At 32.1% G+C, this 135293-nt stretch overlaps 1 protein-coding gene across 2 annotated transcripts; it reads right to left on the minus strand.

Moving 5' to 3' along the window:
- Nucleotides 1–19759: 19759 nt before the first annotated feature.
- Nucleotides 19760–97691, minus strand: LOC148281535 (tolloid-like protein 1). Of its 2 annotated transcripts, none has more exons than XM_088226574.1 (18): nucleotides 97459–97691; nucleotides 95687–96288; nucleotides 75172–75724; nucleotides 67489–67709; nucleotides 65563–65741; nucleotides 38361–38591; nucleotides 37953–38093; nucleotides 36953–37159; nucleotides 36605–36726; nucleotides 34730–34869; nucleotides 33142–33347; nucleotides 31223–31395; nucleotides 28533–28716; nucleotides 27674–27845; nucleotides 27017–27131; nucleotides 24553–24733; nucleotides 23232–23485; nucleotides 19760–21713 (listed from the first exon to the last, which is right to left on the minus strand). In XM_088226574.1, exons 1-18 carry the CDS (start codon nucleotides 97684–97686, stop codon nucleotides 21423–21425), a joined length of 4200 nt encoding a protein of 1399 aa, XP_088082700.1. In that variant the 5' UTR covers nucleotides 97687–97691; the 3' UTR covers nucleotides 19760–21422. The 2 variants fall into 2 exon arrangements, with proteins under 2 accessions (XP_088082700.1, XP_088082699.1); XM_088226573.1 differs by having other exon boundaries at nucleotides 97453–97691.
- Between the last annotated feature and the right edge of the window lie 37602 nt (nucleotides 97692–135293).

Raw genomic sequence — 135293 nt, forward strand, 5'->3', positions numbered from 1 at the left:
CGTATCAAGCAGTTTAGAATTAGCATCTGGGTAACAGACATCTGCATAATCAAGGAGTGGGAGAAGTAAGCTCTGGACTAATGTTTGCTTCACATTGATTGGCAAGAAATTCTGCAATATTTTAAGTGGTTGCAAACTGCTATAAAGTTTGCGACTAACTTCGTTAACCTGATCGAGCCACTCTGAATGCTTATTAATGATAAAACCTAATATACGGTATTAACATAACATAATACCTAGACCTTAGTGAGAACATACTTATAAGATTAATAAAATTGTTTAGAAAAACTAAAATATGTTATTAGTAATTGTTTGCAAAATTGAAATTTCATCTGGAATACGTCACCTAAATCTGAGTGGTTATGGTCTAGTGCATGTAGCCAATTATTTTGTAATAGTGTTTGCAATAATTGTTTGTTTGTACATAATATACACGCTTAATTACTCTCACAGGTATCTAAAAAATAATAAATGACAAACAGTAATTGTTCAGGGCTGTCAAATTTTCAATTAACGATTTTCAATAAAATAAGCAAATAGTTAATAGTTATTCTGTCACTGAATTGAATAAAATATAAAGTATTGAACAAAAAACATAGTTACGAAATTCATTGCGTATTAACATCTAACTAACTTTTAAGTAACTAACAGAAATAGTTCAGAATAAATTTAATTTATTTCTTCCTACGTTTTTCCCCGCCGAGGATAAAACCTAACTTTTTTATACCTTTTTAGATCGAATGAATTACTGTAATTTAAAAAAAAATGTTTCCTGTATGTGGTAAAATAATATCGGCAAATTTTTGGTTATCTACTATACTTTAGAAATCATTTAATGTTAATTTTTCTAACGCTAGGTCTTAAGCTGATAACAAATATACAAACCTCATGTACAATTGATTGAATTAATTAAATTTTAGTCAAATACATTTATTTGTTTATTTCATTCATATTATTTATAACATTTATTCTATTGCTTTAATTTATTTAATTTGGTGTAGTTATTTTATTTATTTTATCTTTTTGATCTATTTTTTTTAAACATGTGTCTATTTGTTTTTTTTCTGTTTTATTATTATTTATTATTTGACACTTTATATACATATACAATAAATAAACATATAAGGGCGGGCATATTGCTTTAAGGCAATTTCTTCCTACCTACCCAAACCGTTCAGTTTGAGAAAATTATAAATACATGGACATATTGAATCTTACAATTTTATACAAAAATTAAAAGCAAAGATTAACAAAAATAAATATATAAAAAAAATACACTTTACTATGAAGAGAAGAGAGGGGATGGGAAGGAAAGAAGAAGGATAAAGGAACAATTCAAATATTTAGATAGTGACATTTCAATCTTGACTTAAATGTAAATAAAGAAGGGGCGTTTCTAACATTAGTGGGTAGATTATTCCACAATCGAGCGGCTACTACTGTGAAAGAGGAGGCAAAAAAATTAGAGCGATGATAGGGTATTAAAAGGGTTCTCTCGTTACTAGAACGAAGAGATAGTCCGTGTTGTGAAAGAGGTTGGATGAGCTCTCTCAGATAAACAGGCGAAGTGGGATTATTTAAAATATTGTGAAGAAGTGATAGAATGTGAATGTTTCTTCTATGTCTGATACTGAGCCAGTGTAGTTGCGTGCGTATCTGTAATAAGTGGTAGAATGTATAAAGTATTAATGATATGCATAAACTTAATATGCATGTATAAAATATAGTACGAATATGTATACGCGAATATACTTGTGCATGTATATATGGTTATGAATGGATTACAAGTGCCCCGAATCAACACGGATTTTCTAGCTAGTCGGGGTAAGTTCACAGGCATGGGTAGTTCCAGAATTGTGTCGCTATAAACTGTGTCTCTGTCCCTATTAAATGTATGTACAATGTTATTAACAAATAAAAATAAAAATCAATTATTTTTTTCAATATTCATTTACTTATTTTTTTATTTTTTAAAAGACTATATTTACTAACTAATTTATTTTAACAAAAAATAATGTGTATATCAAATAAATATGTACCTAATAAGTTAAAAAATATGAGTACCGAATTACATTATGCTTTATAGATATACATAAATAAAAAAATACATAGCAGTAGGTAGGTACATAATTAAATATTTAAAAAAATGATAGCAATTTTAGACAAAATAATCAGTAGACAGTAGTTATTTAAGTTTAGGTAAGTAAAATACAAAAAGTCAGTGATTTTTACAGCGTTCGAAAAAAAACCGCATTTAAAACATGCCTTAAATATAATTTAGAAGGACGACAGGAACTCGCTCTAAAATAAGGTTTAAGTAAACGGTTGTTAAAACAGTCAAAGAATTACGATAAGTGCTTAAATATCTTGCATCTAGCTTGGGCTTATTCATTATATGCCCCGTAAAAGAGCCGTTTTTGCTCAGCAGCATTCAGCTGTCTTTGATCCCAAGGAATTAAATAGGTACCTTGGATCTAATTACGAGGTCGTCTGAAGGTGTTCATTTGTATAACAAGATAATGCTTTTATAGAATTTGGTCACGGTCAAAAATTTACATTTATGACATTCATGTATATCAATAATTGAAAACGTGATACGAATTTTGAAAAAAACACGTATAGTGAAACCCGCCCACTGATGTATTTTAAAGCAAAAAGGGACATAATGATCATTGTCATTCTTTTATTCGCAAATACTGCCTAAAATGTCCTAAAACTTTTGATAAAAACTGTTAAAATTTTGGAAAATATTTAATTATGTAATACCTACAACTTGCGTACCTACCTATCATATTTTATCTTTATTTTATGTTTTTATTATATTAATCATGTAGAAGAATTTGTGTACCTGGGAAGTTTGTTTACTAGGGATGGAAAGACCAAGAAAGATATTGAAAGGGGGGTGAGTGCCAGGAACAGGATAAACGATGCACTGAAATCTAATTTGGCAAACAAATGTTTATCGCAGGCGGCTAAACTAGCAGTTCACGACGGAGTTCTAGTGCCAACTCTAATGTATGGGAGCGAAGTATGAAATTGGAAAAATGATAATGAATGTAGGTTGAATGCAGTTGAAATGCGATCCCTCAGGCAAATGTGTGGTAAAACGATGTATGATAGGTGCACAAATGTCGAGATCTGTGAGGTGTGTAAGGCTGAGACATGCATTATCGACAGAATCAAGAAAAGGGCGCTGCGTTGGTTTGGACATGTAGAGCGAATGGACAGCGAAAGAACGGCTAGAAAGATCTACGATGCGAATGTTGATGGATGCAGAAAACGAGGAAGACCGAGAAAGACAAGGCACGATCAAGTCCATCAAATACTTGAAGATGGGCATGTCAAAAGTAGAAATAATCGGCGTGCGTGCATGAGAAGATGTATGAATGTAGAGGAAGCGAGGTCTGTATGCCAAGATAGAGTGATATGACGTTCTATCCTCTCTGCCTACCCCTACCGGGAAACGGCGCGATGGTTTGTTAGTTTATTTTTTTTATAAAGCATTATCTAATTCTAACGTTTAAACAAATATATATTTATAAGACCTACATATAAACTTTTGTAATGAAACGCTTGAATAGTAATTTTGTACCTGTCATGCAATAGCCCTCTGGGCGTATACACGGTTTTTCAGGACCAGACCGCGAAACTTCAGAGGAACTTTTCTCATGGTAACAATAACCTCAAAATGTAGTGAAACCTCAATTTCTCGGACAAGTGGTCCCTCCACAAACCCCTACCCTTCTCCTACCCAGTCGCTTCCCTTGTCCGCGTCTGGTGCGTATCGCTTCGTTGGTCAAGTACGTTTTAATCGCAATTTGTTTTTTGTCGGGGAGGGGTAAGAATTTGCGGAAGGGATGCTAGTCCGAGAAGTTAAAGATTTACTCGATTTTGAGATCATAAAATAATATTTTTTTAAATTACATACTTATTGAAAAAAAATTATTAGGATTTCTTTAAAGCTTACCATGAGGAATCTTTCTCTAAAGTTTCGCGGTCTGGCCTTGAATAACTGTGTATAATATATAAAATTAAATTAAATAACTATGTAATACAGTACAATGAAATTAATTGAAAGAGGTGGTAAAAAACACAGAAAATGTGGAAATAAGGATTGGAACAAATAATTTATAAGTAATTCCTCTATTCTGAGTTATAATAATCTTACCCCCATGTTTACAAAATAACTGGGAGCGGTGGGGGGTTAAGACTCTGTGTTGATAAATGGCCAGGAATGGTTCATTCATCAGGCTAATGCTGTGCACGTGAACAGCAATATAAAACGCATTGTGCTTAGGAAAATGGTTAAAATGTTTTATAACTAAATTGTTCCAAGTGGTTTAATGTAGTGATTTATAAGCATTTTGCTACCACGCTTTAAAAATGTTTATTAGTGACGCCTCCACCACCCTTCTTTCACATATATATATATACATATATATATATATATATTTACATTACATTTTTTTTAGGTAGATTGACATACAAATACATACTCTTCTTCTTTTGGGTTACAATCATAGGAATAGGATGCACGAAAAACTTCACCCCTCCACACTCATCTGTCACCTGACAGCCTCTTCATTTCCTGATAGCTGCTACAACGCACATTCTCAATCACCTGGTCTATGTGGCGTCAAGGGCGGCCTATATGGAAATTGCCCTAAATCATTCTCTCAGCGATGGTAAACATTAGGCTCAAGTGTCTGACATTATGGCCTATTCAATTTAATCGTTAATGGGAAACTCTTTTTAGGAGTTGCGTTGTTTTGCCAGCCCTTGTCATTTCGGATGTGATCCAACCAATGGATCGAAGGCAACTAAACGCCTGGACTCGCCCTAATTGCATCAACCACCATAAACGTTTCGCCGCCATACAGCAGCACACTCCAGAAAAGAGCATTGCTTGAAGAGTCTTATTGATATCAATATTAGGATATTTAATAATCTTAGGTTTTTTGTTGAAAGCAACTCTTGCCTCTTGGACTATACTAGTAATATATATGCCTATGATCAGTCATGATGGGATATTCTGCTGCCCAAATATGAACATAAAGTCCTTCATATTCTTGATAGTGACGCCATCTCAAAAATAAAAATAATAATATGACCTCACAGGGGTTACCCGTGCCGAGGACACTTAACTATTTTTTTACGTGTGAGAATATACAAAGAAGACATAAATATCCAGAGATAAATTTTAAAATGTGAAGACAGTTTTAAACACTACGTATTTATGTTAATATTTATTTTCTGTATACGTGTATTATTTATGTTATAAAACCATAGAAAATATAATCTGTAAAAAAAGCACTGGTTCAATTTTTATTTTTTATTTTTTACGTAATCACAACATATATATTTCTATATTATTGTTTTAAAAAAAGATTTTTCAGCGAGGAAGCTTCAAGTTGAGAATCTTCACGCCTTTGCAGTAGTCCACGCCTCCCAGTTTAGAAGTGACTGGTGTAATACGAGTATATATTTAGAACAGGAATTTTCGACAGGAAACGATTAGTGGTCTTGATATTTTAAGGAAAAGTGTTTCAAAAGAGGATCTTTCGCTTTCATTAAAAATGTCTTCACGCATCAACAACTTAGGTAACGTATGACAGTGATTGATGCTCGTGATCGGCTGATTTTTAAGGCACACACGTTATTCAGGCGTTATGAAAATTTTGGGTTTAGAAATTCGTTCACCGACACTCGGCCGATAGGCGATTGTTACTGGGGCGCAATATCGTTTACAAAAACATCGATGTTTGAGAAGTATCAGCATCGATTAAAAAAAATGTCATTATGAAATAAATGTAATATGTATTTCTACCCAGTGAATAGAAAATTTTAAAAAAACATCTAGTTCCAAAGTACCCATAGCCTATTCATTTTGTATGACGGATACTTTTTTAAAGGAATAACCCCCTAAGCCACTGTTTTAGAAAGAAAGAATATGGAAGAACGTAAGAATTATACACCACAACGCCAAGACCAATGGAGAAAATAAAAATTGTTACATTTTTTTCTTACAACTAGCGGGAATCGAACCCGCGACGCCAGTTTCAAAGTTGGCCGTTTAACCAACGCCTGCCTTAGCCACTTGCTGTAGTTTCTCGGTGGGGATTTTTATTTAAATATCGTAAAAAGATGATGAAGACATTTTTATGTGAAATAATTACGACTTATTCAAGTAATCCATTATTTGAACATTCCATGCAGTTATGTAAATATCTAAAATTACTTGTTGTTTATTCATTTCAATGCGAAATTAAAGTTTTCTTAAAAACAAAATCGGTAAAATACTAATCTATATAGAAGAAGCGGAAATTAAAAAAATAATATTGCCCGTTTCATTATGTGGGTTTGCAATAGTATTGTTACAATTATAACTGTATAATTCAAATCAACGATTTATTTTTTTTCTTCTTTCTGGTCTAGGTCGTATGATCTGTTTGCGACGGTGGGTTGTCAGGACAGCATCCCAAGGTCAGGACAGCATCCCAAGGTCAGGACAGCATTCAGCCTTTAAAACTTTTCAGTAACAATTTGGTACTGATAAATACAAATCTATTGCCAAGCTCTTTTCAAAAAGTCTGTGGTTGACAAAGCCTTTAAATTTTTTGTCTAAAAACAAAGTCTTAATAACTAAGGATGCTTTTTTTAGAAACGCATGACGTGGTAGGAGGCGAGAGTGCTGGCTGGCGATGGGGTCTCCTGGAGAGTTCTGGTGATGTCCACGTGCTCCACTTAAGAGCGGATTTGAAAAAAAGGAAGAAGAAAAAGGATGGGCATTATAAAGAAAGAAATACAAGTATTACCATTAACATATTACACAGAGATGAAGAACATTTTAGAGAGGGGAATGCATAAGTACATGCATCTACAGGGCTCATGACCTGTCATTGGCTGGTTTTAAGTGGCCACTTTACACACTGTGTAACATTGACCATTCTGCCTATATTTGAACATCTATATTCCTTAGATTTTTCCATCGTAAGCACTGTTGATGCCTGGACTACCACATTTCCTTCTCTAAAATGTCTATTATAATATGTTGATATTAACCTAGGGGGTTAAATCCATTCCTGGTTTGCAATAATTTTGACAAACTAAAAATACGGTTGACATGTTTTACCGTTAATTATTATTTTTATGATTGTAAAACTGCTTAGAAAAAAAAAAAAGTACAATGGCTGGATTTCCTCCCTAGGGAGTTATTTAAAAGGTTAAGTTAAGGAAGTGTGGATGTTTTAACATAGGTAGAATGGTGAGTGTAGGTAAATAGTAAATAAAGTGGTCACCTTAACCAGCTAATGACAGGTCATAAGCCCTGGACTATTTTATTGCTCTTAAGAGCAATAAAATAGTCCCAAAGCTTATGTTTGGAGTAAAAAAAAATTGAATGAAAGCAGAGTGAACGCGGTTGAAATGCGTTCTCTTAGACGAATGTGTGGAAAACAATATATGAAAGGGTTACGAATGATGAAATCAGGCGAAAGTGTAAATCTGGAGCTGGTATAATTGATAATATTAAGAAAGGGTCTCGGAGATGGTTTGGTAATATGGAACGAATGAATGACAAAATAATGGTAAAACAGGTATAAAATGGCGAGAATTAACGGTAACCCGGGACGAGGACGACCAAGGAAGACGTGGCATGATCAGATAAACCAAAATCTTAAGTCCGGTCATGTCGAAAGCGGGCAGAACCGAAGGGCATGTATGACAAGATGTATGCATTTGGAAGAAGCTGGGAATATACCCCAGGATAGACGTGTGTGGCGGTCCATTCTCTCTGCCTACCCCTGGTAGCGGGGAATCAGGGTTCGATTCCGGAGAGGGAGCCAACAGGCACGCAAATTACCCACTCCCGGCACGGGGAGGCAGTGACGAAAAATAACGATACGGGACTCGTCCGAGGCTTCGTGATCGGAATGATTACACTTTAAATCCTTTACCTTACGCTGCGGATGCGGGGCGCGAAAAAACGGGGGCGAAGCCTTAGGGCTTCTTCAATATTATTGAGCGAGGGGCATTGTAATTTAATGAAAGTAAGTGAGTATCCCCGTAGCGATGCGGTATGCGGTATCAATCGTCAATCACAACCTCTAACAAAGAAAATGAACTAGGAAGGGAAGCCACTAACCCGTTTCAGTCGTTTCTCGTTCCTACAGCATTTGGTTGGATCCCGACACTTGAAATTAAAGATGCCGCACCAAATACGCGTGACGCAAACTTCGCACACAGCACTGGCGCCATTGGATGGACAATATATATAAGTAATCACGCGGATGGACACTAGGTCTAGTTGTGGTGGGTGATAAAAGAATACTGAAGTAAGGAAAACAAGGTTGTAGGCAGATTGGATTTAGAAATTGCGACAATAATTGACACCAATGCATTACCTATATTTTGAAATATTTTTTTAAAATTTAAAATTTATTTTTTTACCCTTACGGATTACATACAAATAATAATATTTATTGGGCATTGAGGAAAAAATCACACTTACATATTAAAAATAATATCAATACAATGGGTACATACATTAAAACATATTTTAACATAATCCCTTAGACTACAATGTTCTCTGTATATTTCCAATATTTTTTTTGTTGCATCTATCTAAATAGGTAAACCCTCAGAGTAATAATGCGTAACCTAGAGAGGAGCCCAAACGTAGGAAAACCATTCTATGACTATAGGGTATTAAGTTAGCTACAGTTCGCAGCAAAACAATGGGCCGTACTCAGGTCGAGAATTGCCAAATGGATATTTAAATATGTACCTGCGTGGTTATCATTGCAGGGTTATTCCAATCTCTTTTTCCATAAACTGAAAATACACGTTTGTGTTTATTTTTTTATTTATTTATTCACAATATATTTATGTTATCTTTATTGAGACATAAATCCCAACTCCATTGAACCAAAGTCCTGTGTTGAGTTTGTTTGTTTGTCCATCACAACTCCGAAATGGCGAGTCGTAGCGGCCTGAAATTTGGACACCTCATTTAAGATGCGATTTCAAGGTTACCGTTGATATTTAAATTGAGAAAAAATAGTATTTGAAGTAAATATGTTGATATAAGGAAAGTTTTAAAGCAACAAAATACACGTGTCTGGACAATAAATCCCAAAAATCAATGTAAATCATGGGAAAATATTCGGAATCAATTATCTGTGAAAACTGATTCCTTGGACACCTTTGACGCTCCTACTGCTGCAACCAAACATACTGCAATTCACCATAGTCGATTTTTATTTATTATAACGTAAATATCCAAGTTATTTACAAACAAAGCCAAGCACAGCTACAAAATCATCCGATCGAACCGTTATGTTAATGTTGTCAAATAAAACAAAATGGCCACCAATTGATTGCTAACCAACAAACCAACATCGCTTGCGTTCTATGAAATATAGTGATAGGGATTCTCTTTAGGTTACGCATTTTTACTCTAAGGGTAAACCCGTACCAAGATAGATGCAAGTTGTACATTATGGTGTGGTAACGGTAGGGTATCGCACCCGCAGGCTGCACAGCAAGAAGCGACAACTAGGCGATCCTCGGTCACTCGCTTAAATATTTTTATATTCACCCTAATGACAGCGGACTACCCTGCTATCACCGCTCACTATACCTCTCACAAGTACAAAATCATATACACATATCTGCATTAAAAAATTAAACATAAATAATACATTATGTTTAAAGGGCATTGTTCCTTGTCCAAGAGCCACACCGCCACAATTGGAAAATTGTTTCCAGGCGTTGCCTAGTAGGCAATTTGGTTCAGCCGGATGAATCTCACCCACGTGATAAAGGTTTCAGCTCTTTCACTTCACAAAAGTCAACAGATGGAAGAGTTGAGGAAATGTGGATGTTCAAACATGGGCAGAATGGTGAATGTTACACAGTGTGTAAAGTGGCCACTTAAACCAGCCAATGACAGGTCATAAGCCCTGTAAATGCCTAGACTTCCAAATTTCTTCTCGAAAACTTTTTCCCTCTCTGTTGAAATAAATTTAAATATGAACAACTCCCTAGGGAGGAAATTCCAGCCAGTCTGCAAGCATTTGGACATAATCAAACATTGTCAAAATAAACCAATTTAAGACAAGGGGTAAGACAGGGATGCTCACTATCACCTGTTCTTTTTAACGCTTATATACAGGGTGCGATTGACGACCTGAGAGAGACGATGAGTCACAGAGAAGGTGTAAAGAAACACGGGCAAAAGGTAGATATGATAAGGTTTGCTGACGATATTGCTATGGTTGCTGAAAGTGAAGAAGAACTGCAAGAGGCCTTAACAACTATGGAAAGCATTCTTTAAAATAACTACAGTATGAAGATAAATAAAGATAAAACAAAGCTACTAACTGTAGGTCGAATGCAACACCAGATGAGAGTAGTGATGTCGGGAATACCACTAAAAAACACCTAAGAGTTTGTCTACCTCGGGAGCAAAATAACGTGGGACGGTCGGTCTAAGAGCGAGGTCGACAGCCGTATACATCAAGCTAGACTTGCATTTAATAAAAGGTCAAAAATAATAGAATCAAATAATATAGTCCTAAAACTAAGAATACTCCTAATCAAGACCTATGTATGGAGTATCTTGATGTATGGCTGCGAGACATGGTGCCTATCCGAAAGAGATAGACGAAGACTAGAAGCTTTTGAGATGTGGTCCTAAAGAAGACTACTATGAATTTCCTGGAGAGACCACATTACAAATGAGGAGGTTCTCCAAAGAATCGAAGGTGGAAGGCACCTGCTCAGGACCTTGTCTGAAAGGCGAGCGAGATGGATCGGCCATGTAATACGTCAAGAAGGCCTCCTGCATGTCATAATGGAGGAGATGACCGAGGGGACAAATTCCAGGGGACGCCCACGCCGAGAGTACCTGGTGAACCTATTAGAGGACGTGCGCTGCTCATCATATGTTGACTTTAAAAGAGCCGCACAAGACAGGGAGGAATGGAGGAGAAGAATGAAAGCAATTGCTGCCAGCCAATCCCAGGATTGAGACCAGAGAAGAAGAGATAAGGGACGTTATGTGCTAACTTTGATATTTTATTTTTCTGTCTTTGTAGTCTATTTATGTCATTTTGATTTCCTGTTCCCCATAGTAGTTGCATATAACCTATTTTAGTTTTTACATGGGCTTCATACATTATATGAGATTTATTAGATATGAAATGTCCATGTCAATTGTGTATATTGTAAATCCATTTTTAATCACAATTAGTCGTTTATCATTTATGTAAGCATGTATTTTACGACATTTTTTTTCTAGATAAATTTATTAAGATATTATTTTATTTTATTTAAATTTATTGTTGTGCACTCATTGACTCAAAATAACAATGATATTATTACAAAAAAATACAAATCTAACACTGCACCAATTACGTATACATCACAATATATAATACAATTTCTGAACAGGACAACAAAATGTGAAGATAATATTATGTTTAACACGTGACTTCATTGTTTTGGTATCTCCATAGTTTTGCATAAGGAGTGTGTGGTTTATGAAGTGATGTGTGAAATGTGGTGTTTGTTTTGTATCCATTTTTTTTTAAAAAGAGGCTAATTATTATTAATAGAGGCTAAATATTATTTAAATTTGATGCAACAGAGAGAAGGACATTTTTGAAAAGGGAAATAAAAATATGAATAACTCCCTAGGGAGAGAAGAGAATCCAGCCAGTCTTTAAGCATTTGGACATACTCCAAATATTGATAAATGTTATTCTTGTAAATAAGACTCAGCTTCCGTTTATAGCGGAGAGCTGAGTCGTTAAATAAGTCAAGATCGTACACATCTTCTCAAATTTTGAAAAATGCGTTAAAAAAGGAAATATTACATTTTATCATCATCATTCCCTTTCCGGACCTAATGGTTGATAGGGCACTGCATTGGTACGCCGATCGCAGCGTATCTTGATCATTTTTGTTACATGAAGGTAAGATGATCGGTCTTACGCTTCAGGTACCAGTCTAGGGACGATTAAATATTTTAGTGCGAAAACACCCTATTAAATAAATCAATTTTATTATAATACTATATATTATTATGTTTATGGATTTACCCAGCAACACTGTGTAAAAATTCAGGCAGACAACGATAGTTAAATTATTTTATTTGATCATAAAATATTTGAATTCATTGTAAAAAAAAACTGCCTCGGAGATGTCACGAAAGCGATGAAACCGGTATATGATTATTAATAATTTTCACTTAAAACATCTCAAAGTGGAGGAGCGAGAGAGTAAAAGTGACTTAAAAATAATAGGTAGGTACTTATATTTCTTGTTTTTAGAATTTATGTTAATATTTTCAATTTTTTAAATCCACCGAAACCATTGAATGTGAAATTACCGGCTTCAAATAAAAATAATTGAATTTTAATAAAATCGTTTTTTGTACACAAGCTGTGCTCAGAATATTTTCAAAGGATCGGTATGGGCCCACGTTTTTAATCAAAACTTTTCCAATATACACCTACGAATCTATACTGCATAGCTTTATACATAAGTACATGTACAGAATGCACAGATTTTGTTCTTAAATTTCCCATTGGTAAATATCATTGTATGTAAAGTATACCTATATCATCTATCTACGTTTTGTTACTGAAATAGTAAAATACGCAAAAAAAAAACATTTAAGCACTTTCATATATTTCATTTCGGAAATAAAATATTGACGTATTCATTTGTTGAATAAATTGACTTTGCTTTTAACACTTAAAGCTTAATTTATAATACCAAACATATGTACATGTATTTTGAATATACGTACAAAGACAGGTTGTTTTTTTATTTATTTACAGATAAGAAAAATCACATAAGCATAATTACAGACAAATATTCTACTTAAACACTAAGGATAAAAAAACAAGCGAAAGAGTGCGGTATAGCGGAATACTTGGAAAGGATCTATCGGTTCCTATATAGGCAATGCCTGTTCTATGGAACTGATAAGTTGCGGAAGAAAAAATAATAATCGAGGAACGTATTTGCCAAAGTGTACACATAACATATACATTTTTAAAAGTATTGTGAAATAAATTTATAATGCATGTATATGATAAGTATCAATGTAATATATAGGCATGTATGTAACATTTTTCAATGAATTTTATCGCATTTTACGATACACACATTTTTCAGATGTTTTAGTGAGACGAAACTGAATTTACCGATAGGTTTTTTTTTAACAAAAGTTTGACTTTATTACAAGAAAATATTTTAATTAATTAATTTAAAAAATTTTATAAAGGTACACCTAGATAATATTATATCTGGATGTATGATCGTTTGCTTTCAGTCATATAAATTTTCCTTTTTTAATATTTTGTTAAACTTATTGTAAGTCGGTGACTTTGATGTATCTGTCAGATTACATACTTATACCTTGTTAATTAGGCACCTATTAAAGAATAGAGAAATAAATCCTCTTCTAGTAGCTAAACACGTTCAAATAGTGGACGTTCTCAATAACCTTTGGTTTCATATTAATTTATTATTTTATTTTGAATATCGAATAAACATATTTTTATGTGTGAGACAATGCTAATAATGTATACATATTTCATTTTTTATAAGATATTAAACATATTATCGTGGGTATTCTGCGAAAAAGCACCAAGTCAAAATTTTGCTGTTTTGATCTAATGATGAGGTTATACTCTTGAAAAAGTACTCTACAATCTGCAAAAACACACTAAGTCCTATCTACACTACAAGTCAAGATATTTTCGGTAATAAGTCAATATAACAAAAATCCGTTCAGGGAAAAAGCACCAAGAGACAAGGGATGCCGCACTGGTGGGCCATCAATAGCAATATTTCGGATGTATTCAGCGGAGCTTATGGAGCAGTGCTGACTTTAGGAAAGGTCGAAATGTTTACATGCATCACTCAGGGGTTAAACGTGGCAATTATTATTTTCTTTCTTTTCTCTTTTTACCAATCAATTATTATTTAAGATTTTTATCATATGTAATCATTTTGATTACATAACTTTTTTAATTTAAGAAAAAAAAATCGCACAAAGTGACTACAGTTGGTACAATGTGACTTCAGTTTGAATTCCTTACTGTGGTATTATGTATCAGCGAAATGCACTAAGTCATGTCAATCTACTATTATTTTGAAAAATATGTTCCAAAAGTTCAGTTATTATTTATTAAACTATTGAATAAAATGTTCTAAAAATATCAATTTACCATTTTTTTTCAATTTGGCTTAGTAATGTTTAGTATAAAAAAAGTTATTTCGTTACATACTTTGAATTTCAATTATCTTAGAAGTAGTCATTTTGATTTAGTGCTTTTTCGCAGAATACCCACGTTATGTTTATTAATCTTCTGTTTTAGTTCAGATTTTTTTCATTCATAAATGTTTTTTCCCATTTCATAATATTTGATTACTGCCTTATATAAATTTGAATTTTTTGAGTTCGCCATTTTTCTAAACGGGAGTCTAATTTTTACCTTTTCTTCAGTATTGTGATTATCTTCATGTTGGCTTTGATATTTTCTTTTCCTAAGTTCTGTTTTTTTTAAAATTAATAATAGTGTACGCAAATATCATCGTATTGTAAAATATTCTTGTATTCTACTGTCGTATTTTTAAGATATGTCATTGGACGAAAGATTTGAATTTAGCAGGATTATTTATACAAAACCTCCTAACTACCTAACATTCTGCGAAATACGATTCGTGAAATACGAAATAACCTGAAACATCCTATAATCAGAATCTTGTCGGAAAAGAGTCAAAAGTCAATGTACTGAGCGTACATCGTTAGTATTATAATAAAATAACATTCTATAATTGAGTGAAATAGGATGTTCAGATTTCAATAAACTCGTGTTTTGTGAATATCGCGAGAATGAGATAACTTTGTAAATTAAGAACAATTAAATAATGTTTCGGAGTGGGCGGTAAGTCTGCAATATGTAAGTAGATGTATAAAATATAAAGTTTATATTTGAAGCACTAACTTTGTGGTTATTCATTATAATAAAATAACTTTGTTTTTAACCACTAATTTTTATTTTTCACCGACCGGTTTCAAAGCAAACAAGCTTCTTTGTCAAGGTTTACGTAACTAATGAATTGATTCCTTTTATTTTATTTCTATCATGTTCACTAAATACTGTATAAAAGTTCGTTTGTAGGTGCCACGAATTTGTCAAGCCCAAGTTTGTAAATAAAATGGAACTTTCCGCAAAACGTGACAATGTTCTCGGGTGAAGTATCAAACTGTTCCTTGAATAATCAGGTCGAATCAGACCACATCCTTCATCACATATTGTGGGGTGTTTACTATTACTGGGTAACTTCAAAATTAGCATTTCTGCGTTACCCACTAAAAACACATTTTTATAGCCTCCATGAATGTTATGTATAGACATGACATTGTCGCTTAGGCTCGTTTTTGTCCAATAGTCCAAAACACAAATCTGCAGAAATAGTGCCATAAAGTTTTTTTTTTACGAAATAGGAATAAATATTGACCACAACTTGACAAAATTCGTTGCAAAACCCCTTAAATATTTTTATTTTTTTATTTTTTTTATTTGAATTATCAATTTCATTAAAAATAGTCTATTGGACAAAAACTAACTAAAGCTACGACATGCATTCAAATCATCATACCTATTATGATTTTAACCCTACAATGCCCAATGTAGACGATCTGCTAAATACCGATAATCGGTGTATAAAAGTTATTTCAAACATGTTTATCATTCGGCGACTAGTTAATTATATTGTTAACATACTAGCCATTATAATTTATTTTCGAAATTCGCTACCAGGGTAAAATTTTTCGCTAAAATTTGAAACAAAAAGTCAGTTGTACGTATTCTGTCAAAATAATAATTTAGCTAAAGTTCAAAGGGGAATTTTTTTGTTTTTTTTTTAAGTTATAATTATAATTGTTCAAGTTATAATTGTTTCCGCAATTTTCATTATTATATAAAAAAGATGTTCATAAGAATCGTAATTTCTTGTTTTCCTTTCTTGCATTCTTGAATTATTTACCCTTTAATGCCCGATGTAGGATATTGTCCACATCGGGCACATAAGGGTAAAAAAAAATAAACAAAAATATGAAATTAAAACTGAAAAAAATTTACAATTTTAAACATACATAAAAATATGTTTTTAGTTAGAATTGGAAAAATTGGGCATTGAAGGGTTAATGAATCACGACTCGCCTATTTGTAGCATTCATGAAGGAAGATACAAATACCTAGGTGTTTGCTGATTTAGAGGTTACATAAGTAATCACACCACTTATCCTTCACTCTTGACGGTCTGCTGCCCTTCGTGTCCAGTTCTTCACTTCCAACATCGTCAGCATTGAATAACCATGCTTGAGAAAAATCACATTCAATTTTTGTGTTCTCACAGTAATCGAAATCGGAACCTTCCGTCTTGACCAACACACCACGGAGGCTGTCTATGCTGATCTATGTATTAATATGACAATGTGAAAAAGTGTATCTTTTTCTCGTCTCCGATTACCCGCAGTAGATGATACATCAAGAGAAGATTTGGAGAGAGTCTCCGCATCCCCTAAAGGTAGTATGTTAATATTCCCATTTCCTAATAGTCATTTACAACTTGTTGAAAATGTCCCTTAAAATGAAATATTTCGGTAAATTAAAAGAATGAAAATATTTCTTTTAAAAAAAAAAAATTACTATAGTTTGTTTGGCCGCAGATTGCTTGTCAATTTAAAAAGTTTTTTTACATTTCCGCACAGATTTCGATGAATTTACCGAATAATCCTGCATAGATAAATTTAAGCCACCTAGTTTCATGGTTAATTTCAGTCCTTGTCTACAAACATTTGGACAAACTCAAAATATTGATTGGTGAAGTCCAACATCTGCATAGCCTTATTAGCTATTGTCATTTCATGGCGCAAAATCATTAGCTTTTAGTCAAAAGTTACCCTGGTTAGTTTTGTGACATTTCCAAGTCTGGAATCTTTATTATAAAAAGAAATGTGTTTGTATATGAACAATACGGAGAGAGAATTCAAAATTCTAAAGCAAGAATTATTTTTTATTTCAAAGATGTGGCAAAAGTTATAAAACCGGTGACTGGTTATTCCAAATGTGTGGATTTGAAAATCGCTGGTCTTTTATTTGTATAATATAATATTATGTCAAGGGCTACAAAATGTAGTGGAAAAAATTACTCGAATCATGAAATTTTAAAAGCATAAAACGGTCTTAATACGATTTATATTTATCAAAAATTGATTCATAATACATCCTGGTTCTTTATAAAAGCCCAGTGGGTTCATTATTTAGCTCTCCAAGATTTAACGATTTTGTTATAAGTCTATTTTCAATAAAACACATTTTAATATTTCAACTTAATTTCTTTAATAAATAATTATTTTCTAATACAAAAAAATGCTTACACCTTCACAAAAGTACTAAACATAAATTGTCCATTATGTGCTCATATGTATGTATATAAAAATTACAAGGAATAAGAATTCTTTGGTCTTTTTGTCACAACGGATGACTACAGTAAAATCTAAAGGGCTTACTTTATAGTTATATCTAACAGCCAATTTATTATTTATTTACTTATAATATTATTCCACTATTAAGTTTATTGACTTTGAATGGTTTGATTTATAAGTTCTCTAATCAAGGTGACTACATATAAAGAAAGCGGTTTGAACTGAAGAATAAAGTATGGATTGATTGGTTTCAAAAGTATTATGTTTACGTACAGAGATCATTAAATTAGATGTAAGCACAATGAGATTGAGCAAGCGATAGTGTTTAAATGTGTGCTAAAAACACTACCAAAACATAATTTTTATCATATTCACACTTTGAGAAACGAAGGACAATTTTTATAATGTTAGTTGTTTTCAGCTCTGTTATATTTCATTTAAAATGGTCATAATACAGTAGAACTCCATTTATCTGAAACCCAGTAATCTGGATTGCCAAATAACCAGATCGTCATCAGGAAATAAAAAATAAAAAAAATAATTTTGTGCAATAGGGAAATATCACGTACTGCAAATACCGATAAAAATATGTTAAATGGATTTAGAAAAATTCATTGCACTTTCAAAATCAATATGGATATTGTGAGAAAAAAGATTTTCATTTATAATTTTTAAAATGAAATTCTTAAAAAAAAAACCTTTCTACAAAACACGACACGTTTGGTCTTGATAATTGTGACGTCACAATTCATGACGACGTTCTATTTTAATTCAAACAGTCACAAATAAAGATAAAAATTTAACCGAATCGTGACGTTAGGGGCAACGGTATAGCTTAATTTTAAGATGTATTTTTTGAAGTGTATTTTGACACTGAAAATTCTATGTAAATATATGTATGGAAAAAAAAAAAATTAACCATTTTTGCGGGAATTTAAAATATATATTTTAAAAAATATGTTTCCAAGTACAAAATTAAAAAAAAAATTACTAAACAGTATTTCATATATCCTTACTAATGCATGATTATAAAAAAAAAACATATTTTCCTAAAAACTTAGCTGGACATGTTTAAGTAAGTTTTGAATGTGATTCCAATTCGCTGTATTATTTCAAAAACAAAATCTGGCACTAAATAATCCGGATAATTGGAGTTTTACAGTCTATACTTTTTATTATTGGAATGAAATAAGTTAACGGGACAATATTTTGGATTTAAACTGTATTTTACAGTTTGCTTGGTCCAGATTAGAAGATTACATATCTGTTACCCCACACATTACATGAGAGAAAAAAAAAAACATATTCAACGACAGATATTTCAAGAGTTTAAGAACTATTTTGAGAAGAGAATATGGTTAGGAATTAACGTGGCTTACGTTCTGTCATAGGCTGGTTTTAGTGATCACTTTTAATTCATTATTTTGCCCGAGGGTTTGCCAGTCTATATAAAATTTTTAACATACCTATTAAAAATATTCCAGTTCACGTGATGATAAAAGCCTTAAAATATTTTTAAAAGCCACGAGTAAAAAACATGGGTACATTATTATACTGGCAAAAATATGCATTAATTAACTCGGCGAGCAGTTTCTCAAAGTTGATCTAAAAAATATATGTAGTTAATACTGATTTTAATTTTTTATCAAATCTACTGATTCATAAAAGAAGTGGCGTTATTCCAAGAATCATTTTAAGCAAGGCACATCAAATTCTTAAAAATCAGATGAGCGGGCCATGTTAAGAGACTTTAGATTAGCGTTAGAGACAATTCTGAACGATAAGCTAAGGTTTGGTTAGGAAACAGCAGTAGAAAACAGTGTGCATTGGATAATAAATTAAAAGAATAGACAGAACACAAATAGGATATGAGACATTTCATAGACACTCAAGGCCTGGATAATAATATGATACTATAGATAGACGTATAAATGGATTATTGATGTGCATATTCACATTAGTATTGCAAAAACTACGGACTTTGATGAGGAAGTTCAGTGTTTTTAAAAATTATTTGTTAATTGACGAAGCCAAAAATGATTAGTTTTATGTTTCATATTATCACTGCTATGGTTTTTTTTAATTTTGATTCTACACCGCCCGTGACGTCACAAGTTCAGGTCGGTGAGTTTTCCTGACATTTAAAAATATAATTTACCCTTCAAAACATACTAAACATGGCTATTCGGAAACAGGAAATCTATCACAACACAATTGATTGGCTCTTAACCAGTGAAATTCCAAAGTAGTTTTTTTTTTTTAATTATTTTTTTTCATACATTTTTGAGAAACTTTGGTACAATTAAATTACCCTTATTTTTACCGCGTGTATGAAAACATTTTTTTATCCAATTTCCCATAGCACTGAACTATCTCATTGTTTAACAGGGGCAAAGCCAGAAATCTAGAGAACCAAATAAAAATATTGCGTGTACAATAGTTCGCTCGATATGTGTCGAGATATGCGACCCAAGTGTTTCCAAGTATAATCTGACATGTCATCATACAATTATAACTAATCTGAAAATTTCTCGTTTTGTTTTCATTGAATACTTTCCAATACTAAACGTACAGTTAGTTTATTGCAGTACAAATCGAGCTATTGATATTAAGCTAAACAAAAAATCCAATCGAGTATAGTTAATATTAGTCTGATCTGATCACTATTCCAATACAAATTGCTATAATTATAGTATCCATTATATTAGTAGTGACAACCTTAACATTTCTACAGATCTATGTAATATTTTTGGTCTATTTACAATAACTACGTCACATTTTATCACCTTATGTATTTGGACATCTCTCCATTTTAGAAAAGTTTAAGAATATATGTACCAATGATTGGAGATTAAAACAATTACCTATATTAAAAAAAAAACAGTGGATAGGTGGGTTTAAAATGAAAATTTAGTGAACATAGTTCCACAATTCCCTACATTTACATTCTTTGGTTGTTTAACCACATCTTAATACTAATCTTATTGAACAAATTAATATTTTAATGTTGAACTTGACCCCACGTGTGATATAAAAGGAGCTATACACATTAATGAATTTTTAATAGTTAAAAAGTAAAACACACAATAAAATGATTCGTCAAATAATTTGAACCTGAGAATATTTCATGACAATTTCTTAATATACACATATTCTATAAACTAATGAATTATTCGTATTGTCAAAGTTTTATCTCCTTACTAAAAAATACAAAATAGATTTTGACCCTAAGCGTCAAAAAATATTACGACGTCGATTCATTTGGCGGCTCCAAATGCACGGAAATTGAAATGAGATAAACTTTAAAATAATGTTATATTTTATAAAACATATTATCTGTTTCAGTAATTTTCAATAATAGGTTTATTATGTTCATTTCAATTTAATCTCACTCAATATAACTACGAGTGATTAGACAAATGATTCCATAACTTATTATGTAAATAACTCGTTAGACCGAGAATCATAATTCTCAGAAGAGTGTGGCATTATATCAGCCAAAAATTTATTCAAATTCAATAAATTTACAACTAATATAATCTTGTCAAAATATGGCACTTTTGAGAAAATGACAAGACTGACTGTATTATGCATCATATTCACATTACCTGTAGTTTTACTAAACCAATCCAGTAAGAAGAATAAGTCAAATAAATTATTCAAATGTTTGGGTTATGCCGATTCAATTGTATAACTAATAATTTCACGGTAAGATTTTTACCATTGTTCGATAGGTTGCCAAAATATGTCTAAAATGAAATAACTTTCCATTTGCGTTTCATGAAAGAGTGATTTTAAATTATACGATATGATACAAACAGTGATTTATACACACAAACTCATCAGCCTTGATGGAGTCAATACTCCACACAAATAGAAATTAATCGTCTCAATCTTAATAAAATTATCAATTAGTTAAGTATTTGTGGCCTTTGTGATGGTTGTTATGATCCGTTGGTTTAGGATTCCTTTGTAAGTACGGCTGGTGGAATAGCGAGGATGACCTCTGCTTCCCCCACTTGCTCTGCCTGCTGCTGGGTGTGTGGACCACGGCTCTACTGACCGCCATCTCCTCCGAGTCTACAGGGTCGGGATCCACCGCGTAGTACGATGCGGAGAATCCTTTGAACACCATCGTTTCATCAGAGTGGAAACGAATGAGAAGAGTTTCACTCATAGAAATTATTTCCGCAGGAATCTGAAATGTTACACAAGAGTGATTCTTGGTTTTATTACTAGAAAATTGCTGGTCAAAAGGTATTACATATAGTCTAAATAAAATATAAAACCAAATTAAATTCGTACTTAGATAACAATTTCAACACACAAATTGTATTTTCAAGATCTTAACAGTGACCTCTATATTCGTCATTAATCTGTTCCTGGGGGTCTAACGAATATAGAATATCGTGGTTGATACTGCAATATCGCGTAACTATCAATAGCAGGTGAACTTAAATAGCATTCTGTTAATATGGGACTTATGATTTTAATCAACCGAAAACACCGCTGTAGCATCAGCAAAACTATCATTATTTAGAATAAAAACAGCAACAATTGGAAACTACGGCTCTTAAACAAATTTATAGTAGTACTTTAAAAAAACAGGTTACGTGGTATTGCAGTATCACCGATGATTTGACAAATATACAAACAATTATTCCCATGAAAAATAACTGTAATTCAATAAACCTGTTTCCAACTTCTAAAAATAGTACAAAAATTTCAAAAAAAAATAAAAAAAATTGTACAAACTTTAGCTCAGTTGTACACATGTTTGAACACATTTTTGGTATTATTTTTCGGTATTAGTAGTATGTGATATTTCCCTATTGGTGGCCAGAACTGGCCCGCGAAGTGTGCTCCCTTGTGGCCCTGCGGGTTCCTGTTCAGTTTCTGAATGTACCACAGTAGTACATGCAGCCCGGCCATCAATCAAAGATTTCAGATGATTTTTTAGTGAATTACAATTTTCGAGTACCGAGTGCTGTAGCCGGCATTTTTGTATAAAAACGTCATTTCAAATTGTATTTTTTCATCACAGAAATTCTTTAATTGCATATTAGGCACATTAGTTTTAAATCAGTTGTGTTCGGCTTGCAAGAGCACAAGTGACATCTACTGTTGCGTGGCCTCCAAAAGAATTGACATATTACCCGCTACCAAAACTGACCACTGACCTAGGAGTTTGGGTTATCTCTATCTAATACACTAATGCACCAATAATATTTATCATTTTAATGCATTAGTTTATTTTGTCCGAATAATACAGTAAAGCACTAGACCCCCTCAACAATTTTAATAATACTTTAAGTGCTGTTATACCACGTAGTAGCGTGATTTTTTTTATTTTAAATTACTTTACAAAAGTAATAAATAGAACAAAAATTTTGAAGAAAACTGTATCCTTCTTTCTCAAAAATGTCTTTTTTTGACATAATACTTACACTTTTTCATGAATTAAACTAAAGAAATACAATAAATTTTATTTGAATACAAGTTATAAATTAAAATACTTGGTACACTTTCACTTATTTATTTGACCAATTAGCGCTTTCACCACCTAACGAGCATTTTCAGACTGGTAAATATTATCCTTAGTAATTTTAATTCATAACTTATATTCAAACATAAGTTATTATATTATTACAATGGAATTCCATCAAGAATTGTCAATTAATTGCATAAATCGATAAGTCAACTATTTTTTCCATACCAAGCTTCCGCAGAGTCTCCCGTAACTGGGAGCACTGGAGGTATCGGGTCCGTTGAACACCTCCACATAGTCGTAACTGCAGTGAACCTCCTCCTCCAAGCTGAACGTCAGGAAGGTGAGCTGCACGTTGCGGCCCGGAGCGGCCTCGATGGTCCAGTCGCAGTCTGCACGAGGTTCGTACATCTCGTCCCCGTAGCGGGCGTGGGAGTACAGGTGCTTTACTCGAGATGTGGCCATCAGGCGGCCTCCACAAGCTGAGTCAGAAATATCGAATCAATACTAGTTTGTTTAATATAATATAAAGTTAAAAAAAAACGGCTATAATCGTACGAAAAACAGCTAAGATAACTTACATTACAATAAATATCTTAACGATAGCATCAGTGAACAATTTTAAATACAATTTCTGTTGAGTTTCATTTTTCAGCTGTTCTAAAGTAAAATAAGCAAGTTGACCGAGTTGTTTTGAAACTGGTTCAATATTTATTTATGTTGAAATATTACTGATAAGAAAAGAAAATGGATTTTTTACAAAATAATAATATCATTAGGGGCCTTACTTATAAATCGGGTATACACTTAAGCTTTAGAATAGTGATAGAATAATGATGGTATAGCAAAATGTATTACTTATAAACCTTGCATAGAGTTAAACTCAGTTTGAATCTTGGATAGCGACCATAGAAACTTTTACCTGCACATTATGTGATATAACGCTGGAATGAGCACGCGATCTGTCAAAAGCCATATTTTTCGGTAATCAAAATGGATAGTTTTTTTATGAATATACATAATAATTTTATGAATATTTTTTTTCAATTTTAAACAATATCGAAGTCCTGTGACCTTCTCAATGCGATTCAAGTGATTTTTAATCATTGGTATCTCGTAATATCTGAAATGTTATATGTTTGTATGTGTTTCAATTAATTGTGATAAAAAAGAAACACAAATAAACTAAAGAACTCGTTTTTACCTTCTCCTATTCTTCCCAAATAATATTTCTTTTTTTAATGGTTTTCATGTTATCCATTACACTGACAGTAGTCTTGATTTGTCTTTGAGGTTTGTTTTTGTTTGTTGTTATAAAAGTTACTGCGCACGCGCACATATTAGTGTTGACTGTTTAAAAAAATTAAGCATGAAATAACCTGTGGATTGTTATTCTAGGTAATATTTTTTTTTATAAGTAAGCTTTTTTTTATATCGGTTATAAATAGTTAAACCGGGTATAGTTATTTCTTAATGTAAACCTGGTATAAGGAAATCTAATAAGTAAGGCCCTAGGTATTTATGTAACAATATTTCATCCAAAAGATACCTGTAGAGTGAGTGGCCATGAATCCCTTTCTCTGCACACTTGCATCACTCTTGAATACCATGAACATCTGGTTAGAATTGGCAATAATAGGGTGGGGAATCTTGCTTCCGCAGAATCTGCCCAGTGTAGATGCTTCCGGACTATCCCCATCATACACCACTATATGGTCGTAAGCACATTCCTGGAAAAACCATACTGCATCAAAATATAGCACCCAATATTTCAATACACATTTACATTCATACAATGCCATTTTCATGATCAAATCACTTCAAGGAGGCAGACTGATTTTACCTATAAATGGAATCAATTTAAAAAGGTAATAAATAAATTATGAATATTAATACCCGTACGGAGAGACAAAACTTAAGGTGAGGATAGTACATTCTAATCTCATATGCAGAGAATAACCCGAAGGTGAAGACAATAGAATGTAGTTACCTCACCTTAAGTTTTGTCTCTGCAAACGGGTAGAAGTATTCATTACTATTACAAGGATATGCGGTGGGAAAGAAATTTGATGAATAAGTATTTGAACATAGTTTTTCTGTCACTTTCTTGCAGATGCCTCCCTGATACTGTGCGAAAAAGACAACTGCATGTTAGACTGATTATGCCTAGCTAAAATTGACAGAATCGAGGTTTTGTTGTTCTGTTTTCCGTACCCCAAAACTGAACCGATATTGTTATTTTTTTTGAGGAGTAACGGAATGAAACTTGCTGTCTGGGTACTTTTTACATTTTTCATTGTCCAAATCTTTGGAACATCTGTTCAGAGCACTTTTTTGGGTGGTCAGAGCTTCCATAAGAAACAATTTATCAAAGAAGCAAAACATTTCACACTTATAGTAAATATCTATATTGTGTAAAAAAATCACAGCGCTAGTGCGATAACCCGTACCGCGTTTCCTCTTAAGCATTATTTTATATTGGAACTAACAATTATTGAGACTGGAAAATAGATGGGGGTTACGGGTTTGATTCCTACGGAGACCACAGTAATTTAAATGTGATTTTTATTAGGCCTGGGTGTTTTTTGCTGTATATAATTTACCCCTGTAACTGGCATCTAAGTCAGTAAAATAATTATTCAAAAAAGTGATAGTGAGGATCTTAAAAATTAAAGACCAATCAGTTTGCTTTCACACCTTTATAAATTGTTAACAAGAATTCTAACTGACTTAACATAAAAACATGACTCCTACTAACCTGTAGAGCAAGCAAGCTTTAGCAAAAGCTTTGGGATTAGAGACCACATACAATCAACTCGATTACTCATAGAAAAGCCAACTGAATACAATTTAACTTACATTTAGCATTTATAGATTATGGAGGCCGTTACTGAATCACTCCAAAATGCCAGTGTTGACTCTAAAGTACATAAGACTAATAATAAAACTCATTATGCTCATTATGAGGACACAAAAACTAGTCAAATTAAAATAGAGATAGGTGATTGACAAGGGGACACAATATCGCAAAAGCTTTTTACACTAGTCTCTGAGGATGTATTTAAAACGAATCTAATTTAATCGATGGCATGTACTTGAGTCACCTCAAATTCGCAGATGACTAGTGGTCATAGGTAAGGACAGATGAACTAGGTGAAAAGATTATGGAGCTACATATGTGAGGCTTCAAAAATGATCAGGTTGGAAACGTATAATGATAAAACATATGTAATTCCAACAAGGAAATATATTACAATTTACAATAATAAAATCAATGTGGTTGATGAATACATATATCTAGGATTCAAAGTCAAACTTGGTAAAGATAACCAGAACGCGGAGTTGCCAAGAAGAATAGGGCTAAGTTGGGCTGTTTTCAGCAAACTAAAGTACATTTTTGAAAATAAACAAGTCCCAGTATGCTTATAAAGACAAGTCTATGAATTGTGTACATTGCCAGTGACGACTTATGGACTAGAAATCATATCTGTGATACAGAAAAGTAGCCAGAAACTGAAATGCACGCAACAACTCATGAAAAGACAGATTCTCGGTGTATGTCTGAGAGACTTAGTAGATATATCTTGGATCGTACGGCAAAATCAAAATAGAAGTGGGCAGGACACTTGGTGAGACAAAACGATGACAGGTAAACACATGGGCAAAAAGAATGTGTTGGAAAGCCACAAAAAAGATGGGCCGAAGACATTGCCTCGATAGCAGAGGTAGAGCATGAATGAAAAAAGCGGGGGACAGAAAGAAGTGGAAACATTTGGAAGAGGCCAGAAGTGGAGAGAGGCTACTATTATTTGAATTTCATTTGTCGTATAATATTATAAAACATATCTGAAATTAGTTGGACATCCAACTTGTGATTAAATTTACACAGGTTCAATCAGAACTTTTTCGGGACATTTCTAATCTAACATAATAAGCTGCAAAAGTTGGTCATTGTGTCATAATAACTCTTACAGGTAAAATAAAGTTAGTTATAAGAGTATTGACTTCCATACCTGATGATGTTCCATTTCAAAGACATTAAAATTAAGTTTGATTCGATGTCCGGGTGTTGTCGTAAAGTGCCAAACGCAGTCTTTTCTGGAAGGATACTGGTCTGGATAGTTTGGACTGAAATAAAAAATTCAGAAAATCAAAGATTTCTAAATTTTACTAAAAAAAAATCAGAAAGATCGTTTTGCACCTCTGATAAAATAGAGTCAATTTAAAAAAACAGATTTTGAGTTAAGTACACAAAATAAATTATTTAACAAAAAAACTTAGTCTGCTAAAAAATAGGTGTATAATTCTAGCTTTGCGCTAGAAGGGAATCTTACACGTATTTAAACGTTGCCATTCTCAAACAGTGCCATTTTAACTATTTTTTTCATGACGATTGAGATTTTATTTGAAAATTATTAGGGCATAATTTGAGACAAATCCAAATATACATGACACATCAGCATTGCTTTAAATAATGAAAAGAAAAAGAGAAAAAAATATATATTAAGACATGTTATTTTAGTTTTTAGGCTCTACTGAAAATCCTGATTTCATCAGTTATTTATTCATTACATTAATGGCCTAAGCCAATTACAACACTTACATGAAGTAATATAATGTATTTACGAGAAATTAAACAAAAAAAAAATTAATACAGACAAACAGTATACCTGTTGATGGTACCGTGTGGTTGAGTAACTTCATGTTTACAGCCACCTTCCTTGCAGTCATGTTTGTTTTCATCCAACATGAACCCGTTACGGCACGAGCACAAGTAAGATCCGATGATGTTGTGGCAATCGTGTTGGCATCCACCATTGTTCACGGCACATTCGTCATTATCTGAGGAAACAATATTGTTCGAGTAAACTAAAACAAGTAAACTATTCATATTTAAAGTGAACCTGCCCCCTACCAATTCTTCTACATCCACTGATTATTAATCTAATGAAATTAGTGCATGCTCAAAACTGGCGGCATCCATTAAACTGTCTATGTCATAAAATATTTTCATATCGAGTGTCCCGACGAAGAGACATAAGCATCTGGAAACTGGTAGGCATTAAGAAGTCAGTAAGTGGATAAACACTTGTACTTACAAACATTTGTTAGTACAAATATCACCAGCAATGAATTTTATATGTGTCATGTCTATTGCTGAAAGTTAAATACTAAACAAACACGTGGCTAGAGGCAATTAAATGCAAGAAGAAATTTTCCGAGAGAAGGGAACATGGATGTCTAGGAATTTATAGAGATAATGATCTGTCACTGGCTGATTTAAGTTGAATAGGTGAATATTACACAGGGTTCAAAATCTTCTATAATATTTTGAAGTATCTACTGCAATAAAAATTCCGCTAGGATTAAAATCTAGTACATATTCTCAAAATCAAGTTTTTTTTTCAAGTTGAATATTAATATACGAAGTAAATTATTCAGAAAAAGAAGTTTACTATTAATTTGTAATTACAAAACTAAATGATAAATTAACTAGTATAATCTTTTGACCAGTTGTTGTAAAAATACCTGTTAAGTAGACAGCAGAGAAGCCCGATTTCTGGACACTACTGTCCGATGTAAATATAAGCCGAAGGGCATTTCCTTCGCTCATAACGGGAGCGGGTATCCTCGAGCCACAGTATACTCCGTGTCTCCTGAGAACTTCAGCCCCTAACTTGCTGTGCACAGTCAAGCTATCGTATTCACATTCCTAAATAAATTGCATTCAATTAATAATTCATTTGTTAATAAAAAAAGGAGTGTACTTTGACAGGCGATAAACTTGTGGTTTGAAGTATCACTCTTCTATTATTTCGACATATAATATAAAACATCCATTATTTCATTAATGAAAAAAAATTATATATTATTGGGTATATGTTCATTGACAACATATCGACAGTGAAAAGGCAAAAGTTTCTAGTCTAAGAGAATTATGAATAGACAAAACTTTTTTAGCAAAAGTTTTGAGCCAATAAAAGTTTTTTTGTTGAATTACCTAATTAAAAAATCTCATATATAATAATCATAGTTTATTAACAAAAATAACAATTACTTTATCTACTACATACACACTTAGGTAATAGATTTATCTGGATCATGTCTAGTCTGCCTAACTAGGTACAACCTGTTTTAAGGCAGACATTTTTATGCAAAAATAAACATTAATATTTCTACCTACTGTAGTTAATTTACTATGCAGTTATACAGTATTAATTTATTATTTAAGAATGTATTTTGAGTAAATTTATTATTTATTTATGTTAATTTAGCGTGATTCTTACGTAATTAAAAATATGAGACTTCTTATTAATTTTAAAAAAAAGGAAAACTTTCATTGGCTCTTTTGTAAAGTTAGCTACACGTGGTTTAGGAATTTTAGTCTTTCCACCGTCGATATATTTTTATTTGAAAATCAAACAGCAAACAATTATATCTACTCCGAAGATGGACGCTAACACACAGCACAATAACCTAGAATAACTCTAATACATACAAGCAATAAGATGCAATTGACATATTTATCATATGCACAAATCTAACTTGGTGCATAAATACTGATTCTAATCAATTAGTAAGTGAGATATAAAGTGAAAACCATGTTTCTGAATTGGGATGTGGTGGCGTGGATAGTATCGCGGACTCAAAGCCATATTAAAGCCTCTCATAATTTCACAGAAATTATTATTTAGAATAATATTCCGGTGCTCGCTAACACACCCGTCAAAACAGTTGTTCCAATACATGAAGGTGCTGGATATGAGACAACTGTACCTTAAAGAAGCACTTACACACTTCTGGTTGAACAATAAGGAGAGGTCTCAGCAAAATGTATGACCCAGAGCATGAACTATGTCATACCCAAAACCCATACGACTTTTGCTCAGATACATCTCTCATTTATTGCACCGAGAGTATTCGCTATTTTGGAAGAGCGTATTAAGCTCTCGAGGACAAAAACTATTTTCAAGAAAGGAGTTACAGTAGGGCCAATTTAATAGGTCACATTTGACACTTCATCAAAATTCAACAACATAACCTTGTAAGAGCGGGTATAAAATATTATTTATTTTTTCGAATTTAGAATTGCACAATTGCTTTACTTTTTTCAATTACGATTACATATTTATTATAATAATGACAAAAGAAGGTAATTTTACGATTTACTTTCACTAATAAACCATTCTAAACATAATAAACTTTTTCTGTTCTAAACGTTGTTACAATATTGCATCAGTGAACCCTTTTTCTTTTTAAACATTAGGGATGTTACCCAGAAAAATCGAATGTTGATAATTTTGTTAAATTATGTACTCATCTTATTTTGTTCCATAAATTTACGATAGAAAATTAAAAATGGGACAGGGATTCGACTTATAATTTTTAAAATAAAATTACAGTACCTGTAAATACTTTTTCATAGTAACTGAATTTAATTCACATATATTATGTTTGAAGTCCGAATCGATTCATTCACGTTAATCGATGTTTTTAAGCAGGTCACAATGTCAAATGTGACCTATTAAATTGGCCCTACTATAAGAACTGGATTTTCCTTAGTGGGGGGGATTTGAGTAAGAAATTCCTTGATGATTTTCCGAATGTTTGAGTTTACTGTTTACCATATTGATGTGCCATATATGTTTTTTTTTTAAAAATATTTTTTATATTTCTGATCCTATATTTATAGTGATATACTCATGTGTCTGTGTCAACTAATTGCTCATCCCATCTCAACACAGGACTTTTAGTCTCATGGAGTTGGGACTTATGCCTCAAATAATGTACAATAAACTTATGTATGTAAATAAATAAATAAAAACAATAGAAAAAGATCAGAGGTCCAAAGCTTGAAACCCATTCTACCCCAACTTGATTTCCATTTTCTAATAGTGAGTTATTAAATAACTGTTATTTTAACAACTCCTTGAAAATGGCCCTCAAAATTAAAATATATTTGGGTAAATTACAAGAACGCAAATGTTTCTTTAAACAACTATATAACTTGTTATAATATAAATCTGTCGATGAAAATAAAATTAAACAATGAATGTCATTTTATGTCAATTACATACGCTACATTCTGAAGTTTTAGACTGCATCGCGGTGTTCCCTGGGCTGAGGGATCATCAGACAAGTATATAGGAAGATGAATTGAAAAAAATTCAGAAAGCAAAGTATAGCTGATAATACCATTAAAAGTAGCCGTACCTTACCTGTAGGTAGACATTGTTCCCTTCAATATCGAAGTGGGTAAAGTTGAGCATGATACGGAACTGAGGTGGTGCGATAATTTCCCACATGCAGCTCTTGCCAGCGGGGTACAACTCGGGGAATGATGGGCTGGTTATGGTACCATTTGATGCGTCGAACACTCCCCCACATGCATCTGAATATTAAATATTAAACCAAATTTAAAAATTAAATAAAATCAAAAGATAAATAAAAGGAAAAAATTAACAAAATTCTGAAGTGATTTTCCAATCTTTGATTTATGGAATAAATAGGATGATTATGATAAAAGCTTCATAGGTTAAATTTAATTATTTTGTATATTGACCGAAGAGCATCTAAGTAGGCATCTTTACCAGTCTTCACCAGCCTATTCAGGCGAAAGCGCTTATAAATCAATTAACAAAGTAATAAAACCTAACAAAATAATTTGATTGACATTTTTATCACAGTCAGTTTGTGTGCAGTGTTATCAAGAAATATCTACAAAAAACATCAATATTAATAAATATAATGATTTGGCATTAATTTGTTTCAATCCTACGGGGTCGACTATCAGCCTCAATGTTTTCAAACAAGTATTAATGTTGAGTATTTTTTTACAATTTTTTTAATTTTAAGGTTTTAATTTGCTAAAACCTAACTCACAAAAACTTAATATTAAAAAAAACTACTGATTCTTGTTAGAGAAATAATTGCTAGGAATTGTTCACGCACACATCCACCTAATATGATGTAATTAAAGGGATTAATATTGAGCTTTCAAGTTTTCATTTTCCATAATAAGACATTTTTCTAATTTAATATAAACACCCCTCGCAGCAAGTAATTTATGGCATATAACCTCAGAGTAATAATACGTGAACCTATAGAGAAGCCCTATCACTATGTTTCATAGAACGCAGGCGATGTTGGTTTGTTGGTTAGCAACCAATTGGTGGCCATTTTGTTTTGTTTGACAACATAAACATAAAACGGCTCGATCGGATGCTTTTGCCGATGTGCTTGGCTTTGTTTGTAAATAACTTGGATATTTACGTTATAATTAATTAAAATCGCCTATGGTGAATTGCAGTAAGTTCGGTAGCAGCAGTAAGAGCGTCAAATGTGTTAAAGGAGTCAGTTTTCACAGGTAATTGATTCCGAATATTTTCCCATGATTTTTGGCATTTATTGTCCCGACACGTGTATTATGTTGCTTAAAAACTTTCCTTATATCAACATATTTACTTCTTTTTTTTATATTTTTAATTTAGGAGAAACATTTGTGAATTAAAGTATGTTTACTGTTGATAATGACAGTTGATTACAGGCAATATGTCGGGGCCGCACTAGGCATCCATGTAAAGTTTGAGTTTTTATCGAGTAGAGGTCGATTCAAATTTTACTCGAAAATAGCAATGTTAACCTTGAAATCGCATTTAAAATGATGAGTCCAAATTTCAGGCCGCTACGACTCGCCATTTCGGAGATGTGACGGACGAACAAAAAAACTCAACACAGGACTTTGGTCCATGGAGTTGGGATTTATGTCTCAATAAATGTAACATAAGTATATTGTGAATAAACTGAATAAATAAATAAAAAAATAAACACATACATGTATTTTCAATTTTATAAAATAAATATAGGCGAATTATAGAAAAATAAATTGGAATAACCCTGAAATAATAAATACACAGGTACATATTAAAAAATATTTACAATGCAAATTAATATAGATTTGGCAATTCTCGACCTGAGTACGGCCCATTGTTTTGCTGCGAACTGTAGCTAACTTAATACCCAATAGTCATAGAATGGTTTTCCTACGTTTGGGCTCCTCTATAGCTTGGGCATTATTACTCTGAGCATATAACCCATTTTCTCTTTCATTTCCTTATTCTATTTTTATGTTTCATACCTTCACAGCTCTTTCCATCAGAGTGGAGTTCATAGCCAATATTGCAAGAGCACTCGTACCCCCCCAGTGTATTGATACAGTCATGCTGGCAGCCGTGTTGCATCAGAGTACACTCGTCATATTCCTTCATAAATATCGCAGAGAATCCTGGTTTCTGAACAGAGCCGTCTGATACAAACTTCACCAGCAGTTTGTTGGACGTAGACCTACAAAAGTAAAATGAGGTATTTTATTTTACTAATCCATCTGTGAAAAGTAAGGAAAAGTTGTGTTTGGTAAATTATGGAATGTGACCATTTTATTTTGAATTATAAACTGGTTAAAAATCTACTTTAACTGTAGAAAACTAAGCTCCTTAGATAGTTCAATATTTAGTCTCGTTACGTAATTTTGTATTCACTAATTTGGTACCATACGACAAGCGTTTTCCGCATATAGCGGGCATTTAAAAATCTAGACAGGCATATGGCTGGCATTTTAAAACTCCGATCCAACTTTTTTTTTTGACACAACAGTAGCTACCCTTGGGGGGATAATGAATTTAGAGGCTGGCAATGCTGGCTACCAGAACCATTCCAGAATTTACTGCTTTTTACTTAAGACAGTCATTTTAGGCACCCAGTACAGGCATCCCTTCATTTTGAAATGGCAACCCTATACCCAGTGTACACATCTCTTTTCAAAACTAAATTTTGTAGAATACACCAAAACAATTCAAAATTCAGATTCCCAGCATTAGCATACACCTGCCCATGGAGATATAATAAAAATTTAAATAAGAGTCTTCTCCCCAAGGAATTATATACTAAAGAGGGATAAGTCATTGAGAATACTCTTTTTGGGCCATAAAAGGAAGAGATTGAATATTTGTAGTAATAGACTATGTATGTATTACGAATATGAATATATATTTGCATTTTATAAAAAAATATGATCATTTCCTTATCCACATCCAGTGGTGCATAGAACACTCCATTTGTGCTCTAATAAATTGCAACACATTTGGATATTTTTGTTACCTAGGGTGCTATTCTGAACCACTCTCGCGGCACGAGAAAACAGTTTTTGTTGTGTATTTTGTATGTAATTATACGAGATAATACGGTTGCGAGAGCGTTTGGAATACCCGCCCTGGAATACAAGATGATCAGTCTTATAGATCATGTCCAGTCAACAATGAAAAATTAAAGCACCTTTAAGATCAATATTTCACATCCACCCTGTCAGGAATCGAAACTAGGACCTCAAGCATGGTAAGCGAACGCACTAGCCACTATACTACGAGGTGGCCTTATCTCCTTTTGATTTCTTTATTCAGGATTTTTATCTGCGAGTAGCCATCGAGTCAAAAACACTCGTCCAGGGTTCTTGTTCTATTTCACAGACATAACTGTATTCTTCATCCGCGTAGACACAAATACATTCACAATGATCGAAATGAGGTTATTCTGAAATCTAAGTAGTCTGTAATGTGACTGCAGATTTTAATTATTGAAATCATGAACATCAATTGCCATTTAAAGTAAATTATGCAAAAGTTCGAGAGTTTAGTAACACATCTTGTCAATTTAAATATCCGCGGCAGTACCTGATGTCAGGGGGTATTTTGTATCCACAGAAGACTCCGACCAGAGGACTATCAGCAGCATGACCGTCTCGTACTTCCACCAAGTCGTACACACAGTTGTCATGGTTTTCTACTTCAAATGATTGGAACTTCAAAGCTACCTGCAACACACAATTATCAAATATCAAATGATGAATGGTTCGATGCATTGATAGAAGTTAAATTTCCAGGGCCCCTATTACAATGGGAAGTTAACAGAGTTATATTCGACTGTCTATAAAGAAAAACCAATATTTGTGTACGAAAATTAGTGTATTTGCATGAGCATTTAAAGCATCTTCGTCGGAAATCTATAATTGAACATGTTTAGAAGAAAAAATTGTAAGCATATTCTGTTTTTCATACAGAAAACTTAATTTTACTTTTTAGATAAAATTGAAGATAAATGTTAACTTCCATTGTAATCAGGTCCCAGGGCTGGTATTTTAAACACGTTAACAGCGCGCTATAATGCGTATTTAGTATGTAAAAACGAGCTATAATCGCGTTCGGAATACAAGCCCAGGGGTGTTTTTAAGCAGATAAATGTCTAAACTCAACAAATTCCGTAGGATTAATTTGTTAATTCAAGACTGTGGTAGAAATTCCTTTGTGCGCGGTGATGTAACATCGAGTTACGCTGGCTAAGATAAGCAAAAGATTCCATTTTCTTAAGTTGAGACATTTGAAAAAAAAAAACATGTAGACATACTGTTTCATAATTCCTAACATGTAAATTAGTACTGTTAAAGCAAAATAAATATAAAATCATAAAAACGCCGGTTATCTCACATGCGTGCATCCCCCATCATTGTCAATAACCGACTGAATCTGTTTCACACAAACATCGGCCACAGAACAGCGTTTCTGTCTTCCTTGTTATGAGTTCTATCTTTGTGCTCTCTCTTACAGATCTATTGCTGTATTGGATTGACATTCGTTCTTTGCGTAATAAGGATACATATTATTTCTATTAAAATCCAGCATAGTTATACAAATTTTACTTTTCAAATCCGTTGTGAAAATGTCCGTTTGAAGATTACAAAAAGTACAACTTCACGTCTAGTCTGACATTACAGCCACACAAGAGTTATAGGCCTGCCACACAATGCTCCTTACGCTGCTCATCTCTTTGCTTCTCCAGCTGCCGCCTTCTCGCTCGATGTTACCCACTCTGCCCACACACTGCTCTACTCGCGCAATTAATCGCGACTCCCCGCATTTGTCTTTCTTTACAACGGACGATGAAACTGTGGCAGCGTGCGCGCTATGCATTTTTAGTATAGCTAATTATATCAATGTCGTACAAAGAAATAAACATGATTCAATTCATTATGTGGGCATGCGACCGCGCGATTATGTGGCCAGCCACTAGCAGTCATATTGTCGGTCCTTATTGCGCTCAAAAATCGACAAAATAGGGAGCGGTGGGCACGACGAGAAGCATGACGTGCGGCATGACGAGTAATGTTGCCACACTACATCTCTGCCTCCTTTTCTGGCTACTTCACATGCCACTCGCCGAGTGTGTGGCAGGCCCATTAAATACAAATACAATTTTTTTTTAGACTTTTTACTAAAAATATTTCCCTATTATCAACTGTCGGAATAAAAGTGATTTTGTAAAATATGCTCATATATAACAAATAAATTTTGTAAAAGTAAATTGATATTTTGTTTATTGAAAATAATTTAATAGGTTTGTGAATATATGAAAAAGAGTTTTTTTTAAATTAGTAGAATAGGTTTTGCACACAGACTGACGATTAAAAACTCAAAAAATAAAATGTTAAAGGATTAGTATACAAAAAAACTACTTCGTAAAGTAAAGTGACATCTTAAAATTTATATTCATACTTGATAGTTCTGCGGAACCGTCAACTTCCAAACACACTCTTTATTTGGCTGATAATCATCAGGATAATTTGGTGATTCCAGGTGACCTCCTGCATCTAGCTCCAATTCTCCTCCACAAACAGCTGCAATCAGATTCAATGCCGTTATTATTTATGCCTAAAAAAGACTTTTGAAATGTAATTTTACGGTGAGTTAATGCTTCGAGCGCAAGAAAAATATGTTTATCTTGTATTGCCTAAAGAACATGTACACGAGAGAAGTTCTAGGATATATTTTGTCGTAATTTCACATTTACATGCACTTATTTATATATTCATGAATAAAAAAGAAAATATCAGCAATTCTAACCTTCGTAGTAAGCGGAGAATCCTTTGTGAGGTTGAGGCCTTGCAGAAGAAACATAATGAAGAAGCAATCTCGGTCCTGAAGACAGCACGGCACGGTCCAAACTTCCAGCTCCACAAAACCTGCCGAGGACCGGAGATCGCATCCAATAGCCATCTCGAACTTCCAAAAAATCAGTTTGACAGTTATCCGACTTATAGATATCTAAATCTGAAATAATAACAATAACACATTTAAATAGAATCACTACCAGCATATTAGTTATCATTTTCACGAAATTATAATAATTATAATGATTGTATTACAATTCAAAAACTGAAGGATCTAAAGGAAAAAAAAACAATTGATTATTGAAATTGATGTCTGACACATTCAAATTTCGAAAATAATTTTCATCAGTTTTGAGACATTGGTAGCACTGATTAGTGGTGCGCAAAAAGCGTCAAGAGTGCAAATCGATTTTTAAAAATATCGATGATAATAATCAAGATAATTTCAAGAATTATTTATCAATGAAAACTTGGTATAGCCATTTTTTAAAATAAATATTTGCTTCATATGATTCTGAAAGAAGACTGATTAGTCAAAGCGTAACTTGTTTTACTTTTTCAAAGCTTTAATGTTTATTTAGGCTTTATCAGTCGTTAAATTATTCGAACATTTATTTCTAACTAAAACGGCCTTGGCCGTAATTCATTTGTAATGAATTGGCTTAAACATTGGTAATTTTAATATTATGGTTTTATTTGAATTAAATCTTGATTTGAATTACTGACATAAAAAATAAATGCGATTTATTTGTAAATCGATCGTGAAATATTTTATTATTATTCCAACACTAAATTTTCTTTCAAGTGCACAAACATAATAAATATTTTGCGCATGCGCACCATTTGAATTGAACAAATGGCGGTATAATCAAATTAAAATTATATATGCTTGTTTTTCCAATAATGAGGATATTAGTTTTAATTCATTATATTTTAATATTCAATCATCCTACCTGTGATATTGAGAATGATCCTTTCTCCGTGTGTAGCAGTGATTCTCCATTCGCATTTTTCACCCTCAGTCGACCCAGTCGGATTATTGTAAGAAGGAGAAGAGAATGTTCCTGAATTTTCTTGTAAGGTTCTGCCACATTCTGAAAGATATAAATAATTAACTTCTTGTCTTACTGGAATCTATCTTTTTATGGAAGTAATAAATGAAATAGGATGTTAAAGGTAACTGCGCAATTACACCTTATATTACATTTGGAAATATGAATATTTTTTTCTAAAATTTATTAATTACGACCACACAACGACATTTTTGACTAGACTGTCATTTTTAGGCATGAATTTTACAAAACGCAAAACTCTATCTATAGAGAGAGAGGTTCTAGAATATAAATAAAATAGGTACTTACTGTAGCATTTATATAATAAATTAGTTTGAGCTATATCACTCTCACTTAGTCTAACTCTTTGTCCAATCTCCGGTCTTTTTCTTCCTCTAACTTCTAAAGGGAGAATGGTATCTAGATAAGTACCCTTGGAAAACGTGTTTCTTGCATAGTGCATAATGCTGTCATAGTCGTACCCTTGACCTAAAGAATTAACCTCTTCTTCTGTGAGTTTATTAAAGTTGTACTCCTGACCTGAAATGAAAAAAAATGCGATTTACAAATAAACATCAACAAACTGGGCAATAAAAAATATATATATACTGAATTTTGAAAGAAAGTGATCAAAGCCAATATGAAAATAATCACAATACAAGAGAAAAAATAAAAATCAGACTCCCATTTAGAAAAAAGGCAGAGTCATAAAATTCTACTTTATATAAGGCTGTTAAAAATATTATGAAATGGGAAAAAACATTTACCTATGAAAAAAACAATCAAAATTTAAGCAGAAGGTTAAGAAATATGTGTTTAATAACTTGTAAATTAAATATATTTACATTGTTATTATTACGCACATAAAAATATGTTTATGTGTACCCTATTTCAAGATTTAAAATATTTTACAAATATTTCTCAAGATGGGAATAAATTTAAGAGTATGTAAAATATTTACACATGCATTCGCCATAGCGCTTATAACGTATAATAAATAAATTATTGGCCTATAATTTTATGCTCCGTAAACTAGACAACTTAAACACAATTTTATCAAACGGTGATTTCAGAATTACCGTGTGCAAAATGATTAACTATCCGGGCTATAAGCCCTTTAAATGCCTTGATATTTTATACTTTTAACGTTGATATATATATTTATTTGTCTTTTTAAAAAAATAAAATATTTTTATATATATTTGAAATCTACAGTCATTTACAATATTACGGTTATAATATAATAGGTACTTAAAACTAGACTAAAAATGATCTTAAACTTATAATTATCAATATTTTAATGTGTCATAAATAAATTTACATTACACAAGAATAGAATTTGGAAAACCATAAATAAAATGTCTGTACATATTTACCATTGTAAATTTAAAATAAAATGAAAAAATAATATTGTATTTACTCATCACTACTCACCCACTGTGACAATGCTTGCATGCTGTTGCTGATTTCCCTTTCGAATTAATTATTATTCAAGTTAAAGATATCACTCGCATTGGCTCCAATAATATTAGTATATAAGTTGCATATTCTATAAATGCACGAATTTTTTGCTGCATTAGTGTTTGCATCGGTACAGTAAAATAATTTGGTGTGACGGGTACGTTTAAAGGTACATGGAAATTAATTGAACTTAGTAAATTGGGGCTCTCAGTAATATCATTTAAAAGCTTAAATAGAAACATCAAATCAGCAATCTGTCGTTTATTATTAAAAGAGTTTATTTTAAAATGTACTCTCGCTTCATTATGATTATTGAATTGGTAATTATTTCTGTATGATAGATTAATTCATGTATTTTGGACATTATGTATTTTATATTTGTATTTTAGTGTACCTAGGCAGCATTCTAACAGCGACCTTCGACCCAGATATAAAAATGAAATTTAGAATTGAGGCAGCAAGAGCTGCATTTAACTAAATGAAATCCCTCTTCAGCACTGATAAAAGTATGATCTTGGAAATATGGCAAAGATTGGTTAAGTGTTATGTGTGGTCTTTATTGTTGTATGGCTGTGAGACTTGGACTCTGAAAGATAACGATAGACAGGAGGCTTTGAGATATGGTTACATCGCAGAATGCCTTAGATATCTTAGACAGACCTGATAATGAACTTAGAAGTCTTAAGTCGAGCTAGAACGAAAAAAAAGTTCGTAAAATTTCGTATCTGGGGCATATAATGCGTGGAAAAAAATACCTGCTTCATTTAATTTTGATAGGCAAGATTAAGGGTCACCGAGGGGTTGGAAGAAGACAGATGTCCTGGCTGCGTAAAATACGAGACTCGACTGGCTTCAGGACTGTGGAGCAGATTTTCCGAGCAGCACAGGGCAGAGAGACATTAACCATAGTGATTGCCAACGTTAGGGATACCTGACAGGGCACTAAGAGAAGAAAAGAAGTGTAACCCTTCGAAATCTGGCATTATTTTTGACAATGATTTGAACATAGGTAAGTATTAAAAATATTGTTGATAACAAAATGTTTTGGTTCAATAACTGTCGTTTGTAGAACGTAGATAATTAACATCAAAGGAAGCAAAACATTGTGAACTATGGAGATTACATTTTTTCTGAGACGGTCATTCGATGTAAAATTATATACATACATGTAGGCGTAGGTAACACAATACATAATATGTAGGTAGTTGTGTTCTCCATAGCATCTATAACTCATAGTGTCACTCCCACGAGGTCTATGGGGATGACACCATGATTTAGGTTGTTTTGGGTACCAACCATGCGCGGGCCGTTCATAGATTGGATGGAACCAATACTTTAAAAAATTGACTAAACAATCAGTATTTAATATTTTTTATTCATTAAAACTAGCTATAAATGAACAAATCTCTTAAGAAACTATAAAAAATATTTTTCAATTAGTTTGTTGTTTAACGTGTCGATCTAAGATGGGTTCGATGTTCATTTATTAACAGCTTCTAAAAAATGCTGCAATTCCGCACACAACCTTTCAACTGCGCGGTGATGCGCGGACTGAAGTAAAATACACTGCGTTCCGTCTTATTCTGGAATATGGAATGTCATTATGTCATGTTATCTAGTCATTTATTTAATATCATTTTCCGTGCTTGATAATTTTCTGATAACTTATTTTTTTCTAATGATTTTGCTAACTTAGTTATTCTAGTTGTAATTATGCCTAGCTTTTACCCTCGGCTTCTTTCGCGTAGTATTAGGGAGACATGAGTTAGTCAATTAGTTTTGTCTTTTAACAATAATATTTTTTATGATGGAATGATATTTTTTTTTAGATAAAAAATTGCCCACATTGATTTCCGGTTTTCCAACTATTGCTTTGCAAAAAGTACGAATATCCGTTAGTTTTTTATGGCGACGCCGCGACGTAGGATCCTTTTTTTTGTTTTAAAAACATCAATAATTTTTTTTACTAAGAATTTTCCAGAAGTAGCGATATTTTTTTCTTAATGAAAAGTAACTTGTAATATTTGTCAGCTCATCGGCTATTCCTATGCAAACAATCACGTTGATCGGTCCCTCCATTGAGACGCGAAAGAAACAAAAACAGACAAACAACTTTTTGCATTTATAATATTAGTATGGATTACAATAATATACTTGCACATATTTTATTGATCAATGTGTAAATATTAATGATGTGTATTCCATTTTTGTTGAAAAACTTATTAAAATTGAAAAAGATTCTTGATACATTAAATAAATATGTACAGCAAAATCTGGTACTCAGTTAGCTACGTACCCAACCTTTATTACAAAAAAACTATCTAGTGTTTACGTATTTAATCCTAGATAGAAAATCTACGTTGAATCGATGTAATCGGTCAAAAAAATCTATATGATTCGCTCGCATATGTAGCCACTGCGCTCGCCATTTCTGCTAACTCAGTCGACCAACAGAGCTTACAGGAGACATCCGTGGCACTCTGGGTACCTATTATGATAGGAAGTTAAAATTTATCTTCAACTTTATCTACTTTCAAGTAAAATTAAGTTTTCTGTTTGAAAAATGGAATATGTTTACATTTTTTTTTCTAAACACGTTCAATTACCGATTACCGACGAAGATACTTTGAATTGTCATACAAATATCCGCACTTTCGTACATAAATATCGAAATTAGTTTATACCGATGAAGATAGCCGTTCATAATCGCGGCCCAGGTAAGTTTACTACTTTCGTGAATATATATACCTACCGTACGTCAAAGTGACAAATAGTTATCTTTCTAGGGTTAAAAAGCAAAATTTAGAAAAAAGGTTTTTATACTAACGTTCCTCCTATTAAAAAGATTACAAAAAATTTATTTCAATAGTTTATACTTAAAATTATAGGTCTGAAGAAGAGATATCAGTATTTTTTATTTTAGATATCAGTTTTGTAAAGTAAGAAATACAAATGAACCTTAATGTTTTTTATTTATCAATGACACGTTTTCATTTACAAAAAAACGTATTGTATACACAATTGAAAATATGTGCACTCAAACATATACATGTCGAATCGATGTATGGTTATCTTTTTTGTACTTTAAACTATGGTTATCTTTTTAGGGTTAAATAATTTGACTTTGGTACAAATGGTTTAAGATTGTGTAAAAAAAATGACAGAAATAGCAGGAACTTCAAACTTGTTCAGTCAAAAGTCGCATAAATAATACCAATTATTTGAAGCATCGATTTCCCAACTTTTCGCAACAAGCCCACGATGCATGGATTGGCGAATTACTTGCGACGCAGTAATTTCTTCATACTGAAATTATGAAATAGCCAAAAGCAGCTAAACATTTTGGAACTTTACTTAGAACACGGCAATTGGAGAGAAAATTAAATTTATTTCTAAGAAACTCTGTTATGACGAGGAAAGTTTAAATTTAATATACCTTGAAAATTTTATTACACTTCGCTCATTTTATATGGAATGAACGTAACAATAGCATAAAAATAATAGAGAAGTCAATAATTAATAATAATTAATACTAGTATTTTACGCGTATCTTAATTTTTTAATTATAAATGGTATATTCTGTAATTTATTTTTGTTCTTCAATTTTTAATTACTTACGATATATTTTCAAATTTGTATTTAAGCTTCAATTTTTATTATTATCCGGTATGTTTTCCAATTTATATTTTTGTTTAATTTCTTTATTACTAATTTTATATTTTATAATGTGTATTTGTGGTTCAATTTGTATTATTATCGGTATGTTTTATAATTTTTAATAATTATGTCTTATTTATTTACTATTAATGGCATATTTTCTAATTTATTTTTATGATTAAATTTTTATTATTATTACTTGCATGTTTTCTAATTTATATTCATATTGTTTTTTTTTAATGTTATTATTATTCTTTGAATTTATTAAGCATCATTTAATGATATTAAAAATATAAAAAAAACACATGAAAAAAAAGGTCCTTCCCAAACACAGGAATTTCCTAGCTAGTCGGGACCTGAAACAAATAAACTCTGTACATTTTAAAACTGTGAAATACATAATTAAATAAATAAATAAATTTAATTACACACTACCATCTACCATAATTAATAACAGTGAAAAGATACAATAATTTATCATAACGCGCTGTATCTGAATTATGATATTTATATAAATTATTAAATAATAAAGTAGACTCTTTGAACCTCCTCTTAAAAGTAAATTTAATGTCTCCTTTTGCGTGACACGAAATAAATATTTATTCAATCTGTCCATCTGTAGAACTAACTATGTACAACACTATTTCCTCTATCGTTCTCTTTCAAATCATAATTCTTTTTTTCTACCTGGCTGTGATACACTTCCACTCGCTTTTTAGTGAAGCACACGTTTACAACTAAACACTTACTATCATACAAATACACAAAAACACACCCTCTTACATATATTTAATATAAAATATATAATAAATATAAAAAAATTTGTTTTAAACTTCTTTATTAGTGTTTTTTTTTTCTTTTTTCGTTTCTTTTCTTAATTAATTTATAAGTAAAAAATATTTCTCTTTGTCATTTTTTTTACATCATTGTATATTTTTCTACATAAACATATACTATTTACCTAAATATTAGTTTTCAATAATAATACATATATTTATATATTTTTTTATTGTTATTCAAAATTGTCTTCTTTGTTATTTTTTTAACTGGTTCAAAGTATTTCTAATACCAAATTATCTTTTTTTATCGATAATTCTACAACTGGTAATATTTTATTATTTTATATGGTTTATATTTCTTAGACTTTCTAAATTAATAATATTGTTTTAAATGCTCTGTATTACTTAAATTAAGCTTACATGTATGTATATTTAATTGTATTTGTAAATAATATGTAAAAGGCACTAAGTGCCGTTTATTTCGATAAAATAAAAAAAAATAAAAATAAAAATATATATATATATACACATATACACATACATAAACATATTTATTTATTTATTTATTTACAGGTTAGCTATAAAAAATATTATAAATTTGTACCTACATAGTACATAATATAATATAATATAAGTAATAATATACATTGTAAATTGCTATTTTTTTCTGTGGTTTAGTGTGATACAACAACTCTCATCTATGAAATCAACTCAAAAGACGTAACTTCGTGATATATTAAATTGTGTAGCTATATTATCCATTACTTTAATATATAACAACTTACATAAAAGTTTTAAAAAAATAGCACAATTTAGTGGGTATTAGTTATTCCCATTACAATTGTAAACTGGCCGATTTGTTCTAGAAATGTAAAATGCCAAAAACTGCCGCGTCGAGCACTACATGTCCTGCAATATGACGCATGAAAGTATTTATGGTCTTATGTCAACTGTATCATCATATAATAGAAAAATAACCCTTTGGAATCAATGCTCGAAAAACCGTTTTCCATATCAAGAATCTTAAAATAATTTCCGTAATCTGCAAGCTTATTCTAGAAGAAAAAACCGCTACTGGGCTTAAGATGTCCAAAATATAGTATACCTACTTATTTGTATGAATAAATAAGTTGGAATAATCGGCTAGTTTCTTGGCATTGCTGGCGCTGGGCGCGTTTCATTAATAATTTTATTTTTATTTGGAGAAGAATGCAAACGGTGGCAATGATTTACAATAAATAATAATTGGTTATTTGATTTTTCTGTAAAGAAAGTTACCATAAAACATTTTTATGGATAATCAAATATAATGAAAAAGTGCGCATAATCGCTTTTATGCACGATTCGCTCCTGATGTACATAATATGTTTATAGTATATGCGCACGCAAACATTTAAGAATGTACTAAATGCTTGCAGACTAGCTGGATTACCTCCCCAGGGAGTTATTCATATTTAAATTTATTTCAACAGAGAGGGAAAACATTTTTGAGAAGGGAGTATGGAAGTCTAGGCATTTACAGGGCTTATGACCTGTCATTGGCTGTTTAAAGTAACCACTTTACACACTGTGTAACATTTACCATTTTGCCTATGTTTGAACATCCATATTTCTTCAATTCTTGCATTTGTTAAGCGAAGTTAAAGAGCTGAAACTTTTATTGTTGTGAAAAGATTCATCTGACTTAATTATTTCACACACTAGGCAACGCCTGAAAACAATATTTAGATATCTTCTTGGAACAGTTGGTTTTATTATAATATTTGAGTTTGCCCAAATATTTGTAGACAAAAGACTGGATTTCACCCCCTCGGGAGTCATCAAGGTTAAAAAATTACCACGGGGATGGAGAATAACTTAAAGAAGGGAATATGGAAGTCAGGCATTTACAGGGCTTATGACCTTTCATTGGCTGGTTTAAGTGGCTTATCAATGGAAGAATTGAAAAAATATGGAAGTTCAAACATAGGCAAAATGGTGAATATTTCATAGTGTGTAAAGTGGCCACTTAAACCAGCCAATGACCAGGCATGAACTCTGTAAATGCCTAAACTTCCATATTCCCTTCTTTAAGGTATTCTCCATCCCAGTCGTAATTTATTAAACATACAGTAGGTATATTTTATTTTATTAATTAATTTCAAATATGTATTCAAAAAGTTACCAATTCATCTTCATTACTATTTTTTACGAATTAATAGATGGTCAATCGGCGTATTTAATTCAAATATAGCATCAGATTATTAGTGAAAGAAATTCCACTTAGAGCGAACATTTTTTTTGCATTTATTTAGCAGATTGTTGAATGTTACACTGTATCTCTTGTAAGACTATGATGTAACCGAGTCAACATTTGGCGGCCTCCGTGGTGTAGTGGTCAAGACGCTTGAAACGCGCACGGAAGGTTCCGGGTTCGATTCCCGGTGAGAACACAAAAATTAAAATGTGATTTTTCTTAAGCCTGGTTGTTCTGTAATGTAATTCACCACTGTAATTGGGCCTCCTGGCCTGTTGTGGTGCAAAAAAAATGATATGAAATGATATGATATGATATGATACATAGGAAACAAGACTTGATATCTGTCTTGTGTATTTAAATGATGAAAATTCATAAGACGGAATGCCTAAAAGGATTATATATTTTTTTAAACCCACAAATGGACCTTTTGATGTTGGATTTGGAAAGTATAATTGAAGTAAATATGCTGGATTTTATTTTTTAAAAAAATATGTTCATACTATGCGAAGTGAATGAAAGTGATGCCCATACCACAATATATCTGTTTCACTGTATAGGAGCATAAAAACACAACTTATTTATTTGAAAATTGTAGTCTGCATTACTTTACGGGTTGTTTACCCCATCACGTGAGGTAGACTGTAAATATAAGGTAAAAGTTCTATTCTAAAATTAGACATTTTTTTTTAAAAGAGTCATTGGCACATTTCTGGTTATGCGGCTACAAGAGTAGACCCCAGCAGAATGCTCGTACGAGGTTTTCCTGCAATTTGAATTATTTAATTCCAAAAACTCGTACGACGTTTGCTCAGAGGAATTTCTCTTTTGTGGCCCCAAGAGTGTTCAAGTCCTGGACGAACATATTTAGTTCTCCAAAATGAAATCCATTTTTAGAAAGAGTGCACAAGTCTGGATTTTGTCTAAGGGAAGAGACCGTTGTGGGAGACTGCTGCGAGATATTGCATAGATTTAAAAACCGTTAAGAGTGTGTCCAGATGTTTATTGAAATATTTATATGTTTATGTAATAATTTATAATTGTTATTTTTGCTATTATTTAATAATGTGCATGCTTCCACTTTCCATTATGTTGTATCCCAACTCAACACAGGGCTCTTGGCCTCATAGAGTTTGCGATACGTTTTTTTTTTGTAATATATATATATGTTTGTATGAATAAATACATAAAATTGGTAGCGTGGTAACAAATCTATGGGCGGGGGAACAATTACATATAAATCAACTATAAAAACATATGTATATGCTCATCTTGTAGTATGCAAATATGTACTCACGTGTCACAAATCACGTAAGTTAAATGACGTTATTAAGAATAATATTATCAGTGTAATATTGATGTTTTTTGTTTATATTTCTTGATAAAACTCCATAGTTAATGATTATGATAACATTATAAATAAACTTATCAATGAAACTTCTTGGTTTAATTTTACTTTTTATTATTTTGACCAACGAGCGCTTTCGCCTAAGTAGGCATTATCATCTATGTTTCTGTCCCCTGTTAAAATACTTATTTGATATTATTTCCAAAATATGTTAAGAATAGTATAAAAACTGTAAATGTTGTAAACAATTCACCAGTCTTGAAGATGCCTACTTATGCTAAAGCGCTCGTTGGTCAAAATAATAAATAGTAAAACTAAATCAAGAAGTTTCATTGATAAGTTTATTTATAATTTTATCATAATCATTATCAGTGTACTTTATTACGCAAAATAAATTTATTAGTTATCGGCTACAAAAAAAAATACTCAAAGAAGAATCTTTTCTCACTTTATTCCTTAAAGGACTTAATATTGAAGAGTTAACACCTAACTATCCATATTCCCGATTATTAGCAATAATCCGATTTCTACAAGTCAGGATTTTGTCTAAGGGAAGAGACCATTGCAGAAGACTGCTGCGAGATATTGCATAGATTTATATACTGTTAAGTCCAGTTGTTTATTAAAATATGTGCTTATGTAATAATATTTCATTTTTGGTATTATTTAATTATGTACGTGCTTCCAGTTTCCATTATGTTGTATTCCAACTCAACACAGGCCCCTTGGCCTTATAGAGTTTGGGATACGTAACTATTATTTTTTATAAAATATACGTATTTGTATGAATAAATAAAAAAAAAGAAGAACATGTTTTAAAAGGTTGTAAAGTAAGCTCCCAAGAACGGATAGCTTTTTATGTTTATTGCCATAGAATTATATCAATGTAAAACAACTAGTTTTTATTTTTGAAAAATAAAGAAATGTAATTATTATTTTGGATATTTGGATGGAGTTATATGCATTTCTCATGAAGCATGTAAGCTTTCTACACAATATTTATGCAATATAATGAGAAATTTCGTTGACAAGAGAAAAGCCGTTTCATCACCAGGGTAGATCATAACAAGGTTTTTCGCTTAGTTAGACACAAGGGAGGTCTACTAAGGCCCGCTTTTTTATAATAAGGAAGTTTGGGAAGCTTGTTGTTAGTTTTAATAAAAACAATAAAATTATATTTAAAATAACCAAAGCATATTTTAAGACGGTGATATAATAATACTTTAGCATATCTGTTCATATTGTATTTTATAACATTATGTACCTAGCTGATTTAAACCTTTAAGTGCATTTCTTTAGCTTATTTAAAAATTAAAAATATCTTTAAATATTTTAATTTTTTTAAAAACTAACTAAACTTCTAAACACAGTTCTATATTTTATTACTTTAAATTTTATTTTTTTAAATTTATGTTGTTAATACTCTCATCTTTTTATTTTTACACCAACTATACTTCATAACACTATTTCTATCTTTTATTTCTTTATATTGTATTTTTTCAAAATTTATGTTGTTTATATACTCATCTTCTTTTTTTTTATACGAACTTTACTTCAAAACACTGTTCTATCTTTTGTTGCTTTATATTGTATTTTTTAATTTTTTGCTGTTTATATACTCATATATTATATAACTTTCATGTATTTAAAAGCCTTATGGGCGTGAAAAAAATAACGAAATAAAAAAAAAATATATATACAATAACTATGTATATTATACATTGATTAATACTGCATGCATTGAAAGCAATGCACTTTACATACTGATTATAAAGATTTTTGGGTCTTTCTATCGGTTTCACTTATACTAAAAACATCTGTGTGAGAAAAGTTTTTAGCTTATATATTATTGTTGTTAAATGTCTAGTTATAAAGATGTTAAACTGGCTTTATTTTCCTATTTTTCAAAATTTATTTATTTATTATATATACGGCCTAAGCCAATTACAACAGTTACATGAAGAAACATAAATACAAGAAACTAAACCAAAATAACATAAAACTAAGTAGCAAAGACAAACAGGGGCAAAACAATAATTGTATACATTGAATCGGGTTGTGGTCTCGTGGCTAGTGTATCGGACTCGCGGCTCAAAGATCCGTGGTTCGAATCCCACTCCACCCCAACTTGCTTCCCATTTTTTGTTAGTGAGTTATTTACGACTCGTTGAAAATGGCCGTCAAAATGAAATATTTGGGTAAATCGTAAGAACGCAAATATTTTTTGAATTAAAAAAAAAAATACATTTATATGTATATATATATTCATAAAAACGAAAGACATAAGACTTCGAGCTAAACCATGCCAATCCAACTTCATCCCACACTGTTTAGTCTCGAAGAGATCTAAGAAAAGCCGGAAGATCTATCCCAAAGAATTCAAAGTCGTGTGATGAATTGGCTAATCTACACATTCTGGACATTGGGGCATAAAAACAAAAGTTGCTCTTAGAATATTGAATAAATCGCAGATTTTGACTTCTGGTGACATGGTTGGGAACATAAAAAGAAATTGATTACAACAGAGATGGGACATCATTTAAAGCATTAAGTATTTTGAAAATGCATATAAGGTCTATCTCAGTTCTACGTCTCTCCAATGAAGATAGATTAAGAGATTGCTCTATTTCAAAAAAGGAATAATTACCCCTTTGTTATCCGAGAAACCATGCCACTTTTCTCAGAAAACGGTGTTGGACAGACTCGATAAGGTCAATATGAGTCCTGTAGAATGGAGACCAAATAGGAGAAGCGTATTCTAGATGGGGTTGAACTAGTGAGGAATAAATAGTTTTGATGGTATTAATATTTTTGAAGTCCGTCGTCATTCTATTGATAAGTTTGAGAGATTTGTTTACAATATTACCAATTTGTTCACGGTAGGAGAGTAATGTCAAGATCTTTTATTGACGAAACCATTGAAAGGGAAGTATTTTTTAGTTTAAAGTTGAATTGTATAGGTTTTTTCGTCGCGAGAAAGATATTATTTTACATTTGTCAATGTTAAGTTAAAGACAATTGATGTCGCACCATTCATTAAAACAATTAATATTGTGTTGAAAAAGAAGATAATCATTTGGATAATCTATCAGTTTATGTATCTTGTTGTCATCTTCAAAAAATCAGTACTTTGTATTTTGAAAAACATTGATAATATCATTTATAAAAATATTAAGTAATTATGGAGCAAAATGGGCTTCTTGAGGTACTCCAGAAGTAACACTGATTGGGGAAGACAAGGAATTATTATAAACGTGTTTTAAAAAAATAAGTTAATATTGTTTATACCCCATTTACTTTCTTTCTATTCTTGACACTTACATCATTACACTTTTTATGATACATTCTCTCTCTCTCACACACACATACACCATGTTTTGACATACCTACTAACAAATTTAGGATCTAATAATTGGAATACAACTAAAATGTCATTTTAAACATAATAATTATTCTCTCGACTTGTTTTGATATGTTTGTGGTGTTTTGTTCTGTTTGTTGCCTTTATAAAATATGTAAAATTAAATTAAATAAAAAGTCCCGAACTGAGTTGTAGTAACTCCTAGGGATGTAATTCATGTATATTTGTAATTTGTAAAATACTTTGTACTATATAATTTACAAAAACAAAAAATCATTTTTTTGTAAAAAATCGAGTTATTTTTAAATATTTTAACTTCAGCCCCGATTTTAATTTAATAAAAAATATTTTTAAACTTTATCAATTTTGATTTAAAAAAATATTTTTTATTTTTAAAGCATTACCTATGTGGTCAAACATTTATTTCAGTAACTGTTATTTAAAATGTAAAGGTGTATAGTTGGTTTTGCATGTTGGTTAATTGGTGTCGAACTTTTTTTCCTGGTTCGAAATTTAAATATTTGTATAACTAACTTATGTATAAAATGGTATACTTTTGTACTTCTGAAGTTGTCACATAAAATGTCAAAAAAAAATAAAACCACTCTAACGTAAAGTTGCAGAAAATCACATGCGTAGTTGTTCTACGAGTACAGTACCTACATGACGAAACGAAGTATTGTAACGTTATTGTATCTTAATATTAAACGAATATTGATTAACTAGGCCAAAAGAATTTGTGTTCTATTGAAGAAAACGTAAATCAATGTAAAATTCCCACTGAAATTTTATTGTACAATTTAATTTTTGAAAAATTTATTTATAAGTGGTTTATTACACATTTTTTAATACATAAGTCCCAACTCTATGGGATTAAAAGTCCCAGGGTGAGTTGGGACGAGTAATTAGTTTACACGGACATACGAGTATATCATCACAAATATTATATTGGTATAGAAACATAATAATATATATTTAAAAAAAGAAAATATGGCACATCAATATGGTAAACGGCAAACTCAAACATTGGGAAAATAATTAGTTTCGTTCAATAAATGTACGGATTGATTCTGCGTCTTGGATTTAAAAGGGCCAATGTTGGGTTCCGTTTTTTTCTTGCTAATATTTTGTAGAGGGTTAATGTCAAATAAAAAATTGACATATTTAACAATTTTATTTACACGCTCGAATGCGTTAATGAATTTTTATTAATAATAATTTCAAACACCTCAAACAGTTGTTATAAAATAACAAAAGAGCTGTAAAATTACTGTCCTGTAATGTTTTCATTTACGACATTGGCCTTTTTAGACCCAAGCTACAGAATTACTGGCCAACTTATACGCTAAAAAAACAATAACGTTCTAAAAGTTGCGTTAGAAAAATGAGGTGGATTTTAAATAAAATATTGCACATCAAAATGATTTATAGTAAAATAAAATATTTTTTTAAATTAGAAAATCCAATTCTCGGTGACACTAAACTTTATTTAAACACACATTACTAATTTTGGCCTCCCGAATAAGGGTAGTCCCCAATGCGATGAGAACGGAAATATTGCAATGGAAAATTGGAAAAGGGTTGAACAGTGTTTTTACGATAAATTTAATTTTATTAAAGAACGCGGAAGTATTCAAATTTCATTAAAACATTTTTAGGGTTCAGAAATATTTACATGAAATAAAATTTGGATAGAGTTTTTAAAGTCATAAAGTAACAGTTTTAATTACAAATATTCTTATAAAAAATATTGCCTGCTCTTGATTAAAACCATCATCCCTCTTTTCGCACCCAGTGGTGCATAGGGCAGTGTATTGGTAAACTAAATGCTGCGTAGTTTTAAAATATTATGTTACATGAAGGTAAGGTAATTAATTTTTCGCTTCAGGTGCCAGTTAAGGAACAATGAAATATTTATTTTTAAAAAAATCCTTAAAATCAATATTTAAAGTGAAATTTTAATTGAAAATTTCTGGTTTAGAAATTCTCCTTTTATTTTCCACAGTTAATAATAATAATAATCATGGTTTATTAACAAAAAAATACAATTTCTTTATCTACTACATTCATAGTTAGGTAATAGATTTCTCTGGATTATGTCTAGTCTGCCTAACTAGGTACAACCTGTTTTAGGGCAGACGTTTTTAGGCAAAAATAAATAATAACATGACTACCTACTAGTTAATTTATTGTAGAGTTATACAATTACCCGCGCCGAGGACACTTAACAATTTACTTTACACGTTATTTATTGTAGGTATACAGTAACAGGCATTCAAATCAGTTTTGAAATGGCGCAGCGGTCCAATTCAAAGCAAATTCAATATTATGATTCCCGTCCCCATTCAGTTCGGAGAGCGATTGGCGTGAAATCGGATAGGAAAGTTGCAGAGCTGAAGCCGGAAACAAATCTCTACGGTGCGCTGGGCGCAGTGCTACGCGGCGACGTAAAATAACTCGATAAAATGGTAAACGCAATAAACTAACATTGAAAATCGCTTTTAACTCAGTGACGTAAAATTTTATTTCACAAATACCGAGAGATTAATCAGATTTCCACTGAATAATAAATTAATATATTTGATAATAAGGAAGTTCACCATCACCATTATCATCATTCCCTTTCCGCACATAATGGTGCATAGGATACACTGTTTTCAGTAGGTGATTGTTACAGTTTTTTTGTAAGAAAGCGGTCTGGCTGTTTTTGCAGAACATAGAATTGACCTTACTGCACCCGATAACACCAGTATCTAATTTTCGTAAATTGTGGACTGGCTGCTTTCTGCATAACTACGTTCAAATCATGGTTGATTCAGAAGAACTTGTGACGTCATTTAAAGTAGTTAATTTTTACGTACAATTTATAGAAACTTTCCTGTACAATATGCTATATATTTAAACGCTTGTAAGAAAACTCGACAATTTCTCGTAGCACTGAACTTCCTCATTCAAACAAAAATAACGAACCACGTTTGAAGTTCTTGTAGGATAATTCATTTAAGATTTAAATAAAAAGGTTCATTTATTACGACCTGATTAAGTGGCAGAATTCATTAGTTATTTTTTTATATGATAAAAATTTCGGTACCGGAGAACGGGATGGCTTCGGACTTGGCAGGAAAAGTCGAACAGTGGCACATAGTTTCGCTTCAAGGTAATCTGTCGGGAGAGGGTAACGCGAACCACAGTCCTCTTGCGTCAGTATGTTCGCAACGGCCTGTTTTGTTTTTCGTTGCTAGTGTTGTGATTTATTATAATAATAGTGGTATAACTGAGTAAAGTGTTCAACTAACTCGTATCTATATCAGTACAATATAATTATCTTTTTTTTAAAGGATTGGTTTGATTTATAGACTTTTATTCAATAAATGAATATAAAATAAATATAAACAGGACGTATTTTGCGAGGTAAAGTGGACATGCCGCAAATATGGGTACAAACTGAAGGTTGGAGAACGACCATATCAGAAATATGATTCACAAAATATGGATAAAACTATTCTATAAGTATCGGACAAAAACTTATCTGTTCTAGATCCGGCTGCCAAGTTTTCAGTGCCAAAAGTACTTAGATTTAAATAATTCAAATATTTTAAAATTTTGTTTTAATAAAATAAACAAGTACCTGTTTTTTTTATTGAAATGTTTTATTTCTGACGTTTTTCAACCACACATCATTTTAACAAAAAAAAAAATATTTTGGTCATTTCCACAGAGAATTTCATAGTCTTCCGAAATCACCACACTTGTAGTTGCGACTCTGAATACTTTTTGAAAACCAGCAAAAAACAAAAAACATACATTTAATATGATAGTGGTAATGTGTTTCACATGTACTTCAAATATTGACTTGTTTAAATTATTTTGTCTACTCGAATCTCCATAAACTTAAAAAATATACGAAAAAGTGTCCGGAGCCACCGCGTTTCCCGGTAATGCCGTTGATTTTTAACTATTTTACTTTTCTTGGGTCTAAATAAAAATCTATAATACTGCCAAATACCATTAACTATTTGCACTATTATGTACTGTTTTGATCTTAATCCATCCAAATGTTCAACTATGCCCAGAACTCTCCACTTATACGTTTTGCTAGTGAATAAAATTTGAACTTTCCCCTTATTGATCCATTTGATTGTAATAAAATAACATTTAAAATGCGCGTCTTAAAACATACTTTTTTGTCTTATTTATTTATTTATTCACACTCTTTATCAAAATACAATTCCATATTCACTTTGCCCAGCTAACAAGGGTACATACCCCGTTCCAAGCTAGGCAATTACATTTTAATATATTATAATACTTAACAAATTAATATAGAGCACAGACAAACAAAATATAAACTTATTCGGATACACATTTTGATTCATATACATACAGACATACACATATATACACACATGTATATATAAATATACACATATATACACATGTACATACACACACACGTACATACACCCATGCGCATACACATACATACATTCATAAAAACATAGACAATTTATTTATGCGAAACTTCATGGTTGTCATCTATAAATATATATTTTTTAAATTATTCTTTATTTTTTATATTTTATTTTTGACATCCAGTAAGGTTCTCCAATCCGTGGCATGCATCAACTTTTCTGACTCCCTACGACCAATGTCATGAAAGAGCGAGGTCAACACCTTCCGTAACTTGACAACACTCCCGTCTTTCCACGATTCTGGCAAAAGGTTATGGACCTTTTTGCCTACGTTATAGTGTTGTCTCGATGCCAGAACAGTGTTGACCCCTTCACTTTGTATCAGATCCCTATTAGAGTATCTTGTATTATGGTTGTGGTTGACGCTTGGGTAAATTCTTATACTTAGTTTCAATAATAAAGTTTTATTTTATTTTATTAAATTTTATCTCTAATTCTTAATATTTTATATATATTTATATTTTCGATACCTGACACCCTCTTTCCAATATAACACCCACACACCCACCCTCTCACTCACTTACACTCACATAAACACACTAGTATGTATTGTACGTGTATTAAATGTATTTCTGTGGATATCTGTCATTGGTTTTACTCTCTGTATATGTTATATGTTATATTTTTATTACATGTATTACTGTTGATATCCCCAATAAATAAAATAAAAATAAAAATTACATTTAGAAGATTTTTATTACATTAAAATAAAAAAATTAGGTGCCTAAGGGTCAAAACCTCCAACGCTCATTATGTTTAAAGGATCTAGGTGTCTTCATAAACAAAACGCGTCACATTATACACTCTTTTTTATTTTAAAAATAAAAGTTTTAAGTAAAAATAATTCAAAGTACTGAATATTGTTCAACAGTATAATATTGTAAACGGTAGTGGTTTCACACATAAATAGAGACATTTACCCAAGCGTCAACCACAACCATAATACAAGATACTCTAATAGGGATCTGATACCAAGTGAAGGGGTCAACACTGTTTTGGCATCGAGACAACACTATTACGTAGGCAAAAAGTTCCATAACCTTTTGCCAGAATCGTGGAAAGACGGGAGTGTTGTCAAGTTGCGGAAGGTGTTGACCTTGCTCTTTAATGACATTGGTCGTAGGGAGTCAGAAAAGTTGATGCATGCCACGAATTACAGATTCTTAATGGATGTCGGAAATAAAATATGAAAATAAAAATTAATTTAAAAATATATATTTTCAGATGGCAATAATGAAGTTTCGCATTATAAATAAATTGTCCATGTTTTATAAATGTATGTATGTGTATGCGCATGGGTGGGTGTACGTGTGTGTGTATGTACATGTGTATATATGTGTGTATATATATATATATATATATAGATATATATATAAATATATATATATATATATGTGTGTATGCATATGTATCAAAATGTGTATACGAGTAAGTTTGTATTTTATTAGTCTGTGCTCTCTATTAATTTGTTAACTATTATCATATATTATAATGTAATTGCCTAGCTTGGAACGGGGTATGTACCCTTGCTAGCTGGGCAAAGTGAACGTAAAATAGTATTTTTGATAGAAGGTGTAAATAAATAAAATTTAATTTAAAAAAAAAATATATAAATACAATTAAAGTATTTAATTTTGGATACCTTACCAAAAATTTCAATATTTTGTCGTCAATTGCAAATCGGATTTTCCAACGTTATAATATATTTTCATGGCTTGTGTAATATTTATTTATTTTTATCAGCACGTTCGTCTACCATGCGAGAGGTCTCGGGTTAGATTTTCGACAAAGTAGACATGAAATATTTATTTTAAATAGTGTTTTCACACTAGAATATTTTCATAGTCCCTGGACAGGCACCTGAAGCGTAAGACTAATCATCTTACCTTCATGTAACAAAAATGATTAAGATGCGCTGCGATTGGTGTGCCAATGCAGTGCCCCATGCACCATTCCGTGCGGAAAGGGGATGATGATGATGTATAATATTTAAATAAAAATCTTTTAAAACCTTTGTTTCTTCTGAGATTATTTTCACGAAGGTTCGACATTGTTAATCCTAGAGTTTTTAAGGAGTTAAATCTTCAATCTTTAGTCCGAAGGGTACAGAAAACGTGTTTTTGGGTTAATAAATTCCTTGAATTGTTTCCACATTCCCTCAGTGGTGCGTTAATCGTTATTCTTTTCATAGTTCTGATCGCTTGAACCAACCGGAATAATCCGATTACCGCCATGTTTGTGTGTGGAAGAAGCTAACGGCTGATTGCGCCTTAATATTGCTGTGTCGAGATATGGGGTTGTGATATATGTATGCCCATTCTGGTCGATTATTTTACTTCGGACTAGATCAATGGTCACTCAAGGATAGTGACAAGCGGGCCGATATTCATCTATTTCGTAATATCAAAAAAAATGGTATATGTATTTTTTATTTACTTACTCATTAACCATTTTATTCGTTTGTTTTCCTTATGTAATTAAAATAAGTGATAAATAAAATGCCCATGTTTTTTTATTTGAGATCGTCAATGAGTGCGTTTTCATATATTTATTTCCCGACTATTATTTTATTTGATTTATTTGGAATTTTTATTAATATTAGATAAAAAATAAATAGAAATACATTACTTATACTAAAGCCAATGAAAAAAAATAATTCACTGTTAATCTAATAATACATAATATATAAGAAAAGAGTTTGCAAAATTGTATGTGTGTGACGTTTGAATTCGTGAGTGCGTATATGAAAGGGCGAGAGTGCGTGTGTGTGGGTGCTTAAGTCCATAAGTTGACAGGCGCCGTCGCACAGTTAGTAGGACAGCCAACTGTGAAACTAGCGTCGCGGGTTCGATTCCAACTTAATAGATTCGAAATAAATCGAAAAAATATTTTTTCTCAATTGGTCTCGGTGTTGTGGGATATTTTTCATAACTTTCTTCCATACCCCTTTTCCCACCTTCTGACAAGCCTCAAAAGAAGAAGTTTAGTGGGTTATTACATTTAAAAAAAAAAACGGAAAAACAATATAATTTAAAACGTGTATAGAAGAGAACTTGGTAAGAGGTTTAACTCTAAAGAAAAAAAAAATGTTTATACCCACTTTCGAAACCTTTTTAAAAATATTTTTCTCAAGTAATGTTATAATGTTTTGATTGTATTTAAAAAAAATATAAAGTAAATTTTAAAACCTCATTATGAATAAAGCATTTTAATTGAAAATTTCATTTGTACATGTTAAATGAATCATGTGCACGAGCCCCATATAATGTAATATTTGCAAACTCGTGTATTTTTTACTAATATGTAAACACAATTTATTTTAAACTTATAATTAGAAATCAAACACTGATTTGAGTCTACTAAACACTTTATTTTATTTTTACAAATATAAACATATAAAAATAAAAACTTCGTGGCAATTGTTTCGCCTTATTAGGGCATTTTCAAACGAATGTCTATATGTTTATATTTGTAAACATAAAATAAAGTGTTTAGTAGACTCAAATCAGTGTTTGATTTCTAATTATAAGTTTAAATATGGAGTTCTACAAAATAAACACCAAATCAATCAATAAATCAACAATTTATTTTGATTGTTTGCTACTTTTGTGTAAAATGTATGTCTGTCTTTATATTTATATACGTAATACATGTAAAAGCCTACAAGGCGTTTAAATAAATAAATAATACGGTAGGTTACCACAAAATGCAATGCATGCGATGTATTGTCATCAATAAACATTATATGTATGACAATATGTGTGCGTTGGTTCAGAATGAACATACATATTATGTGCACCTACATAATATATTACGTAAATAGGAATACCATATCATTTTGATATACTTCGAATGATAAAAATCAGGTGTCACAAACAGTTGACCCGCAGTACGGGGATTCATAATTATATTGAAATATCTTTTTATTATCATTCCGGGATATATTTTATTTTTATATCTTTATTGAAATAAAATTCCAATCGATTTATTTTCACATTTGATATTTTATGTAAGGAAGCAATGCTCAGTTTAATTTACTGTGTCAAATATAAAATTACTTTTAGATTAAGCAGGCAATCAATATTTAAGGCACCTTTTATTAATTATTAAAAAAATATTTAATACTAGCGGACCCGACAGACGTTTTCCTGTCCGAATATTTGCTTGCCTGCTATTAGCTGGTTCAGCAAACGCAAAATCTCTGAAAAAAGATTTGAATTTTCGATAAACTATATACTAAGTGACATTTGACATTGAGATCGTAGCGCCACCTACCGGGTCCAATTGTGAATCTAAACCATCCAGGGACCCACTTAAACACAAAAAAAAATTAAAACGCATTCTCGTCGAATGCAACCCAGGTAGATTGATGGATAAAATATTTATGCTCCTAACTTTTTTTTACGTTTTAGATTGAAGATTTTAATATCTACGAACATGCACAATGCAAAGATCTATATTTCGCTGAAAACCGCACGTAAATCGGTTAAGCCGTTCAGGAGGAGTTCAGTGACATCACACGTACAGAATAATTATATACATAAAGATATTTTGCTGACAGGCTGGTTTCGCGGCTTAGTGGGTTTCATTATTTTTCCGATTATACTTTCTGTTCATGTTTACCTTTTTCCTTCTTTCTACACTTTAAATTTGTTTTTGTGAATGCTTTAATTATTGATTTTTTATTCATCATCATTCCCTTTTCGCACCTAATGGCGCATAAGGCACTGCATTGGTACACCAATCGCAGCGTATCTTGATCACTTTTGTTACATGAAGGTAAGATGATCAGACTTACGCTTCAGGTTCCAGCCCTGGGACTATGAAATATTCTAGTGTAAAAACACCCTTTTAAATAATATTTCATATCAACCATGTCGAGAATCGAACCCGAGACCTCTTGCATGGTAGGCAAATGCACTCACCATTACACCACGAGGCCGACTTATTCAGGATATGTATAAGTGAACAATATACATTAGTCAGATATTGAAACATGTTTAAACACAGACAGACAAGCATAGTAAATTATGGATCTAACAAACAAATATAGATGCTCATTATTGTAATAAATAATTAAATAAATCATTTATTTTCCCATTATAAAGAAAGAAGAAGAAAAATGCATATTATTACAATTTTTTTGCGAAAAAGCCTGTAAGTCAACTATATGAAAGCGATTAGTCTTACATCAATAAACGATAGAAAATCATAAACAAAAGCATTTATTTAGGGTAATTGAAGTGTTTTTAATGAAAAGCTCATGCGTTGAATTATGCATAAGGGCAGTTGAACATAAAAATTCAAATACTGTAATAACTCGGAGCGATATAAACTGGATAAAAATAATTTATTAAAATTATGAAATATTAGGGTGTCTCCGTGTCTCGTAAGTTTCTTTGAACAAAGTGTTTTGAGAAATAATTTAATAGTTATTTTATTGATGTCTGTTACGCCTGATAAACTGTATGCGTATTGATTTGCACTACGCTTCAGTAGTAAAAAAAAGTGTCACGAGTGCCCCTATTTAAGAAAACATAAAAAGAAAAAAAAATATTATGTCTCGTCGGACGAATAATCGTTCGACGACCTACTGGTCCAAGAACAAGTATAAAAAATAAAAAATATTTTCAAGCGTTACTTAGTACATAGGTGAAAAATTTCAGCCAGATGAATCTTTCCCGCATCAATAAAGGTTTCAGCTCTTTAGCTTCACAAACATCAACAGATAGAAGAAATTAAGTAATTTGGATTTTCAAACAGACTGAATGGTGAATGTTACTACGAGTGTAAAGTGGCCACTTAAACCACCTAATGACCAGTTATAGGTTTTGTTAATACTTAGACTTCCATTTTCCCTCTCTTAATAGTTCTTCATAGCTATTGTAATATAATCCAGGTAAACTTCTTTATTGTATATTATACCAATAATAATCCTGTTTTTTTTTTACAACGTGGGAATAGTAATTAAACAGTTATTTTCTACTTATCGGTCTACAAAGTATATAATTTAATATATACGTCCATTTTATGACCACATAATAAAAACATCAAATATACACGATTGAATTCTCATTTTCAGTAGTGTAAAGTTGAATTTTCCATTACTATTCAGATATTGAATGGACGTTACTTCCGACATAAAATGAACAATCATAAAGCATTACATTTGCATATTATCGGAAAATGGGCCTTTATTATGTTTAACCCTTCGAGTGCTGAAATCTAAATCTAAATATACATATTTTTAGATTCCACTTTTTAACGGCTTATAGAGAGGCAAATAACTTAATTAACGACAAATTGGTGTAGATAAAATAATGAAAGAAATATGGATGTTCAAAGAAAGGCAGAATAGTTAATATTACATGATTTGTACAGCGATAACTTAAATCAACCAATGACATGCTCAATCCTATGTCTAACACCTATTAAAAGACTTTCATATTTGATACTCGAAAAGTTTCCCAATATCTATTATATATCTTATTTTTCTTTATAAAAACGTATTATCGCATTTTCTTCCTTGATAATGGTACTATAGCAGTGATTTTACACACTATAGATATTTTTAATTTTTTATTTTTTATTATTAATAAATTTCATAAAAAGTACATGTTTTTGTAAAATTCTAAACATCTCTAATTTTACACATCTAGTAAATGTTATCACTGTAACTCTCCAAAAAAAGAGACTCACTCTTATGCTTAGAGAGTGACTTATACTGTTTTAGTTGTTTATTTATAGTAGTTTATATATTTTTAAATACGAGTACATGAGAAAGAAAAATAAAAATAAAAACATAGGAAATATAAAGAAAAAACATAAAACAATAATACATTCATACTAATTAAAATGAAATGTTGTTTTTACACGTGTTCAAAAAATTTCTTTAGAATAATATATGCCAACTAAGTCAATATTTGTAAATTGTAACATGGAATACGGGCACAAGTCAATTTGCGCCCGCAGTGCGAAGCAATAGTATTAATCTATGATACTATAGAAGGGTACAAATTTTATCTTTGGTCGATCGGCGTCCTTTCAATATCAAAAATCAACGTCAAACTTAAATTGTCCGCCTGCGATGTGCGATAGTTGCCGCATATTAAAATGGAAATTAAATTATTGAACAAAAGTGGATTAACTAAAAGCGATCAGATAGCGACAGTAAAATTATTGGTGCAGATTTATGAATCAGAATGCAAAATGGAATCCCGTAATCATTAAAGGCATTTTGACAACCTTTTTGTTCTACAAAGTAGATAAATGTACCTTATTATAAATGTTATTAATGTATACATTATGGCAAATGCAAATTTTCGGGATTTACTCGCCTAATATTATGCACAAAAATACATTCGCTGACATTAATTTCCTGCTATCTAGTGACAGCGTATTGGCAGATTAAATGGAATATATTTTCACATAATCACCCACAGTTGCCAGTTCAATGGATAATGTAAAATGATAATAGCCGACACCAGAGAAATTAACATGTCCAAAACTATTAGGTGTCAATATAAGTTAAGTCCATTTTATTTCAAATTTAAAAATGAACACCAAAAGTAAAACAAAACGGTTAAGATTATATATACGTCACTCAAAAGAATATTATCTGCTTTACAAGATATTGTGTTTGCTTTTAAGTAAAGTATATTATTTTACTTTAGTTTTAATGCTGTAGAACAGTTTTTATTTTATATTTTTAAATACACATTACAATTTGAACCCACTATGTCTAAAAACTTTTCGATGGACACATTTTTTTTAAGAGAGGTTTTTTTAAAATTATTTTATTTATACTTTACAAATTTATTTATGACCGTTTGACAAGTATTTAAAAGATATTTCAGACACTCTAAAGTATTGGGAAGTTATTTCTTATAGATAAAATAAGAAGTTCTTTCTTTTTCAATAAAAGATCTTTCATGGTAATGCTGGTTTGTGGGAGATCATTGAACAACCTTGGAACAACGCAATTTAATGTTCGTTCTACGAAATAATTTGTAATTCGGGGAACGACCAATCCTTAGTTTTCAATCTAATGTTGTGAGCGTGGGAAATCCTTTTTTTTTAATACCGGATCAACAAAGTGATCTACAATCAATTTGTAGTCACAAAGTTGTTTTACCAGCAGGACATTACAGAATTTAAAATAAACACCTTCGCCCATACATTTCGCTTAACGGATTATGCTATTCGGTACAATCCCCTTTAACAGATAACAAGTAATGATTACAATTGATTAAAAGCCTTCAAAATGGAATGTCAAGTAAACAAATGTAAGCATTTTCGACATCTTTTCTGTTCGCGTTCAATCAAGGAAATAAAGGAGACAACAAATGAGGAGTCTACATTATTTACTGATTTTTTGTAATTTATACTCTTGTTCTCTTCATTTGGAAAATAGCGGACTCTTGTAAAAGTTTCATTATGAAACATTAATGGAGGTTTTCGAGAAAGCCGTTTTTATGTTACACCGACTCCGATAATTCTCCTTCGGTATTATACAACAAATTAGTGAATAATGTATTCTTATTTGTTTTTCTCCTTTTTTCCCTCGATTAAACGCAAACAGAAGGAGGTATCCAAAATGCTTACATTCGTCTATTTGACATTCCATTTTAAAGGCTTGTAATCGAATAAAAGAATATTAGTAATACAGTGATTCGTAGAGCAGAAAAGTTTCTTTCGAATGGCGCATAACTTTTACAATTTTGTTTTACTTTTGGTGATCATTTTTGAGTTGAAAAAAACAGACAATATTTATATTAAGGTGATGAAACTAATTATTCACGGTGGCGCTTTTATATTTTTTTATTTAAAAATGCAATTTTTACGTTTATTTCTTAATGGGAATTTTAGGAAACTCAGTTTGCGGAAACTTTATTTATTTATTTACTTTATTTTGCAATATACGTTCTTTTCACAAAATGAAGTACAAAACACAAAAATACTTCTCTAATTTTCTATTCCACAAGACTATTTTTTTTGTTGTATAGTCATCATCATCATGGTACTAATTATTCATTGAATTAACTAATTATTTGCAAGCCGCGACTTGCAAATCAATACAGTGATGATTTAGATTTATTGTAAACCACGTCGCTAATGATGAAGTCCTGTGTTTCAAAAGAGAATTAAAAATTGCAAATTCAAGGAATGATTTGCTAGTTTTTTACATTTATTTGGATTCTATACTCTTGTTTGAATAATTATTTTTTAAATTTATTATTGTTTAGAATTAATATTTATATAACCCATGGGGTCTGTAAACTTTTTAACTATCCCTTTAGAGAACATAAATTTTTTCTTTTGATTATTCTCTTCCTTTTTTTTAAAACTGCTTTTTAAAAAAAATAACCTTTCTTTTATAAAGGAAAATATTTATGTTTGTTACAGATGTAATATTTTTATTTTTATAAATACTGTTGGTTTTTGTGTTGTTAGTTTTGTTTTTTGTTGTTGTTGTTTTTGTGTTTGTTTTTGTGTTAACTCTTGTGTAACTGTGATGTCACACTATTCGACATAGGATACAATAACTAATATATCTCTCTTATGTTTTAAAATGATAAACTCGTATTTTTTGTATTCTTCATATTTTGAATGTAAAATTTGTTTAACTGGATGTCAATACAAAAAATATTTATCCTTGTTACGCGAAAAACAAATGTATGCTAAGTCTGCATTACATCTGTATAAGAGAGAACACGATGATCGAACTTATAATAAGGAAGACAGAGACGCTGTTCTGTGGCGGGTGTTGCGTAAAACAGATTCGGTCTTCAGTCGGTTGATGACAGTGATGGGGGACGCGCGCGCGTAATATGAGCGGCGTATTTATGACTTTTAATTTACTTTGCTATGAGAGCTAAATTATAAGTTTATTTGCATAAATTATGGAGAAAGAATTATTAAACAGTGTGTCTCCATTTTTTTTTTTTAAATGTCGAAACTTTAGAATATTCCGTCTTTTATTAGTGGTAACACGGTGTTAAGTCACCGCGTGCAAAGGGATTATATACCCCAGTCTTTTAGGGGTTAACAATGTTTTTGTCCTTTTTTATTGTGATGCTATTTTTGTTGTATTTTTTCTCACTGGATTTATTGCAATTATGTGAATGATTCATTAAACAGTAAATGAATAAATAAATAAATAAAATTTAAAAAATATTAAAAAATATTTTACGTTACCCGCCATAATGTTGTCTCTAATAATCTGCACGTGGTTATCTCTGTCTGGTCGGGTATGTTCGTGCCAGAAGCCGACCACGTGTCCCAACTCGTGGACAACTATACCAAACTTGTCACAGTTCTTTCCTATGGAGATAGCTTGTGCACCATTACCACGTTTTCCGACGAAAGAACAACAGCTAGAAATAGACAAATTGAACAATTAATATAAACTTAAATAATAAAAAAACTTTGGGATTAACATTAATTAATAGTAGAGATCAGGTCAAAAAATTTGATAAAAGGGGAAAAAACGAATTAATAGTCCAGTAGCTCAATCACAAATGACTATCAACATGCTTAAATACATGCTAAGCATTTGAACGATCACAATATACAATAATGAACATGCTTAAGTAATCGCAGTTATAAGTCAACGCGTGTGTAATCTCTAAGTCAACGTACGTGTCGGTTTGTTTTTTGTTTTCCTCGTGAATAAATACAGTTCATCGGTGAAAAATCGGCGTTTACTATTAAAAATAATACAATATATTGCATTTGCAAAATAGTAACGAGTATCTAATACAAAAAAGTGAAAATTAAATTACAATTACTATGGCGACTGCTTTTTTTGACATTTGGCTTGCCAACCGCCGCGTCGGCTAAATGAAATGAATAGCATGATAATAATAAATAAATAAATAAAAATAGCAGTTTTGGAATAATTTCGATATTTACACCGGTAAAATTCAAATATTGGATTACGCAGCAGGATTATACGTCGCGAAACGTAAATATTTTGACATTTAATATTAGGTGTTCACAGATATTCCATTGTGATCGCGAATACGACAAGCAACCATGATGAGAAATTGTTATCACGTCACTTATTAGCACGTCGATAGCTATTTGTGATTGAGCTACTGGAGTGATATTTTAAATGCTGTCGCGGCCGTAAACAAAACTTTTATCTTGCGTATTTTGTGAGTTAAAAGCGTTTTCTATGGCCGCAAGAGCGGTTCAGAATAGCACAGCTGGTTCATATATAAGACAAAGCGAGAGATTAATTAACATTAAAAGGAATTAAAACGTAATTTTGACAAATCAAAAGACATAAAATTTTGACACGTAGAACATTAAGGTCCAAAGTTATATGGATTAGAATTTTAGAAAGAGATAGGATAGAAAATAATAGCTTTAGAATTTTTAAAAAGCAGCAGATAGAATTTAAAAACTCACCCATTTTAGCCCCTTATTTTGACTCTGTACATTGCAATAAAACAATAAATATTTTCATAGAGTAGAATCCTCTCTTACCGTACACCGCCAACACATGTTTTCAATAATTTGTCCCACTGTGTTTCAATCTCGAATGATTTTTTTAATGTACCTACACTGAAGATAATATTTAGTTTTGTAAAAATTATCCTTACACTGTATAGTATTTACCAGTCTGAAGATGCCCATTAGAGGGTGACAGCGCTAATTGGTCGAATAAATAAGTGAAAGTGTATCAAGTATGTTTAATTGGTAACTCATATGTAAATTATTACATCAATCAATTTAACGATTTTTAACAAAATTATGGGTATCTTAAAATCTTTGGAAACTAAAATAGTTAAATTCAATCTTCCAAAAGAGTTCCTCTGATTATACTCTAGCAATTAACAATATTATTCTTAAAAAATGATAAAAAATAAAGAAAATTGCATTAAAATTTGACTTTAAAGTCAATAACTGGCGCCCTGCATATCACTCCTGCTTTGACTATTTTATTGTAAATTGTGGAGTTGCGGAAATCAAAAACAATAGTAGAATTGCGAATATTAAACAGTGGTTAATTAAACCAGTGGATGAAATATCAGAAGTACTGTAAATACCAAGATTTTTACGCTCCCCAATTATTTCCTCATCTCTGAAGACGGATTTTAAAGAAAGTTGTATTACCCGCACTGCCTTTCTGTGAATACGATGTAGTTGACGTGGTCGACGGGGTGACGCTCCACGAACTTGACGCAGGTGAAGTTCTCCCAGTGCCGCATGGCTTGCTTGAAGAGTGCCTTGTGGGCTCCGCTGAAGTTCCCGTCTATCTCGTACGGTATGACCCCGTGTTCCCATATCCGCTCCTTGCGTCCTGTGGCCGCCCTTGCCGCGCGATGGTGTTCACCCTGGTAACACGTCATATTTCATATATTCAATACACATCATAATGTATCACATGTCATTATATTTGAATCTAATTAATTTTGCTGTGTATTTTTTATTTTTATTTATTATGGCTTGACACGGGCATAGCCTAAAAAGTCTTGACAAGTGTAATTTTGAATAAATATATATATTATGGCGAGCTGGAAAAATTAGTCAAGGACTGAAACGAATAAAAAAGGGATGAGAGTATTTGTTACGAACCAATCTTGGAGATTAGTGGATTGATTGACGAGGAAGTTTGGTGTTTTTTTATAATATAAAAACCATCAAACAAAGCAAAAAAAAATATATATATATATATAATCAACTGCGTTATCAGCGCTATGATTTTTCAAGTTAAGTAATTTTCAAATTACTCCGCGTATGACTTCACAAGTTCTCTTCTGTGAGTTCTGCTGTTTTGTGAATTGGATTCCCGTAAGCCGGAAATCTATCACAACACTCATCATTGGTTTATTCGGAAGAGTTAATGACGTCGTTTAAAGTAGTAGTAGCGTTTTCAATAAACTTCACCGAACAATTTAATGCCGCAGTTTTTACCGCACGCAAGAAAATATTATTTTTGATTCGTTTATTTCCCGTAGCACTGAACTTCTTCACTGTTAAATATAATGATACAAATATCGAAGAGTTTTTCATTTCAATATATTTGCATTCATTTATTTAGCTTGTAAATTAATAATTACTGTGTAAATTTATTCACTAGTAAAACACTGTTTTAATAATCAAAATAACTACACCCAACTTCAACAGTTCTATACTTCTACATAATGTATTTTTCATACCTAATGTAAACTAAGCATTTTGATCAAACAGTGGAGACGATTCCAGCATTCTTATTTATTTATTATTTATTTATTAACGGATTAAGTCCACTAAAAAATGACAAACACAAAGCTTTATAGTACGTACTGGCACAATTCTTATAACTTTTGGCAACTCATTAAACATTTTCAACCCTTTGATTTATAGTATATGTTGTTATGAGTTCCAGTCTAATCTGACATCTAAAGATACTTAATCTTATAACGTATTTGTTATTTTATGTTTTGTTTTTGTGCACAAGATTATTGTCCTGAATATTTACATTTATTAATTTATTATTTTGCTCGCGTGAAATTAGGAAGAAATTACGAAGTATTTGCCAGCAAAGAGACGTCGACTGGATAGTCACTTCAACCTTTTGGTATGACCGAACAGGACAGATTGTGTGAGTTTGTTTTTTTATTTTCAAAAATAAACTTTTCGAACGTAGGAGACGTTTTTCTGGGATGAAATGTAGCCAGTGTCACTACCCAACTTTTCAGCTTCCAACCTGCGCACGGGTCTGTTGCTGAAATATATTTTTTTTTCGGGAAAGAAAGTAGCCTGTATCGATTGTTGGTCCTCCAACTATAAGTTTACGACAATCCTTTAGTTTATTCAGATGTAGTATAGTTTTCCCGAGGGAGCGAGATGTTTTTTTCAGGATAAAATATTAAATAAAAAAAAGCTTGTTTAAAAATATATAAATATTTTATTTTCTTAAGTGATTGTTTTTTATCGATCTAATCTAAAAAAAAAAATTAAAACATTTAACATAATATCAAGATTTTTAGTATCAATATTCTGTACATTAAAAATGCTTTTGTGTAAGTTTTGCGTAAAAGATAATCGATCGATACATGATTTGATTCAATGAAAATATATATTTATAAACCAGTGTTTTTAATCCATAGCTTAATGCATATACATCGAATACTTATTATTATTTTTTACTATTAAGAATCGCAGCGAAATTCAGACGAACGCAAAAGCATCCTGTGTATATTTTATTACCATATCATTAGCAAGTAACAAAGCAATATCTGTCTTTGTCACGCTCATAAGCGCGTCTGAGCGCGAGAGAGACAAATATTATTTTCATAATGCGTATGCCGTGCGATGTCATAACATGAGCTTATTCACAAATACTACACAATGCGTTTGTGTAAGTATTGCGAATGCGCCAGCTTTAAAAATCCACCAATTTGTATGTATGTAAAGACAAACATTTTTGCATAAACATAAATATTTGCGTTCTAATGATTTACCCAAATATTTAATTTTGTGGGCCATTTTCATCGAGTTGTAAATAACTCACTATGAAAATGGAATAAAATTTTCTATTAAGTTTTTCTACTTGGTTTTTCGTATTTTTTATTTTCTCTCTATCTATCCTCGTCTCTGTTGTATACACCATGATTTGGTCTGACACACGTTTTGTGTATCCGAATAATGTTTCCAATAATCATGTGTTCATTGTACTATACGACATTTCTTAGGCATCCAGATGTTTACTAACTGAGATGGATATTTTCTCATCATCACTATGGCAGCATCATCTGCATGGCATGTGATGTTAATGACCTTATCTCCTTTAGTAGATTCACTAGTTTTTTTTATTCTTAAAAGCGTTTTTTTATATATATTTATTCTGCTTGTGTAAGAAAAGATTTAAGGCGTATATATTGTTGTTGTATATTTAGTTACAAAGGTGCTAAACTTGCTTTGTTTCTTTGTTGTTCTCAATATGTGTTATTTTCTAAATGCTAATATTATTTATATCCCGGATTGAGTTGTTGTAACTCCTGGGAATGTAATTCAACGTATTGTACTTGTAAAATACTTTGTGTTATATGATTTACAATAAAAAAAAAATAATTAAAATAAATAAGTTGGGGTAAAGTGGGATTAAATTTTAATCATTTAAGTATTAAAGCAAAGGGTATCGTATTTTTTAGATAATAAGACGCACTCTTACACAAAAATTCAACCAAAAATTGATGTGCGTCTTATGGTTCAAAACATTTTTTTTAAAATTAATAAATTAATGTTGGAATGCATCTTATTAACCGACGCGTCTTATCGTCTGCAATATTCGGTAGTTTTAAAGTTATTTTGAATAAAGTGTTATGTAAAAAATAAGTTTTTGGTAAGAGATACAGTGTGGTAAGTATTTTGTGAACGTGAATTTTGTGTGAAGTGAAGTGCGTGAAGTGTGTAGAACATCTTCTAATATACTGTTCAATGTTCGATGGGCCGAGATGGGAGCTTGAATGCAAAGTAAACACTCGGATTGCTGCGACTAATAACCTAGCTGAGCTCCTGAACTGTAATGATACACGAAGAGAGACTCTTCGATTCATTACAGGGACGATCAAGCAGGCTAAGTTATTTAACTCTCAAAATACTGTGTTAAATAATCCCTTTGCGCGCGGTGATGTAACATCGTGTTACCACTAGTAAAAGACGGAATATTCTAAAGTTCAGACATTTGAAAAAAATGGAAAACATGGGGACTACTGTTTAATAACTCCTTTTTCATAATTTATGGGAATAAACATATAATTTAATCTTGTTATAGCAAAATAAATTGAAAATTACAAATACGCCGCTCATGTTACGCGCGTGTCCCCCCCATCATTGTCATTAACCGACTGAAGACTAAATCTGTTTTAGATGACACCCACCGCAGAACAGCGTCTCAGTTTTCCTAGTTATGACTTCTATCTTCGTGCTCTGTCTTGTATAATGTATCTGTATATATGTGTTGCTGAATTAGCGGACATTCATGCTTCGCGTAGCAAGGTTAAATATTTTTTGTATCTACATATAGCATAGTGATACAAATTTTACTTTCCAAATCGGGTGTGAAAACGTCCATTTAAAGATTACAACAAATACGAATTCATCATTTAAAAAAATAAGAGAGATATATCAAATCTTGTGTCCTATGTCGACTAGTGTGATATCACAGCCACACAAGAGTTAATGGTGGTATCTAGCTCATTTTGTTTTTTGTGTCCAACTTTAACGATTTTTTTATATTTTTAATAGTGTAATATTTCTAGAGTTTTTTTTTAATTCTGATTCTGCTTTTATTTTTATTGTTGTTATCTACGGTGAAAAATGTTAAAGTCAACTGAATATAACCTAAAGATAAATAAATTCGATAAAACCTTGCATATAATAAAAGCAAGGTACAAATAATTTGCAACTAAAAAGAAGTGTTTTGTGAAAATGTCTCTTCGCGTTCAGTCAGTTGTTAATGTCTGTCCACTCTTTACTTTCAGTTTTGAGTTTCATTGTTCCACTGAATAATTTCCTTAGAAATTCGTTAGCACTCCAGCGTAACTTCTCCCAATTTCCATTAAACTTTCACCACAACTTTAAGGCTGGATATTTAATACTGTTAATAAAGTAACTCGCATGTCCTTAACAACCTAGTTTGGTTCTCACTTCCACTATAGATATGCAAAATATGACAATTTTATAAATTATTTTAAAAAAATGTTTTTTTTTGTCAAAGATATTTTAAATATACAGTTATTGTAACGATTCACATTGTATTTTAATCAAATTAAAAATGATTGAAATATGGATGCCAAGTAAAAAGAAATGCATGAGAGAGCTTAACCCTTATTTTGGCAGAGTTAAAATTTTGCTTTATTTCAAATCATGAAGTGCGGCACACATAACTATATTCTTATGTACACTAATAATCACATTGGGCACATTTTTTTATGAACGGTTTAACTAAAAACTGTTAAATTTAATTTAAAAAATCATAAATGTTTTTCCCATACCATAATATTTTTTTCTGTGATAAATAAATTTGAATTTTGGTACTAGGGTTTTTTAAAAATTTTGTTTTAATAATAGTTTATTCTGAATTGTGGTAATACAGTAAAGGCGGTCAATGGCAGTGAAACATAAAATTGGGGGTTCGTGAGATGTAAATGGGGGTTCACTAGAGTGGATTCTATTAGGGCAGGCCGTCACCAAAATTTAATGGGAATATAATAATCCACTTAATACAGATAGTATCATACATAGAAGGTACTATCGTAATAATTTCTTAAAATACAGATCAATTTTCTAATTCTGTCCATATTTAATATAATTGATTAGTAGGCTATTCACTTTGTAGCCGCAGAACGTGTGACCTATAAAACCTTGTAGCAACGAGTTGGATGTGATGTTTTAGTTTTTAGTTTTTTACCGATTTAATTTTTTAAGATCCTCATGACTTTTGAATTTGTTTTTACTATGTATTTTTTTTTATTACACAGTTTATTTTTTGAAATGTTTTTTTTTCTCTGTCTACTCGGTATCTTGCTATGTTTTTTTAAATATGCTTTTTGCTATACACACACATGATTTTTTTGAATATGACTTTAAATATGTTTCTGACTATGTATTCTGTTTTTTTTTCGCATTTTACTGAGTTTTAAAATATTTTTATATACATATTTATATATTTTTTATGTTTTTTACTATGTTTTCACAACTTTTATTTCTTCGTTTTTAATATGTTTTTGCTTCATTTTTTTACATTTAAAAAATGTTTTTAATACATTTTACCATGTTTTTACTCCATTTTTTACTTTGTTTTTCACTTTGTCCACTATCTATATTACTGTTTATTGTATATTGATTACTGTTTTTTTTTTTTTTTGACTGTCTTAAAACGGGGTAAATAACCCTAGTTAGGCAGTCAAATCAGCTTTGTGTAAATTATAATTTTGTGTATGTAACATAATATGATAATAAATAAAAATGTGTGGAGTAAATGGCCTCCACAGTAGTGGTGATTTTGTAATTGAGGAAAGTGAGGCTCCAAGACGTTTATTTTAAAATTATTTTTTTTTAAAGCCAACCAACAGGCTTATGGATGCCCCATGAATATTGTAATTAGGAAAGATTTATTACACAATTATTGAATTAATGATTTTTTATACACTGCCAAGTAAAGGGTTTAAAGTAAACGTTTAAGTAAACGATTTTTTCCTCTTTTAAAAATCTGTCATTTCGAGGGGTTTTCTTAAAAAATGCATCTTCATTGTAAATCTTTTGGGTTTTCATCAAAGACGAACCTTGTATTGTAAAAGTCATGATATATGCATCATGCATGTACCAACTCTGTGTTCCACATATTCGTGTAAGATGAGAAAATGTGTCAAGTAGTGAAGTGGGTTGTCCTCTCTTTATGGAGTACCGTGGAATTTGCATAATATGTGTGGCACGTTCAAGCCGAAACCAAAATGACAACGCTTTCATTCATTCTCCTTTTTATTTGCAGAGAAGTTATTGTTTTATTTAAAATTTTTATTTAAGTTACAACTTTTTTAATTAATTCACATTTCGGCAGTTGTTCTGTTAGCCTTTCATTACAATGCATAAACGTAACTAGACGGAAATTGTTGAAATAAGCAATATAAATGATTTTTAACAGTTTAAAGCAAAATTGTATGAATGATTTTTTGTGTGTGGTTTGGATTTAAAATGCAAATAAAATTAAAAATAAATAATAATAATTGCAATTTTTTAATGCAAATTTATAATATTTAAAAATCATCATCATTCCCTTTTTCGCAACTAGTAGTGCATAGGGCACTCCACTTTCACACAAAATGAAGCGTATTTTGCTCATCTTTTATATGACGGTAAGATGATCAGGCTTACGCTTCAAATGGCAGTCCAGAAATAATAAAATATTGCAGTTCAAAAAACTTTCTTAATCGAACCCAAGACGCCAAGAATGGTAGGCGCATTCGCGCATTCACTACACAATGAGGCAGAATTATGTCAGCCACATTTTCTTATTTGGGACTTTTTGAATTTTGAATTACTAAGAAATATCACGTTTTATAATTATTTATGTTGACTTCCCGCAATAAAAATAAGAATTACACAATGAAACCACTAAAACTAAACTTTTGTGCATACAACATTGTTAAGTATCGTTTTCTCATTTAAGGAACTTACATTAATGGTAAGTTTATAATCTTGAATTAATTTATAAGTACAAAATATTTATTTTCATATTTTTTTTTACATCATCTTAAATATGTTTATACATAAATATATACTATTTACGTTTTATATAAGTGTTAGTTTTGAATAATTATACATTTATTTTATTTATTTTTTCGTTTAATGTTATTCAAAATTATTTTCTCAGTTTTTTTTGGTGCAAAGTATTTCTAATACCAAATAATCTTTATTTATCTATAATTCTATAACTGGTAATATTTTATTCTTTTATATAGTTTATCTTTTTTAGACTTTCTTAATGTTTGTTTTAAATGGTCCGTATTACGTATAATTATGCTTCCATATATGTATATGTATATTTAGTTGTATTTGTAACTTATATGTAAAGGCACTAAGTGCCTATTTAAATAAAATAAAAAATAAAATGAAATAATAATATGAATTTATTGTATTACATATAAAAATCACTTCTACCAAGACTTTCGAGTAATCATTTAAACAAAAAGCTTACAAGTCTTTGGCAAACAATTCCCGAGCCGTGGTATTGACTTTAATTAGCAAATTAAGTTTATCGATTAAAAATACAGAAACGATTTGAAACAGTTTATAGAATATACAACTTACCTCGTCTCTTAGTTTTTGTTTGACGATAGATTCTTCAGTTGAATTCGTATTCTGTACCCAACTGAAATTTGCACGATTGTCGAAGATATTTATTAATGTTAAAGGGGTTTGAGTAATACTTTCTGATGTAGTTTTTATAGCTGGTTCTAATGTTACATTTGTATTGTTTTTAATTGTTTCTTCTTTGACAACTTTTTTTTTGGGTGTTGGTTCAAACGCCGCTTCAAACTCATGTATTGGGATATCCAGTTTTTTAAACGTCGGCTCCCACTTTTCTTCTTCTATATCGTCTCTGAATGCGTTTTTCGTCTTCTTTTCGAGGGCTATGCTTCCATTGTAAGTCATCATTTTACTGACTGGCTTCTTTATTTGGTCTCCGTCATCTTCCATGTTCAGTTCGGACTGAAGTTTGAGAAGCCTGGAGTAGTAAGGACCTACGCGAGTTCCATGCCTTAGACTATGTTTTCTTGATTTATTAGTTTTATCTTCAATTTCTTTTTCTGATGAAGAATGAGAGACTGGTGAGTTTCCAGTCGATTCTTCCCTACTAGGCCTGAAATAATATAAAAGATGAATTACTATTAAAAGCATATCGAGTAAAAAGAAAGCCAGCTAGGAAGTTCATTTATTTCTAAAATCGGTCACGTGTTACACACAAAAATGAAACAGTAGTCTGTAATAAAAATCTCTTTTGAAACAGTAAATACAATTTTATACAACAATTCGCAAGTTTACTTTTCAATATTGCTTTTGAATAAAGGATCACTGTATTTTAATGATTTGAAGTCAAATATGATTTTTTTATATTAAAGGAATTAATTTTGTGGCCCTACATTTAATTTAATGATAGTAAAAAATTGTATGATACCGACACACCGACTTATCTTTGTCTACCAGTTTCGAGACGCACCCGTAAACCAATACGCAAATCCACGTCTCGAAACCGTCAAACATAGAAAAGTTGGTGTATATTCATACACGATGTTTCAAGGCAAGACCGCTAAACTACAGAGGAGAATTCTTCATGGTAAAATTAAAAAAAAAATCTAGTCATATTTTTTTTAAGCAATTTTTGAAATTTTTTTATAATTTAAAAATGAGGAAAATCTTTAATTTTTCGTACACACTTCCTTCTCCCAACCCCCTACAATAAAACAATGTAGAAATGTATTTGAGCAACGAAACCATACACACCGGACGCAAACAAGGTAAGTAGCTGGGTAGGGGTGTGTAGAAGGGATGCGATTCCCAGAATTTAAGGATTTATTCCGTTTTCAAATTATAAAAATAAAAAACCATTAAGATAATTTTGAAAGTTTAGGTACCCTAAGGAATGTTACTCTGAACTTTCGCGGTCTAAACCTGAAACACCTTGCATGCAATTATTTACTAACATTTAATAAATATGATTTTGGTTGTTGTCGAAGTATTGAGAATTAAAGGATTTAGTTTTTTAAATTTTTTTTACTATTTTTTTTCTGCACCCAGAAGTGCATATGGCACTGTACTTTTCACCATGAAAGGTAAGGTAAAATTATAATGAACTCAAATTTAAAACCAAATTCCACGTCCAACCTGGCAGAAATCGAACCTAGGAGCTCAAGCATGTCAAACGAATGCACCAACCACTGCATTACGAGGCGGACTTAACTTCTCGCGATTTTTTTTTGAAAATTTTTACTTAAGGGTAGCCATTGTGTCGAAAATACTCGATGAGGTTTCTGGTTCTATTTCACACTCAGAACTGTATTCTTCATATATCTGGACTTGGAAAGAAATTAAATTAAAGCTTTGAAATAATCCTCAATAAGAATAAGCACAAACAAATATGTAAGTATTAGTTGTGATATTATAATCTAATATCGAAACACGGATTATATTACAGTTTATTTAAAAAAAATATTTTAAACAAAGTAAAAAAATTAAAGTATTTTATTGTTTATTATAAACAACCAGTGAGCTTTTACATGACAGTTACAAAATTAAAATTCATACATTGTATGGTATAACACGACGGTCTAAAAAATATAAAGCCAATAAAGAGTTTTTTTTAAGTATCGAATTAAATTTAGATTTATATAAAAAAAATACTTAAAAGTCGGTTGGTACATAATTAAAAGTTTTTAAACAATTATTAGAGTTTTTGGCAAAACAAATATGTTTACGGTAGGTATTATTTAAGTGTAGGTAAGAAAAATAAATAAAAATCTATTGCAACAGAAAGTGGAATAATTTTTGAGAACGGAATATGGAAGTCAAGGCATTTACTGGACTTATGACCTGTCATTGGCGGTTTTCAAATAATATGATAATAATGGTTTATTAACATAACTTAAAAATTCCTACAATCTACTACATTCTTGAGGTGAAGATGTTTTTTAAATTGACTTAAATTTATTGTCTTTTATTATTTCATTAAAAGATTCTTCTCATCGTTTCTTTGAATCCCATAAAATATGTTTGTGTATATTTATTTTTTTCCTTTTTGAAAATGTTTTAAAATTATTTTTTGTAAATCTGAGCATGTTTTTCACTCTTCATTTTAATTCTTACATTTTAGTTACTTTAACAAAAAAAATATCTTCCTTTTTAATATTATTTCTATTTGTATGTACTAACTACAAACTTTTATTTATCTTTTTTTACTTTTATTTTAATTTTTAAACTACTTCCATTTATGTTTTTTGTTTCCTTCTCTTTTTTGTACTTTCATTGATAACTATTTTTTTCTTACCTTTTAGACAGTTCTTTGAGTAGTGAAATACACGACGAAAAAAATACTAGGATATTATTTCTTACGGACGTCGTTATACAGGGTGTTCTTTAAACCCCGTCACATCCAAAACCACGATGAAAAATAAATTTTTAGAACGAATAAAGTTTACTAAAATAAAATATTTAAAAAAAAATGATTGTTTACTTTTGCAGGGGAGAAACGAGGAGAGGGAGGGGGGAGTCTGATACACTGTCAACCGTGCGGCCACGTCCCCCTCGTTTCTTTCCTGCAGAAGTAAGCAACCATTTGTTTTTTGAACTTTTTTTTATTTTTTTATTTTTTTGTTCTAAGTATTTTTTTAAATATGCTAATATGTCTTTTTGCCCATACTGATCATCGTGTTTTCGGATGTGACAAGGTTTAAATAACACCTTGTATGATTATATGTATAATTTTAAATAAATGGCAATGACTAACGAGATATTAGGGGTTCGAAATTAAATGACAGGAGTCATTCGCATTTCCTTCAGCCTTTCGCATTTTATCCCAAGAACGTATAAAAAGCTCCTGGAAAAACATCTATCTTCGTACTCCGTACGAATATTGGCAGAATGTAAAAGATTTTTCTCCAAATAGAGTGTTTGAAGTACCCACATAGGGTTTTCACGTGGCTACACACACGAAAGTCATCAAATGAAAAACGACCGAGGCAAAATAACGTTTGCCGAATACTTCTCTAATATGTTTGAGTTTACTTTTCTATTTACAACGTCAACAAATGTACGAAAATACTCGGCCTCTTCTTCACCAGAGTAAAAAGAAAACCCCGCAGTGAAACTACTTTACATACAACGTCACATATTTATTTATTTACATACGTAAGTTTATTGTAGATTATTTGAGACATAAGTCCCAACTCCATGGGACTAAGAGTCCTGTGTTGAGATGGGACTAGCAATTAGTTGACACAGACACATGAGTATTCACCACAAATCTAGGATCAGAAACATCTTTTTTTAATTATTTTTAAATACATATATAAATATATATGGCACATCGATATGGTAAACAGTAAACTCAAACATTTGGAAAATCATCATCAAGAGTTTCCTACACAAATCCCTCCTACTAAGAAAAATCCAGTCCTTAACTACTTTCTTGAAAATTGTTTTTGTCCTAGAGAGCTTAATACGCTCTTCCAAAATATTGAACATATATCGTTCTGTTTGTATTTTTTATTCTATATTTATTTACACCATACGGTACTGCATTGGTACGTGAAACGTATGTTTTAGACACACTCTAATTACTCGTTTATGTTTACTACATATTTGTAGATATCTGTTACTGATTTTATTTTATGTTTTTTGTGTGTTCTATGTTTATTTGCTGAATGCTAGGTAAACCATGTCTTAAATTATATTAAATTACAACTACAACAGTGTAAGTCACTCTTCAAGGACAAGAGTTAGTCTCTTTTGTTGGAGAGTTACGTGTAAAAGTAGAAATGTACTAAATTTTTTAAAAACATGTATCTTTTATGAAATTTATAAAAAAAAAATATAAAAAAATTGACATAGTCAATATAATGAGAAAATAAATACGTAATTCTTATAATTGACCTTATTATCATCTTAAACATAAAAAGCAATATAAACTAAAATAATCATAAAAAAAACATAACGAATTCATATAGACTTGTAGACTGAATTTCATAAATAGGACACAATTTTTTACATATTTGGCTTGATCCACTCATCGATCCGTGCGCAACCCACCTCCATTATCCATTTCTTAATGGCATTTTTTTACTGCGAGTACTAAATAATTGTCCTTATGGACAATAGAAGTAGATTGTACACTTTAACCGAGTAGTAGGCCAATCCTCTTCGAACAAAGGTTGTATGAATTTTTAATTGTTTTTGCAGCATCAGGGTGGCGTATCTAGCAACTTTTATATTTGTGAAATGAGTTATGGAAGGTACAGAATAATTTTTGTGTGCGTACAGTTACAGAGCTTTTACGTAAAGTTGTTTTACAGATGTTACTTTAAGATTTACGAACATACCGAGGGAGCTAGTTCTGATTGGGACTCTTAAGATAATTTTTATTTAAGCTTTTTGTGCAATAATTATTTGTTTGATCAATGTGTCACTTGCACATCCTTATTCAATTATTCTAAATTCCAAAACTGATTGACTTCAAAATTTTATTAGTTTTTTTGGAACAAATAATGTACGTCAGCAATGAAAATAATACAATTTACAATGAATATTAAAGTAAGAACAATGTAAAACTCTAGATTTCCAAATAATTTACATTTAAACAGATGCAATTCAACTGCAGCTTTAAATCATTATTCATACGTTAGGAAAAAACATAAGTGATCTTTCCGAAATCTTAAAAGCAATAGCTAATATTAAAACATTCAAATCTTAATAAAAAAAACACGCGAGACCCATCCTCCCCTGAACTCCGTACAGCAGAAAATTGTATATCTTTTAGATTTTTAGAATGTAATATCTAATTTTTAGGAATCTGTTTCTAATTCTGTCGGTCTCGTAGTGTACTGGTCAGCGCGTCAGCATACCATGCAAGAGGTCTCGGGTCCGATTCCCGACATGGTTGATATTATGAAATTTATATTTAAAAGCGTATTTTTACACTAGAATATTTTATTTTGATGTAAGTACATCGGTTTATACCGACGGGTGAAGAACCCTTCGATACGTTTATCTACGCATTAATAGTGACAAAAATTTTGTTCCAACGAGCAATTTTTATTTAATTACGATTTATTTAAATTTTTTATTGTTTTGAGGTAAGCACTTTTTTTAAAAGCTTATTAAAAATATGAGAGAGAAATAAGTAAATTTTGAAGTCGAATTGTATTCCTACATAACTGTCAGATTATGAGGAACGAGCGGCTAGATGCAAAAATAATCTCGTTTGGTTCTGTCTTATAGTTAGAAAGTTACCACTGTAAAAAAATAATTTAGTTATTATATTTTTTCCAACTGTTTTACCATCTTTCTGAGAGAACGTATCGAGAGCCGGCTTTGTAATCACTACGTACTAAATCAGTTGATAAATGCAGACGATCGTTAAGCATATCTTTTTGACAATGGTTAAAAGTAAAAAAAAACATGTTCAAGCGAGGATTTTTTGCTTGAATTGGGATTTATTGGAGTTTATAATCGTTTTGAAGTGGGCACTTTCTATCAAAGAAGCCTATTTTAAATATAAATGAGAACTGTTTTAAATGTTAATGACGTAAGAAACGCAGACTATTTTTTAGCGGTCATTTATCGGCGTATTTCGATCATATGATGTCGATATAGCAAGTAGGTAGAACATACCGAGGAAGGATGCAGGTAGTACAGAAATTGAGTATACCGTCTTGATATACACAAATGAAGATAGCGTTCACAATCGAGGCACTGAATCGCAGCGAATGCGGTCATTCTGGACAAGCTCCGAGTAAAGCTAGGGTTTCCTAGGACAGCGGTGCCCGTATCTTAACGGCCGTAGTGAACGGTGATGCGGTAGGCAGCCGTCGTAGTGGTGAATAGAGATTGGTTTTATTTTTTAACGGTTTTATCAACACCATTTTCATAGGAAATCACTTTCTAGTCACCGTTACGATGGCTGTCAACCGCATCACTGTTCACTACGGCCGTTAAAATACGGGCACCGCTGTCCTAGGAAACCCTAGCTTAAAACTGTCATTCAGTACATGTTAACTATGACAAATTATGAATCGATTTAAAATGCATAGAATGTTCCATTTCCGTTAGAACTTCCGAATAAAAAGTACTCTTCTACTGAAATGCAATGTTCTGTAAAAATTTTGAGTCAATCCATCGATTTCTTTCCAAAATTTGCGGCCACAAACATACGGAACCTAAATTTGTGTATATATAAATATAGTTCGAAATGGACTTTTTCTTTATTTTTATTTTATTAAAATAAACGGAAAATCTGCCTTTTCCAAAAATTTGTAATACGAGTAGTAACATATTTGGTTTAATATTTATTTTTTTTTTAAACAAATTTCCTTATACCCAAGATTTTTAAAAAAATTATTAAAACTAAAAATTATACAATATTTATATTTAAAAAACTAACCGAAAATCATATTCAGTTGAAAGTTTAAACAATTCAAGAATAAATGTAAAAAACAAAATTGAATAATAAAACATTCTAAAGTCATACAACAAAAAATCATAAGAACTGTTTCATACAGCTGGGCAAAGTGAACAAAAAACTATATATATTTTGAAATGCATGAATAAATAAATAAAATTACTATTCACCATCTTTGAAAAAGTTCAAAGGGTTAAATTTATTTAAGGTTTTATGTATTTTTTTTGCAACATAGAGGGAAAATATCATTGAGAAGGAAATATGGAAGTCTAGGCATTTACAGGGCTTATGACCTGTCATTGGCTGGTTTAAATGGCCACTTTACACACTGTGTAACATTCACCATTCTGCCAAATGCCTAGACTTCCATATTCCCTTCTCAATGATGTTTACCCTCTCTGTTGCAATAAATTTAAATATAAATAACTACCCTGGGAGAAAATCCAGCTAGTTTGCAAGCATTTGGACATACTCACACATCGTGGACTTTTATTGTTCATAAATGGATTATTACCAAGTGCTTAAAATTTTATTGATTCACGATCAATACATATCATTTTGTTTGATTGTAAATAAAATATCAACATACATACAAATACAATATCAGCATACATACAAATACACGTATAATGTACATACTATACAAATATGTATGAGCTTTGAAGAACACTATACTACACAACAAATCCTGAACAGTCCGGAAATGAAAAAGTAGTGCAAACAACTACTAGAAAATCTATAAACAAGAGTAAACGTGGTGAAACAGTCAAATGCTCAAAGAAAATGTTTCGATATAAATTATTTGTCATTTTCTACTATGATTGAACTTTTAGTTTTTTCACAGTTTTATAAAGAAAGTTTAACAGCAAACACTCAAACGTATTTTAAAAAAATAACTCGAAAAGGGAATCAAAAATAAAATAGGGTTGTTTCATCATAAGAAGAAGCAAGCGTAGACGGGGTGAATTTGTTTAGTTTTTATGTTTCACACAAATACTTCAGTAACCTGGGTTTTAAAGGACACACTACAAACCAGTGGGAGGCATTCGAGATGTATACAATGTTTCCCTCAGCACGGGACAACCCCAGTGAAGGAACATTATTCTGAATAAAAAAAGAATACAAACATTGTAAAAGTATAAACATATAAATAAATACTTCACAGAAGAATGCTTCGTAGACCGTAAATAGATTTGGTAAGCAATGTGGAGGTCCTGAAAAAGACTAATAAAGAAATGTCACTTTTCTTACAATTTGAAATTAATTCAAATACTGTCCAGTAAATTTAAAAAAATAATTATATTACCTTATTAGTAGCATGTATTTTTGGAAATATATATATATAAATATATTACGGCGATGGTGAAGAGGAAGTGCATTTTAGTATTTGCATGTTGGTGTAGTGAGTGTCTTGACGAAGAGACGGGTACGTCTCGAAACCGGTAGACTAAAAAATTTGGCATGTGGTTATATACTAATATTTATTAGTTCAAATTTTTGACCGCAAAGTTGATGCTTAAACGAAAATAATATAATATATTTTTAAATTTATTTTGCTTTCTATTTACTTTATTTAAACTTTTTGTATATTTTGTGAATACGAGTATACACTGTAAATTGTTTTGTAAAGCATTTTTTCTCTTTAACTTGGTATAATTATATTTTGTGTTATTTTTTGTTCAATGTATATTGTATAGGATTTAAGATATACCTAACTGTTAATTTAAAAAAAATCTAACTTCAGAGTTTTTATGTGCCTTTTAAAGTTTTTTTTACACGCGTGATCATTGTATGAAACCAATGTGTTACGAGTATATATAGATAATATGTATATGTAAACATTTTGTGCTCTATTTTTTCTTGGTTTATATACTGTATATTATTCTACGCACTAGGATTTTTTTGTATAGTAAAAGGCACTGCTTGCCGTGTATATTAATAAATATATTTATTTATTATATATGTATACGGCCTAAGCCAATTACAACAGTTACATGAAGAAACATAAATGCAAGAAACTGAACAAAAATAACATAAAACTATTTAGCAAAGACAAACAAGGGCAAAACACTACGCCAACTAGAGGACTCACCCCCTCTTAGCGGGTGTTCGGTGTATCAGTTGCGGGCGGAGGGTACGTGAGCGAGGGAGTTACCCCCCAACCTCTCAAACCACTTCGCTCCCGGGGTAGTGTCAGGTTTGTCCGGCTGCGGGCGGGGTTGCCGGGGACAGGTCGTCGGACCAGAACCGGTTATATTTCGTTCGCGGTTGTGAGGCTATATCCTCCTCGGGCTAGGGTTTAGTTTTTGCGGCTGCCCTCGGTTGGCGGGAAGGAATTTATTTTTCTTTCGGCCATTCTCGAGGTTTGGTAACGGGTTGGCGCGCAGGTGTCGAGTACCCACTCTAGTCCTGCAGTGACCAGCTTTCGCTTAGATTAGATTCACCGGTCCTCGTTAAGGTCGCATTCCTGGTCGACCACCTCAGCTGCTTGACCTGTTTTTACTAACAGGATCAAATCAGCGCAGGTGATTGGACGGTTTCCGTCGAGCGTTGTTTTACCTCACCTGGAATCTCCGAGTGAGGGTGTAGACACTCCGTCTCCAGCTTCCAGCTGAAGAGGGACGCCGACGTCCTTCCAGGTCCAATCCCGACCGCAAATCAGCAGCTGGGAATGTCGACGCCGGAGAGAAAGGCCACGGCGACGCCTTCGCCTGCAAAGAACCCCTTCGAGACATCAATTTTGACGCCTCGTTCTCCCCCTGTCATTATTAGATCGAAAAGCAGCCCGGAACTGAAGATCAAGAAGGACCAGCCGAAGAAAGGAAATCCCGTCATGGAAAAAAAGCCCGAGCAACCCAAGAAGCTGCAGCAACTGAAGAAATCGACTCGCCAGACCCAAGCCAAGGCAAAAGAGGCAATCCCGAAGACAGCCGATACAAAGGAGCCGACTCCCTCTGGTTCTGGGACAACGTCCCAAACAGCACCAACCCCTTCGACTTCGCTAATCGCTTCCCAGAGGACCCCCCCGCCCACTTCGAGCCAGAAAATAAGCCAAGAAAGTAAGTCAGAAGACATGCCTCTCGACGCCATGTCTTTGAACATGATAACCCTTTCGACCAAAGGCTTGCGCATGGTGGACCCTTTGAAAGGGAATATTACAAAAGAGACCCGCGAAGGCCTGATGAATCTGTTTACAGACATCATCGATTTGGCCTCCGCGATGTCCAGAAAATCCCAGCAGCAAGAGACGACTTACTTGAAAGAAAAAATCGCTCTGATGCAGAGAAGTGTCTTCGCCAATGCTCCATCTTCAGCCAGTCCGAAAAGCTATGCTTCCATGGCAGCATCAGGATCCTCCCATGCTGTCATCATCAGTTCTTCGGACAAATCCAAGACGAGCTCTGACATCATGGCTTCATTGAGACAGGATGTCAGACCATCCGTCTTGAAGGTCGGAGTAAGTGCCATGATTCCAGCTAAGGATAACAAGGTTATCATTAAGCTCCCAACGTCCAATGATGCCGAAACTATAAGGGCTGCTCTCCCAAGGTTGACCAAGGGAAACCTGGTCGCCAAGGAGGGCAAAAGGTTAATGCCGACAGTCCTGCTGAAAGGCATTGAAAAAGAAACCCACGATGAAGACCTGATCGAATACATTCTCCAGCAGAATGACTCGATCTTCGAGGCCGCGGGGGAAAACAAAGACGCTTTAAAGTTGCAAAGGTCATTCCGCAACAAGAACAGTGAGCGTTTGAGAAATGCCGTCCTACTTGTAAGCAAGGAGGTGAGAGAAGCCATGATCAGCCAAGGCCGAATCAGCATCGGTTATCAGAGGGTGCAGGTCGAAGACAGCTGCCCCTTAATGCAATGCTACAAATGCATGGGCTTTGGTCATTCTGTGGCAAGATGCCTGGAAAATAAAGACCGTTGCTTGCATTGTGCAGGAGACCACAAATCTATAACCTGCACCAAGAAGGACAAAGAAACCGATTATCGATGCTGGAACTGCATCAAGATGGCTAAGGGTAAAACCGAGGCATCTAAGCACAGGGCCAACGATAGGGAATGTCCCTATCGAATCAAAATGATGATGAGAACTATGGAGAGAGTCAATTATGGCTAGCTCCATTCTGACAACCACAACCGGGATCCATTCACACATCGCCGGCGCGACTAAAGTTATACAATGGAACCTGGGCCGCTGCAAAGCGGCACAAGAAGAAGCACTGGCCAACAGACGGGGGGCGGATATACTGCTGCTTCAGGAGCCTTACACGGGCAACACAGGCAAAATTAATGCATCGGGAATTACCGTCTATCAATCGGTAACATCATCGCAGCATGTCTGTAAAGCAGCGGTTATAATCTGCAAACCCAATTTAAATGGAATTCTGTTGAGTAAATACAGTGACTCTAATACAACGCTGGTTCAAATAACAACTGACGCCGGACCCATGGTAATCGGATCCATGTACGTGGAACCAACCTCGGATGTTGCTCCCGCACTAGATAAACTCAGGCTCCTGGGAGATGTTCCCATTCTCATAGGAGGTGATCTTAACGCCAAAAATGTGTGGTGGGGAAGCGCAAGAACGGACCGAAAGGGCGAAAAAGTTGCAGATTTCTTGTCTGAACTTAATTTGCACACCTTGAATGAAGGTAATCGGCCCACTTTCGAGGCCTTTTGCGGTCACCTCCACCTCAAGAGCGTTATTGACATAACATTCTGCTCTTCAAGTCTGATAGACACCGTCGACAGATGGAGAGTGGAGTCTAACAATAACCATCTTAGTGATCACAATCCTATATACTTCGAAATTTCAGCCAGAATATGGAACCCTACGGAAACCAAAACGGCCATTTATAACAACAAAAAGGCCAACTGGGAGAAATTTTCGAAAGAAGTTCGACGTAAATTAAAGGAACGTAAAATATCACAGATGTCTTTCTCCGAAGTAAGTAACTCGCTGGATTTGGAGAAGAAAATCATTTTGTTGATGGAAATTTTAGACGAATCGTGCAAAGCAAGTATACCAATCAGGAAACCCTTCAAAAGGCAACCCTGTCCTTGGTGGAACACTGAGCTCGATAAACTAAAGAAAGTTGCTAGGAAATGCAGGCACAGGCTTCAGAACTCAGGTTCTCTCCGTAGAGAGACTAAGACACTTCCTGAGTACCTCGAGGCTAAACAAGCCTACAAAATCGCCATTGAAAAAGCAAAAACGGAATCCTGGAAGAATTACTGCGGCTCTCAAAACAGAGAAACCGCCTGGTCTGCAATTCACAGAGTGCTGGTCAACCGGAAAAAGACTACTCCATTAGCGACGCTTAAGGATGGCAGCGAATACTTGGCTTCGGCTGAGGAAAGCGCTAGACGTCTATTGGAGAGGTTCTTTCCGGACGACAATACACAACAAGAGACTAGTGAGCAAATCGACATCAGGCGGATAGCAGAAATCATACCGTATACAGAAAGCGACCCGATATTTACGGCGGAGGAGATTGAGGATATAATATCAAATATTAATCCAGAAAAGGCGCCCGGTGAAGACCATTTCACCGCGGACATCTGCCTTCACTTCTTCAATGTGAACAGGTCTCTGGTGCTGGGTATGTATAATGCATGTCTCAGAGTGAGCCACTTTCCATCTCAATGGAAAATAGCGAAGGTCATTGTCATACCCAAACCGGGAAAGGATGACCTTCAAGACATCAAGTCCTACAGACCGATAGGACTTATCTCGGTATTTGGCAAAGTACTAGAAAAGCTGATGATCAATCGGATCAACTGGCATTTTCATCGCAAAGGTAAGTTGAGTCAGAAACAATACGGATTTACACCCCAGAAATCAACAGAAGACGCTCTTAACGCATCAGTTAAGGTAATCAGGACTGCACTGCATGACAAGAAAATGATCATAGCGATCTCGCTCGACATAAGAGGAGCCTTTGATAACGCTTGGTGGCCATTTTTAATGTGCCAACTGAGCAATAAGAAGTGCCCTCGAAACTTGTTCATGTTGGTGAAGAGCTATCATCAACAAAGGAAAGTTGTATTGTCACACTTCGATGCCACTCTCGAAAAGGTAACGACCAAAGGATGCGTTCAGGGATCCTCCTGTGGACCGAGCTTCTGGAATTACATCTTAGATGATGTACTCCAGAAAGACTTGGGTGCGGGAGTCGAACTGAAGGCATTTGCGGACGACCTTCTCTTGACAGCCGTGGCAGACAATACAACAAAACTTGAGAAGATGACAGACAATGCGCTGAAGATTATCACAACATGGGGCTCAAAAGCTAAACTCCAATTCGCTGAAGACAAAACCAACGTGATGTTTATAACCAGAAGAAAGGACCGCCAGCCAACCATTCATATGAACGGAGTCCAGTTGAACTATGTGGACCACTTTAAGGTTTTGGGTCTTACCATAGATCGCAACCTAAATTGGTCCAAACACGTTGACGGTGTTTGTAAAAAAGCCGCAGGTATTACAAACAAACTCGTGAGAGCCGCCAAACCCACATGGGGTGCATCGCCGGAGGTTATGCAGCAAATATACGTAGGCGCTGTAGAGCCTCTGATTACGTACGCCTCAAGCGTGTGGGTGGACGCGGTCAACAGGAAAGTCAATCGGAAGAAATTGAACTCCATCCAACGACAAATAGCCATCAGGTCATGCAAGGGATACAGAACAATCTCCTTGGTATCAGCACAGGTTTTAAGTGGATTCATGCCACTCGATTTGAGAATCAGGGAGCTTGCAGAAGCATATGAGGTGAAGAAGAGCCTCACTTTGCAAGACTTGCCACAGGACAGATTTTACCAGGGAGTGGGAGACTATTTCTCACTTCCTCATCCGGCGGAGCGCTATCCGATAGATCACGGCTATGATGATCAGGTTCTGCCTGGGACGGCGCAGGAAGAGTTGAGGATCTACACAGATGGCAGTCTCTTGGACGGCAAAGTGGGTGCAGCGTTTGTACCTTACGATGGCGTCAGAGAGCTGCCGTCGAGAAAGTTGAAACTCGGCGATTTCTGCTCCGTGTTTCAGGCGGAACTCTTTGCGATCAGAGAAGCCCTGGTCTATGTTTTGAAGAAACCACCAAACAGATGGAAGAAAATAACGATCCTGACAGATTGCAAATCTGGCGTCCATGCAATAACTGACCGAAATTCGGTCAACCCTATTGTAATGGACATTAGAACAGATATCCAGAAGCTTCGATGCAGACACCAGAACGTGTACATCGGCTGGATACGGGGACACTGCGGAATCCTTGGCAACGAAAAGGCTGACGAAAAGGCTCGGGAAGCTACACTCAAGAAGACAGCCCCCGATTTTGCCGATTTCCCGCTCAGTTTTGCCAAAAGGAAAATAAGAAGCAGAACCCTTCAAGTCTGGAACGATCGTTATTTAAGTGAACCTACCGGAAGTATAACTAAAATGTTTTTCCCTACCATTTTCCATGCCTATGATTTCAGGAGAATGCAGAATGCTGGCTACGAGCTCACCCAGATGCTTACGGGTCACGGTGGGTTTATGAGCTACCTGCATCGCTTCAAGCTCTCCGAAATCGACAGCTGCCCATGCGACGATGAAACTCCTCAAGATGTCCCTCACCTGTTGATGCATTGCCCCCTTTTCAGCTTTCAAAGACAACAGCTGGAGGCGCGATGCAGAAGCTTGGGTGAAGATCTATGCGACATCCCATCGGTGATAGGTAATAAAGAACTCACACGAGAGGTAGTATTATACATGATCAATATAGTGCAGGCTATTGGTAAAATAAACCAAAGTAGGGAAGAAAATGCCGAACACTCCTCTAGTGGAACGGAAGGCCTGTTGACTACTGCCAACAGGCCGGCTTCTCCTGAAGAGTTTTGAGTGGTTTCCTCTCCACATAAGCAAATGCTGAGAAGTTCCTGATTGGCCCACATTAGTATATCCCACCTGATCCCAACAGTTTAGATCAATTTAAAGAAATTTAATTGCAGAAAAATCCACTTTTGAAATATAAACCTTGTATATTATAAGCAAGGTAAATAATAAAGCAACTCCCATATAAAAAAAAAAAAAAAAAAAAGGGCAAAACAATAATTGTGAACAATATATTCATAAAAACGAAAGACCTAAGACTTCGAGCTAAACCATGCTAATCCAACTTCATCCCACACTGTTTAGTCATGAAGAGATCTACGAAAAACCGGAAGATCTATCCCAAAAAATTCCAAGTCGTGTGATGAATTGACTAATCTACACATTCTGGACATTGGAGCATAAAAACCAATATTTGCTATTAGAAGATTTTATGAATAGCAGATTTTGACTTCAGGTGACACGGTTGGGAACATGAAAAGAAACTTATTGCAACAGAGATAAGTATTTTAAAAATGCATATAAGGTTCATCTCAGTTCTACGTCTCTCCAATGAAGACAGATTAAGAGATTGCTCTATTTCAAAATAGGAATAATTACCCTTTGTAATCCGAGCAACCATGCCACTTTTCTTAGAAAACGGTGTTGGACAGTCTCGATATGGTCAATATGAGTCCTGTAGAACGGAGACCTAATAGGAGAAGCGTATTCTAGATGGGGTCGAAATAGTGAGCAATAAAGAGTTTTGATGGTATTAATATTTTTGAAGTCCGCCGTCACTCTATTGATAAAACCGAGAAGTTTGAGAGATTTGTTTACAATATTATCAATGTGTTCACGACAGGAGAGTTTACTATCTAAAGTAAACTCTCCTATCGTGTATAATATATATAAAAAATACAAAAAGTTTATTTTACGGTTTAGAAATGAGTTGCTTAGTTCTTTGTAGTTTAATACGGTTCGTATGTACCTAGTCGAAGCCGGCTTGCCGAGATAAAATGAAACAGTTGAACTTTGGCCACCCTATAGTTCACTTTGTCCTTACAACAATACGAGCAGTAGACAGTAAGTAGGCAGTATCTAACAGCAGACAGTAGTAGAGAGTTGTAGAAGAGTAGACACTGTAGTGAAGGACCAACTAACTTCCAATAATAGATTTATTCGATTATTTTTTTAATCGATTATTTGGTAATTAAAGTTTTTATTTTAGACAAAAATCCTGAATCAAGAAATCGAGTGGAAAATAGTCCACCTCATCGTGTTATGTTTGGTGCGTTCGCTTGCCAAGCTTAAGGTCTTGGATTCGAATCCTGGCAGGGTGGACGCAATATTTATTGATTTTAAATTTAAAATTTTTATTGAGTTGGATATGTTCTCATCATCACTATGGCAGCATCATCTGCATGGCATGTGATGTTAATGACCTTATCTCCCTTGGTATATTCACTTATTTTTATTCTTAAAAGCGTTTTTTTATATAAAGTTGTTCGGCTTGTGTAAGAAAAGGTTTTAGGCGTATATATTGTTGTTGTTTATTTAGTTATAAGGGTGCTAAACTTGCTTTGTTTCTCTATTGTTCTCAATATGTGTTATTTTCTAAATGCTAATATTATTTATGTCCCGAATGAGGTTGTTGTAACTCCTGGGAATGTAATTCAGAGTATTAAACTTGTAAAATACTTTATGTTTTATGACTTATAAATAGTAAAAATAAAAAAAATAAAAAAAAATAAAAAATTGATTAAAACTGAAATATTTTATTTGAATCTGGACTGGCATCTAAAGCGTGGCACTGATCGCCTTACTTTCATGTTACAAATTATCAAAATACGCTGCATTTGGTTTACAAATGCAGTGCCTTATCCACCACTAGATGTGGAAAAGGAAAAGGAAATGGTTATGAATGTTTGGAAAACACTTCCATGAAGGCAAGGTTGCAAAAATTCTTACCCATTAATACTGAATGCACTCTTGTACAAGCATTACTACTATTCATTTTTGATTATGCTGATGTTTCCATGACTGATTTAAGCTGTGAGCAACTCGATAAACTATAACGACTTCAGAATACATGCATAAGGTACATTTTTGGTCTTAGGAAATATGACCACATTTCTGATTATTGTAGGCAACTGAAATGGCTCAAAATTAGACAGTGGAGAGACTATCACTCCCTCTCACTTCTGTTCTTATATACCTGCGTAAAAAATTTCAACCCTTATCGATTCATGGTTTACCTCTTCGTTCTAATTCTCAAGGCACTCTCTTATACCTGTATGCAGAGACAAACCTTAAGGTGAGGAAAGTACATTATATTGCCTTCACCTTCGGGTTATTTTCTGCATTTAAAATTAGAATGTGCTTTCCTCACCTTAAGTTTTGTCTCTGCATACGGGTATTAATATCCATCCACAATTCCTCTTTCTTTTCTAACTCTTATTGTGTCCATGCGGCTCGACTGTGGAATCATCTCCCATCCACCATCAAAGATGTTACTACAGCGTCTTTGTTTAAATCACATCTGAAGAAATATCTCCCTTCTCTTCCATAATCTTTCCTTCTTTCCTTTTTTATCTTTTTTCCCTTTTCCCATTAAGTAATAGTTTTGATTTAAGGTAATTTATAAACAAATACGTTTATTTCTATTTTTATATATGTTTGGCTTTTTGATCTTTATTTTCTATTGAATATGTTCTGTGACTTGAATTATATTAATAAAACTATTAATTTATTGGTTGGTTGGAAGAAACTGCCATTTGGCAATAAACCCACCAATGTACACATAACATTATGCACAAAAAGTTAAATAAAGAGGTAAAACAGAGTATTCAAAAAATTAAGGATAATTACATAGCAATGAAATACATATTAACAGTATAAATAGTAAACAAAAAGTCCCACAAAGGCATGGCCTGTTCGTGGGTATACAAGAAATGTTTATGAATTTTTGCTCCTATAATAAAAAGACAGATATACTGTTACTTTGTTATATAAGAAAGAAAAAAGAAAGTATTCTGTAACAGATCATAAGATATATTTTTATTCTATAGTGATTAAAAAGGAAATAAAAAATATTTTAAAAACATGAAAATATTTCTTATTATTAAAGGGCAAAAAAATATATCATTGAAAAAATAAATGTAAGTTTGAATCCAGGATAGAGCGTGTTATTTAAGAAAGTAAAATAGTAAGAAAGAAAGAGAAGTAAAATTTATAAAGCTTTCTGTCTGTATTCTCATTTGTAAAAAAAAAAGAACACTTTAAAGTGTCTTCGGCACGCGTTGCCCCGGTGAAGACAAGGAAACATTATTTTTTTATGTCAATAAAGTACAAAATAAATTTAAATAAAAATCGATTAAAATCCTACGTTAATCAATTTTATATTTCATTCAGTTATGGAGGAAAAAACATTTCGGTTCGATGAGGTTTTTTTAAATTAAGAAAATGTTGATGGAAGGTTTTTTGGTAGAAAATTATGCCTTTAAAAAGGCTTTGACAATACTTCTATTAAATTCACACGCTCGCATTCCGCTCAACTGTATTTTATTGTCATAAATTACTTTGCAAAAAGCCTTTTACGTTGTCAAATGAAAGAAGGGTCGTGTGAAATTGGGGTGAAAAGGTAAAATTGGGAGTTTAGAGCCCATCCATATGTTAAAATACATTCGACTAATATATGAAGTACATTTGTGTCAATTTTTGTGACTTATTTTTTGTGATTTATTTATTCATGGACCAAACACTTAACAGTCAATTTAGTTTCAAAAAAAACATTTTTTGTTTATTTCCTTCTCAACTAATGTACAATGAACTTGTGTTTGTAAATGAATAAATGAATAAACATATATCCAAGCATGATTAAATAAAAACACAATTTTAAAAAAATATAAAATCTAGGACGAAACAAATAACGACATTTAGGCAAGATCTAAAGTATTTGAGTAAATATAAATAAAAAACAAGTTTATTTTTAACCACATTTTTTTTTTCCTACCGAATGGTTTCAAATCTACATAAGTTTCTTTGTCAAGCTGTAATTGTGTAGCTTGGAAACCGGTCGATAGAAAAAATAGTGGTTTAAAACAGAGTCGTTTTTTTAAATTTATTTTATTGTAATGAATAACTACAAATTTAGTGCTTTAAATATAAAATTTAATTTTAGTTATTGTTTAAATCTAGAAAGACTCACAACAAGAAATCTGTAGTTTATGTTTAAGAGTTCCATGGAGTTATGTCTAAGATACATGACTCGCGTACGGAAGGTTCCGAGTTCGATTCCCGGCGAGAACACATGTCTACATTTAATGTGATTTTTCTCAAGCCTGGATGTTCTGTACGGTATGTAATGTAATAAGGTAATTCAACACTGCGATTGGGCTTTCTGGCCTGTTGTGGCGCAAAAAAAAACAAAGCCTATGTTCCATCGTCATGCTTGTCAACAAATAGGGCTCAAAAAATAGGTAAATTAATTACATTCGATTTCCAATTTAAGCAATGACATCGTACTTAATTCTACACAGTTTTCAGATATGAAAAACAATGCAATTGTATTTGAAGGTAAAACAAAATATTTATGGAAATAAGGTTTCGCTTTCAAACGAAAGAGCTAAGAAAACAGTAATACGTAAATGTACCTACTTAATTTATTTACATATCGTCATGTGTATCGTAAGATATGATTTTGGCTAAATGAGGCCATCATAAATTAATTATTTTTATGTAAAATGTAGGTTTGAATAATAATAAATAAATATGTAGTAGGTACGATATCTTAATTAATGACATGGTTGGTTGGGAGAAATTGCCATTTGGCAATAAGCCCACCAATGTACAAATAACATTATGTACAAAAAGTTAAATAAATAAATTCTGCATAGATTTTTATATTATTTTTAAACCTTAGGTTTTACGTGTTTCCGAATGAATTTTATAAAATAAATATATTTTAAACACAATATATTACCTAACGAAAATTTTCCTTTAAAGCATGTAAATACAAAATCTTAAACTTAAAATATACGAGTATTACATTAGATAAACATAAAATAATATTAGTTTTGTTTTTATAATAGTTCTACTACACCTTTTTTCTCTGTAAAATTGTTTGTTTTTTAAGATCCTCTTAGTCGCTACTTTAAAAAGTAAAGTATTCAAATAAAAACTTGCGAATTTAAAAGCCAGTATTAATGGGGTTTCAAAAAGTTTTTATAAAAGTGTTTTACACTACCGTTTATTTTTATGTTGCCGTTTAGTCTCTCCGTGTGAATTTGTTTAATAATTGCCCATTTCATTTTATTACAGAAAGCGATGGTTTGATGATTTTTTTGCTTTGGATCCCAAAAATAATATTTACTTATGCGATGACGCGTTCGTTTATTTGTTATTAAAAACAAACAGACTATAACCTTTTTATTAGTCGAAAACAATATGAACCTCTAAACAAAACAGTATATGTGAAATTACGGAATTAAATTTTAAATTTTATGGATTAAAAATTATAATATTAATGTATTGTCGTAGGTATTATGTAACTCTATCAGTGAAACTCCGTTGCCGATCAAAAAATAAACTTAAGATTTTTAGTCGAACTAGAGCGTACACCGATATATTATGTACTAAATTATATTTATGACGACATCAACTCAGATGGTGTTCGCTGCAATATCGTCTGAAATACCGGCAGTAAGCGCTTTTGGTATGCGGCGTATTAACCTAGAAAAATGCTACCAGTACTTATCGTCATCTAATTGTCAATAACAACAAAGATTCTTACCTTTTTCTTCTGTTACCATGTCTTCTTTTCCTGTGCCTATTTCTCGATGGTTCGGTGCCGCTTTGGGCATTCTTACTCTGTGGTCGTTCCGTTGTACTACCTTGGGTATTCTTGTCAGGACTCCCCTTGTCTCCTTCTGTTACCCTGGCCGAACTTTCCTTAGCTTTATGTATGTTACCGTTAGCATCTCCGGTAATCTCCCTGCTGTTGCTTTGGATTTTCCCCTTTTTTTCCTCCAGATCAACGTTTTTGATCGGAGTTCTGTCTACTCTCAATTTCGTGATACTGAATATAGTATCTGAAGTAATAATATTACTTGTTGACATATTGACTATGAGTATACCTTCTTGTTCTAAGCTTTCGATAATTTTGGGACTTTCTGAAATATTGGTCGCTTGACTAGAAGTGGCTGGTTGATTAGACGAATCTGTTGATTGACTAGAAGATGTTTGTTCTGTGGTGCTAGTCTCGTGTGAAATGTTAATATTATTACTTTCAGCATTAGCTTTGGGTTTATTTACATTGATTTCGTAGTGGTGATTGAGTTCTTGATTACTTTTGTCGTTTGCAAAACTTGTAATTGATTTAGGAGCTATGAAGTCCTGTAAAGAAAACGGATAATTTTGTAAAAACCTTTCTAATGATTATCTTGTAGTGATTTTAATTATAATGTTCACGTAAATTTTCATTTTTGTGGTGCAATATTGCATTGTTTTACTCACAACGTCGTTGGGTCACTTATTTATTTCAATACTTAAACGATACTAATAGAGGCAAATTTTTACTATGTAGAATGAAAAAAATGTAATACTAAATCATTGAGACAATACCGACTTGGAGAATTTCCAATTCGGTTAGATATAAAATACTCAATAATATGTTAGTTTAAACCGATGCGCTATGGCGGTGGCTCGCAAGCCGCTTGGCGTTTAGACTTGAATGCAAGTCACTGACCAAGTTTCACTTTTCGATTGATTTCATCAAATGATGGGTTGTGAGGTAAAAAAATTTGGATTATGGCCAATGAAAGGACAAACACATGGAGAGGGTATGGCAAATGCTGCCATTAAATGCAGAGAGAAACACCATCTTAAACTCGACAAAACTGTTTCGATTTAGGTCGAGATAGGTCAAAAAGAATGACCGGAGTGAGAAAAAGTTTTTTTCGAAGGCAAAAATAGATCATGAGATCATGTTTACCATTGCATCATTCACCAAGAAGCGCATTGTGCGTAGACATTACCACTAAAAAAACAATGTTTTGGAATTGGTAATCAAGATTGCACTTTATCATAGCCAATTAATTTGTTTTTAGTTGAGACGGAGAGAGAATACGCAGAATGTTGGCTACGTAATAAGGTATGTCAGTTTTCAAGAGGAAACGTTTTAAGCAAAAATAAATTTGTCTATTTGGATCTTTTGACAAATAAGTTTAAACAGATTACCTATAAAATACGCAACCACAATATCAAATATACGAAATTTTGTAAAGTAACAGAAGACACGTACAAATTATAAATGTGTTTTTAAATTTAATCGATGTATACGATCAGTTTTAAACTTTACCACTTTATTTTTAAATTATTGTGTTTTGACAAATTGTAATTTTTGTACAAACTTGGCGTCACTGTTGTCATCACGCTATATTTTTGAAATCTAAAAACATAGTTTTTGTGACCATCCACGCTAGATAATTTATGTCAAGAGCAGGGTCATTTACTTGCTTAGCTTAAAAGTATGTTCCTTGTCTACATATAGTTTCAAACCTTTACACTAAGTGAGGGGTCATTGTAGCTGTTCGACTTAGAGTTATCAGTCTCTGGCGGTGGCTGTTTCGTCCTCTTCCTGATGATGTCAGTGAGTCCTTCTTCCTCCACTTGCAGTCCTTCCAGAAGGACCTCCTGCTTGAGTCTCTCCACTTCCTGCTGAAGACTCTTGTTTAGTCTATCAGCATCCCACGATTGCTCGTAGCTGACGTTGGGTATTGCAATGTCACCCATGAAGGTACCTGAAAAAATTAAAAACGTTTAAAAAATGGAAACCGGTTATTATAAACATGTTTTTTTATTCTTAAGTCTTAGAACAATGACAAAATATGCATTTTAAAAACAAGCTGCAAAAAAATATAATCGAATTTCTATGTTAAAATATTATCGCCTGTATTCTAAAGTTGGAAATATTCTTTCAAGTAGATATGTATTTACGAAATATGTTATATTGTCATTTTTTAACGAGATATTGTTAAGTAAAATTCAGTTTCCTGGTAGAGGTAGATAATTCAGTAGAAACATCCCCATAAAAAAAGTTTCAGTAAATTTTTTTATTGAAATTTATTTGTACTTTTTTCAGTATAAATTAATGTTTCTTAACACCGTGTTGAGGACACCTTACAATATACTTAATATTTTTAACTAACTAAAGTACAGACATAAAATTTACTGTACATACTAGTATATTGTCGGTATACTAAAAAACCTCAGAGTAATAATACGCCACCTGCTTGTAAAGCCGCCAATACGGACAAAAAATTCTATGATTATCAATGACAAAGTTAGCTACAGTTTACAGCAATACAACTGGCCGTAGGTACTTTGGTCGAGAATCGCAAGCGCAAGCGCAAACCAAAACCACCCGTCACACGTTTGTTGTTAAACCAAAAACCGAACCAAAAATTAGGAAAGATTTTGCTGTAATACAATTTGGAATGTTGAATTATTACTCTGAGGATAAAACCATCTAAATGACAAATTTTGAGAAAACAAGTAAAAAATGCAGCTATACTCGTATGTCATTTTTCGAGCTTTATTATCTAATGAAATTCTCTAAATTCTCGGAAGTTTCGGTTCAAAGTAAGCACGTATAAAAACTCAACAAAACAACTTTTAATAACACATTTTCTGGTGAAAACTATTAATTCCGTTTGAAAAATAAATAACAAATTAATAAACCAATTGTTTTAAATTCATTATTCATTATTCATTATACGTTACTTTACAAATATCAATCGATAAAGCAGATAATTGATGAGATATAAATATCCAAAAGTATTTGGAACAAAAAGTTTTTTTTAAATGTAACAAAAAATACAAATTCACAAAACAATCGAAACATAAATTATGTACAAAAGAATTGTTTTTCTTTTCTTTTACGTAATGGCAAACGTAATGTAAACATATGTATTTAATTAATGTAAAAATTGTATTTAGTAAGAATATTGTATTTAAATTTGTTATTTGAATGAAAAAATGATATATTTCTTTTTTTTATATCTCACTAAGACATATTTTTAAAGAAACTATACTGAAAACAGGAAAACAGTAATGATAAAATAGGTTTTAAAAAAGGTAAATTTATTACATAGAGAGAGAAAAAAAATGTAATTAGATTTTCGATTATACCCGTTGGTATGCCATTGCATCGTACTAATTTCTACAAAACTTCATCATCGTAGATGTAAAAGTCGCAGGTGCAAATAAAAATTTGGAATTTTTGTAGAAATCATAAATGAAATTAAGAAATGCTAGAATAGCAATCGAATTTTTCACTATGATGCGGAATCCGGAAAACTTCTACAAGAGTATGATATAAATGGTTATAATCAGTAAAAACAGTGTTTAGAAAGGACATTTTCAAATAAATCATACTCTATGTGGAATCGAGTTGTGGTCCCGTGGCTAGTCTCGGACTCACGGCTCATTGCATTGGCTCAAAGGTCCGTGGTTCGAATCCAACTCAACCCCAACTTGATTATAATTTCTAATAGTTAGCTATTGTTGAAAATGGCCCTCAAAATGAAATATTTGGTTAAATCATAAAAACGCAAATATTTATAAAAAAATAAAATAATTAAGACTCTAGGATTTTTTAATATTAGGTTAAAAGCGATACGAGGTTTTTTTGTAAAATACTGTGTGTGTATAATTGTTTTTTTATTACATATTTTACTACGTTTTTACAATGTTTTTTACTATGCCTTTTACTATGTTTTTTTCTATGCCTTTTACTATGTTTCTTACTTGTATTTTGTTTTAACTGTGTATTTTACTGGGTTTTTTAATATTTTTTACTATGTTCTTTACTGCATTTCTTACTACGTTATTTATCTATATATTTTACTTTGTTTTAAATATGTCTACAACTTTTATTTATTTTTTCTATGTTTTGATTACTGTTTTTACAAAAAAAAAATTGACTGGTTTGGGACGAAGTAAATAACACTAGTTAGATAGTCAAAGCAACTTTATATAAATGTTTAATTTTATGTTTTTAATATTGGAATAAAAAAATAAGTAAATTGATTTAAAAGACGATAAATCGACAAATTTGCTTCATAATGGTTTTAAATGAAATTAGGAAACTGGTACGAATTAGGTTAATATAAGTTTTTTCCATGAAGTACCTATAGATTAGTACCTAATTATTAAGAATGTCAGTTAGGCAGTTTAGTAATAAAATGAATCCAGAAAGGATTAACCGAGGTAATTACTAATAGTGGGGGAGTTACCTAATAAAGTTGTTATTGGGTTCTAGAAGGGAAGTAATAATATCCGTTATATTGGAAGCCAAAGTATTACTTTTGTTGAACGATCACTAAATTATATTACTCGGCAAAGGTAAACTTTGTGTGAGGAAACATCTAGAACTTTTTCATAGAAATTGCCTTTAAATTGATTTCAGGTACACTCAAATTCAAGTATTTCTTTTCCAGAAACTCATTTAAAAATTGTTTGATATTTTTAAGATTAAGGTTTTGCTAGAAAAACATTTTCGCTGTAAAATACATATGTACTGTTGCGGTTTTTTTTCGAAATGTAATTACATCCATTTTTCGCCAAATTTAAAATGACCACCCAAAGAAAAATTATATGGTAAAGGTCAATTCGAAATATTTTTTTCTGCTTTACAAGATATTATGCTTGCTTTTAGGTTACTCGTATTGTTTTATTTTATTAAAAGACTTCAAAATTAAATGTTAAGAAGACGAAAGTGAGCATCGGCGGCCTTCGTGGCGTAGTGGTTAAGACGCTTGGCTCACACACGGAAGGTTCCGGGTTCGATTCCCGGTGAGAAAAAAAGTTTTTTTTCTCAAGCCTGAATGTATTGTGTTGAAATTCACCACTGTAATTGGGCCTTTTGGCCTGTTGTGGTGCAATAAAAAAAACAAACTGTTTTTTAAATTTTATACCTCTTTCTGTTCGCGTTTAATCTAGGGAATAAAGCTTCCAAAGCTAATCGCGATATTTGCGCAGTGTACGGTAAAAATGCCATTAATTATAAACCAATTTGAAGACGTTTAACAATCCTTAAGACAGTATTTTTAACTTTTCAAATGTATGTATCTACATAAGTATTACCAATATTGTTCAAATACAACTCAATCGACATTTCGATATGTGCGCTAAGAAAGATGGGCAAAAAAGTGAAAAATTTTATTTTTTATTTTTTTAAATGGCAATATTTTTACCAACTCTCAAAACTCATGTAACCCTACGCATACGCTTTGTTTTAAAACGGTTGCTAGATGCTGATATGTGATAATATGGCAGCATCTAGCCACATTATCTCTGCATCTAGCTGTTTAGTTTCAAATCTGACTGTTACGTCAGAATTTAATTTGACTTCTTAATTGATTTATTTCTCTTTCGTATTTTAAATAGGCCTTTAAGAAAAAAAGTGACCACGAACGATGAACATGTATAATAAATCATATTAAGGTAAAAATTACTCGGGGGTACAATTTTTTTTCACTTTTATAGGGTAGATATGTTTTGTACCGTGGGGTACTTTAGCACTCGCTACATACGGATGTACCAGCCTTAAAACTTGAAGATAAAAAAAGGGGCGGTAGTGTATCTTCATGATGGCTCGGGATAATATATCTTTAACTATAACTCTATTGAATCAATAATCTCCTTTAAATTTGACCTCTACACTATCAGTAACTGTTTTCTTTTTATTTCATAAAATCAGCTATAAGTTAACTAATCCTTTAAATAACAACAATAAATATTTTTTAATTGGTTTGTTAGTTAAATCGTAGCGATTTGAGATGAGTTTGATGTTCATTTATTAAAAGGTTCTAAAAAAATGCGACAAACCGACGCACAACCTTTCGACTGCGCAGTCATGCGCGAACTGGTATAAAATACACTGCGCTTTTTCTAATTCTGGATTATGGATCTGCGTAATTGTTTTAGTTCTTTTAAGGCAGTCCCTGAGAACAGAATTTTACGAATTCGTGCATGTTGAAAATTTTGAGAAAAAACGCAAGTAAATTGGTTCAGTAGTTATTTAGTCTATCGAAGACATTACTTTTATATTTATTACTATATATTACAGTAAAATATCTTTCTCATTTTTCCTGGTAACTAATTTTACTGTCATACGTTTTGATCGATTTTTACATACTGTTTTTACATTCCAACTCACCGATGCATTAACTGGAATTAGAATGTCGGATTATGACGTTCATACTTGATGGTAATATAATATTTGTCTATTCATTAATAGGACAAAAGATATCGTTGTGTGTCAGTAGAGTTCCTAGTAATATGACGTTGAATTCATTGTTATTGTTCTCGAATGTACGATCTAACGAACCGTTTATTTCAAATGCACAAGAGGATGAAATCTCAGTCAAATAAGATACTCCTAACAAATGTTAATAATATAACAAAAAAAATACATGTTTGCTGATAAAACACAATAGGGAAATATCAGGTATAAAGTCCATGAAATTCAGTCCAGAAATAAAAAAAAATGTTTGCTATTTACTAAATTTGTAATTTTGAATTCCGGCAAAAACGGTCATTCCATTGGCCACGCCCCTAATACGTCACGATTCATGTTATTTGTTATTTGTTTCGAACATTGTCACGAATCTTGACATCACAACTGTCAAGGCCAAACATTTTGCAAGATCTTTTTAGTTTATAAATGAAAACATTTCTCCACGATGTCCATATTAATTCGAAAACACAATCAATTATTCTAAATCCATATCATATATTTTTATCGGTAATCGTAGTTTGCGACATTTACCTATTGATAGTCTGGAATTACTTTAATTTAGAAGTTATAAAATACCAACCACGAAAAAAATGTTTTTCAGATTTCATCGCCTACTCGACCAAGAGTCTTTATGTTAAGAGGAAAAGCGGTGGCAGAGAAATTCGATTATCAGTAATTTCAAATTTTGATTTTCTGTCGGTCTCTTGCAGACGCCACCGCAATATTATGCGAAGAAGACAACTGCATATTGGACTGATTATACCTAACAAAAAAAAGAGGTTTTGTTGTCCCATTTGCCGCACCCCAAAACTGAATCAATTTATATATTTTTTAGAAAGAGCATCATTTTACATATTTATTGTATGATTGAAGACGGTAGCTAAAACTGGGCACTTTAAAAAAAGAAACAATTTTTTTTAAAAGCGGCACGCTAATGGTAAAAAAGTTTTGTGTGTAAAAAGATCACTGCTCCAGTGCTATAATTCACAGAGAACATACGGACAAACGTTTGTATGATGAAAAGTCATACTGCGTTTCCTTTTTTTAATATGTATTCTAGTGTCGGCCTCGTGGTGTAATAGTCAGCTTGTTTTCCGAATATGCAAGAAGTCTCAGGTTCGAATCCTGACATAGATGATATGAAATATTTATTTGAAAGGGTGTTTTAACACAAGAATATCTCATAGTCCTTGGACTGGTGCCTGAAGCGTAAGACTGTTCATTTTACCTCCATGTAACAAAAAAGATCAGGATACGCTGAAATTGGTATAAAAATGCGGTGCACTATGCACCATTTGGTTCGAAAAGGGAATCATGATGATTCTGGTGAAAATCATTAATTCCCTTTACAAGGTATTTTTTTTGAAATCTCAAGGAAAATTTAAAGAATTTAACTCTTGTGTGGCTTGATGTCACACTAGGCGACATAGGATACAAGACTTGATTTATCTCTCTTATTTTCTTAAATTATGAGGTCGTATTTTTGTTATCTTCAAATTTATATTTTCACACCGGATTTGGAAAGTAAAATTTGTATAACTATGCTGGATGTTAATACAAAAAATATTTATCCTCGCTACGCGGAGAATGAATGTCCGTTAATTCAGCAACACATCTGTATAAGAGAGATCACGAAGATAGAACTCATAATAAGGAAAAAGAGACGCTGTTCTATGACGGGTGTTGTGTCAAAATGATTCAGTCGGTGTATGTCTGTGATGGGAGGCGCACGCGCGTAATATGAGCGGCATATTTATGATTTTTAATTTATTTTGCTATACCAGGGCTCAATTTTATTTTTATTTGTATAAATTGCGGCCTCCGTGGTGTAGCGGTCAAGACACTTGACTCACGCACGGAAGGTTCCGGGTTCGAAAAACTAAATGCTTGAAAATGTATGACATTTTCTAAAGTAATAGTTTTTTTTTATTATTAAAATTTAAAATAAACAAAAGAAATATTAAACAGTATGTCTCGATGCTTTTTGTTTTTTTTTCAATATCTGAACTTTAGAATATACCGTATTTTACCATCGGTAACACGATGTTACTTCACCGCTCGCAAAGGGATTATTTACCACAGTCTTTTACGAGTTAAAAAAAACAAGTATTATTTCATGCATATTATGTATGAAGTCTAAAATATTATTAGGGAAGACCGGAGATAACCTTTGATCAGTCAAACGCAAAAAAATGCAACAAAATGGTTTTATCAGCACACGGATGATTTATAATATACGAGCTGAACCCGGAAATGCTTTGCTATTGCCAGATTTGATTACGTACTCGTATATATAAATATATATATATATATATACATACATATATTAAATGAGCACAATCGAAAGTTTGATATCAACAATTGCATTTTGTCAAAATTACATAATATGTACAAATCCATTATATTTTTTTTGTTTCGGATTACATCTATTGTGACGATATGCGGTGACAAGTAATTAAAATAAATAGATAATTAAAAATAATTTTCCTGTTACTGTCTTAAAAATGCCACTCCGAAGTTATATAAAAAAGACGACGGCATTTCGGACCTTTTATACCTAGCTAAAATAAACAAATTCGACGTTTCGTTGTCATGAAAAAATATGATGTAACTTTTTATTGATAAGTAGGAACCTAGGTACTTGTTACTAATTTAATTCCTAATCCAAACATAATTATTATTCAAATATTGCATTTAAGTAAGTACCTAGGTACCTACTTGTTCAAGTTTGAATTTGAAATATTAAATTTTCGAATACAGAATTCTTTTTGCAAATGTCAAACTGTGTTCTTCTCACCAACTAGGGTGCACTATTTTTCTTGTCTTTTGTTTGTATTTATATTGTTATTCCTGTCTGTTTATGTTTTTCTTATGTTTATAAATGTAACTTGCTTTTGGCCGATGTTATCAAGTTTTGGTAGTAGGCCCTAATAAAGAAAAAAAAACTAGGTTGCACCTTATTAAGTAATGTGATATTAAAAAATGAATCAATTGTCAGTTATTATTATTCTTTTAATTTTTATTTTACAAAATAAAGTAAAAAGTAGTAAATGTGTATAAATTATTAGGAATTTAAGGAAACAATCTTATTGGGATCCATAAAAATACGAATGTTGTTTGTAAACATTAAAAAACAAACCTTTTTTTATACCCACAAAAATAACTTCCATTCAACTTTTTTTGTATCCGCATTCTCGGCGAATGCAACATTTGCGCTCCAAACTTTTCTCTACTTAATAAATTAAAGATTTTAATAGCTATAAACATGCTCGTGGCAAAGATCAACATTTTGCTGAAAACCGCAAGTAAATCGGTCCACTAGTTATTTAGTCCATCGAGGACACACATACGAACATTGCCTTTATATATATATATAGATAATGTTAAAACACTCAAATTTAAACCACTGATTATCTGGGTGCCATATGCAAACTCGGTGGTGTTTTACATTATTTATTTGTTCCGAGTGAATTACACAACAATAGGTCGTTTTACGATATTGGAAAATAAATTGGTTCAGTTTTAATTTAAATATGCATTCATGTACGTAAAGAATGCGCCATGTGTGAAAATTCAATTAACCAGATTCACTATTGTGGAAATTTATTGTGACATTTGTCAAATACTTTTTTATTAAGAGCATGGTAATTTGGTATTGTAGGATGGGGTGGTGCATATGCCAATATATTAAACCCTCTTAAAATAGTACGAAGATCAATTATTAAAGCAATTTTAAAGAAACCCTCAACATTCAATACGGAAAGTCTGTATAAAATATTTAAGGTTCATACAGTAGATACTCTTTATAAAATGAATTATATTATACAAATTTATAAAGAAGGAAAAATAAAAGAATTTAAGATGAATAACTTACTCAGATACCGACATAATATTAAGATTCCTAAATTTGTCTTCAAAGGTGTAAAAAATTAGAATAATCTCCCTAATGAACTAAAAACTAAACTAAACTCACACAGTTTTCCCTGAAGATGGCTCCTGCAATGGTAGCCGAAACGTCGGATCAAATCCAACATACACGGTATCACCCAAAAAAGATACATAATATTGAACTAAAAACTATTAAAAATAATGTATCAATAAATAAATTTAAAGTAAATCTAACGAAATTTTTTGAATACGTGTAAAAATTTTTCTTTATACATCCAATGATTTTTTTTTTTTCTCATGTACTCGTATATTTAAAATTATATAAACTCTTATAAATAAAAAAACTACAACAATGTCAGTCACTCTCCAAGCACAAGAGTTAGTCTTTTTTTTTGAGAGTTACAGTGATAACATTTACTAGATGTATAAAAATAGATCTGTATAGAGTTTTAAAAAATATATTCAAACCGCTCTCATGTAAAGTTGAAGAAAATCATAGGCGTCGTTGTTCTACGATCATGACGAAATATAGTGTCATATTTAGAATTAGATGCGGATAAGCGTTTTCGAGAGTCAATAATCAATCACAATTTCATCATTGTTAGGATTTCATTATAATGTTTGTTTACTAAAAATATGTATGTAGAACTGTTGATTTCTCTAATAAAATAAAATAAAATAAAACAGTCCTGGTTTTGCAAATATCAGTTTCTAATTAAGATATTTAAACAACCATTGCATTTTAATGAACAATTTACCGAACAACTGGAATTACTGTGATAGAATAGAGCGTTTCAAGCACCTGATGCCTGTAAGTGAATTGAATCACTTCATTTTGTATCGAAACCCAGGTATAATATATCTACAATGCGAGTATTTGGTGCAGAGGTTTCCAACTACAGCCCGTGGCCGTAAATCCGTCCGGCGCCGGTGGCGGCGCGTTAAGAAATGAGTAAAAAACACTTAAATAAACGTACTGTTTAAAAATTACTTTTGCTCTGTTTAAGAATCTTGTATAGGGTGTGAAATAGAATAAAACCTTTTGACGGGTGTTTTCGACTCGATGGCTAATAATGGGAATCTAGTGAAGATAAGGCCGCCTTGTATTGTAGTGGTTAGCGCGCTTGCCTACCACACTTGAAGTGCTGGGTTCCGTTACTGGCAGGGTCGTACAGAATTCGTCTTGAAGTTGGTTTTATGCTGCAATATTTCATTTTACACAGGCAGGAAACTGAAGCGTATTTAAGACCTTACTTTGCATGTCACAAAAATGATCCAGATACGCTAAAATTCGTGTACTACTGGGTCCAGATAAGGTAAAAGGGAAATATCACATACTACGAATACCGATTGAAATATACGCAATGGATTAAGAATAATAATTTTATATTTTCAAAATCAATATGGATATTGTGGAAAAATGTTTTCATACATAAATGTAAAAAAGAAATTTGATAAAAATTCGTTGCTAGAAAAACGCGACGTGTTTAGCTTGGCCTTGGTTGTTGTAACGCCATGATTCGTGAAAATGTTCTAAACAAATTTTAATAGCCGGAAATAAATAAACATAAATCGTGACGTATTAGGGACGTTTCCAATGGAATTCAAAATTACAAATTTAAAAATATTTTTATGCTACGAATTTTAAGCAAATTTTTTTTTCTGGACAGTTTTTCATAGACCTTTATTACTGTAAAAATGTTTTTAAAAAGTGGTATTTCCCTGTTATGATGAATATTGCATAGCATATTTCTATCTATTGCCATATTTATTTTTTATTATTATTTATTTATATTTATTGTTGTGCACACAGTGCTTTGTTGGTTTAATACTATGCTATTATTACAAAAAAATATATAAACCTAACAAAACACACATTACGTTAACAACACAATACTTGAATATATAATACAATTTCTAAACAAGACAAGAAAATGTAACGAGAACGTGATTGTATAACGCGTGACTCTATTTGTTGTGAAATATCTAGTGTAGAATATGGCTAACGGAGTAATGCGTGTAAAATGTAGTGTTTGTTTTATATGTATAGTCGATAAAGTTTTTTTTGTCATTGTTTTAATTCTTTATTTTTATTTTTTTAAAAAGAGTCTTAATATTGTTATTGTCAATGAGATCCAGCTTACGTTCATAGCGGAGAGCTGAGTCGTTAAATAAGTCAAGCTGGTACATCTTCTCAAATTTTGAAAAAATACAAATTACTTTTCCTAATAGAGAATTTTGAGCTGCTCTGGTGTTGCATTTGTCGTTTCTCAGTAACGAAGTACGTCCAGTATGACAAAGGAGAATATTCAAATTTATTTCAGCCAGAAAATTGGCAAAATCGATCCGATTGTCAAGTACATTGATAATAAATAATTGATCTACAATAAAGCGTCTTTTGTGAAGGCAAGAAAAGTTAAGATTACTGATGCCGGGGTATTTATATTTATTTTGATTTATTTATTCATTTATTATTTAAAAAATAACGTATCCCTAACTCTATGTGGCCAAGCGCTCCGTGTTGAGTTGGGATAGAACAAAATAGAAAGTGGAAGCAAATTGCACGTATTTAAGGATTTTATTTTGTACTTTATCTATTAAGTACAACGGTCTAAGGCAAGGTGATGCACTGGCACGCTTGTTGTTTAATATTGTTCTTGAAAAATCCATAAGAGATGCAGGAGTAGAAACATCAGAAACTATTTTTAGAAAGACCACACAGATATTAGCCTATGCAGATGACCTAGACTTAATCTCCAGAACTGTCCCGGGATTGAAAGATGATTTCTTAAAGCTTAAAATGGCTGCAAATGACATGGGTCTTAAAATTAATACATTTAAGACTAAATATATGTTTGCAAGAAAGTCACAAATAAACTATGTACAACAGGCAATTGACGTTGGGTCACACCACATAGACAATGTCAATTCTTTTAAATATTTAGGTACTGAAATGACTAATGATAACAATTATAGTACAGAGATTAGAGCGCGGCTATCGGCAGCAAACAGATGTTATTATGGCTTGTTTAAACATCTGGGATCCAAATTGCTCACTAGAAAAACTAAGACCATTATTTACAAAATTCTCCCCAGACCGGTCATTACATATGGTGCCGAATGCTGGGTTATGACTATAAGAGATGAAAATATGGTATAAGTATTCGAAAAAAAAATATTTAGGAAGTTATTTGGTGCTGTCAACCAAAACGGAGTCTGGAGTAGACGGTTTAATCATGAATAAGAGGCACTGTATGGCGAACCCAACATTGCACAATTCATCAAAATAAGAAGATTACAATGGTTGGGCTATGTGCACAGAATGAATGATAACCGCACCCTAAAAATGATTATTGTTTCCACTCCGGAAGGCAGACGAAGCAGAGGCAGACCAAAATTAAGATGGCTGGATAATGTGGAAAGTTACATAAAAGCGATTGGCTTGACAAACTGGAAAAGAGCCGCGGGGTGCAGGGACGAATGGAGACAAAATCTGGAGGAGGCCAGGACCTACAACGGGCTGTAGCGCCACTGATGATGATGATCTATTAAGTTTATATGAATATTGTGTTCAAGATATTTTCAGGATTCAATTTCAATTTTATTTATTCATATATACGTACATTACAAAATGGAATATCTTAATTCAGATATATAAAAATAATTGAAATGATAAGATAAAAATAGGTATGTATAAAAATAACACATAAATATACATAATATCCAGAGAATAATAAGTTTTAAAAAGTCAGAGAATCTTGTAACGAAAAACTCCTTCAGAGACGTGAAAAATGTCAATGTCCAAAAATGTGCAAGAGATGCAAGAGGCGTATTTTAAGTTGCTTCTGACCAATGAGATATACAGTACCATGGCAGTGCTCGAATTTTTAAACGGTTTACATACTCTCAGTAGACAGTCTAAAATTTTATATGACTTTGATAAAATAGCCTCGATATGAGTGTTGAAAATAAGGATAAAATATTTTTGAAATCTAGATAAAACATATTGTTTTCTTGTTCCAGCTAAATGACATTTCATGGTATTTCAAGGCGTTTAAGGCTCGGTTACTTTTGAGTACTCTGGCAGTATGTTGCAAAGCGGTTTAAATCATTTTGCATGACATCGTAGTCAGAAGGAGAGTTTATTGAACGATACGTTTTCATATCTTCAGCATACAAACTAAAATTACAGTGTGACAAATATTTCGAATTATCATTAATGTAATAATGAAACAGTTAAGTTCCCAGATGAGATCCTTGTAGTACTTTATATATTTGAAAATTGTACAGAAATAATTACATTACTCCGGTGTGTTGTGTCGAGGCGATATTTTGCAAAAAAGACAACTTTACGTCGCGTCGCGTCGGAGTGATTTTTCCTGTTTCGTTGTCGTCTTTTACGCACCGCACCACTGAACCGATTAGGTCGTGTCTTTAAAAAAAAAATGATCAGAATAAAATTATTTGAGTCAGTACTTTGCCAGTTTTTCAAAATTTTATATTTTATTTGAATACCTTACGTCCAAAGATGGCAGATAAAACGGGCCGCTTTTTTGGGTTTTTGGATGGTTCTAGCTCCCACAATTAACAATTTTTAAAAAAAGGTATAACAAAGATAGAAACACGCCAACAGCAAATATCTGTAGTGTGTAAAAAAACACTGCTCTAGTGCCATAATTCAGGGAGTAAATACGAGAATACGTTTGTATAAGGAAAAGTTAGACCGCCTTTCCTCTTATCAGTTTGTGACCCCTGGATCGCGAACAGAAACTGTATTGTAAACTAACCAGTAGCAGTGTATTGTGATCAGGTACAAGTATTGTCCCATTTGGTAATGTTTAATGGAGTGGAAACATTATGTTCCAACGGGATTCTGAATGCTGAATGGAAAATTATAGAAAATGAAAATGGACAACATTCTATTGATTCAACCAATAGGTTTTAAACTACACTCACGTGGACTGATAAATCAACGGATACGAATGAAATGAGATCAGACAGGTTGTGGTCTCGTGGATAATGTTACGGACCCCGGACTTTGGACCCGAAAAACCAAATTTAAGCCTTTCTATATCTGATAAACTTTTTCTTTACTTTCGTATTTTTTCTTAATTTAATTATCTACATTCATTTTATTATTTTTTTATCTCTACCTCTATTTTGTATTTTTTAATTTTTATGTTTTTATTTTCCAATCACTGGTATTAAAAAAAAACACGTCCTCATTTTGATCCAAGACAGTTGAACCTCCTATCTTCTCGAGGTGCCTTGTCAGGTCCCTCCGACGTTGGCGATCACTACAGCGAAAGCATCTCGGTTCTGCGCTACTCCGCAGCTAGGACAACTGCTTAATGGATGTATTCGCCATAGTGATTCCTGGGAAAAGATGGCCAGAGTGGTTTCCCGTTGCTTTCTCTGGTGAATTTTTCTGTCGGGGTTACCTTCCCTTAGCTGGTTGGTTCTGGTTTTGAGGCGCCAGAAACTCGCCATTCACCCTCTCGTTATCTGCTGTGATCACACCGTTATGAGTGTGATCCCATTGCCCGGGGTTCGCGACGTGGACGCTAACTAGTAGGACTAGTCAGTAGTGTTGCCGGTGGAATGCAACTGGGCGTTTGCAGCTTTTTATAAAATCACACCCTCCAGCAAGATGTGACTCACTGTGATCCTACTGACAGTTTGAACCACCCCCTATATTGCGATTAATTTCTGCTGCGTTATATGGAAACCGCGTTATCAGAAACTCTAAAAAAAATCTAATCGGAGTATTTGCATCGCGTTATATAGAAACTACTACCGTGTTATATGGAATTCGCGCTTTAAGAAACTAATAAGATTATTCTTACCGCGTTATATAGAAACCACGTTAAATAAATTTCAGAAATGATTAAATTGTACATAAATCAGACCGATTTGTTTTACATTGCATACATATAATTTTTACATACACATAAAGTCTAACTAACAAAATTGTTGTGACATTCTTAATGGACGTCTTGATAGTTCTGTTCTGGTCGGCCCTTAATGTACCTGGCTACCGCACCCGTCACACGAATCTATATCTTTTCCATGTACCGAAAGTTCGCATAGAACCAACTATGCATAGAACTCTTCACTGATTCGCTTGACTTGATTAATTATAATGTATTTGACAAACGCATAGATACATTTAAGGGCAGTTAACCCACTTTTAAAATAAGAATTAAAAAACCATTATTTGAAAAAAATTATGTTTCTTTAATTTTTTTTTTATTTTTACACTATAAATTTAAGATGCTTCTATTCACTCGTATCAAACACACACTCACCCTGTCCATAAACTCACCCTAACCCCTTATACACTCACACACATATTCACATACCTACCTAAACTACACTCCACTCATTTCACTCACGCATCCTCACACAAAAACTCGCACACATTTAAATCTAACTGAACTGGATTTTTATAATTGTATGTGGAAAACTGATTTAGCTTTTTTTTTTATTTTTATAATGTTGTGAGTATTTTTTTCGCATTGCCGTTGTTTTTCTGAATAAACAAAATTAAAAAATTAAAATTTTAAGTTTTAAAAAATTTAACAAATATAATTTGTAATTTGGTAGGGAAGTAAGGAATATTTGTAATTTTACCTACTTGAGTGTAAGTATATTAAATATAATACATAGTTCAATTATAAATTTAAAAATTCAGGAAACCCTATCGCATATTCGTGGATTTGACGAAGGTTAGGTCTGGAGTTTAAAAAAATCAATGTCATAAACCCTGATTTTAACTTTACCGTTTTCATTACCCTTTTCACAGTGAGTAAGCGAAATTATGAAGGACGTATTTCGGATATTTTCTTTCTTCCTCATGACTTAATTGCAGTTCCACGAACAATAGGAAGCAAAAACTGATTAATAAGGAATTTTAGTAGTTTTTAAAAATATTTATTTGTTAATGGACTATCGAACTAACCTAAAAACAAAAAAAATAATTTTTAGTATTATCAGCGCTATGTTTTTTTTTCATTTTAGGATTATGAAATTCCTCTACCAGTGACGTTACAAGTTCTCTTCGGTCAGTTGTCTTGATTGCTTAGTTGGTTTCCCGGGAAATAGTTCTATGGTTTATAAGATTATTTTTTTTATTTGTTACTTAAGTACTTTCAATTATTAAACTATATAAGGACATTAAATCCACATAATCTTCACATTCGTTTGAAAATGCGAAACAAGGCGAAACAATTGTCACGAAATTTTTGTTTTTATATTTGTAAAAATAAAAAAAAGTGTTCAGCAGACTCAATAAGTGTTTGATTTCTTATATTATAAGTGGAAACGTTAATGTAAATAAATGTATTCAATAAATTCAAAATTTGTATTGAGTAGTAATATTGTATTCTTATATTTATTATATGAATAAAATACATAAGATATGTTACAAAATACGTAAAATAGTTATATTATTCAATCGTTATACATAAATAGCCAAGCGATAATTAAATTTGGCACGAGTTGGTTTGATCTATATTTAGCCCTCGGTAAACTTCGGAAAGCGTTTGTTTAGTGGGCTATTAATACAGAAGTATCAATAGCTGCATTATTAATAGTTAAGGGATGTAATAATGTCATAATAGCCAGCATCTATTGACTTTTGTCTATGTTACAATACACTTCGAATTCTAATCACAAATTCCAGAACAAGTAACCACCATTCTTCCGAAATACAATGTAACGTGTATTATCTATCCAGTGGTAGTAACTTATGACCATGGGGGAAATTTCAAACGATATCTTCATCGGTATATATCGAGACGGTATAAAGAAAAATCGATATTTATTTACGAAAATAAGTACCTTCATTAATAAACTGTAATTGAACATGTTTAGAAAAAATATACTTAATACTTCAACAACATGTCAAGTATGTCCAAATCTTTGTAGACAAGAACTGGATTTAACTCTCTAGGGAACTGTTTCTTCTTCTTGCTTTCTTCTTCAGCCTTGTTCTCTCCACTGCTGGATAAAGGCCTCTTCCAAACGTCTCCATTCCTTCCTATCACCCGCTTTCATCATCCACGTTTTACCGGCAATAGAGGCAATGTCGTCGACCCATCTTTTCTGTGGCCTTCCAATACTTCTTGTGTTTGCCCATGGTCTCTATTTTATTATTCTGGGTGTCCACATGCCATCATTTTGTCTCGCCAAGTGTCCTGCCCATTGCCATATCAATTTCGCTACACGATCCATAATATCCGCGACTCCGGTTTGGCGCCTTATTCCTTTTTTTCTTACTTTGTCTCTTAGACATACACCGAGCATCTGTTTTTCCATAGATCGTTGCGTGCATTTTAATTTCTGGCTACTTTTTTGTATTACAGACATGGTTTCTAGTCCGTATGTTGTGCCCAACTTAGCCCTATTCTTCTTGCTACTTCCGCTATTAAGTTATCTTTACCAAGTTTATAATAACATATTACAACAAGAGATGAAGAACAATTTCGAGAAGGTAATATACTTTACACACTAAGTAATATTCACCATTACATATATTCCTTCAATTCTTTCATCTCTTGATGTTTCTGAAGCTAAAGAGCTGAAACCCTTTATGTGCAGAATAGTGAATGTTACACAGTGTGTAAATTGGCTACTGAAACTAGCCAATGACAAGCCATAAGCCCTGTAGATGCCGAGACTTCTATATTACCTTCCCTAAAATGTTCTTCATCTCTATTGTAATGTGTTAATATTAACATAAGTCAATTAGAATTCGCATCTCCCGCTTGGAGCTCTCAATACAAAACTATGTTAACCGAATTGAATCTGTACAATCAAAATTTATATCTTATTGCAATTATAGATGGTTGACTCAGAATACAGGTCCAGATGAATCTACAAACTTACCTAAACTCCAAACTCTTCAAACTCGCAGGAATATGGCTGACCCCATTTTTATGAATAAAACTTCAAATAACATGATAGATTGCCCTAATATTCTATCACTTATTAATTTTAGAGTCTCAGTAACGCAGACCAGAAACCAATATCTATTTAAATTTTCTAAATGTACCACTAAATCTTTTCAAAATTCATTTGTAAGTAGAATCTGCCAAATGTATAATCAGAAATTAAATTAAATTTCTATTAATAACATATCTTTATCTTCCTTTTAAAATGAAATTTCCAAAAATAATTCAAGTTATGATGTTGCGCCTTGAATCCGCATTTGTATGATTAGTTATTTTATGTTATGTGACAACATTTACAATAACAATATTATGTGGAAGCCTCTAATTGGACTTTATGATATGTATTTATAATTTAATTGTATCTTTTAAATTTATAAATGTCTGTTGGCTTTCCAATGAAATAAAATAAAAATAAAATAAAACAGCTCCCCAGGGAGTTAAATCCCTTCCTTGTATACACAAATTTGGACAAACCCAAAAAATTGTTGATAAATCCACAAATTGAAAAAATAAACTTTTCAGGCGTTGCCTAGTATGTAGGTGAAATAATTCAATTAGATAAATTCCACCCGCGCTCATGAGGTGATTTAAGAAAAAAAATGGCCATGTATAAATCAGTCAATTCTTATTATTACTGTATAAACTGTTACAACAGTTTCTTGAAAACAGACAACAATTCCACCTCATGTTTGTATTAACTCTTATACTTATGTGGTAAATATTTCGTTTGCGCGCGGTTATGTAACATCGAGTTACCACAAGTTAAATCGTTTTACTTTACATATTGAATTACATATTACATAACATTACATATTTTAATTGTACGAAATATTCCCAATCAGAAAAAATGCTGGTATGAGGGGACATAATTTATTATGACACTAATAAAAGTCGATAAAATAACATCACAAATCACTCGTCACGTGAGCTGTAAGAACAGATTTTTCAAGGTGTTTTTAAGCGCGTAAATGTTTTGTTTGAAATCGTTAGAAAGTAAATTGTAGAATTTTATTGCTTTATACACAGAACTGTTTCTTTTTCTGTTAGTCTTTAGTTGTTCGTATGTTCAATGATTTGAAAATTTAATTTGGTATTTGTCTATATTTTATTATTTTTCATCTTCCGGAATATTTTGAAGTTCAGGCATTTGAAAAGAAAGCATGGAGACATACTGTTTGATAATTTCTGTGCCATAAATTTAGCCATGTTTAAAATAAAGGCCAGTCATCTTATATGCGTGTTGCCCATTACTGTCAATAACTGTCTAAATCTGTTTCATGTAAACACCGGCCATGAAACAGCGTCTCTGTTCTTCCTCGTTATGAGTTATATCTTCATGTTCTTACTACTACAGATTTATTGCTGTTTGGCGTCACATTCATTTTTCGCGTAGCAAGGATAAATATTTTTTGGATTTGTATTGTTATACGAATTTCAATTTCCAAATCCGGTACAAAATGCTGATTTAAAGATTTAAAAAAAAATACAAACTCATCATTAAAAAAAACGAGAGAATGAATCAAGTCTTGTATCGGATTTAGACTATTGTGACATCACAGCCACAGAAGAAATCAGATTTCTGATTCAGTGTCGACAAAATCAGATTTATATCTACATTAGGGAAAACAAATAATAAAACAAAAAATGCACATAATATAAATTGTAAGAATATATTTTTTTATATACATGTTTAAAAAATAAAAATTACATATTACGCATCTACACCATAGCTTTACGTATTCTATATATAGTATACTCCCGCACAAGTTATGCCTATGTGAGATTTTTTTGTTTTCATGTAAAGTTATATATCGTGTTATAAAAAATGTACCGAATGTAAAAGAAAAAATTATAAATAAAAAAGTTGCTATCTCGCTAGAATAACCTGTTCTGAGATAGCAAGCAATTATTCCTTAGCTATTTTTTTCAAGAATTATTTTGATTCTATTGTTAAAAAAATATAGAAATAAAAATACATTGTATGATTCTGTCAGATGATTATATTGCGAATAGTTATTTGAACGGGAATTCGTGCCTTTTATTAACGAATTTAATAACTGTTCTTATATATTATTAAATCAGAATCGTATCAAGCACACTTCAGGCATGATTCAAAAACTGACAAAATTTCGCAGATAACGAATCTGATAAAAAAACGTTATGTATTATAATATTTAAAAAAACGTTTTAAGTAAATCACAAGTTAGACGGCCATATTTTTCTTGTATTAAGATTATTTAAACTATTCGTGCATTGTTAATTCAATTAAAAATAATGGTACGTAATGACGTACGAAAATCGGCCAAAATATACTACCCACATTGTTTCATGTAAATGTAAAAATATAAAAAACAGTTTTGTAAATACTTTGTTTAAAAGAAAATATTTATAACCAAAAAAGCAATTGAAGATTTCGTTAGTGGGTTTTAAGAATTTAAAACACTTTATTTTCTATGGAGTTTAGAAAAACTGATCTTGAGTTATTTTTTTGGCGTGGTGATTGAAAAATAGAAAGCTTTCAGTATTTTACACCCCTATATTTCTCACTTTACTACCACAGAATAAAGCAACCCCGTTCTTCATTGAATTTAGATGAATTGATACTTTGGCACGCATCTCACCCCCTTCGACAATATTCCGGCATATTTTTAAAGACAAGTGTTCCTAGCATATTTTTTTACGTAATATAAAAAAATATTCAAAGTCAATTCAACGAAGGTGTATAATAGAGTAGGCCGATGATGTATAAAGTTTTTTAATTTTTTTAGACATCAAAGTAAAAGGGGTCTGAAAAGTTGCATTTTGAATCATATTGAAAGTAAACATTAAGAAAAAAACGTTACATACTACTTTTGGCCCTCAACGGAGGTTTGAAGTTTATCACTGTCTGAAAATTTTGTTAATTATCTATTTTGAGAAAATATTTTTTTGTTAGTAAAGATATAACTTAATCTCATCACAAATTCAATGTTTTAAAACTACCGAAATGCAAAAAGTTTACACTCCGCAAAACTAATTCCGTTGAGCGCCTGGCAATGCCTGAACAATGACTCATTAAAACAATGAAACCCATTTATTACAAAACAATGTGCAACTCACGCCCTTAGATGCTTATTAAATAAAGTTAAATGCACATTTTAAATTTTAATTCGACTGACTTTCTTCCTTAAATACGAAATAACAGCCGGTTTGGCGAAAAAAATCGACTTTTTCGAAAACTTAAAGCTCTGGTTGATGGCCAAAAGTAGTATAAAATATATTTTTTGCATTCCGAGTAATCCAAAAGGCAACTTTTTAGGCCCCTTTCATTTCGAAATTCGGAAAAAAACATTATCGGCCCTCCCTAGTGTATAATGTATGTGTAAGCAAATAATTTCATGCTATTTTTTTTTAATGTTCTTCTATTTCAGGATATAAATAATCTCTGATAATTAACATGATGTTTTATAAAAGGTGATGTATGGAAAAACACCAAAGCGGTGTTTACCAATAAAACCATTGGCAAAAATAATTAATATTAAAATTGGGTTTTTAACTAAGGATGCCGATAGTGATAAATAATCATACACGTGCGTTTTGGGAAATTTTGAAAGCTAAAGTAAATTCCTTGCAACTAGCCACGGTTAAATACTTGGGTTTTTGCACTTATTAACAGAGGTCAATAAAACACGACTCCGTACAACGAAGTAAATCCCGAAATTCTTCCAAGGGACCGGACTTAATCCTACCCCATCATAAAATGTAAAACTTCCCGTCTCCGGAACGTGAGAAACCTTGCTCGGATTATCTGCATGCCGAAAGATGCATAGGGTACTAACACGGTCGACAGATATTCCGGTCACTCATATGTATGGAGGCAAGATGGTCAGTTTTACGCTTCGGGTTCCAATCAAGGAACGATAAAAACAGTGCAGCCTAGAATTTAAATTAAAAATCAATTTTCACATCTTCCTTGCCGGGAATCGAACCCAACGCTTTATTCGACATGCATATCTTTATTCATCCTCATTTCTCTATCCGCACTTGGTGGTGCATATAGCACCGGATCAGTTCGTTAAGTGATTCCCATTTACATAGAAGGTAAGGCGATCAGCTTACGCTTCAGGTTCCGGTCCAGGAACCTCTATCAACCATCAACCACGAAGCGAAATTATAAATAAATTATATCTCAATATCTATGTTTGTATTTAAGTTGATTTAATTAAATAAGTGTAAGTTAATTATAAGTATTATTATAGTTTTGTTGGATATAAGTTTAGATGTAAGATTTGTGTAGTAATAAGGGTTGAAAAAGGACAACATTCTAATTGTGCTATATGTGTGAGGGGGAAAGGAGACAGACACGATCGGGTGGGTCTATAAAATGGGCCACAGCCCTTACAGTTTTTTTAGTTGAGTGGCAGGTCTCCGGACCTCCGAAGTGTTTTCAGTTGAGGGAAGATAGTCGAGGGAGTTTTTAGTCGGGAGAAGAAAGTCGCGAAACTCGTCGCGGGACAAGTACTCGGACTTGTCCCAGCCTTTCGGTTGAATCTCCAAACTCCGGACCTTCGAAGTTTCATGGCCCAGTCTGTCAGCTTTCACCACGTGGCCACCTGCAACCATGTCCAAGGCGTCCGCCTACCGCCAGCGAAGGAACCATCTCCGCGCCCCTTGCCGCCCCTCAAGAACGACGCTTCATCAGCGCACATCGTGATGACGTACCCCATGCGTCGTCCCCAGACGTCCGCCTACGCGCTAACCACGCGCCCTCGCCGCAGCTGGACGCTGCCGCCGCAAACAACTCTGCCTGCAACACGCACCTCCACGCGTCGTCCACAGACACGACGCTGCCTACGCGCTAACCGCGCGCCCTCGCCGCAGCTAGATGCTGCTGCCTCCAGATCGTTTTTTTGGTAGTATTAAGTTTAGTTATAAGTCCGTAGTATTAAGAATTAACTTCAGACCTTTATTTGTTAAAAGACTATAAAACCTACATGGGAATTCGATCAAGCACTCTTTCATTATTATATACCCCTTCCTCTCAACATAATATTACAAGGCAATTTAATAATTTTACTAAATTATTTTACTTTAGAATTAAATGAAACAACATGGAAATCCTATATTTCTAGTGTGTTAAAGGTAATATCCAAAGTCCTTAATAATTCATCATTATTCCTTTTCAGCACCTAATTATGCATAGGACACTGCATTGGTACACCAATTTCCGCGTATCCTGATCAGTTTTTTTGCAGGAAAGTAAGATGATCAGTGTTACGCTTCAGTTGCCAGGCCAGAGACAATGAAATATTTTAGTGTAAAAACACATTTTTAAATAAATATTTCAAGTCAACCATGTCAGGAATCTAAATCGAGACCTTTTGCACGGTAGGCAAACGCGCTGACCGCTACACCACAATACCGACTTTATACTACTTAATTAATATTACTTTTTAAAAAATATGACTTCTTATCATCATCATAATGAGAAAGTTCATTATCATTATCATCACAAGGAAATTAGATATAAAAAATTTTTTCTTGCGTGCGGTAAAAAATATGGCATTTAATTGTACAGCAAACTTTCTTGAAAATGTATGGAAAGAATAATAAAAATAATATTAATAAAAACAAACTACCTTGCATGACGTCAACCAATGATAAGAGAATTGTGATAAATTTCTGACTGACTAATCAACAGAACGCATCGAGAATGAAAAGAGACGTCACGCACAAGTAAATAAAAAAACTCTCACTTTAAAAAAATCATAACGCTGATGATACCATACATACATTTATAAGTGCCTGTATTTATTATAAGAAATTGTATTTAAGATCGTTAAAATGGACTGCATAAGTTCGTCAAATAAAGAGATATAAGAAAAATAATTGACTTAGTTTAATGGCGTATTTAATTTTTTTTTTTAAAGGAGACCCAATTGCAGTGGTGAATAACATCACAGAGCACCCAGGCTTAAGAAAAATCACATTTTGTTTTTTTGTGTTCTCACTGGGAATCGAACCTGAAACCTTCCGTGTGTGAATCAAGCGTCTTGATCACTACACCACGGAGGCCACCTAAATAAAAATACGAGTATATAAAACCCCACTGAACTTCCTCATTCCCAAATGCACCGTATTTTTATCATCTGTTACATAAAGGTAACAGTCTTATACTTCAGGTTCTAGACCAGAAACAATGAAAAGTACAATCAAAATGAAAAAAAAAACGAAGAATCTGTATTCTTTGGATGTGATTATTAGATTATATAACAGTAGAACTGTAGTCATCTGAATCAATAGGGACCGGACCCCACTCGGATAATTGGATTTTTAAAAACATGGTCTATTTTGTTCATTACTATTTGTATAATATGTTGAAAATAAATGAATGATTTAAAATGAAAAATGAGCTTTTAATTAATTAAATGAAAAGGCAACACTTTTACATTTTAAACATAGTTACAAGTGCTGTACAGTATGTACGTACCGTTCTGAAAATAAAAGTCATTGTTTGCTGAACATCTCAGTCAAAGTAAGCTGTCATCACCCATTTTCGGGCAGCCAAGTCGTTATTTTGTAAATCGCAGAACATTTTCATCTGTCTTTCTTTCATCTGAAATTCTGAAAACGATTCGGATAGTCGGAGTTGGGATGATTGGAGTTCTACTGTACATTATATTTTCTTCAAAACATTCGACTTGCATTATATTATGTAAGGTTACATTACAGATTTCCTATTTGGTCAGTCTGAAATAATCAGGGTTAGCGTGCGAATGACTTTTTTTAAAATATTGGTAAAAATAACAATACTGAACAGTAAAGAAAAACACATAGGCTAAAAATAATTTTTGATAGATCGAATTAGAATTCTAAAACAATCCCTAGACTTATTTTTGTGAGAAAAACGTTTTAGTTATTTCACCACGGGGGCCATAAGTTTTACCATCTCGTCTTTATGTATAATAAATAATAACTGATCAATCACCAATCAGGTGTAAACAATCTTCAGTTCCTTCTGCACCTTTAAGTGCAAGTTAAAAATAATTCGAGTAATTGAATTCTTTTACATTTGATTTTTTATCAAAAGTAAAATCAGCGAATTGACGTCAACATCAGGTTTTCGAGATTGAAAATTTCAATTACATTTCAAATCAAAGGGATTAAGAATCTAAAAAAAAACATCGTTCGTTAAGTATTAAGAGGAAACGAGGTTACACTTTTCTTCATAAAAACGTATGGCCGTATTTTTTCTCTGGATTAAAGCATTAAAGCAACATTTTTTTTTGTTTTTACACACTACAGATTTCCGTTTACCATCAGCATGTCTATTGTATTTTACTTTTTTGATTTACTGTTTTTTTTGGAGCTAGGACCATCCGTAAACCCAAAAAAGCATTCAGTTTTATCTCCCGTCCTCGGACGTACAGTGAACAAATACGATAAATAAATTTATAAAACGGAAAAGTTACCAAAATAGAAAAATTGCATTGCAAAAACACCAAAGTCAGTTTGATTTTGGGGGTGCGGAAACAGGACAATGAGACGTCAATTTTAGTTAGGTACAAAACGTCAGAACTGCAATTGTCTTTTTTTTAGCTAGCTAGCTTACCGTCAAAAGACGTTCGTTGAGTCGATTTTTTTTTTTTTAGAATAACGTATAACCTAAGCCGCTCAGTTGAATGCAGGAATTTAATGAACAGCCTAGCTGCTTAGAGGAGTAGCTGATTACACTATTTAGGGGCGACTCGTATACCATTTTGTTTTACTTTTGGTGATCATTTTGTAATTTTGAAAAAAAAACCGTCCCAATTTATGTTAACACCAAACCTAAAATATATACTACTTTGTATCTATCAAGTGCAAACAGTGTGCATTGCGTTTGAAATGCGCGTTTTAAATACACATTTAAATACACATTGCGGTTTAAATACACATTTTGTATTAATTACCATAATTAAAATAATAAGTTGATTTTTTACAATAAAAAGAGACCAATCACTGAAAAATAGTAACCTTATTTCAAATTTCGGTTTGAAAATAATATAGGATCGCTAGAAGATAAATGACGTTAAGCATATTTATTTTGAAATTTATATAAATGATAGAGGACCCGACAGACGTTGTCTTGCCCGAACGTTAGCTTGCCTGCTATTTATTACCTTGGAAAAATACTTTTCATTGATAAGTAGGTAACTAGGTACTTGTTTGTAATTAAATTCCTAAACTAAAAATTGTTAATTTTCAAATATTGAATTTAAGTAGGTACCTAGGTACTTGTAAAGTTGAATTACAAAACCTAAAATTAATTTTTTTCAAATATGGCATTCTTTTTCCAAACGTCAAACTCCGGTCTTCTCACCAACAGAGGGGTGTACTTATGTAGGAATACGATTTTTTAAAATGTATTGAATTTAATATAATTTAAGCATTACCAAATATCCAGTAAAAAGAAATAAATGGGTGGAAATAAGACGGAATGTAAGAAAAGAATCTGATTGAGATCCACAAAAAAAATGCAGTTTGTAAACATTCAAAAACAAACTTTTTTCATACGCAAAAGAACATCTTTCAATTGTTTCGTAGATGCATTCTCTTCAAATGCAACCCTGGTAGATAGATGAATTAAACATTTATGCTCTTAACTTCTTTTTTACATATTAGATTGAAGATTTTAATATCTACGAACACGCACAGCGGAAAGATCTGTATTTCTCTGAAAACCGCACGTAAATCGGTTAAGACGTTTAGGAGAAGTTCAGTGACATCACACGTACAGAGGAATTATATATATATAAAGATTATCTAATACTGAGTGTATACTCATTGCCTAGTACTTTATTCATTCATAAAAAAATATTTATTAGCACCACAACTGGCCAGGAGATCAAATTACATTGGTAAATCACAGCACAGAACACCAGTACAACGCGGAGAAAAATATTAGAATGGAAATATATATTTTTTAAATAATCACGTATCGCAAATGCATTAAGAGAAGACTGAAATAAATGATAAATTTATCAGTAAATTCAAACCCGGTTGTTGGCTTACGGGGCAAAGGTCCGAAGTTCCAATTCCACTCTACCATAACTCGATTTCCCTTTTTCCAGCACAAGTTATTTACGAATTTTAGGGAATGGTCTGAAAATTTAAGTATTTGAGCTAATAATAAGAACTAAAGTATTTTTCTTTTTCTTTAAAAAAAAAGAATCAAAACATCTGTCGTACAGCATCGGGCTGAAAATAACGGATCAGGTAGTTTTAGTTAGCACTGCGATTAGAGTACCAATATTATGAAAATGCTGATGGTTGTGTTGTACAGTTTTTTTATCATTTCCAGTTATTCTAACAAAGGCAGAAAGTTCCAAAGGGGCAAGAAAAACATTTAAATTTCACCCCTCCTCACGAGTTGGAAACTTGCCTGTAAACGTGTTTAATATTAATCCCATCTGGCGGCGATTAGCGTCAATCAACAAGCGGTGACCATTTACGTCGTTAAAGTGTTATTAGCTATGACAATAATAAAACGAACGTGATTACCGCAAATGAATGAGAAACTAATTAAATATCCATAAACAGTTTAATACAATATTTGGAGCTTGTTGTCCAACACTTCAATTAATCTTAGTAAATATTTGTATTGAGCCACTAACAGACTTTTCAACGTATACCAGTTTCAAAACGCACCTGTCTTTTCGTCAGGACACTAACTTTACTAACTATACTTCATTCGGTATTTTTATTTATTTTTATTTATTATCTCCATGGAAAACGCGAATGTCAACAATTCTTCTTTTCTCACTTAAAATTCTTTTTTTTTTTTTTTGTAACATTTAATGTTTATATCTTTTTAATTTATGAAAACTAAATTGGTCTTTTTATGTTAAAAGATTGTTGTTTTTAATACTTATTTTTTATGACTGTATGTTTTCTGAATAAAAAAAAAAAAAATAGAAAAATACTAACTATACTAACATGGTAGGGTTTTTGTATTTACTAGTATTACAGTGGAACTCCGTTTATCTGAACTCTAATGATCCGGAGTGTCAAATATCCAGATCGTTGTCCTAAAAATACTAACTATACTAACATGGTAGGGTTTTTGTATTTACTAGTATTACAGTGGAACTCCGTTTATCTGAACTCTAATGATCCGGAGTGTCAAATATCCAGATCGTTGTCAGGAAATAAAAATAATTCAATCGTGCTATTAACTTTGCTAAACATGTTTAAGTATGTTTTCAATGTGATTCCAATTCGCATTATTATTTTAAAAGTAATAAAATCTCTCACTTATTAATTCGGATAATTTGAATTTTACTGTATTTATTTATAAGTATCATTTTCTTACATATATATATATATATATATATATATATATATATATATATATATATAATTTCATATGATGACTTCTGGGAAAGAATGATACAAGTCACTTTTTGGACTAAATTGACATTTGAATTTTTTAGGCAGTTTTGTAAACAATATTTAATACTACGGAATTGAAAAACAAACAGAAAACAGTCATGAGTATACAGTAAAAAAATGTGTTAGCCAGCTTAAGAAATACTTAATGTTTTTAAACCGAATTCATTATTTATTATAATTTACAGAAAAGCCCAAGAGTAAGACGATCTTTTTTTGATAAAATGGGGGCTGATATATCCACTTTCAGATCGACGACAATTTTTTTCACCGTTTTATATATTTTTATAAATGTTCTTTTCCTGGACAAACCATTTATGAAATACGAATTGAAAATGTCGAAATCTTAAATGTAAATAAAATAAATCCTAAATGGATATCTCATAGAAGCCATTATAATAGTTTCTGGAACACAACAGTTGTGATTGAGAATCAAAAAAGGCGTAATACTACAGATTTTAACGATGGTACTGGAAAATTTATGTTGTTTAACCAAACAGTCGCAAAAGAAAAATGTAATGATCTTTTAGATTTGTAGAAGTTTTGCAGCCCCCAAGTAGCCATGTACATATTTCAAAAATGTTATAATATATGTTTATTTTTTTCCCGTATTTACAAACATACACCTCTTTTTTTATATTTACTGACATACACTCTTTTTTTTCGAGTAATTCAACTTTTTAGGTTTACAAATTGAAATAATTCAAATTTTGGGTTTGAAGTAATCCATTAAAAACATATATCTAAAAAAACGGAGTATATGTTTATTGTCTAAAGCAGCGCTATCGAACTTCTTTTGTGCCGCGGCCAATGGGCATTAATGAATGTCAATTTAAAGGTTATTTTATTTATGTGAAAAAAGGAAAGTAAAAAATAACACATAACTAGAAACAATTTTTTTTAAAAGTCACAGAATTTGATTAAAATATTTTTTTCGTACAAAAATTTATTCATAATAAATAAATCTAGTTAACAAAACAAAGACTATACATAAAGGTTATTTATTGTTTGAGGCCGTAGTTGTTAAGCAACAATTTCTTTAATGTAAATATCAACATTTGTTGTGGCAAGTCCAATTATATTTTCAATCGTGGAGTCCTTTAAACCGATTCTATATTTTGTTTTTCACTTATTTAATTCAGGAGACATACAGTGAAATTACATAGTTTTATAGTATACAAGATAAGACTTAACTCTAATGGACCAGTGAAGTTTACATATTATATTATCAATTTATCTAAGGTTATCAATTAACTATTTTTATTAAGTAAAAAAGGGAAAAAAACCAAATTCAAAAATTAAAATCAAAGTAAAAAAGTTATTTTAAAAGTTTGTAGTTAGTATTTACATAAATGGAAATAATATTAAATGAAAAAAAACTTATTAACACTAATTAAAAAGTAAGAATTAAAAATGTATTTCATGTCAAAGAAGGCACGCTCGCAGATATAATATGAACTTCCGAACTTAGAAATGAACGTTTGGCAGAATGTTGCCTGACGGTTAAACTAATTTATTTGTCATATTTATTTATTTGCAATGCAACATTTTATTTTTATGTTCAAATCATTAATTTTAGGGTCAAACATTTTAATAAATGTTAGTAAATATTAGTATTTTACCACTTTCTATATTCACATCAACAAGATGTGTTAAACACAACTAATAAATGAAATACAAGTACATTGTTATTTTTAGAGCACACATAAGAATATACTTATGTGTGCCCTACTTCAAGATTGAATTTATTATGTTTTCAAGCAGGAAAAATTAAATAGTATATTTCTTTGTTTCTAAAAAATGTTTTTGATTTTTAGAATTAAAATAAAATATTTTCGTATTTTAATGTATGTATGATGGGTAATTCTTAACACAATTTTCTTTCACAGGACATGTCACCTCAAATATTATTTCATACAAAGTTTTGCTCCCCAATGTTTGATGAAAAATTTATTGTGAAATGTACGGCTTGCGGGCCTCACAAAAAGTTTCGCGGGCCCCATGCGGCCTGCGGGCTGCTAGTTGGACAGCGCTGGCGTAAAGCACTCAAGTAAAAAAATTGGTAGTAAACATCAAAAATTAGTTATCTCAAAACCTTTATTCGCTGACTTTAATTTCTTTTTCCCTGTGGTCTTCATATGTATTTGAATAAATAAATAGTATGTAAATAAAATGGAAATCGCACTATACATTGTCACCATAGTAGTTGCACAAAAATATAAAACCAACGTGCTGATAGGATACGTGCTGCTAGAAGCAAACACCAGTGCACGTTGGAGTAACTTAGTAAATACCTAGATTTCTGTATTTCTTACAATTCCATATCCAAAAATATCTAAATAAAGTACACAATTTATAAACAAAGAAAATTATTAAGCAATGATTATTTAGCACTTGATTATCTTGACTTTATGTGACGCTTGCCTCAGGCACGGAGGGTTCCGGATTCGATTTACGATAGGATCACATTAATTAAATGTATTATTTTAAAGTCTATGTTATCTGGACTCTAATTTACAGCAACACTATTGGCCCGTTGGATCTTAAAAAAACAAAAATACAGTGCCATATGCACTATTGAGTGGAAATACGGGTATACAAATTAAAAAATAATGAGTAATAATATATCTCATCGGTCTCGTGGTGAAAGAGGTCTTTGGTTCGATTCCCGACATGGTTGACATGAAATATTTATTTAAAAAGGTCTGCTTACATTAGAATTTTTCATAATCCTTGAACTTGCACCTGAAGCGTAATCATCTTACCTTCATGTAAAAAAAATAATCAAGATACGCTGTGCGATTAGTGCACTAATGCAGTGCCCTATGCACCATTAGGTGCGGAAAGGGAATGATAATGATGAATAAATATCGCATACACGCTTTGATAAAATTTAGAGGATTAACCTCACTACACTATTGGCCTGTTGGATCTTAAAAAAACAAAAATACAGTGCCATATGCACTATTGAGTGGAAATACGGATATACAAATTAAAAAAATAATGAATAATAATATATCTCATCGGCCTCGTGGTGAAAGAGGTCTTTGGTTCGATTCCCGACATGATGATGAATAAATATCGCATACACGCTTTAATAAAATTTAGAGGATTAACCTCAATTTTAGTTGGTAAATTTTAACGCGTAATTTAATTCAGCCCGCATAAGAATAAAAAATTAAATCTTCTTGAACGAGAGATCTTTTCAAATTAAAAACTCACACAGTAAATGTCAATCTAACTGTCTGAGAAATTCGGGATTTGAGTTTTAATTCTAAAACTTTTGATTTCTGAAATATTTTAAAAGCTCTTAACTTCCTGAAAATGTAGATGCTAAAGCGTCGTCGTGCAATGAGTTTGTTCGGGTTAATATTCAGTGTGTCATTCGCACTCTTTTTTGACGTTTCGGATCGCATAAAAAAGTCCACCGAGTCAAAATACTTGTCCAAGGTTCTGGTTCTATTTCACACACAACTGTATTCTTCATCCGTCTGTACATCGAATTATGTATTTAAAAAAAAAACAATACCTATTAAATATAATGTTGGTTTGGATGGACACAAATCATGAACGCCTGTTTTCCAGAATTTACAATTTACACGATTATATTGTCTAATGATACAAAATTTAGGAGTTAACATTTTTAACAAAAAGTAATTAAAACTTGATAAATCACACACATTTCAACTGCCTAGAATTAATTTATAATTATTTCAATGGATTTAATGAAAACTTTTATAACTCTAAAAAGACTGTGTTAAAAAAATCATTTGGGAAAATGTGCTGTTACGTCGTATTGTATGTGTTAAACAAAAGGCAGAATATTCTGAAATTCAAATATTTGAAAAAAATCATTGACCTCCTATTTAACAATTCCTTTTCCATAATTGAAAGTTATAATCAAATAAATTGAAATAATCACAATTACGCAGGTCATTTTACTCGCGTGCGCTTCCGTGCACTGCCAATAACCGACCGAGAAAATACATACTTCTGATGTTTTTCTTATCTTATGCATGGTATATACGTATATCTATCGTGCTATGTTAATGCTGTTATCTCTTTCACACAAACATCGGCCACAGAACACCGTCTCTGTTGTGTAAAACGCTGTCCGACTTTTCTTCATCAACACGCATTCACGTATTTTCTCCATAGATTGTGGCACTAGAGTAGTGATTTTTGCACGATTTTGATTTGAGCACGATGATGCCTCTTAGCCAATCACACGTGGAGAAAAAAAAACAAACCCTTATAATGAATATATACATAGCTTAAAAAAGTAAAAAATAAATAACGTGTGTAAGTAAATACTAAAAAAATGTTTGTTTAACCAGATAATAGCAGACAAGCTAACGTTCGGGCAAGACAACGTCTGTCGGGTCCGCTTGTTAATAATAAATAATAACTTCCCTCTGTAATACGGGCCCAGGTGTGAAAACACCGCTTGCTTCTTGAATTTTTTTTTTTAATAATAAAAAAGAAATATTTGCGTTCCTATGATTTACCCAAATATTTAATTTTGAGGGCCATTTTCAACGAGTTGTAAATAATTCACTATTAGAAAATGGAATAGAGTTGGGGTAGAGTGGGATTCGAACCACGGACCTTTGGTCCGTGAGTCCGAGACACTAGCCACAGGACCACAACACAATGCCTGCCTTTGCTGTAGGAACACATCGAATATACTGTTAAGAAAGATTTCGCTAATTGTTCTAAGGATCTTCGGGAGATATGAAAAGAATAGGACGTTGGTTCTAAAATTTCCCACAGCATTGAAAGCATTGGTACGCAAATTCCGGTGGCTGTTCACATTTTACCTTTTCTTTTTTTAGTACCTTACTTTTCATGCTTTTTTAGGAATAGTAAAGCGATATCATTATCAATTTTATAAAAAAAACCCTTTTTATTCAGCAGCCAGTAAATTGGCCAGCTTTATTTGAACATTGAAACTCAGGTTAATGACCGCAAAATTGTTTTCCAATACCATAAATACAGCTTTTTATCCCATCAAATAATGGAGAAATGTGAAAAATTATACTTTTATGAAGACTACTTATTTGAAACGTCCATAAATCAACGTTAAAAATTAAAGATCTCAAAATACCAAAGTTCAAAAATGAGAATTTGTACAAGAAAATGTTTTTAGCTGGTATTTTGTTGTATTTTTTAGTTATAAAGGTGCAAAACTTGCTTTGTTTCTTTTTTATTCTCAATATTTACTTATTTATTTTATTTTATTCAGAAAACATACAGTCATACAAAATAAGTATCAAAAACCACAATTTTTTAACATAAAAAGACCAATTAAGTTTTCATAAATTAAAAAGATATAAACACTAAATGTGACAAAAAATAAAAAATAAATAAAAATTTTAAGTGAGAAAAGAATAATTGTTGACATTTGCGTTTTTCATGGAGGTAATAAATTAAAATAAATAAAAATAATGAATGTACACTCCGAGCCATCCACGCACACACATATATAAATATGTGTTATTTTTTATAATGTTGATGTTATTTTAGTCCCGAATTGAGTTGTTGTAACTCCTGAGAATGTTATTGATATGAAACGTTTCTGGACTAGCACCTGAAGCGTGAGACCGATCATTTTATCGTAATGTAGCAGTTGATGGAACTACTCTGCATTTGGTTTACTAATCCAGATTGAACAAACACCTTGTTAGAATAAATTTTCCGAAAATTCTAAATGTAAGTTCTGCAGTGCAGATGAAGAAATACCTATACACATTATATGTGAATGTTATGCTTTACACCATAAAAGTAGTCTCATCCTCGAGTGCCTGCCAGTTGCCAGTTGCCTCCAAAAAACTTCAAAATCAATATTTCACATCCACAATAATTATATTTTAAAATGTATTCCTCGACTCGAGATTTCCTAGTGAAGAATACATTATAAGCAAATCATATATATTTTTAGCAGTAAAATACTAAATAAATAAATAAGTTGTAGTTAGGGTCCTGGTGAAATATTAAATAATCCAACAAAATGTAATAAAACGAAAAATCACGATCATCACCATTTTTTTCCCCATCCAATGTTGCATAGTTAGTTGCGTTAGTACATCAATCGCAGCGTATCTATTTTTGTAACATAAAGATAAGATGATAAGTCTTACGCTTCAAGTGGTAGTCTAGGGACTATGAAACATTCTAGTGTAAAAATACATTTTCAAAGAAATATATCATGTCAGTCCATGAAGAGAATCGAACCCGAGACCTCCAAGGCGGACAAATACCAAAAATATTGTCTATTGCATAATTTATTGTAAAACTTGAATTGTCTTAATACCAAAGGCCCTAATCGTCCTAAAGCATAGTCAGCGCGGTTCTCTCGAGTCAGTCTACTATTTAGATTTGCAATTTACGACTTCCCTTTAGTGGGACAAGAACGACACACGGTCGAGAGTTCAGTTCAGACTTAAATCAAGAGATGGAAGAATTTCAGAAATAAAGATATTTAAGCATTGGCAAAATGGTACATGTTATACCAAGTGTAAAGTAGCCACTTAAACCAGGCAGTGATAGTTCCTTCAATATTTTTAGAGTGAAATTGCGGCAGTTTCGAATCGTGACGGATATGACTGTGTATGTTTTAATTGATTTTTTTATAAAAATGAATGTATTTACAATTATATCGGAGTAGATAATTCTTATCTTTGACCTTTTGATCCTCTCTTACAGTATGTACTTACCACATATAAATGCCTGTGCCAGTATTCCAATGAGAAGTTAAAATTTATCTTCAATTTTATCTTCAATGTAAAATTAAGTTTTTTGTTTAAAAAATTTCATGTGTTAACATTTTTTTCCTTAACATGTTTAACTACAGGTTACCGACGAAGGTACTTTGAATTTTAATACAAATATGCACATTTTAGTCGATATGTATTCATGTTACTTTATACCGTCTCGATATATACCAATGAAGACAGCGTTTATAATCACGACCCTGGTTATAATAATAATTATCAATGAAATTTATGTTTCAATTTGTGCGACTGATTAATTTGAATTTACAGTTTTGTTTCATGATTAATGTTTATTTCCTTCAAAACATAACATGGCACAGCAAAATAATACGTACTATTCAATGAGTTTTCAATAAAGTATAAAATAAGAGGCTATGCGTCGTTATGGATTCGAATAATGTTTCCGAACAGGTACAGGCGTTTAATTGCCTTTTGTAAAAAAAGGATGAAATTAGGACAGGAAAAAATGGAAAAAAGTCTTTAACCCTGTAGTGTCGCGCGGAGTACATCTAAAATGTGAAAAGGCAAATAGCCGCAACTTAAGTCGCCGCCGTTTTACCGTATTAGGGCTAAATGCATTTCTATACGTGACCTCTTTCATATTCCATAATCTATTTTGCTCTTTCTCTTGTCTTTACAGATATTCGCTATGTTCATTTATAACGCTATACATAACATGCGTACCCCCCTCTCTTGAATATTGCACTGCTATCTGGTCTCCTGTTTATAAATTAAATATTAATAGAATCGAGAGTGTTCAAAAAAAAATCCCTTGATTCATTAGCAACACAGAAGATATATGTTTGATCAGATTCTGCTTTACAAAATTGTAAATAATAAATTTGATTCCCCGGAATTCATTAATGTACTTGCTTACCAGGCTAACTAGACTCTCTGATTTTTTATATATTCGTAAAATTAAAACTAATCATCGGAAACATTCTACGATCCCTCGTATATGTGAAAAATTTAACAAATTTGTTAAACAGAAGAGAACTAATAGGTTTAATTCATGCTCTTCATTCATAATTCATTAAATCAAATGCAATTTTCCACTCTTACTTTCCTTCAATCATCTTTTACCACTCCTAATCAATTTTCTTCTTTTCCTTTTCACTATCTCCTTGTTTTGTCCATATTTATCTTATTTAAATAAATAGTTTATTTATTATTTATATAGTTTAAACTTTAAAAAACATACAGAAGTTAAAACTTTACATATCAATAATGATGTATTGAAAGTAAATAAAATGGAAATATTTAACATTAGGAAAGCTTTATAAATAATGTTACTTTGATCAATAATCAAAAAACCTTTTAATATAGCCCATTATACGATGTTCCATTGTAATGATCATCCTTTAATAAAAAAAAATATCTAAATGAAAACAGGTGTTTTTTCTTTGACCACTTTTATTAGGAATTTTTCGCCAGTGACAAAGCCGGTGTTGGCCACGTACAAAATCTTGTCACGGATGTAAATCGTAAGTAGAGAAAAATAAAAAAAAACGCATTTTGTTCATTGTATTTAAATTGCAATTTGATTAAAAAATGTCGGTGTTTATTGTGTATTTGAAAATACAATTAAATATTGATATAAAATAAAAATGAAATAATAAATTACTCTGAACTACCTTTGTCAATGGATTAAGAGTCCATTAATCTTATCTAATCTTTTTTGCGTACACAGGAGCCCATAGAAAAAAAGTTACAAGAGCTAGCTTATATTTGCATAATCAGTCCTATGTTTGGAGAACAGTGTCCAGTACAGACTACAAACTAACAGCTAATAGATTTATTACGGTTATTATCACAACCATCCAATCCCTCTACTAACCTACCCTTACTTAGCTAAACGTTGTCAACAACATAAACTACCTGTTTAAGTAAACATAACTGACAAATCGATAGTAATGAACGGTTAAACTGTGTTTGGGTAAATCTTGAGCCAAGTTAGGTAAGTTTATTGATGCTGGGATCCGAGATAACAAGAACGTTATTATTTGTAGACTGTCTCCATGCTTAAAGGTTATGATGTTTATTATCTAAATATAATAAAATGTCAAGCGTTTACAATAAAAAATCATTTTATCTAGGTATGTATACGTTGTATGGTACTGAAGCCATAGTGAATATGGTGCGTAGACCACTCTTTCGAACCACAACATGATTTTAAAACACAACACGTACTTTGGTATTATTTTTAACCTTGTATCGTCTTAATGGTACTGGAACTTGGCAGTCTTGTTGATTGAAATGTAGAAAACACTTTTAATTAAATTGGAAAATTACTGTTGTACTTTTAAATGTATGAAAGGAATTTCATACATTTAAAAGTACAACAGTATCATATAGGACGTAGATGTCGACTGGGAAGATAAGGCGTATAAAAGTAGAAGAAGCGAGGCTCGTATGCACAGGCAGAGTAATACGGCGCTCTATTCTCTCCGCCTACCCCCGCGGGGAACGGCGCGAATAACACTCCCCACTGGTCTAACTAACTATTTCACTGTCTTTTTATTATGCCTTAAATCTCAATACGTTTTCCCTTTACATAGGAGAACAATTAGTTCTATTATAAAGCAAATGGCCGGCGCCGAGACGCGCCAGTTAAAATTTAAATCGCTTAAACAAACGACATAATTCCAAAACATGTAATGAGTAGGGGTTTCCTTATAAGAAAAGTTACCGCGCAGTAAATCTTAATATTTAAGTAGTTTCTTATTCCTTAAACAGTTAAAAATAATCTTAGAGATAAAAGTACATCTTTACAACTTCCAAATAAAAATAAGTATAAAAAATATGTTAGTATTAGTCACTACTACTACTACTACTACAACTACTACTACTACCATCACGCCATTTTCCCGTAGGGTAGGCAGAGAGAATGGACCGCCACACACGTCTATCCTGGAATACATTCCTAGCTTCTTCCACATTCATACATCTTGTCATACATGCCTTTCGGTTCTGTCTGCTTTTGACATGACCAGACATAAGATTTTAGTATATCTGATCATGCCACGTCTTCTTTGGTCGTCCTCGTCCCACGTTACCGTTCATCTTCAACAA

The sequence above is a fragment of the Micrasema longulum genome, unplaced genomic scaffold, assembly GCF_059751315.1.
Source record: "Micrasema longulum isolate JH-2025_06_02 unplaced genomic scaffold, ASM5975131v1 h1tg000440l, whole genome shotgun sequence".
Classification (NCBI taxonomy): domain Eukaryota; kingdom Metazoa; phylum Arthropoda; class Insecta; order Trichoptera; family Brachycentridae; genus Micrasema; species Micrasema longulum.

Bases quoted from the DNA above. Each gene is read 5' to 3' on its own strand.
- LOC148281535 (XM_088226573.1), bottom strand. From the start codon at position 97,686: ATGGGTGACATTGCAATACCCAACGTCAGCTACGAGCAATCGTGGGAT. The intron at 96,289-97,452 runs GTTTGAAACTAT...TTTTCTTTACAG, and splicing joins ACCCCTCACTTAGTGTAAAG to GACTTCATAGCTCCTAAATC. The intron at 28,717-31,222 runs GTAAGGTACGGC...CAATTTATTTAG, and splicing joins GGAACAATGTCTACCTACAG to GAATGTGAATACGATAGCTT.